The sequence below is a fragment of the Oncorhynchus mykiss genome, chromosome 6, assembly GCF_057628025.1.
Source record: "Oncorhynchus mykiss isolate SJ-2025 chromosome 6, ASM5762802v1, whole genome shotgun sequence".
Classification (NCBI taxonomy): Eukaryota; Metazoa; Chordata; class Actinopteri; order Salmoniformes; family Salmonidae; genus Oncorhynchus; species Oncorhynchus mykiss.
In genome coordinates this window covers 46,079,949-46,187,297 of record NC_143027.1, presented here as the reverse complement: position 1 = coordinate 46,187,297, position 107,349 = coordinate 46,079,949, and the positions used below count along the sequence as shown (strand labels likewise).

The window sequence follows — 107,349 nt, the reverse complement described above, 5'->3', positions numbered from 1 at the left end:
GTTATATTTCTATGTGTGTTGGCCTAGTATGGTTCTCAATCAGAGGCAGGTGTCGTTCGTTGTCTCTGATTGAGAATCATACTTAGTTAGCCTGTTTTCCCCATTTTTGGGGAAAGAGAGAGAGAGATCAGGCTAGACTTGAGGACGCTTAGCTACTGTCAAACATCCATTGGCACATAAATGTATGTAATAAAATTGAGATAAATGTATGTAATGTCTCTGTCTGGAGCGGCTTTATAAATAAATTCAATCAAACAATGCAGAACACAGCAGAAAGACCTGTTTTTTCCAATTTTGCCCACATTTTAGTATCCTCATTCTGTTTGAAAATGCTGCTACTATTTTGGCACCGCAAATGATCTACACACAGACACACACACCTGGTAGGTGACGATAGCCAGATCTGTTTGTTGGGCGTCTGTTTGTTGATGACGTATGTACCATGGTCTCCACCCACCTTCACTGTCAAGGGGAAAGGAAAGGAAAGGGGGATACCTAGTCAGTTGTCCAACTGAATGTATTGAATTGTGTCTTCTGCCACACACCACTCTGGAGGGAGAGCGAGAGATACAGTTATAATTTGACTTAATAGCAATGATTTATTCTTTATACGACTCATTCAAAAAGACAAATAATTTCTCTATTTCTCAGATAGAACTTCTAAAAACCCTGATGAAGACTACAGACAGAAATGTATTGGTTTTAACAAACAAAAAAATATATTACAGCTTCTTCATTAAAATGGAGGACCAGGGCAATGTTCAACCCCTTAACCAAAGAGCATCCTAATTCAACAAAGATTTACTAGTGTATGTATCATTGCAATGTTTTTCATCCTTTAAAAAAAACAAACATATTCTGTCTACCTACGTAGCATTCACATGTTAGTTATTCAGGACAGGATGCAGAGCAGGGCAGATATACAGTACCACTGTGTCCAGTCTGACACACAGCACAATGTTCCATATCCATAAATAATCACAGGATTTCCAGTAACTGCACCCCCCCATCAGGCACACTGATTTACGTCAAAATGAATGATTAACTTCTCTGCTCTTCCTCTAAAATCTATCCCACTCTTCTTCCTTCCTCCACCTATCACTCACCCTCCTCTCTCACAATCCTTCCTCTCCGATCTCCTCTCTGCTCCCCTCTCTCTTATCCTCCCTTTCCCTCGCTTCCTCAGGCCAGGGTTGACCTCTTAGGCTGCAGCGCAGCACTATGGACTCATTAATAGGTGCTAATGAATATCCCTTTCACATGTTAAGGAGATTAAATGGAGTGTGTGTGGGGGGGCTGCTGGGCCTGGGATGACAAGATAGCATTAATCCTATTTCTAAGGGTGTCACAAAGGTGGACTGCATTTCATAATGGAGCATGAAGTATTCCAGAATGGGCTGTTGATGATTCCATAGTGATAGGGCAGGAATACTTTATTGTAATAATATAAGCCCCTGGCCTTCAATGTCCTCTTCTTTCAAGGACAAGTTTAAGAGCATTGTGATGACATGATATATGATTCAAAGATCACAACCATTTCTAGAGTAGGGCCAAGACCAGAATGTGTGGACAGTGTGTACTCATTGAGCATTGAGATTAAATGTTCCCTAAGCCTGCTACATTAGCATTATGTGTCCCCATGCTACTAGCTACTGGGTGTCAGTAGTCTATATTTTATCTTAGAAGTAGCCAAAATACTGTGTGTGTGTTGTTTATGGTCTCATATGTTTCTCTGGGCAGTTGAAAATAGGGTCAACTGCCAAGTCAGGGACATCGGCCAATCAGTCAACAGCTCTGAAGACAGGCACTGTCCAGCCAGTGATTTAAAAACATACAAGCTTTATTAATCACCTCCTTACAGACAACACAGAGAGAAAGAGGAAGGCAGAGGGAGAGGGGGGAGGGAGACTAAGAAAGGGACAGAGAGACTGCTCTGGGGAGGGAAGGAAAGAGAAGATGTTAAAGTTGAAACACTGATCTAGATCTCCCTGGAGCATTTATCCCAGAGGAAATCTAACAGTGCCAACAAACACACCCACATGTGCGCACGTGCACGCACAGCTGTCAGTGTGTGACATTAATCTAGCCAGTGGAGGTGATGGTGGAGGAGATAGGGTGTGAGTGTAAACGGTCCGTCAGCAGTAACACACACACACACACACACACACACAGTTTAACCATAATCCAGATAGACAACTCTAGCACTGAAGGATGGGAGGGGATTACTAAGCAACTTCCAGACTATTCATCGCACCTAATATAGGTACCGATAAGTGGTTGACTAGTGTGTCAATTAGTTACTAGGCAAATGGAAGACGGTCCTACCCTACAAGTGTATCCTACCACGAAAGAGTTTTGATATCTGCCACACACCCTTTGAATCAGCTTTTGTATTGTAGAGGGAGAAAAACATGCACACATTTAAAAACAATAATCTACTTATCGTTTTATCTATAAAATGTCTTCCACAACTAACTGAATATGTTTTATCACTTTACACGTTTATTTTGTGAGCCACTCCTGTAAACGTCATTTAGCTGATGACGCGTGAGTGGAGCAGGACCGTCTCATTTCAAACAAGAACATTTCTGTCCACGTTCCTTCTCCTCGCAGTCTCTCCTTGATTACCTTTCTGTAACGATCGTTGTTGTAAGGATGGTCGGACCAAGGTGCAGCGTGATGTTAATCATTTTTATTTATGATAACCCCGCACAAAACAAGAAAGAGTAACAAACGAAACGTACAGCTTTGTAGGGCTAAAAGCAACAATACAAAATCAAGATCCCACACACAACATGTGGGAAAGGCTGCCTAAATATGATCCCCAATCAGAGCCATACCAGGCCAACATAGAAAAGAAAAAACTAGACTTCCCACCCTTAGTCACACCCTGACCTAACCAAAATAGAGAAATAAAAGGTTCTCCAAGGTCAGGGCGTGACACTTTCACCTTTTTTAAAGGGAGACGAGAGGACGGAGGACAGTGGATGCAGGAGCAAATCCAATTGAGAAAAGGCCACAGAAACTTAATTGGAAGGATGTTCGAAATGCTTTTAACATTTGTATCCCCATTCTTTTTTTGCAAAGATTATTATGAAAGTTGCCTATTTAGACACTTCTTAGACATACACATGCCTCCTGTATGACCCTATCTGTGAACTAGGGTTCAATATTTTCAGGAGAATCTACCATTTTTCCTTCAAAAGAAAATTGCAAGAAATTACCGGGCTTCCCGGTATTCCTGTTGAAACATGACAAGCTATTTAAAAGCATATAATACCAGCGGAAAAACATCTGACAAAACCACTGTAAATTAACACATATAGAGTGCATTCAGAAAGTATTGAGAACACTTTACTTTTCCCATCAATCTACACACAATACCCTATAATGACAAAGCAAAAACAGTTCAGATAAAAAAAATATATACATTTGAAGTCAGAAGTTAACATACAGCTAAGCCAAATACATTTAAACTCAGTTTTTTCACAATTCCTGACATTTAATCCAAGTAAAAATCCTCTGTCTTAGGTCAGTTAGGATCACCACTTTATTTTAAGAATGTGAAATGTCAGAATAATAGTAGAGAGAATGATTTATTTCAGCTATTATTTATTTCATCACAATCCCAGTGTGTCAGAAGTTTACACACACTCAATTAGTATTTGGTAGCATTGCCTTTAAAAAAAAGATCATACTTTTTGGAGAAATGTCCTCTGGTCTGATGAAACAAAAATAGAACTGTTTGGCAATAATGACCATCGTTATGTTTGGAGGAAAAATGGAGAGGCTTGCAAGCCGAAGAACACCATCCTAACCGTGAAGCACGGGAGTGGCAGCATCATGTCGTGGGGGTGCTTTGCTGCAGGAGGGACTGGTGCACTTCACAAAATAAAAGGCATCATGAGGGAGGAAAATTATGTGGATATATTGAAGCAACATCTCAAGACATTAGTTAATGCTTGATCGCAAATGGGTCTTCCAAATGGACAATGACGCCAAGCATACTTCCAAAGTTGTGGCAAAATGGCTTAAGGACAACAAAGTCAAAGTATTTGAGTGGCCATCACAAAGGCCTGACCTCAATCCTACAGAACAATTTTGGGCAGAACTGGAGACCAGATGCGCTGAGCCGGCTTCATGGCACCTGGCTCGATGCCCACTCTAGCCCGGCCGATACGAGGCGCTGCTATGTACCGCACCGGGCTATGCATGCGCACCGGGGACACCGTGTGCCTCACGGCATAACACGTTGCCTGCCCGGTCCCTCTCTCCACGGTAAGCACGGGGAGTTGGCTCAGGTCTCCTACCTGACTTCCAATAAACTTTTGGGGCTGCATCTCGGGCTTCCAACCGCGCTGCCGTGCTGCCTCCTCATACCACCGCCTCTCGGCTTTTGCTGCCTCCAGCACTGCCTTGGGGCGGCGATATTTTCCAGCCTGTGCCCAGGGTACCTTGCCGTCCTAAATCTCCTCCCATGTCCAGGAGTCTTGCGCTTTCGGCCGCTGCCCGTTACCATGCTGCTTGGTCCTTTGGTGGTGGGTGATTCTGTAACGTTCGTCGTCTTCCTCTGATGAGGAGTAAGAGAGATGGGACCAATTTGCAGCGTGGTAATTGTCAATTTTTAATAAGACAAACTGAACACTATAACATACAAAATAACAAAGTGAAACAAACGAAACAGTCCCGTGTGGTACAAACACTAACACGGAAAATAATCACCCATAACTCAAAAGTGAAACCAGGCTACCTAAATATGGTTCTCAATCAGGGACAACGATAAACAGCTGCCTCTGATCGAGAACCATACCAGGCCAAACACAGAAATCCCAAAACATAGAAAGAGGAACATAGACAACCCACCCAACTCACGCCCTGACCATACTAAAACAATGACATAATAAAATAACTAAGGTCAGAACGTGACATCTCTCTACAATTATTCTGACATTTCACATTCTTAAAATAAAGTGGTGATCCTAACTGACCTAAAACAGGGAATTGTTACTAGGATTAAATATCAGGAATTGTGAAGAACTGAGTTTAAATGTATTTGGTTAAGGTGTATGTAAACGTCCGACTTCAACTGTATAATAAAAAACAGACACATAAGTAAGTATTCAGCCCCTTCACTCAGCACTTGTTTGAATCACCTTTGGCAGCGATTACTGCCGAGTCTCCTTGAGAATGACGCTACAAGCTTGCCACACCTGCATTTGGGGAGCTTCTGCCAGTCTTCTCTGCAGATCCTCTCAAGCTCTGTTGTCAGGTTGGATGGGGAGCACCACAGCTCCTTCCTGAGGTGTTGGATCGGGTTCAAGTCTAGGCTCTGGCTGGGCCACTCAAGGACCATTGAGAGACTTGTCCCGAAGCCACTCCTTCGTTGCCTTAGCTGTGTGCTTAGGGTCATTGTCCTGTTGGAAGGTGAACCTTCCCCCCCAGTCTGGGCGCTCTGGAGCAGGTTTTCATCAAGGATCTCTCTGTACTTTGCTCCGTTAATCTTTCCCTCGATCCCGACTAGTCTCCCAGTCCCTGCCTCTGAAAACCATCCCAACAGTATGATGCTGCCGCCACCATGCTTCACCATAGGGATATAGTGCCAGGTTTCCTCCAGACGTGACGCTTGACATTCAGGCCAAAGAGTTCAATCTTGGTTTAATCAGACCAGAGAGAGTCTCAACGTCAACACTGAAGAAGCAACTCCGGAATGCTGGCCTTCTAGGCAGAGTTGCAAAGAAATAGCCATATCTCAGACTGACCAATAAAAATGAAATATTAAGATGGGCAAAATAACAGACACTGGACAGAGGAACTCTGCCCACTCTGCCCAAATTATAAAACCTGTTTTCACTTAGGCACTACACATTGTGTGTATAACGAAGAATATTTGTATTTATTTAATCCATTCTAGAATAAGGCTGTAACGTAACATGAATCTATTGATGTCTTGTTGTATGGTTGCATTTAATCAACTCAAAGTCACCACACTATATCTGGGGTTCTTAAACTTTTTCAGCCTGGTACCCAAATGGGAAATTCTGTGGGGTCCTGGGACCCAATATGCAACTATATATAAATATTGGTACATTTCATTGCCCTTATGCCTAAAACAAATGAAATATAGACAAAAACAAATAACAATGAAATTAAATATCCATATAAATATATATTAATGTTTATTTTCCCCCTTTAAAAACACTCTTACATATCTGTCTAGGTTGGAACTGTTTGCTGTTAAAATACAATAAATAATTTTCATTCTGAACTGGAATAAACTGATTGATCACATCACACAGATGAATAACGGAACACACACACACACACAGGCTTTTTGATAGTGCAACTCTACGCATCAGTACAGATGAACAATCAGGCCTACTGTACATCTTGCTGTAGAAATGATTGTTGAAAGAAAGTTTAGGTTGGAACTGTTGCTGTTAAAATACAATACATATTTTTTTTATTTGGAACTGGAATAAACTGATTGATCACATCACACAGATGTAGACCAGAAAACACACACACACACACACACACAAACACACACACACACACACAGTCCTATTGAGAGCATGTCTATTCTGGGCTCCGTTCTTGACAGTGCAATACTGAGGTCATGCTCAACCTTGAAACTGTTTCTGTACTTGTTTTAAGTATGTCAGAGTTGAGAAACCTGACTCGCATAGGTATGTGGTGCCAAACTGGACCAGAACATCTACTGCTTTCTCAGTCAGGCAGGAGACAGCTGTGTTTGCCTCAAAAAGCATCTTGCTTCAATCAGTTTATTCCAGTTAAGAATAAAAATTATTATTGTATTTTAATAGCAACAGTTCCAACCTAGACAAATTTTCAACAATAATTTCTACAGTAAAATGTACAGCAGGCCTGATCATTTTTCATCTTCATTTGTACTGTTACTAGGGTTGCACTATCAGTAGCTAGCTTGCTTTGGCAAATGATAGCCATTAGCTGTGTACAAGGCCAGTGGATTGTTTGAAAGAGAAACTCACATCTACTACTATGAAAGTTAGTTAGTACAACAATGCCTTGCTAGCTGACTTACTTTTCCACTGTCGTAGCACTGCTTCCTGAAGCATGCTACCCTGTTCTGAAAGAACTCCCTTGGTTTACCATCATGCTGTGGATGTTTGGTCAGGACGTGTCGTTTCATTACTAAGCACTTCCCCGCACAAAACACATTGTGGGCGCTCTTCGTTATAAGTTTCTATGAAAGTGAAAGTCATAGCTGTATATGCATTTCATGACAATTGAGCTCAGTCAGAACTTGTGGCTAGCATGAATCCATTTGATGACAGCGGTGAGTGATGGCGAGTGAGAATGACAAGTCAGTGGCAGACAGCGCATGAACGACAGCGCTGCATCGCCTGTGTCGCGGAGTAATCTTCAAGAAAACTGCAGAAAAAAAGATCAGGTAAACCGCGAACCACACCGGCATCTCACTCTCACTATAACGCAGCTGCCAAACTGAGCAGAGACCGCTGCTAAGCAGAGAGCGCACTTGGCCAAATCAATTCCAGTAATTAATGAAATAAATATACATTTACTCGGACACATCGCGACCCACTTTGGCTCGCGACCCATATATTAAGAAAGGCTGCACTATGTTGTTGATGTAGCCTAGTTTTAACAGGCCTATGAAGCACTGCTGGCCGAATAGTAAAATATTATGAGGTTATTAGTCTAGTGAAAATTACATTTGTTTTAGCCTGCCTTTGACTGAAAGATACGACGTGGTCCCTTTCGATCCCCTTGCACCTAGCTATCTGGGGAATTTGTGAAGGTTGTGGCTGTTTTTAATTAGCTTAATGTGGTGATTTTGTTAGAGGCAACTATGTGATTCTCCGCTAATCAATCAGTGCTGTGGTTGATCAATTGCCCGCAAATCTAAATCCACCATGAATCTTGTGCCATTCTAAGGTAAGCTATATTGTACATAAAAGCTAACATTTACTTATTGCATTCTTTATCATTCGTTACCCTCAAAATCGTTACCCTCAGCAATAAAGAAAACGATCATCTCTAAAGGTTTTGTTTTAGAATGTTTATTTAGTCACATCATACAATAAATTAAATGTGAGCTTTCTGGCTACACAAATGTGACCTATATATTAAAATTCAATAACTAGTCAAGACCACCGTCATTATTCTTTCAATTATTACTTTTATTCAAGACAGAAAAACAAATAAAAATGTTCATAAGCCATGCTGGTTCAATTCGAGTGCATTAAAAGACACCCGGTTCTCTCATTATTTTTCAACATGAAAAACAGACGACTTGGTCAGAAACAGAATAACTATAATTGTTACTGGCTCTATGCAAACTTACTGGACCCTATCAACACACATACTACACGGACACTCCCAACACACACAGATATTGACGTCATACATTAACACTCTTTCACACATGCTGCTACTCTGTTTATTATCTATCCTGATTGCCTAGTAACTTTTACCCCTACCGACATGTACATATTTCCTCAACTACCTCGTACCCCAGCACATTGACTCATTACTGGCACTCCTTGTAAGATAGCCTGGTTATGTTATTGTGTTGCTATTTACTTTTTTATTTTCACATGTTCTTACTTTTTAACCCTGCATTGTTGGGAAAGGGCTCGTATGCATTTCACTGTTACGTCTACACCAGTTGTATTAGGTGCATGCGACAAATACAATTTGATTGATTGAGGTAACTGTAATTGTAGCTGACTGGTAGATCAAAAGTTGGAGGCAATTTTTTTTCACCGTAATAACTGCATTTCAAGGTCCCGTGTACAGTTTCAGCATTAAAAAGGGGTGCGCTTAAATTTATGTCGACTTTGTGTAAGTAAATACAGTGAGCTACAATAAGGCGGAAGCACCACTGGCCACACAGACACACACACAGTTGTTTATTGATGATGCATATAATTTAACAGTTACATTTCAAGTCATGCTGTTCATAGATATAATTTACCTGTTTCTCGCACTTATTTATCTTGGGAAAAGGGAGTCAGTTTTGGCGGGAAATCCAGTTCCCGCCATTAAACCCAACTGTGTGAACTATAAATAATACACACATCTTGGTGTCATTATTGTCCTTATAGTTTGCTCTAACACAAGTATTCCCAAACTGAGGTAAACGCAATGCCGTTAGAGGTACACCAAATAAAAAATGGATTCATATTTAAAAAATTGCCAAAATGCCAAAAATGAAATTAAACCATCTAGTGTTCAGCGAAATGTCAAATACAGGTAGCCTAGTCAAATAACTAACATCCAATCACATTGACCATTATTCTCTCGCGGGAATTCCACGAAACGTAGCTGCTGCTCATGTTTGTATCTGTCCGGATGGCGCAATAGCAATGACAGGGAGACATAGTGGAGTGGTAACGTGCGTGCAACAGTTTCTCCCGACCCCACTTGGGTACACTGCAGCATCCACAGAGAGGCCCTTGCTGCCACAAAAGTCCCTGACAGCTTGAAAGACGTTTTAGACACTACAGTGAAAATGGTTAACTTTGTTATTAAAGCAAGGCCCTTGAACTCCCGTGTATTTTCTGCACTATGCAATGATATGGGCAGTGACCATGTAATGCTTTTACAACATACACAAACAACTGTGTGTACGCTGGTAATGTAGGCCGTCATTGTAAATACGATTTTGTTCTTTGACTTACCTAGTTCAATAAAGGTTAAATAGGTTGGAGCTAATTTGGAATATTTTTTGCCGTTTTCGTGATTGCAATTTTCCGGGCGATTTCTCAGCCAAACGTGAAGAACAAACGGAGCTATTTCACCTACAAAAATAATATTTTGGGAAAAAATGAACTTTGGCTATCTATCTGGGAGTCTCGTGAGTGAAAACATCCGAAGTTCATCAAAGGTAAACTATTTAATTTGATTGCCTTTCTGATTTTCATGACAAGGTTGCCTGCTGCTAGCAAGGCATAATGCTAGTCTATGATAAACTTACACAAATGCTTGTCTAGCTTTGGCTGTAAAGCATATATTTTGAAAATCTGAGATGACAGGGTGATTAACAAAAGGCTAAGCTGTGTTCCAATATATTTCACTTGTGATTTTCATGAATAGGAAGATTTTCTAGGAAGATTTATGTCCGTTGCGTTATGCTAATTAGTGTCAGGCGATGATTACGCTCCCAGACGCCCTGACCTATGTGTCAGGTTCTGACCTTAGTTCCTTTGTTTTGTCTTTTGTTTTAGTATGGTCAGGGCGTGACTTGGGTGGGTTGTCTATGCATTCCAGGTGACTACCTCATGAAGCTGGTTGAAAGAATGCCAAGAGTGTGCAAAGCTGTCATCAAGGCAAATGGTTGCTATTTTGAAGAATCTTAAATATTTTTACATTTGTTTTTAAACACTTTTTTGGTTACTACATGATTGCATATGTGTTCTTTCATAGTTTTGATGTCTTCACTATTATTCTACAATGTAGAGAATAGTAAAAATAAAGATAAACCCTTGAATGAGTAGGTGTGTCCAAACTTTTGACTGGTACTTTATAGTGTGTGATCGTATAGAAATAATAATAAATAATACTTGATTGGATTTTTCTACCAACTGAGGTATTCAAAGCGCTTTACATAGTAGGGAGAAACACCACACCCACCATCAATGTGTAGCATCCACCTCAGTGATGCATGGCGACCATTTTTATGTTACAATGCTCAGCACATATCAGTTATCAGGTGGAGAGGTGAGTAGTGATATTTGCCAATTAGGAATGAGGGAGATGATTAGGTGGACATGATGGAATGTGGCCAGGTTGGGAATTTAGAATTTAGCCATGACACTAGGGTGAACACCCCTACTCTTACAATAAGTGCCATGGGATTTTAAATCATGATTGATTGTATTTATTGTGTGTAGATTGAGGGGGAATAAACGATTTAATCCATTTTAGAATAAGGCTGTAACATAACAAATGTGGAAAAAGTCAAGGGGTCTGGATAAACTATAGGCTTGCCTAAACAGTATGGTACATCTAATCTTCCTGTGAGTCAGAAACGGGACCCTCACGAATAGTGTAGAAGCTCTCTCAGCCAGTAATAACCCACCTGTAACCGTAGCATACCATAGAAGTAAGTCACTGAATAATAACAAGAGCATCCACAGGGGAACACAAAGTTAACGGACAAATAAAAAGACTTGCGCAACACAAAGCTTTTATTTTTTTTATTCTTTTATATATTTTTTTAGCTTCATTTAACTAGGCGAGTCAGTTCTTATTTACAATGACAGCGTACCCCATACCCTGTCATCAAGGCAAAGGCTGGCTTCTTTGAAGTATCTCAAATATAAAATGAAGCATTTATTTGGGCTGCAATTTCTAAGGCTAGAACTCTAATGAACTTATTCTCTGCAGCAGAGGTAACTCTGCGACTTCCATTCCTCATGAGAGCCAGTTTCATCATAGTGCTTGATGGATTTTACGACTGCACTTGAAGAAACTTTAAAAGTTCTTGAAATTTTCCGTATTGACTGACCTTCCTGTCTTAAAGTAATGATGGACGTCGTTTCTATGTGGTTATTTGAGCTGTTCTTGCCATAATATGGACTTGGTCTTTTACTAAATAGGGCTATCTCATGTTTACCACCCCTACCTTGTCACAACACAACTGATTGGCTAAAACGTATTAAGAAGGAAACAAATTCCTGTTAATTAAAATGCATTCCAGGTGACTACATCATGAAGCTGTGTTGTGGAAATTCAGTACTGAGAGACACTTAGTCATTTGTTCAAACAATTATCTTTACTTAATATCGATTAATTATTGCGATAATGAAACCGTCGATTCCACACACTGAAGTGTGTTGCCGAGTGCTTAACTGAAAAAACAGATGTTATTAGGACCTAAAAATGCTTAGTCAGCCTGGTTCAAACATTCCCATAAGCCACCTTGGTCCATCTCCTGGTTATCTGCACAGGATATTATTTTACTTCCATCCCAGCTTAGTTTCCCAGATGCCAGGAAGTTGAGACAATGGGGTTGTACTAAACTCTTCCAGGCTATCTCAGGTCACACACACCACATCTTGTCTGTGGAATGCCAGCTTTTAGGTTTTTGTCACCAAGTCATTGTCAGCTCAAGCCATCTCTAGCAGACCAACTGCAGGAAGCTAGAGTGGAAACCATCTCTTTACAGAAACACAGGATTAAACAGAACAGAAATGTCCTACTATTTGTTAAGTATTACTTACTAAATATGAATATCAAACAAATCAAGTAAATATGTCATTTTTCTATTTTGAGAATTCTCTCAACTTAAAAGTAAAATTACATGGTTTACACAGATGAGAAAATAAAATGAGGAATCAAACAACTTTTAACTGCATAAAAAACGTCTTTGCACTAGTACAGTATATTACCATTATAAATGATAATCCGTTGGTTCACTGAGTTTTTACCTTACCATAAAATATCCTTCATTGGGAATTATATAAACATTCAAATATTGTTTAAGAAATTCTCAGCCATCTAAATCAGAGTACATTTTCCATCAGTACAAAACAATTCAACATGTCGATACTGAGCATATAACCATTTCCATCCCCATAGAACCATCTGTAAATACAAAAATTAGCATATCTTGTTGGACAAATCCAGGTAGTGACTCCTTGTTTAAGTCACATTTCTTCTGTTAAGTGCCTAATGAACATGACCCAAGACAAGCATCATGATCCCACTATGTATAAGGCAATTGCCTATGGACTCTATTCCCATTAGCATAAACCTGCTATAGTTCTTGAGTATTATCATCAAAAATTGAAATTTGGCAATGGATATACAGTTGAAGTCAGAAGTTTACATACAGTTAGGTTGGAGTCATTAAAAATAATTTTTCAACCATTCCACAGTTTTTTTTGTTAACAAACTATAGTTCTGGCAAGTCGGTTAGGACATCTACTTTGTGCATGACACAAGTCATTTTTCCTACAATTGTTTACAGACATATTATTTCACTTATAATTCACTGTATCACAATTCCAGTGTGTCAGAAGTTTACATACACTAAGTTGACTGTGCCTTTAAACAGCTTGGAAAATTCCAGAAAATTATGTCATGGCTTTAGAAGCTTCTTATAGGCTAATTGACATCATTTGAGTCAATTGGAGGTGTACCTGTGGATTTATTTCAAGGCCTACCTTCAAACTCAGAGCCTCTTTGCTTGACATCGTGGGGAAATCTAAAGACGACCTCAGAAAAAAAATTGTAGACCTCCACAAGTCTGGTGGGAGTAATTCCCAAACGCCTGACGGTACCATGTTCATCTGTACAAACAATAGTACGCAAGTATAAACACCATGGGACCAAGCAGCCGTCTTACCGCTCAGGAAGGAGACGCGTTCAGTCTCCTAGAGATGAACGTACTTTGGTGCGAAAAGTGCAAATCAATCCCAGAACAACAGCAAAGGACCGTGTGAAGATGCTGGAGGGAACAGGTACTAAAGTATCTATATCCACAGTTAAACAAGTCCTATGTTTAAATAACCTGAAAGGCCTCTCAGCAAGGAAGAAGCCACTGCTCCAAAACCGCCATAAAAAAGACAGACTACGGTTTGCAACTGCACATGGGAACAAAGATTGTACTTTTTGGAAAAATGTCCTCTGGTCTGATGAAACTAAAATAGAACTGTTTGGCCATAATGACCATCGTTATGTTTGGAGGAAAAAGGGGGAAGCTTGCAAGCTGAAGAACACCATCCCAGCCATGAAGCACGGGGGTGGCAGCATCATGTTGTGGGGGTGGCTTTGCTGCAAGAGGGACTGGTGAACTTCACAAAATAGATAGCATCATGAGGGAGGAAAATTATGTGGATATATTGAAGCAACATCTCAAAACATCAGTCAGGAAGTTAAAGCTTGGTCGCAAATGGGTCTTCCAAATGGACAATGACCCCAAGCATACTTCCAAAATTGTGGCAAAATGGCTTAAGGACAACAAATTCAAGATATTGGAGTGGCCATCACAGAGCCCTTATCTCAATCCTATAGAAAATATGTGAGAAGAACTGAAAAAGCGTGTGCGAGCAAGGAGGCCAACAAACCTGACTCAGTTACACCAGCTCTGTCAGGAGGAATGGGCCAAAATTCACCCAACTTATTGTGGGAGGCTTGTAGAATGCTACCCGAAACATTTGACCCATGTTAAACAATTTAAAGGCAATGCTACCAAATACTAATTGAGTGTATGTAAACTTCTGACCCACTGAGAATGTGATGAAAGAAATAAAAGCTGAAATAAATCATTCTCTACTATTATTCTGACATTTCACATTCTTAAAATAAAGTAGTGATCCCAACTGACCTAAAACAGGGAATTTTTACTTGGATTAAATGTCAGGAATTGTGAAAAACTGAGTTTAAATGTATTTGGCTAAGGTGTATGTAAACTTCCGACTTCAACTGTATGTCCTTGAACTGAATACTTTAAAATCGCACAAGGAAGTAGTGTTTGAGTTACTCAACGAGCAGCACTGAGCTAGCCTGCAACGTCACTTCCTGAAGAAGCTCAAACTGTGAATGTTGTTTCCATGAGACTTAATTTGGCTTCAATGCGCTATTGAGTCTAAACATAAGATTGAATGGTGTCACGTGAGTGACGTTGAGCCCTAATGATCTCCTCGATGCGGAAAACGCAAACGGAATCGCGGATGTTGGTAATAAAAATTGAATCAACTGTAAAACGTGGAATATTGCAGAATTTCCCATAATTTGGCTGAAATTGATTAAAACAATATCTAAAGTAGGCCTAATTATTGTAGTAACCTAAATGATTTCATAATTGTAAAATTACAGACGAGTAGGCCTAGAGAAAAATATTTAAGTTTTCGATTGGGGTGTTTTGAGAGGGGGGGGGGCTCGGTCTTGTGTGCGTGGGAGCCTTACGCCACCTCACAACTTGGCTGTCACTTTGAGAATCATGTTGAAGTGGCTGTCTGAGAAGGCCAAGTCATAAAAAAAAACATATATTCGACCCTAACCCCTATATTCAGAGCAGAGCAATACCCAAAGGACTATTACTAGTCAGGCTATAAGCTGTTTTGCAAATTATGTCAACATTCTATTGATGGACCCGGAAAAATATGTGTGATGACCACTTAAAGTCTAAAGCCCATGTGATGAACAAGGAAAAGCACCGTGTTAGCCAGAGCATGCCTCTTCAAACGACAATTACTTGTGCAAGCGCATCAGCAGATTCAAGACGAGAATTTATTCAGGACTTTGTGGCTGTGTACGCCGAGTCTGACATCCCCTTAGAAAAGCTAAGAAAGCTACGCCCCTTTGTAGTGAAGCATTGCAAACAGGGAGGAGCGTTGCCTGAAAATGAGAGCAGCCTCCGTCAAACGCACCTGCCCCGTGTGTTCGACCAACATATGACTGCCGTTCTACAGAAGATCCATGGGAAGAAGTTTGCGGAGGTTGTTGACAAGACAACAGATGCAAGGGATTGCAGCGGTGTAAACATAGTCATTGGTGAGTTACAGGCCTATTAATATACCGTTGCAATAGCCTTCATTTACATTCTGCAATGTGAATTGAATTTCTGGTGGATGTCATTTTCATGGACAGATGCAACGACTCAACGTTTTCCCAAGCTATACTAGCCTCCCTCCACAGCAACCATCGGAACCTGACTGATGCCTTGGCAGTGGTCACAGATAATTCATCCTACTGCCTGAAGGCATACAAGGAGGTTCTGAAAGGAGTGATGCCCAACAGTGTCCATGTAACCTGTCTCTGCCATGTCATCAATCTGGTGGGTGAGACCTGGCAGCACTACAACTATTGCTCTGAAGTTGCATCACTTGTGACATGGATGAGATGAGATAAGATGGGTGAGCTTCCTCATTGTGAAGGAGTTTGTGCAGGCCAAGGCTCCTCCTGAAGCAGTGAGCTCCTGATGGAATAGCTGGTTTGAGGCAGTGAAGTACCATGCAGTGCATGTTCTTCTGTACAGAGAGTTTTTGTTGGCAGAAAAGTCATCATCCGAGGTAACAAACAAGGTGGTAATCAAACATCCTCAGCCAGCTGGAAACAGAGAAGGTTGCTGCATTGTTGCCTAGATACTTGCATAACTTTTTTTCACTAATAATGAAACACTTAGTAGAACTCTGTATTGAGCACTTGCCTTGATAAAACATTGTGCAATGTTGTGTTGCATCATTACAAATGTACTGTTATCTTATTAAATTGTTGACTTTTTATTCATTCAGATTATTAGACACTCTGATGATAAAATTAGCGTAAATCGTTCAGAAAAAGGAAAAAATATGAATTTGGGAAAAAAAATAGCGGATTTCACAGGGCCATAGTGATGGCTTTGTCCATTCATATACACAGTCATTGCCACCAGCAAAGCCTCTGCTTCCCAAATAAAACAACAACAAAAAACAAAGCAGAATCCTAATGGCCATAGCCTTCTCTCTGAGGTGGTCAGTCAGTAGCCCATTTGAAGCTCTCACAACATTTCTCATCTTTGTCACCTCTTGTATAATAAATGCCGCCAGGTATGGGTAAAAAAAAAAAAAAGCATGAGGGTCCAGAGTTTACATTTAACAAAAATATAAAATGCAACATGTAAAGTGTGGGTTTCATGAGTGGAAATTAAAGATCTTAGAAATGTTCCATATGCACAAAAAGCTTATTTCTCACAAATGTTGTGCACAAATTTGTTTACATCCCTATTAGTGAGCATTTCTCCTGTGCCAAGATAATCCATCCAACTGACAGGTGTGGCATATCAAGAAGCTGATTAAACAACATTACACAGGTGCATCTTGTGCTGAGGTTAATAAAAGGCCACTAGGATGTGCAGTTTTGTCACACAACACAATGCCACAACTGGCGTGCTGACTGCAGGCATGTCCACCAGAGCTGTTGCCAGATAATTTAATGTTCATTTCTACACCATTATCCGCCTCCAATTTCATTTGAAAGAATTTGGCAGTACGTCCAACCGGCCTCAAAACCAGATCACGTGTATGGCGTTGTGTGGCGAGTGGTTTGCTGATGTCAACATTGTGAATAGAGTGCCCCATGGTGGCGATGAGGTTATGGTATCGGCAGGCATAAACTACGGACAACAAACACAATTATATTTTATTGATGGCAAATTGAATGCACAGAGATACCGTGACGAGATCCTGAGGCCCATAGTCGTGCCATTCATCCGCCGCCATCAAATCAAATGTTATTTGTCACATGCTCTGAATAGAACAGGTGGAGTAGACCTTACAGTGAAATGCTTACTTACAAGACCTTAACCAACAATACAGTTTTAAGAAAAGTGTTAAATAAAACTTTTGAATAAAAAAAATAATTAAAGAGCAGCATTAAAATAACAGTAGCGAGGCTATATACGGTTAGTCAAGGTAATTGAGGTAATATGTACATGTAGGTAGAGTTAAAGTGACTATGCATAGATAATAAACAGAGAGTAGCAGCAGTGTAAAAGAGGGTAGCCATTTGATTAGAGGAGAGGAGTGGGACAACATTCCACAGGCCAATCAACAACCTGATAAACTCTATGCAAAGGAGATGTGTCACATTGTATGAGGCAAATGGTGGTCACTAGATACTGGTTCTGATCCACTCCCCAACCTGTTTTTTAAGGTATGTGTGACCAACAGATGCATATATGTATTCCCAGTAATGTGAAATCCATAGATTAGGGCCTAATTTATTTATTTCAATTGACTGATTGCCTTATACGAACTGTAACTCAGTAAAATCTTTGAAATGATTGCACATTTTTGTTCAGTATAGTATTTTAGGATCCCCATTAACTGCTGCTAACACAGCAACTCCCTGGGGTCCACAATATAATATAATGTGTAGGTTTCAGTTGGTCTGGCAGGCAGGCAGCTCCTCCACACACACACACACACACATTTTAGATGGTCTGGTAGCTCCTCTACACGACCCACAGTAAATTCCTAATTGCATCTGCTGAACTAGGCCAGAAATCAATACTGCAATGGGGCTGAAAGGACAACACCACCATCACACACAAAAACATACGCACACACACTAAAACAGATATTATTTTGTTAGTCTTCCCGGTTTGTTGCATCTTGGCGGGGAAACAACTGTTGATGTTTTCTTAATCACATTGTCAAGAGTGTGCAAACTATCATCAATGCATAGGGTGGCTACATAGGGTGGCTACTTTGAAGAATCTAAAATACATTTTGATTTGTTTAACACATTTTTGTTACTACATGATTCCATGTGTTATTTCATAGTTTGTCTTCAGTATTGTTCAGTATTTTACTATGTAGAAAATAGTAAAATAAAGAAAAACCCTTGAATGAGTAGGTGTGTCCAAACCCTTGACTGGTACTCTATGTATAGATAATGGGCCTATATGTATGTTTGTATATTATACATGCATGCATGCATACACACATACGTCCATGATCTATTCTACATACTTTATATCTGGTTTTAGTCTTTTTATATATATATATCTATATATATTTATTTATTTCATTAAACGACTAGAACAAGGGATAAAGTATGTAGATTAGATAATGGACCTATATATGTTGAAATAAGATTATCTTTGAGAACTCACACCCAATAAATCTAGACAGCAGGGGAGAATCTAAAATTCTAAAAATGTCCTGGCATGGGGCCTCCATTGATTTTGTTTGAGTCACAAACATGGCATAAACCACAGAAAAATCTGTAGAATTGCTGAAAAATTGCCTTTAAACTATATATTTTCTCAAAAAAATAAAATAATAATAATAATAATATCTTTGAAAAAGCAGACGACTTTCAGTTCCATCAAATTTAAAAATATATATTTTTCCATATAGGGTTTGTCTATGTTTGAATAAAATTAACTATATGTAGGCTACTGAGCGTGTCTGATGCTTTTAAGCACTGCGATTAAAAATGAAGATACAAATGTGACCTGTGTCAGGAAACTAGGCATATGTCGCGGGTCTCTACTTCACAGGAGAGCCATTTGAACGTAAACGTGTTTTTTTTTAATCAAATGTTTTGTTTTTTTGGCAGAAATGCCTTCTCGAGCATGTGAACTTTCATGTGCATTAAAAACAAACTTGTATGCCATCTGTAAATACGAATACAATTGTTAAATTACGAGACTAGTTGGTTAAGCCACAGCATGACAGCAACCTTCACGCTACCCATGATTGGCTGAGATAATGAGTGGGCTGGACATGCCGAGAGATGAGTTTGGATTGGTCTGCCATATAGCACGCTTCTGTCTATTTTAGCTGGTCAGGTTGTGTAAACACAGCTTTTTTTTAAATGCGTCATGTAGTAAAACTTAAAAGACTTGACTATGCAAGTATCAAATAAAATTTTCACATGTGCTGAATACAACAGGGAACAGTGAAATGCTTGCTTACGAGCCCCTAACCAACAATGCAGTTTAAAAAATTACAGATAAGATACATACAGGGGGCTACCGGTACAGGGTCAATGTGCAGGGGCACCGGTTAGTTCAGATAATATGTACATGAAGGTAGAGTATTTAAAGTGAGGGGAGGGCATTGCAAATCGTCTGGGTAGACATTTGATTAGGTGATCAGTGTTCAGGAGTCGTATGGCTTAGGTGTAGAAGCTGTTTGGAAGACTCTTGGACCTAGACTTGGCGCTCCGGTACCACTTGCCGTGCGGTAGCAGAGAGAAAAGTCTATGACTAGGGTGGCTGGAGTCTTTGACAATTTTTAGGGCCTTCCTCTGACACCGCCTGGTATAGAGGTCTTGGATGGCAGGAAGCTTGATGTAACGGCCCAGTTCGCACTACCCTCGGTAGTGCCTTGCGTTCAGTGTCCGAGCAGTTGCCATACCAAGCAGGGATGGTGCAGCTGTAGAACGTTCTGAGGATCTGAGGACCCATGCCAAATCTTTTCAGTCTCCTGAGGCGGAATAGTTTTTTTCGTGCCGACTGTCTTGGTGTGCTTGGACCATGTTATTTTGTTGGTGATGTGGACGACAAGGAACTCGAAGCTCTCCACCTGCTCCACTGCAGCCCTGTCGAAGAGAATGGGGGCCTGCTCGGTCCTCTTTTTCCTGTAGTCCACAATATTCTCCTTTGTCTTGATCACGTTGAGGGAGAGGTTGTTGTCCTGGCACCACATGGCCAGGTCTCCGACCTCCTACTTATAGACGGGCTCATTATGGTCGGTGATCAGGCCTACCACTGTTGTGTCATCGGCAAACTTAATGATGGTGTTGGAGTCATGCCTGGCTGTGCAGTCATGGGTGAGCAGGGAGTACTGGAGAGGTCTAAGCATGCATCCCTGAGGGGCCCCTGTGTTGAGGATCAGCGTGGCAGATGTGTTGTTACCTACCCTTACCACCTGAGGGCGGTGCGTCAGGAAGTCCAGGATCCAGTTGCAGAGGGAGGTGTTTAGTCCCAGGGTCCTTAGCTTATTGATGAGCATTGAGGGCACTATGGTGTTGAACAATAAGCTGTAGTCAATGAATAGCATTCTCACATAGGTGTACCTTTTGTCCAGTTGGGAAAGGGCAGTGTGGAGTGGAATAGAGATTGCATCATCTGTGGATCTGTTGGGGCAGTATGCAAATTGGAGTGGGTCTAGGGTTTAATGGATAATGATGTTGATGGGAGCCATAATCAGCCTTTCAAAACACTTAATGGCTACAGAGGGTCGGTAGTCATTTAGGCAGGTTACTTTCGTGTTCTTGGGCACAGGCACTATGGTGGTCTGCTTAAAACATGTTGGTATTACAGACTCGGACAGGGAGAGGTTAAAAATGTCAGTGAAGACACTTGCCAGTTGGTCAGCGCATGCTCAGAGTACACGTCCTGGTTATCTGTCCGGCCAGGCGGCCTTGCGAATGTTGACCTGTTTAAAAGGCTTAACCACATTGGCTGCGGAGAGCGTGATCACACAGTCTTCCGGAAGAGCTGATACTCTCATGTATGTTTCAGTGTTATTTGCATCGAAGCGAGCATAGAAGTAGTAGCACTTACGGTCACTGTCGGGATGACGTCATCGATGAAGCCAATGACTGATGTGGTATACTCATCAATACCATCGTGGGAATCCCTGAACATTTTCCAGTCTGTGCTAGCAAAACAGTCCTGTAGCTTAGCATCTGCTTCATCTGACCACTTTTTTATTGATTTAGTCACTGGTGCTTCCTGCTTTAGTTTTTGCTTGTAAGCAGGAATCAGGAGGATAGAATTATGGTCAGATTTGCCAAATGGAGGGCGAGGGAGAGCTTTGTATGAGTCTCTGTGTGTGGAGTAAAGGTTGCCTAGAGTTTTTTTCCTCTCGTTGCACAATCAACATGCTGATAGAAATTTGGTAAAACTGAGTTTTAAAGTCTCCGGCCACTAGGAGTGCCGCCTCTAGGTTAGTGTTTTCTTGTTTGCTTATGGCGGAAAACAGCTCATTCAATGCTTTCTTAGTGCCAGCTTCTGACTGTGGTGGTATGTAAACAGCTACGAAAAATACAGATGTAAACTCTCTAGGTAGAGAGTGTGGTCTACAGCTTATCATGAGATACTCTACCTCAGGCGAGCAATAGCTCGAGACTTCCTTAAATATCGTGCACCAGCTGTTATTTACAAAAATACATAGTCCGCCGCCCCTTGTCTTACCAGACGCCGCTGTTCTATTCTGATGGTACAGCGTATAACCAGCCAGCTGTATGTTGATAGTGTCATCGTTCAGCCACGACTCCATGAAGCATAAGATATTACAGTTTTGAATGTCCAGTTGGTAGTTTAATCTTGCATGTAGGTCATCGATTTCATTCTCCAAAGATTGCACGTTTGCTTGCAGAATGGAATAGAACATCACTGCAACAACTGTTTCAGAGCACTCTCATCCGAGTGTGCAAGAACGCAGAATGACTGATGAATTTACCAACACTCAACACCGGTTGAATATGGCTGTGTCAGTAAACGTTGTCAAAAAAGTGTAATTCAATTGTTGCCAGGACCACCGTTACAGTCACTAATGCTTTGGATAACATGAAAACAGAATAACCAGCTCTGCTAGGGTGAGTAAAATGGTCAGAGTTTGGGTGGGATTTCAAGCTCAAGATGATTCTTATGGCATTGCACATGGTCAGTGTGAACCAGAGTAACTTGATGCTAGACATGCTGTACAAACAAAATGGAAACGACACAGGACGTCTTATTTAATAAAAGGGGTTGCAGTCTGCCATGAAGCATTCATCCATGTATACATAAGTGTCTAGCTACAGTTTCAGATATTACACATTTCTAATAATGTCAGAAATGTGTTTTCATTGCAAGTTAAATCTTACTGTTAGCTAGCTGGCTGATGGTAGATGGCTGGCTCACTAGCTAACATTACGTTTATGATCTGTGTGTAGTCATGTTCTCAGAATGCCATTTTTCATTGCTAGTTATAGCCTAATGTTAGCTAGCTAACTAGCTAACATTGAACCTATTTGGTTAACTTTAGCTAGCTATGACAATCAGTTTGTATTGCTAGTACTCTATGGATTAGGATTATGGTTCATTTTTTAGCTAGCATGTCTTAACAAAAGACTCCACTTCGCCAGATGAAGCCAATGACTGATGTGGTATACTCATCAATACCATCGTGGGAATCCCTGAACATTTTCCAGTCTGTGCTAGCAAAACAGTCCTGTAGCTTAGCATCTGCTTCATCTGACCACTTTTTTATTGATTTAGTCACTGGTGCTTCCTGCTTTAGTTTTTGCTTGTAAGCAGGAATCAGGAGGATAGAATTATGGTCAGATTTGCCAAATGGAGAGCTTTGTATGAGATTACATTACCCATCAAGTTAGCCAGGTGTGTCTGACGGTGATTACGGCTATCTATTGTATAATAATGCCAAAATATTTGTATCTGGAATTGGAATTGGAATGTCTTTCAGCATCAGTAGAACAAGCCCGACTCTCCTCCTCCACCAGTCATACAAGGAGAATGGTCTAATGCCTCCCATCAAAAAGAGAGCTGGCCCAAGCAAGCACAGGTCACACCTGAAGCATGAGGACTTGCAGCGAGTTGTGAACATCAACAACTACGCAGAGGATAATGCAATAGGATTACAAGGACGCCACCCAGGACACAAACACTTTGGAGGAAAGCTGCTGCCATCCCATGTGACAAAAGCAGGAGTGTGGCTTCTCTACAACACATTTTAATTATTTAATTGACCTCCAACATGATTGGCACTACTTTTATTGATCTCACATTATTTCTGTATTTTCCAGAGGTACGTGTAGTCGGGCTGTGTGTTAGCATTTTAATAATCCAGTTTCCAATATGATGCTTCTGTATGCAGAGCTGCTGCACTGCACATTTGTAAGTAAGTGAAACTTACCTGATAATGATGCATAAAAAATCATATTACGTTACATTTTCTTTTCATGAACTTATCTTAATGTTCTTTTGTTGTTTGCAGGTGCACTATCCTTCTCACCCTATGCAGCCAGGTCCCATCTCTTTTCTAACTCCTCGCAAGTGTGGCTTGTTTGGTGTCTGCTGTGAAGGAATACCACAAGTCAACTATTTGATTGATGAAGGCATGTCATCCAGCAAAGGCAGCAGCGCAGTCATCAACTATATGCACCATTTCTTCTCCAACTACGGAGTTGGGAAAACACGTGTGGACTTGAATTGTGATAACTGCAGTGGCCAAAACAAGAACAAGTTTGTGCTCTGGTATTGTGCCTGGTGGACCATGCACAAGCTCCACCACAGTCTGGACCTTCACTTCCTGATTACAGGCCACACCAAGCTTCGGCCTCATCAAGCAGCGCTTTAGAAAGACCAGAGTGAACACTTTGATGAGATTGCTGGTGTTGTGAAGGTCAACACTGTGATAGGGGTCAACATCCCACAGCTGGTCGGACTGGAGGATGGTATGGTGCTGGTGGAAAGCTATGGCTGGCAACAACACCTGACTCCTTCCTCCCATTGATGGTCTGCCTGTACAAGCACCACCTGGACTGGACACAGCTAGACAAACTTCTATTTTTTAGAATATCAAGGAGCTTTGAGATGAAGAGGGTATGGACATCACATGCCCTGCACCAAAGTCAAGGGCAGGACAGAAACAGGTTCTCCGAATATAGATTCCCTTGATCGTGCGTGGTTCGGACGGACCAGTCATCAGCACTTTCTGCAGTGCCTCAATTCAAATGACTCTCTCCTAACACACACGCCATACGTTGCTGCTACTGCTGCTGATCAGTCACTTTACCCCTGATTGTATGCATATCATCTATCTACCTCATCTATCACTGACATTTTTATTGATATTGTTATTGTACATACTGTATATTATTTTATTTATATTGACATAATCTATTTCTGATATTGCTACTATGCAAGTAACCATTTGGCCCTACCATTTACACTTACTGTAGAGACCCATCCACTTAGCAAGTTGTGGCTGCGGGTTGTAGCATTTCTTTCACATGACCCATCAATTTAGACAAGTGTGTCTGGGTAAGCGTCATCTAATATTTATACAATTTTTATCTGGGCACTTTCTGTTTACCAATAAAAAAACATTTTTGTATGCTACTACTTTTAGTTGTAATCTTTACTACAGTACTCACTGTTGAGCACATGACCTCACATGTGAATCCTTAAAGAGATGGGTGAGGGTTATAGCATTAAGAGGGCGTGAACAATCCTGAATGGGTGTAGACAAAGGAGAGCTCTCCAGTAGGTACCAAAACATTCAAAGGCCATTTTCTCAAAAGTGAGTTTACAAGTTTATCAACTTTCAAAGCAGAATTACTTTACCGTTACTTTCCCACTGTTCCTCAACATGCAGTGTATGATATACCATTTTGTAGCTCTGAGTCTACTTTTATCCAATGTAAAATACACAATTTCAAGACGGATTTCAGGCAGTCGGTCACAAATTATTAAGGAGTGAGCCAGAGATCAATATAGCCTAACCAGAAGAAAAAAACATGTTCCGCACCCTCCTCCTCCCGCTGCTGCTGGCCTTCCCAGATTCTACCGTTACAGCCCCTGAAGTTGCCGGTAATAGGCTACAACAGCAGTCGGCAACCTTTTCGATTTGGAGTGCCAAGTTATCGTAGCATTCATACTGATCTGTGTCAGTTCTGATTTTAATTTGCAAATTTTTGTCGAACAGTTTCATTTAATTTATAATACATTCTTCATATCTCAAAATCAATGTCATGTGTTTAATCTAAATTATGTCTAAATTAAAATGATCCAAATCTAAAAGTAACTTCTATTGCCAATATGTAAAAATAGCCTACATAAAGCCAACAAATAAAAACATTGCAGCCCACAGGTAGAAAATATCCTGATGAAAATAAATATCCTATAAATCACATTGGCCTGTCTACAAGGAACTTGAAACATTGTATCAACTGTTAACTTGGTCCAACGCATGCTAGCAAACTTGCAACATTACATACAATATTCTGGGCCCTCAGGGTTTCCGGCACCTGCACCTGTGAGCTCCAGACAGACAGACACAGCTGTAGACTATTTCTGCAAGGGATAAGAAGTAACCAGGTGTGCCTAATTCATGACGTTTCCCCACCGGATCAGAGCATGACATTTTTTTTCATCTTTCATGCTGTGGTTATCGAAATGGAGAAAGCTAGAAAGATTTTTCAAATAGGCTATATTAGGGAACTATTGGATGTAAAAACAGACTTAATTTAGTTGCTGTTTGAGGCAAAGAAAAAATTACTTTGGTGAGATGCTCAACAGTGATGGTGAGTTAAATCAGAAACCCAAATGGATACTTTATGGGCCTACATTTGCATGCAGGCCAGATAGCATAGGCCTACTTCTATGCGTAATCAGGTTTGTGTCTTTACTCAAGACTGACAGGAGGCTCCAAACAAAAGACAATTTATAAATTGACAACTTGTAAATATGGAATGAAATAAACCAAAACTAGGATAGCCTAGGTTGTGTGCTCAGCAAAAAACGTGTCCACTCCTACAATGACAACGGTAAGACTGTAATAATAATAATATTGAATGCATTAACAGAAATGACCATAACCAAACAAACATTGTAGATTACAAATTATGAGAAGTAAATCATTGCCAGCAGCATATCACCCTGCATCCCACTGCTGGCTTGAAGCTAAGCAGGGTTGGTCCTGGTCAGTCCCTGGATCGGAGACCAGATGCTGCTGGAAGTGGTGCTGGAGGTCCAGTAGGTGGCACCCTTTCCTCTGGTCTAATATAAATATCCTAATGCCCTGGGGCAGTGATTGGGGACATTGCCCTGTGTAGGGTGCTGTCTTTTGGATTGGATGTTAAACGGTGTCCTGACTCTCTGTGGTCACTAAAGATCCCATGGCACTTATTGTAAGAGTAGGGGTGTTAATCCTTGTGTCCTGGCTAAATTCCCATTCTGGCCTTCATGCCATCATGGGCACCTAATCATCCCCAGCTTACAATTGGCTCATTCATTCCCTCTCTCCTGTAACTATTCCCCAGGTTGTTTCTGTAAATGAGAAGGTGTTCTCAGTCAACTTACCTGGTTAAATAAAAATGGTAGGATAAATGTGACACTGGTGTGCCATCCCTGTGGCCTCCGCAATGGCTTAGTCCAGACAGACGTGTGGCATAACAATTTTTCATATAGTGTATTTGTCACAGCTTGATTAAAACAATCTCAACTGACTAAATGGGGTCAGACCTACTAGAAAAAGTGGCTTTAAAACAAACAGCAATATTCTGTCGGAGACCACGCCCACCACCAAGCCCCATTTGATCCAGAAAAAAACAGAGGGGTATACTACAAAGCAAGATCAATGACTTACCAGCCAACATGAAATAGGCAGGGTCTAATTGACTCAATAACCAAAGACACATATCTAAGTTCAGCTTTTTTAATGAACCAGAAAATCAATCATTATTTCTGGTTGTTTATCAAAGTTACCTGGCTAACTTGTTGACCTGCTTTGTATTATACCCCTCTGGAGTGTCAAATTATGTCTATTTGTAGAATTCGATCCATTCATAGTCATTTGGAGTTTTCCAATGAGGTTAATGCAGATGGGCAACCCGATGCTTCAGCCTATTAATTTAAAGCCGCTATGCTGCATCAGTTGGGCTACAGGTTCTAATACTTTTAAAATGAAAATTATATTTCAGATGGTGTCAACATAATTATTTTAAAATTAATTTTGGAGTAGAATGTCCTTTTAAAAAGTCACCAGAAGTGACCTTCTGACAGTTGTTCCACAAAAAAATATCTCACAGGGGTACATTCCCACACACACACCATCATCAGCACAAGCAGTAGTGGGTGGGTTAGTCAGTCAGCTCTCTGGGCATCAATAGATCCTCTGGCTGTTCAATACAGCACTGACCCAGGTCAAGAGGTCAGGTCATTATTACCATGAAACACTTTTTAGCGTCATGTCAGACCAATTTAATCTCATGGACACACACACACAGTGCCATCAGTGTATTGACGTGGTGTTTAGTGCCCTGTGCGTCAGTGATTAGAAGACACTACAATCATTATTTCCTCCTGTGACCTTTGCACTCTGGAAGTAATTGGCCCTGCACATTACAGCAACAGCACAATCCTACAGCTCTAATGACTCACAGATCCCTAATAGGCACATAGGCTACCAATCAACATTCACAAGTAGTCTGCTCTGATGAAGGGTGACAAGAAAGGATGAAAAAATAACAGAAAAGAGTACTATATTTGCAACATCGTTACTTCTCACCAATATAAAAAAATGGCAAGAATATTTTTTACATTTGTGCTCTGGGAAACTAACATAAAGAAAGTGTTTTGATGCAAATAAGGACTGACAAACTTCCAACAGAATTATATGTAATTAAACAGCTACCCCTAGTGGACAAAAGAAGGATAGATAAAGATAAGAATTTCCCAAAAGGAGTGCAATTGGTATGTACAGTATCTCCCTGTACTTATAGAGAAGTCCCTGTACTTTCATACTCTGGCCATTTCCATAATTTAATAGACACTTATCCAGATTGACTTACAATCAGAATACAATCAGTAGCCTACTTACAGAGAAGACAGCGTTTCATGTGTTGGATTCGGGGTAAACTTTGAACATTGAGATATTAAAGACATGATAAATCAGACGCATTGTATATAAAGGAGTGAGAAGTTAATGGTTCTCTGTAGTAAGACAGAGTGGCTGCGGAATGTGCTGGGTGGACGAGAGGGAGTCATGGGAGTGTGATAGGTGATACGAGAGGACATCTGTGGATTATGCGAAGGAGGGGTTGAGGTCAGGAGGTCAGGTCAGATCTGGTTCAGGTTCAGGTTTCTCCCTGAATGGAGAAATAATGGTTTATTATCCTGTTACCCTCTTCCTGTCGAATCATAGGATGTAAGTATTGGAGAGAAGGAGGGGTGTCTACCGTGGAGTTTATATACTTGTGATGATGGGAACATGTCTTTGTCTGAATTACAGCTGTAACGACCCTTTGGGAAGAATTAAACTTGGTTAAGCTTCTCTAGTGTCCGTGAGTTATTTAGTCTGAAAAATAAGAACCTAACACGTGTGCACTTACAGAGAAGAGAACATCAAACTCAGGCCCTGCTAGTGGTCCATCCATCAGATCCTCAAAGTAGTCAGCCAACGCATACAGAGCCTCATCTGCCAGCTTCTCATAGGCTGCCTCCACTGATCTCACTGGAGAGAAGATAAACACATAGGTTTATGGCCAGAATGAGTGTAAAAAGCAGAGAGGTCAATTTGATATGAGCTGCGCTTGACCCATCTGACAAAACAAGTAAGGCTAAGCCCATCCACAAAGTTGAGATTAAACATACTGTACTGTATATACTGCAGCCAAGTGTAATACTGCAGTTACAAATCATTAATGTTGCCATGAGGAGCTTCACAAGAGATAAAATAAGATGAGCATGTATCATCAATGGTGCTACTACACTTTGCTACCACTCCTCTCGTCTCCCACAGTACCATATCTGAACAGCGTTTCCCTCTGCATGTATGGGTGATGTGAGATGTAGGACTCCTCTGTTCTCTTCCATGTCTGGTATCAAGCCACTAGGCCAGAGAAACACACATACAGTGATGTCAATGTCATTGTGTGACATCATTAAAAAAAATCTGTATGAGCACCCTAGATCAGCTGTCAGCTGGCGGTCACCAACCCTGGTACTGGATTGTTCAGTGTGAGTTGCAGGATTTTATTCCCACCCAGTACCTTCAACTAGTCAAGGTGTTGGTAATTAGTTATTTGAATCATCCGTTAGTGCCAGGTCGCAATTGTAAATGAGAACTTGTTCTCAACTTGCCTACCTGGTTAAATAAAGGTGAAATAAAATAAAAGTGCAGGGTAGGAACAAAAGCCTACACACCAGGCCCTGTGGCTTTCCAGGACCTGTTGATTAACATGGCCCAAGGTTCTACACCTTGCTGCTCCCCCTCCACACAACAAAAATTAGAATATCCATATGCAATGTCTCCTGTAAGCCAATATGTTGGTGCAGCTACCTCTGATGAACATAGGGCAGTCAACGGGACAACCACAGTCTTAGATGTGTCATTTGGTGCGGACTGGGTTCTGAGACAGCGAGAGTTACCCAGGTGCTGAAGATGAGAATGAAAACAATATGTTATTAAATCATGTAGGCATGTGCCAGACTGAACCTGCATCTCCTGACACGCATTTTGAAAAATTGTTACTTTCCTGTAGATATGTTGTGTCAAATTTCACATTTCCAAAGGCATACGGACTAACCATTTTGTTTTCGGACATCTATTTGGCAGCTACGAGTGGCAAGTAACGTTGTTAGTTAGTTAATAAGGATTAGCCCCTTAATTTGTTTTAGCCTAAAATGACAAACCCAAATCTAACTGCCTGAAGCAAGGATATGCATATTCTTGGTACCATTTGAAAGGAAACACACACAAGTTTATGGAAATGTGTAAGGAATGTAGGATAATATAACACAATAGATCGGGTAAAAGATAATACAAAGAGAAACCCAACCGCTCTTTTGTATTGTTTTTGTACCATCATCTTTGAAATGCAAGAGAAAGGCCATAATGTATTATTCCAGCCCAGGTGCAATTTTGATTTTGACCACTAGATGGCATCAGTGTATGTGCAACGTTTTAGACTGATCCAATGAACCACTGCATTCCTGTTCATAATTTTGTATCAAGACTGCCCAAATGTGCCTAATTTGCTTATTTATAACTTTTCATGTTCAAAATTGTGCACTCTACTAGAACAATAGCATGGTATTATTTACTGTAATGGATACTGTAAATTGGATAGTGTAGTTAGAGTAATCAGATATCTCTATATCCCGGGAAATGTTCTTGTTACTTACAACCTCATGCTAATTGCATTAGCCTATGTTAGCTCAACCATCTCGTGGAAGTGACACCGATCACGAAGAAGATTTAACGTTAGCTACCTTAAGTTACACAACGATGATGTTCTCAAAACAAACGTGGAAAGCCTGACATTAACGTTACCTGATGAGACAGATATCTGGTTCCAGGCTCACGTCATCCTCTGCTGTATTCTAAAACTCTGGTCACATATGAATACGGACGAACCAATACATAGTTTTTTACTTGACAACCTTAGCATGTTTGCTTTTCATTGTGGCCGCAGGTAACGTTAGTTTGTTAAACATATGTATTTGCTGCTGAGTTTCTTCTTCGGTGGGGTTTAACGGCGATTGGCATCCAAAATGTTGCATTACCACCCCCAACTGGACTATAGTATAAATCTCTTCTTCAAGTTTTATTGGTGGATCGCAACCAACTGACAGGTGCATATTCCACCTACTTTACTGGAGTGCGAGGCCGGTCACGACCTATGTATACCACCATATTCTCTTAATTAACTGACCATGAAATTCTAATAAAATAATTCCCTACAAACCTCACTACTCCCATCACCCCTACCCAAAATACAACCCACTCCCCATTTCCATCCAACCCCTCTGACCCTGTCAAACAACCTCACCCTTTCTACATCATACATTTCACAAAATAATAATACATGTTTAACTATCTCCTCTACCATACATCCATTACACATTCCAGTACCATGTTTCCCTATCAATTACAAAGATTAATACAATCCCGTACGCGCTAATCTCATCCTACACAACATATCCTCATCATTTATTTTTCCATTATATGACAATATCTCCTGTAAAGATTTCCTTGTACTATAAAAATGTATGCCCTTACTACTTTCATCCCATTGTCTCTGACAGCAATCTAACCCATTTTTCCACAATATTGTATTTCAGGGTTCGTTTTGCTATTATATCCACTATATAATTTCCATAAACACCTGTACGAGCCGGAATCCAACAGAATTGGACAGCATCATTATTTCTAACCATTAATCCTCACATTCTGACTTTCCAGATCTTAAACTACACAGAACTGATGCAGAGTCTGAACATATTACTACTCTTCTTCGTTGCACCTCCTCTATCAGGAGGGAGGTCTGTTCGAGACTTTGGGGTTAATCACACGTTCGTGGTTGATTGTTAGGCATTTGTTTTTGTGTTTTTGTTTATGATGGTAACAGAGGTCTATTGGTATATTAGGCTGATCCTCTGATGGGGCAATGTTTTAGTTGGTAAATTCGATGACTCATAGTCTTAAGGTTAAATTTACATCCTGGAACTGTAGGGGATTAAGTAAAATCGGCAAAATAAAACAGGTAGTAGATTAAAACAACTTCAGGCGAAGATCATATTTTTGCAAGAATCAAATCTACTATCTGGCGACATTCCTAAGATATGCAAGAGGTGGCCTGGGCAGGTCATTGCAGCCTCATTTAGTTCCCATGCAAGGAAAGTTATTATTCTTATCCATAAATCCATTCCATATCAGATATTGCAAACAATTTGTGATCCCGCCAGCAGATATATTATTATACGGGATACCTTGCTGTCCGAGCAGTTAAATTTAATTAATGTGTATGGTCCCAACAAAGATGACTAACTTGTTTAACGATTTGTTTTTAAACCTTTCCACACTTCCAGGTAATTAATCTTTTTGCAGGAGACTTTAATTGCACTTTAGATCCTGTTAAAGATCACACCTCGGGTTCGAACTACTCCCACACCCAATCTAGGAAAACCATACAGCATTTTATGAAGGATTTAAACTTAATAGAGATTTGCAGAGAAATGAAACCAGATGATGTGGAATACTCCTGTTACTCTAGCACTCACCAGACCTATTCTCGAATTGACTATTTTTTTTAAATATCTCAGCAGCATTACGCTCTAAAATTGAAGATTGCTTTTATGACAGTATTGTCATCTGACCATGCTCCAGCATCTCTTATATATTCCAATACTAATTTAGAAGGTGACCCACCTAAATGGCGCTTCCAACCTAAATGGCTGCGAGATACAAGTTTTACAGAATATATTGGACAGCAAATTGACCTATACTTTTCAATTAATACAACACAGACTTCAGCTTGTACCTGATGGGAAGCCTTTAAAGCTTTCATAAAGGGTCAAATTATACATTTCACCAGCTCCAAGTAAAAAAATACTTGAACCCAAAATTAAAACTCTGGAGAGAGACATTTTCCTCATTAATTCCACAGGTGCACACAAGGAGTTGCTCTTGCTCAGGGCTCAACAGAATTTCTGCGGGTAGAGCTGCAGCAAGCTTATTGAGACTAAACCAAACATATTATGACCAGGGTGAAAAAGCTGGAAAGCTGTTAGCCTGACGAATGAAAATGCAGCAAGCAGAGAGAGCAATCAATTAAATTCAGGATGCAGGTGGAGCTGTGACAGTAGACCCCCGGGAGATAAACAATACCTTTAATTTTATGAAAAATCATATGCATCAGAGTATCCTTCTGAAACTGATACCCAAGCTAGCTTTTTAGATAGATTGGTAGTTTCCCAATATTTCAGATAAATCTCAGGATATTCTTCACGCTGAGCTGACTGTGGAGGAAATGTCCACATGCAATTGCATGCAAAGCAATTGATAGTATGAGGGCGGAGAGGTCATCTGGCTCAGATGGGCTGCCCACTGACATTTACAAGAGATTTAAAAAACTTCTTAGGGCTAGGCGTCCCGCCAGTGGGACACCTGTTGACAACTTCCGGTGAAATTGAAGGGCGCGCAATTCAAATAAATAATAGTAAAAATTATGTACATACAAGTGTCTTATATCAGTTAAATTATTGTTAATCTAACTGCATTGTACGATTTACAGGTTTTTACAGCGAAAGCATGCCATGCGATTGTTTGAGGACGGCGACCCACATCAAAATATTTTTCAACCAGCACAGGCTTCATAAAAAACACAAATAGCGATTAAATATTCACTTACTTTATGAAAATCTTCCTCTGATTTTCAATCCAAAGGGTCCCAGCTACAACATGCATGGTCGTTTTGTTAGATAAAATCATTCTTTATATCTCAAAAAGTCTGTTTAGTTGGCGCCATCGATTTGAGTAATCCAATCGTTCAACATGCAGAGAAAGGAATCCAAAAAGCTACCAATAAACTTTAATAAAACAAGTCAAAATACAATTCTATTTAATCCTCAGGTACCCCAAAATGTAATTAAACTATAATATTTCATACGGAAAGAAGTATGTTCAATAGGAAAGTAAAATTAGCAGGTGTCCTCGTCATCACACGTGCACAGACTGATTTCCAACTCTGACTTCCAGTACCAAAACTCAAAATTCTTCCTTATTTGGGAAGAAACAAGCCTGAAACCTTGAACAAAGACTGACATCTAGTGGAAGCCATAGGAATTGCAATCTGGGAGCTAGAATTGCATTTGCCCCATAGCTTTCCAATGTAAGAGCATGGGCTCTCCAAAAAAAAATCCAGTTAGTTTTTCTTTGGATTTTCTCCTACCATATTAATTGTGTTATAGTCTCATACATTATGTTAACATTTCTACAATCTTCAAAGTGTTTTCTATCCAATGGTACCACTTATATGCTTATCCTGGCTTCTGGGCCTGAGTAACAGGCAGTTTATTTTGGGCACGTCAGTCAGACAGGAAGTGGAGAAAAATAGACCCTAGCCTGAAGAAGAACAAACTGTGCACTCCCTTCCTGGAGATGTATTTGGAATCTTACGAAAATGGTCTCCTGCCCCGTTCTTTGAGAGGAGCTCTAATCACTCTGCTCCTTAAACCTGGAAAGCTGCATACCAAATGTGATTCCTATCGTGCAATTTCACTTTTGAATTCTGACACTAAGGTTCTTTGTAAAGCACTTGCGAGGAGGTTGGAGGGTTCTGTCCCGGATGTGGTGGGTAGAGACCAAAATGGCTTTATTCAAGGGTGTCAAGGATTTCATAATGTTAGGAGAGTGCTAAATGTTCTACATGCAATAATTGGGTTGTCAGACTCTGCGATCCTGTCGTTGGACACAGAGAAGGCCTTCGACAGGGTTGAGTGGCTCTACCTCTTTGAAGTGTTAACTCGTTTTGGTTGTGGTGAGAGCTTTTGTAAATGGATAAAGATACTATATACAAATCCCACTGCAGAGATCCTTACTGCTAATATGGTATCTAAACCTTTGAACATCTGCAGGGGTTTTAAGCAGGGCTGCCCTCTTTCTCCTCTCCTGTTTATTCTAGCCATTGAGCCTCTAGCCATAGCTGTTAGGTCCCACCCCAATATTTCAGGTATCAGAATAGATCACATGGAACATCGAATTGCCCTTTATGCAGATAATGTAATTTTGTTTCTTACAGACTTGTGCAATTCCATACCCGCACTTCTGGACCTAATCAAAGAGTTTGGGTTATACTCGGGATACAAAATAAATAGTGCAAAATCCTCAATTATGATACAAAAGGAGGAAAGACATAGACCTACACCTCTTACTTCTTTTTTTATGCAATGGAATGCTTTACATATCTTGGCATTCGTATTGTGGCAGAGATGGACCGCATAGTCTCAACTAACTATGACCCTGTCGTAGATTCAATAACTCAATCGATAGATGGATGGTCATCTTTACCTATATCTTTAATTGGCCGGATTAACATTCTGAAAATGAATGTCCTCCCAAAACTGTTGTATCTATTTCAGAACATTCCCTTGCCGCCGCCGCCATCCGTCTTTTACAAGGCTTAAAAATATGTTCACCATATTTATCTGGAATAACAGATGTCCCAGAGTTCGCTTGTCCCTATTGTACGTACCGTATGACAGAGGGGGGCTGCATATGCACGCATCCACTCACGTACACTACCGACTTCACACACCATTGTTACTTGTATATAGGTTACTTTATTTAATAAATATATGTATGTTATTTCTTTATTTCCGCGGTGTCTTCCTTTTTGTTACGGGCTACGAGTCGGTTTGAAACACTATGATATTCATTCTTAATAGGCTCGGTAATGTTATGGAAAAATGGTTTATTGTATAGATATGGCAACTCCTCTCTTGCTGTGAAAAAAACAATTATTGGGCTAGTTTTCAGGTCTTTTGGGCGGCTATTGAGTGGTCATTGGCCTATACGTTTTTGCTTGACCTGGCAAACCTGGCCACTGCTGAAAACAACGCTTCTCCATATTACCAGCTTGTTCATGAAGATGAAGTTGATGAAAATGCCATTAACTAACCAGCTGTCTTGAAACTGGGGGAAAGCTAGCTAACGTTAGTTTACTCCCACCATCAGAGTTCACTTTAGTGGACTGTGGATAGTTTTCTAGAAAATAACAACTAGCTATATTTTAAAGGCTAGCTAGTTACTGACTATTGAACACTTTTTGTCAAACTATTTTCTTCACCTGCCTGTTTATTGATCTATTGGTGACTTAAAGTTGTCAAGTTAAAATGCCCCTCCTAATTCCACTGTGTTTTCATATAATTTGGCTGATTAGGCTTGTGCACAATTACCTTAGTGTTTCATTAACGAGTTTGCTAAGTTACTGAATAAGCCAATTATTTTTCATGTTTTGTTGTTGCATTTCAGGTGGAGTGGAATTTCTGACAGGCCAGCATGCTGACACATCAGCGCCCATATTCACAGAATCTCAGAGTAGAAGTACAGATTTTTGGTTCAGTTTTGCATTCACACGGAATACAATTACGTTGACAAGGGGGAGGTTATCCTAGATCACTATCCCTTTCTGAGACACTTTGTGAATGTGGGCCCTGTACGAAAGCTGTTTCCCAATACCTTGCACAGCATTCGTTTCACCACGCATCCCTGTTCCTGGAGTACGGCAGGATTTTGTTCCAATTAGGCACCACACCAGGGGTGCATTCATTTGGCTTGAACATTTTCTTTGTTGCGGAACGGTTTGTACAAAACGTTCTTGAACAAACTTTGAGATACCTTTGCTCCGTTTGGTGGGTGTGTGGGGTGTGGCTTGAAGCAATTACGTTTTATATATTCGAGTGCAGCCCTGACTGAGCTAATTGATCAGTTCAGTGATTGCCTAAATTCAACACACCTGGGCCTCATTTATATATAAAATATACCCCAAAATGTGGGTGCAGCAGTTCACGCAGAAGTTGGTATTTATAAACATTTTATTTGACGTAAGAATATGCTCACCTCCCCGCAAACGTTAGACTATGCATACGCACATCTGTTCGTGATTTAAATGTTATATTGCAAGCTGGCAAGTAAGTATTTTGTACAAATATGATGAAAAGCTTATTCACAAAAAACAGGAAAACCTATTAACAAGAATGCAGCCCCTTGCCATTAGTGAGAAGAGCGAACATCGGTTTTATTTTTAGAATCTAAAATAATTAGACAGCAATCTTTTTCCTATTTATTTTATTTTCATAACCATTGCAGAATACATTCCACAGCTTTTCTGGCCATGATCGATTCATATTTCCTAAGGAGACATACAACAAATGATCATGCGCATCTTTCATTATTTGGACTACTGTATAGTAGCCTAGTAAATAGATGGGCTATGTATTTCAGGTTTTGCAATATCATAGGTAGCGCGGATTAAAATACGGTATACAGTTGAATTTAACAGGTAAACAATTTATATTTTGCATTGAAGCTGGCCTTAGTAAGCTACTGTAAATACTCTAATTTCATTTTTTTTGTAGCCTGTCTTAGACAACGTTTCAGAATTTCTGGGCATATTTAGGTTAGGGGGAAAAGTTGATGCAAAGCATTGTTGAATTCAATCATTCTGCTAACAGGTCCACGACAATTTGCCATTGTTTTCACTTTCAGAAATTGACACAGTCCTTTTCCAGATACAGCATAAATTACTGCTAAAGATTAAAACATCCTGCCAACACAGTGAATAGACCAATAGATGGTGGCCTGGATGGTGACACACCTTCTTCAAGTTGCCTGACTGAATACTGTGGCCTTTAATGGTACCAGAAGCAAGGGCCTTACCTGGGAGTACAGCAACAGTCTCTGTCTCGCAACCATTATGTCAACACCTCACGGCTCAATGCCTCTCCCCTATTTGACCTAGATAGTTTGTGTGTATGTATTGATATGTGTCTACATGTGTCTTTAAATTGATGTAGTTATGTCCTTGAGCTGTTCTTGTCTATTAATGTTCCTAATGTTTGGTACACTCAGTGTATATTTTAGTTGATACACCAGTATGATGCATGATGTATATGATTAAAAATGTATTCACCCTGGACATGAAATTTGCATTTACTAAGTGTCTAAGTGTTGTCTTGATGTTTAAAGTTACCGCAGAAGTTAGTAAAATGGTACCTGCATTTAGGATTCATGTATCAGTTCATGTCTGTAAATGACAACAGAGCTAATTAAAAGTATGGCAATGACAAATGACATTGTATCCATATACATTTATAGCTAGCTAAACTGTTATTTATATTATGGCCCCACGTCTCATCTCACTAACAATTGCTAAGGCGAACAGCAAATTCCACTATCGTGGCTAAAAATATTTTTTTTGTCTAGCTTAGTTCCTTCAGAAAAGATTCACACCCCCTTGACTTTTTCCACATTGTTGTTTCGCAATGTGAGATTACAATTGATTTAATTGTCATGTTGTCAATGATGTACACAAAATACTCTAATGTCGTCTGTAAAATATTAATGAAAATTAAAACACTATCTTGATTAGATAAGTATTCAACCCCCTGAGTCAATACATGTTAGAATCATCATTGACAGTGATTACAGCTGAGTCTTTTTGGAAACGTTTAAGAGCTTTCCACACCTGGATTGTGCAACATTTGCAATGGTTGCTGATCAACGCTAGACAACTATTTTCAGGTCTTTCCATAGATTTTCCTAACTCTCTGGAGTTAGGAAGGACGGCTGTATCTTTGCAGTGTTTGGTTGTGTTGAGACACCTTCCAAAGTGTAATCTATAACTTCACCATGCGCAAAGGGATATTCAATGTCTGCTTTTTTTTTTTTAACCCATCTACCAGTAAGTGCCCTTCTTTGCGAGGCATCAGGAAATCCTCCCTGGTCTTTGTGGTTGAATCTGTGTTTGAAGTTCACTGCTCGACTGAGTGACCGTACAGATAATTGTACGTGTGGAGTACAGAGATTAAGTAGTCATAAAAAAAAACACTATTATTAGTCCATGCAACTTATTATGTGACTTGGTAAGCACATTTTTACTCCTGAACTAATGTAGGCTTGTCGTAACAAAGGGGTTGAATACTTATTGACTCGAAACATTTCAGCTTTTCATTTTTTATTAATTTGTAAACATTTTGAAAAACATAATTCCACTTTGACATTATGGGGGTAGGCTAGTGACCAAAAATCAAAGTGTAATCGATTTTAAATTCAGTCTGTAACAGGCTGTGGAAAAAGTCAAAGGGTGTGAATACTTCCTGAAGGCACTGGAACTGGGGGACTTATTCCACCATGACAGCATCTAGCCCTTGATAATGACTCTCAGTTCCATTACATTACACATAAGAGTCATTGGACGAAGACGTCTTCTGTATGGTGGAGTTTTGTTAGATCCCCGACGCTCGGTCTGAACATTAACATGCATCGTTTGCGGTATGGTTTTGGAAGCATCAAGACCGTATCTTTCATATCAGTTAGAAATAATAATAATTTAAAAAAAGGTTAAATTGATACACACCTTGATAGGGCAACTAGCTCAGTCTCACATCAGACTTAGACATTCATTCATGTTTCTCAAACGTCAAATTTCGATGTTGTTGCAAACTTCAAGTGTTTAAGGTTAAGTTTAGGCATTAACTCCGAATGGTTAAGATAAGAGTTAAGTTTAGGGATAGACTTCATTTAAAATCGAAGACGACTTTCCATCACTGGATTCTAAATTACTTTTGGAATCAGAGGCAGATGCTTAAGGTTTGGGATAGGCTTCATTTTTTTCTTCTCAAAAACAACTTTCTAATCGCTGGATTTGAATTTACAACCTTTGGAATCAGAGGCAGTCGCTTACGCCATCCGCCATCCCTGTTCAGAACGCTCGAGCAAAACTGAAAACTTCTTGAAGGTAACAACGCTCATTTACCCCTAGTGGACGGTTTTTACATAATCTCCTGACATCAGAAATGGATGGACGTTGAATATTGACTTGCATCTCACAGGTGACCAGGCTGGTTAGGGTTTGTGTTCCCACACGGCCATATCTCCATGTTACATCACTTCTTTACAGAAACAGAAGGGAGAAGAGAGGTAACCACCTGTGCTAGCTATGGCTGCACTACCAAGCAGTAACTGCTAATTTGGTCGAAAATGACCAAATTAATTGCTTGGTAGGGCTCTCAGTGTTAAAAATACATTACATGCAATAAACTACACTTTGTTACACTTGAGGCATTAGTACAATACAATGTTATTGTCCATAATTTACATCAAACTGTAAAATGTAATACCTACTTCACATATGCAGTAGTAGTTTAGCCACCATGGCTATGACTGTCAGAGTCAGGAGTGCAGCTAGGGCGTAGATGGTCCACACTGTCAACACAGAAACACAATTGAAATCAGACAGTTTAGAAGAAAACATACCAGTTAAGAAGCACCCTATGCACCTGAGTAGACTCTCAGACAGGCATGGAGAAACCTGATCGGATAGAGATAAAAGCTAGATAAAAACTAACAACAGTCTGGCATATCTACACCATATTTGTACAGTACTATACACTGAGTGTACAAAACTTAGGAACACCTTCCTAATATTCAGTTGCTCCTCCTTTTGGCCTCAGAACAGCCTCAATTCGTTGGGGTATGGATTCTACAAGGTGTCGAAAGAATTCCACAGGGATGCTGGCCCATGTTGACTCTAATTCCCACAGTTGTGTCAAGTTGGCTGGATGTCCTTTGGGTGGTGGACCATTCTTGATACACACGGGAAACTGTTGAGCGTGAAAAACCCAGCGGCATTGCAGTTCTTGACTACATTGCAGTTTTTGATCTACTACCATACCCCGTTCAGGCACTTAAATCTTTTGTCTTTCCCATTCACCCTCTGAATGGCACACATACACAATCCATGTCTCAATTGTCTTAAAAATCCTTCTTTAACCTGTCTCCTCCCCTTCATCTACAATGATTGAAGTGGATTTAACAAGTGGCATCAATAAGGAATCATAGCTTTCACCTGGTCAGTCCATAACTAGATTTCCATCCAATTGGCGACAAATTTTCATGCAAATATTCTAAAATCATAATGAAGAAAATATGCATTTTCCCACCAGTGGTGTTTCCACCAAACTGACTTGTTGTAGATAAAAAATCCATGTGTGATGACATAGTGCACACAAAATGTACTTTTTTAACGTGTTTCCATTGAATTATGAACTCCACCGATAGTTTTGTCACAAAAACTGCTGTGTTAAATAGTAAATGTGCCTAGTCTAGTCTTGGTACATGCGTTTTAGCCAACAGTTCGCAGATACAGTGTGGGCTCTGCGGGCAGGTTAGTCTACGTGATGAGATTATTATGGATAACAGCAATAATATTTTTATCTGTCAAACATCAGTCAAGCATCAGTCAAGCATCGATCATCATCATCAGCAGCAGCAGCAGCGGTGTGCTTTAGGACCTTTTTAACTGCATTGTTGGCAAAGGGCTCGTTAGTAAGTATTTCACGGCAAAGTCTACACCTGTTGTATTGGGCACATGTGACAAATTGTAACGCTCCGGGTGTCGCGGGTATGGAGTCAGACGCAGGAAACAAAGAGTGCAATGCTAACGCAACACTGGGTGCTCAAAACCAAAATGCCCCAAACACGGGGTACGAAAATAGTACAGCAGAATACACGACCAGGAACAACCACGTTCCTCTACTACATAACCGAAGGTCACAATAATTAATCCCGCACAAAGAAACTGTCTAATAAAGCCCAACTAATGATTCACGAACAGGTGCTAACAATAAACATACAAGGAGGGGGAGGATAGACAATCAGTGGCAGCTAATAGGCCGGTGACGATGACCGCCGAGCGCAATCCGACCGGGAAGGGAAGCCACCCTCGGTCGGACTCGTGACACAGTTGATTTCAACCAGAAAAATCGATGTGATGACGTTGAAACAACATCAACATTTTCAAAAAGATCAACGTAAGGGCATTTCATAATTTTATTCCAAATCCAATGACATGGTGACTTTTGTTGTTGATTTCACGTTGAATTCACATTAGTTCACAACTCTACCAAATGTAAATCAAAACTAGGCGTTTAACTGAAAGTCTATGACCGGTGGGGGATTTGTCAAGACAGAATTCATCCCTTACAGGTGGTAAGACATCCTAACATTTACAGACTATAAATTAAGTGATCAAATGTTTGGTCACGGAATGTAAATAAAATAAAAAAACAGTTTGTTTTCCAATACAGTGAACATACATACATACACATAGTATGGTCATCACCTCCACGTATGTATCTGCTGTAACAACTCTAGAGTTACACTGTCTGTAGTTTTTCATTTGGTAATGGGGTGAATGTTCAAAGTAAAAGAAACTAGTCCATTCAGAATTAAATTGCACTCCTATGGAGAAATTACATTCAACTGACAATACAGGAATGGACCCCAACTCTGGCCAAGAGAACCTGTGGTGTCTTTCTGTGGTTTGTGCACAAGGGGGCGAACTAACACTGAGACATAAGCCACAATACTTCACACACAGGATGGAAATAGGGGAGTTGTAAACGGTTCAAATTGAGTAGAACCCAATCTAATTATTTTTCCTCTAACTCATACTGGGGCCAGGATCTCTTCTAGCATCTATTTTGTCCTGACTCCTGCATTATGGCAGCTGGCTGAAGACTCCATGAAAGCTAATTTCCAAGAAATCCCATTTGTGTACAGTGTTGGCCACCAAAGCAGGTCATGATCATGACCTGCTTTGGTGGCCAGGCACATACCTGGTGGCACCAGGCACATACTAGGCCACAAGGGTATCTACATTGACAATGTAGTACAGGTACTAGCTGTCCTATCAATATGAGCCCCCACATGTCGGTAAAAACAAGCCTATTTTCAAGTGTTTCAAAATATATTGCAGGTTAGGGCGCACTCAGTTTGAAATACATTTTATACCCCAGTACTGAAATTCTCTCATCGCTGTCCAATCAGAGGGGGGTATTTTTTGTAACGGTGTACTGTACTGTTTACCAACCAGGTGGGGTGCCATGGGCTGCATAGGAGCATGTGCAGACTAAAAGTATACAGTGTTTGATAAAAAAACAACAACAAACAAACCATGCCAAAAATGCTTTTGATACCCTGTAGTTCATTTAAAAATTACAAATAAATTCTAGCATCCCACCATGAAGGGGCTATCTGCCTCTCTGGGCACAGACGTCTATTCCACGTTGGTTAAATATCCACATTGGTAATTTCATTGAAATGATGTGGAATCAACATTGATTCAACCAGTGCGTGTCCAGTGCTGCATTAATTTTTAGACTTATAAATTAATGATATGTACCCAATGACTCTTGAAGAATATAACTTATTAATGCCTCATGAGCTTACTTCAACTGTCGTACCCCATCAGAACCCCAAATATAAGCTTGTTTTACTCAAATGTTTGCAAACAAAGTAAATGTAAACTAACAAGCTATATAGCCTCAAAACATGGTTTAAGCTATAGTTTTGATATCATCGATGGTCAGTCCTTGCATCCATATCTCTGTCTATGGATTTGAAAGTGGGTATACTTCTACAGCCCCATCCCTCAGCTTTTTACTGAAACAGCGGCGGGGAATCGTCTTTGTTATTGTTTCAACTGCTGATTGTCGCAACAAAAAAAAACAAGAGCAGAGGGGCTCGCTCATATTCATTATGTGATGTCTCTGATGCGGATTGGAGGCACAGTAGCATTATGTTAATGACGGGCGGGCTGTGCAGAATGAGTAGGTGATCTCAGCTCCCAGTTAGCACAAAGGGAAATAAACATGGCAACAGACTGGAGTGTCTGGCAGGGATATACACTAACTTTAATAGCTTTCATATGGTGGATGGCAGGCACAGGAGCCGAGACGGGGGTCCCGGAGACTGGTAGTCCCACCCGGATCTTCGGCATGCGGCTGGAGAGGAGTGACAAGCCGGCCACGACCACCAATGATGGGGTGATTCAGGTAACAGAAGAGAGCAACATCTTCCTGAGGTTCTACGGGCTACAGATTCTTCCTGACACCTCATCACAGATCAGATTCACCGACCATGAACATGAGGAAGGTGATGTTACCAGCAACAATACTCCTTTTAACAGGACTTGTGCAGACTATAGCAAAGATATTGTTATCAGGGGTGGCATGAACGTGAGCCACCTCCGAACCTGGGGGGTTCTGAGTTTGAAAATCAAACCTCTCCGGAAGAGCGAGCTCCAGAGGGAGTATGGGCTGTGTGTCCAGGAAAGCCAGGATGGCAAGTGGTACCTGTTGGGTGAGGATGACGGGAGGCTGCGGGTGGTGGAGGAGAAGAAGTCCATGCTTCCTATGTGGTTCCAGTGCATCCTCATCTGCTGCCTGCTGGTACTGTCAGGTATGTTCAGCGGGCTCAACCTGGGACTCATGGCCCTGGATCCTATGGAGCTCCGGATAGTCCAGAGCTGCGGTACCGAGAAGGAGAAGAGGTATGCCAGCAAGATTGATCCCATTCGGAGGAAAGGGAACTATCTGCTATGCTCGTTGCTCCTGGGTAATGTGCTTGTCAACACAACTCTCACTATCCTTCTGGATGACTTGATAGGGTCAGGCCTGGGTGCTGTGGTCGCCTCCACTATAAGTATTGTCATATTTGGGGAGATTGTGCCCCAGGCTCTGTGCTCTCGCCACGGGTTGGCTGTAGGAGCCAACACTATTATGGTGACCAAGTTCTTCATGTTGGTCACCTTCCCCCTGTCATGGCCTATCAGTAAACTCCTGGACTGTGTCCTGGGCCAGGAGATTGGTACTGTGTACAACCGGGAGAAGCTAGTGGAGATGTTGAGGGTGACAGAACCATACAATGACCTGGTCAAAGAGGAGCTAAACATGATCCAAGGTGCGCTCGAGCTCAGGACCAAAACCGTTCAAGATGTCATGACACCGATCAGTAACTCCTTCATGATCCACAGCGACGCTGTGCTAGACTTCAACACCATGTCAGAGATCATGGAGAGCGGGTACACACGCATACCGGTGTTCGAGCACGAGCGGTCGAACATTGTGGATATCATGTTTGTCAAGGACCTGGCTTTCGTTGACCCGGATGACTGTACGACGCTGAAGACTATCACCAAGTTCTACAACCACACGGTCCACTTCGTGTTCCATGACACCAAGCTGGATTCCATGTTGGAGGAGTTCAAGAAAGGTTTGTTTGGAGACGGGGGCTGAATCCCAAAAGACACCCTATTCCCTATGCACTACTTTCGACCAGGGCCCATAGGGCTCATTTGGGACGCAGTCAGGGTCACAGGGAGGGAAAGTAGTGAGGGTGATGTAATGAAGGTGGTTTTGTTTCACATTGATTTGTTTGTTTACCTTGTCAGTAAACAAGTTATTTACAACAAGCTGGATGGGGGCTCTTACGATGGAAGTGTGTATGTGAGGTGAGGTGATAGGATTCAACTCCTGTGTGTGTGTGTGTGTGTGTGTGTGTGTGTGTGTGTGTGTGAGAGAGAGAGAGAGAGACAGGTCACTGTGGCACACCTCACCCTCACCTGACAAATGATCGTCTGACAAATGATCACTTGATAAATGACAGAGACACTTGTGCACAAATACAAACATGTTTTTCTCTCACTCAGTTTCAGCCACGTTTAAGTGGTTGTTGGAGAGCAGCTGTAGTTATTGATTTTTTCTGTGGGCTTGTTTTATGTTTTCAGTATCTCTTGCCTGGAGTATGCTTCCTGCTCTGTTCCTGGTTTACCCCATCCGATCTCTCACACTGTCGAAACGTATCATATACCTTATCTATGTTTATGTTTCCATTCATTTAGAATTAGAACCCCAGCAGCCTTGTAATTCCCATTCTACTCTCACCATCTCACTCAACCTTGAACAACATAGTCCTACAAGGGTTGGCAGATTCAAATCAAATCAAATGTTACAGTGAAATGCTTACTTACAAGCCCTTAAACAACAATGCTTTAAGATGTTTTTAGGAAAAAAACGTTCAACAAAAAAATAGAAAATAAAAGTAACAAATAATTAAACGGCAGCAGTAAAATAACAATAACGAGGCTTTATACAGGTGGTACCGTTACAGAGTCAATGTGTGGCGGCACCGGTAAGTCAAGGTAACTGATGTAATATGTACATGTAGGTAGAGTTAAAGTGACTATGCATAGATAATAAACAGAGAGTAGCAGCAGCTTAAAAGAGGGGTCTGGATAGCCTTTTGATAAGCTGTTCAGGAGTCTTATGGCTATCTGTAGAAGCTGTTAAGAAGCCTCTTGGACATAGACTTGGCGCTCCGGTGGCGCTTGCCATGCAGTAGCAGAGAGAACAGTCAATGACTAGGGTGGCTGGAGACTTTGAGAATTTTTAGAGCCTTCCTCTGACACCGCCTGGTAAGGAGGTCCTGGATGGCAGGAAGCTTGGCCCCAGTGATGTACTGGGCTATATGCACTACCCTCTGAAGTGCCTTACAGTTGGAGGCCGAGCAGATGCCATACCAGGCAGTGATGCAACCAGTCACTGAAAAGATTTGGCATGGGTCCTCAGATCCTCAAAAGGTTCTCGATGGTGCAGCTGTAGAACCTTTTGAGGATCTGAGGACCCATGCCAAATCTTTTCAGTCTCCTGAGGGGGAATAGGCTTTGCCGTGCACTCTTCATGACTATCTTAGTGTGTTTGGACAATGATAGTTTGTTGGTGATGTGGACACCAAGGAACTTGAAGCTCCACTGCAGCCCCGTCAATGAGAATGGGGGCGTGCTCGGTCCTCTTTTTCCTGTAGTTCACAATCATCTCCTTTGTCTTGATCACGTTGAGGGAGAGGTTGTTGTCCTGGCACCACACGGCCAGGTCTCTGACCTCCTCCCTAGAGGCTGTCTCATCATTGATGGTTGTCTCACCTACGACTGTTGTGTCATCGGCAAACTTAATGATGGTGTTGGAGTCGTGCATGGCCATGCAGTCATGAGTGAACAGGGAGTACAGGAGGGGACTGAGCACGTACCCATGAGGGGCCCCCGTGTTGAGGATCAGCGTGGCGATTGTGTTGTTACCTACTCTTACCACCTGGGGGCGGCCGGTTAGGAAGTCCAGGATCCAGTTGCAGAGGGAGGGGTTTCGTCCCAGGGTCCTTAGCTTAGTGATGAGCTTTGAGGACACTATGGTGTTGAACGCTGAGCTGTAGTCAATGAATATCATTCTCACATAGTTGTTCCTTTTGTCCAGGTGGGAAAGGGCAGTGTTGAGTGCAATAGATATTGCATCATCAGTGGATATTTTGGGGCGGTAATGCAGATTGGAGTAGGTCTAGGGTTTCTGGGATAATGGTGTTGATGTGAGCCATGATCATCCTTTCAAAGCACCTCATAGCTACAGACGTGAGTTCTACATGTCGGTAGTCATTTAGGCAGGTTACCTTCGTGTTCTAAGGCACAGGGACAATGGTGGTCTGCTTGAAACATGTTGGTATTACAGACTCAGTCAGGGACAGGTTGAAAATATCTGTGAAGACTCTTGCCAGTTGGTCAGCGCATGCTCGGAGTACACGTCCTGGTAATCCGTCTGGCCCTGCGGCCTTGTGAATGTTGACCTGTTTAAAGGTCTTACTCACATCGGCTATGGAGAGAGTGATCACACAGCTGATGCTCTCATGCATGCTTCAGTGTTACTTGCCTCGAAGCAAGCATAGAAGTAATTTAGCTCATCTGGTAGGCTCGTGTCACTGGGCAGCTTTCGGCTTTGCTTCCCTTTGTAGTCTGTAATAGTTTGCAAGCCATGCCACATCCGACAAGAATCGGTGCCGGTGTAGTACGATTCAATCTTAGTCCTGTATTGACGCTTTGCTTGTTTGATGGTTCGTCCGAGGGCATAGCAGGATTTCTTATAAGCTTCCAGGTTAGAGTCCCACTCCTTGAAAGCGGCAGCTCTACCCTTTAGCTCCGTACGGATGTTGCCTGTAATCCATGGCTTCTGGTTGGGGTATGTACGTACGGTCACTGTGGGGACGACATCATCGATGCACTTATTGATGAAGCCAGTGACGGTCATAAGACACAGTGGCAGAAACATTACATTCAAAATAAGTTACAAATAATGCGAAGAAAAAAAACATACACAATAGCACAATTGGTTACGGGATCATAAAATGGCAGCTATCTCCTTCGGTGCCATTCTTTCACTGCATGATCCCTCGACTTCAGACACACTCACCCTGGCAGACAATACTCTTTGGTTTAAAAATATTGATTTAATCAACAATACACAACATAATCAGGGATGGTACAATAATTAAAACAAAATATCAAGAAAACTGTAGGCTATTGCACCATTATTGATTATTACCACATGTCATAGGCATGAACAATGTGCGAATGGACTTGTAAACTAGAGGTATAACCTACTGTACGCTGCAAAATGCGATATGGTTCGCAGACACCGAGACACCTGGAGGGGGGTGGAGACAAGCACAAAGACAGGTGAAACAGATCAGGGTGTGACAGGTAGTGTCAGTAACTTCCGGTAGCCACTAGATGCAGTTGTAATAAACACAGCTGTTTCTGTTTTCTTCCTCCAAATGTTGCTCTATCTTTTGAAAGGTTTAAGCTACAGTGCCTTGCGAAAGTATTTGGCCCCCTAGAACTTTGCGACCTTTTGCCACATTTCAGGCTTCAAACATAAAGACATAACATACATTTTTTTGTGAAGAATCAACAACAAGTGGGACACAATCATGAAGTGGAACGACATTTATTGGATATTTCAAACTTTTTTAACAAATCAAAAACTGAAAAATTGGGCATGCAAAATTATTCAGCCCCTTTACTTTCAGTGCAGCAAACTCTCTCCAGAAGTTCAGTGAGGATCTCTGAATGATCCAATGTTGACCTAAATGACTAATGATGATAAATACAATCCACCTGTGTGTAATCAAGTCTCCGTATAAATGCACCTGCACTGTGATAGTCTCAGAGGTCCGTTAAAAGCGCAGAGAGCATCATGAAGAACAAGGAACACACCAGGCAGGTCCGAGATACTGTTGTGAAGAAGTTTAAAGCCGGATTTGGATACAAAAAGATTTCCCAAGCTTTAAACATCCCAAGGAGCACTGTGCAAGCGTTAATATTGAAATGGAAGGAATATGAGACCACTGCAAATCTACCAGGACCTGGCCGTCCCTCTAAACTTTCAGCTCATACAAGGAGAAGACTGATCAGAGATGCAGCCAAGAGGCCCATGATCACTCTGGATGAACTGCAGAGATCTACAGCTGAAGTGGGAGACTCTGTCCATAGGACAACAATCAGTCGTATATTGCACAAATCTGGCCTTTATGGAAGAGTGGCAAGAAGAAAGCCATTTCTTAAAGATATCCTTAAAAAATGTTGTTTAAAGTTTGCCACAAGCCACCTGGGAGACACACCAAACATGTGGAAGAAGGTGCTCTGGTCAGATGAAACCAAAATTGAACTTTTTGGCAACAATGCAAAACGTTATGTTTGGCGTAAAAGCAACACAGCTGAACACACCATCCCCACTGTCAAACATGGTGGTGGCAGCATCCTGGTTTGGGCCTGCTTTTCTTCAGCAGGGACAGGGAAGATGGTTAAAATTGATGGGAAGATGGATGGAGCCAAATACAGGACCCTTCTGGAAGAAAACCTGATGGAGTCTGCAAAAGACCTGAGACTGGGATGGAGATTTGTCTTCCAACAAGACAATGATCCAAAACATAAAGCAAAATCTACAATGGAATGGTTCAAAAATAAACATATCCAGGTGTTAGAATGGCCAAGTCAAAGTCCAGACCTGAATCGAATCGAGAATCTGTGGAAAGAACTGAAAACTACTGTTCACAAATGCTCTCCATCCAACCTCACTGAGCTCGAGCTGTTTTGCAAGGAGGAAAGGGAAAAAAAATTCAGTCTCTCGATGTGCAAAACTGATAGAGACATACCCCAAGCGACTTACAGCTGTAATTGCAGCAAAAGGTGGCGCTACAAAGTATTAACTTAAGGGGGCTGAATAATTTTGCACGCCCATTTTTTCAGTTTTTGATGTGCTAAAAAAGTTTGAAATATCCAATAAATGTCGTTCCACTTCATGATTGTGTCCCACTTGTTGATTCTTCACAAAAAAATACAGTTTTGTATCTTTATGTTTGAAGCCTTAAATGTGGCAAAAGGTCGCAAAGTTCAAGGGGGCCGAATACTTTCGCAAGGCACTGTATAAAATATTATGACCCCATCACTTGAAGGACACGACCCTTTCCATTTACAATGCCCACAAGTCTCATTAGAACAGTGTGGACCAGGCACTTAATCAGACTGGGTGAAAAATGACATCATCAATAGCTAGGTTTCCATCCAATTGCCTACAGACTTTCATGCGAATATTCTAAAATCTGCATAAAAACAATATGAGCATTTTCCCACCAGAGATGTTTCCATCAAATTGATGGAGATAAAAGGCTGTGCATGATGACATACTCCATATAAAATACCTTTTGCAGTTAAATTCCCGTGTACCAAATAAACAATTTAAGGTAAACGGGTTTCCATTGCATTTTACTGATGGGTTTCTCACCAAAAATGTGGCATTATGTTGCGTGTGCCCACTCTGGTATTGGCAATGAGCTAAAGCTCAAGTATAGCAGACAATGAAGAGATGATTATGTACAAAAATACAAAATTACTTTTATTTGTCAAACAGCAGCCAAACATCGATGATCATATCACAAAAATAAGACTCTAGATATTTATTGGAAAGGAGCCTCATCTCATCACCTTGCAATTTCAACACCCTGTGAAGTTCATCATAACTTATATCATCTGTAGCCTAATAAACTGCACGCTTTCCCAAGGAGTTTTAGTGGGAGGACCACACAACATGTCATCGCGTGACTCAAAGTTTACTTCGATATGATGGTTATTATATACACATGTGCATATATAAGCGTTTCCACTGACATTTCTCGCATATTTCATTTTACTGACACAAAATAATCCCACCTGGTCTAGTGTATTTCGTTTTTGTAGACATTTGGAAACTTTACCTGAAACATTTTCTGTTTCCATCAGGCCTGTCATTACATTTTTTATCCGACCTCCACTTTACTCGCATAAAAGGGTTGGATGGTAACCTGTTTAGTGATGAAGTTCTTACAAAATGATTGCCTGATGATCTTCTGGACTTCCCAATACTTTCCTGAAGCATTTCAGTCACTTCAAACCATACTTCCTTCAGATTTAAGTAGTCAGACTGATTAGTAAAAGATTGTCATAGCCCCAATTAAGAAAGTCTACATTGGCCGTTGATTACATCCGTTTTTTACATGGTGGTGTTGCAAAAAATGTTTGATTTCAAAATGGGGTCACGGAGCAAAAAAGTTTGGGAACCCATGATGTGGTGGTGTAGATGTAGATGGTCCTGGGTAAAATACTTACTTAGAAAAAAAGGTGCTATCTAGAACTATTTTTTCTAAGAGTGTAGGCCTACACGAATCACTGAAAAAGTCTGGTCAGTGGTCAATGTCCATGTTATAAACTAGCTTCCTGTTGTAATGGCATGAAAAAACAACATGTTTATCATTTGTGCTCTGTGATGTAGTACAACATTACTCATCGATTTCTCATGAAGTGTGTGCATTCCTCATCCTAAAGGATGGTGTGTATGTATCATAATTTCCTCGTCATAGAGGGATAATATCACAAACCTTTTCTTTATCCAGGCTGCATCACATGATTGTGATTGGGAGTCCCATAGGGCAGCGCACAGTGTCGTCCGGGTTTAGCCGGCGTAGACTGTCATTGTAAATAATAATTTTTTCTTAACTGACTTGCCTAGTTAAATAAAGTAAAAAATAATCATATATATATATATATATGGCTAAAATCTCTATTATTCCTCAATGTATCAGTCACTGATTAATGTACATTTTAGTCATTTAGCAGACACTCTGATCCAGCAATTTTCAAGAATAATTAAGGTTAAGTGCCTTGATCAAAGGCACATCAACAGATCTTTCACCTAGTCAGTTCAGGGATTAGAACCAGTGACCTTTCAGTTACTGGCCCAACATTCTTAACCACTAGGCTACCTGTAGATTCATTACATCATTAAATATATCCCTAGTCTCTTCCCACAGCTGCTGTGTCTCCACGCCAGTTGTCAACCGTCTATAGATTGTCATTGTGATCCTGAGCCTTGTCTATCTGTGCTGGCAGATATATGGCCACCCTACACTGTGCTTGGGCAGTTGTTAGGAAGCGTGTATATGCGTGCGTGCGTGACATTGCTTCATGATAACCCAGCCCAATGTTGTTCATTGTCTATGAAATTAGAAATTTAGCCTTACCCTTTAGACATTATGTCTGGTCCTTGAGTCGATGTCCATGCCTGTGCAAACATCTAATTAGCATAATACAAAATGCCGTTAAAATCCTTCTGTTTAAAGGTCCAATGCAGCTGTTTTTTAAAATCTCAATATCAAATAATTTCAGGGTAACAAGTAAGTACCTTACTGTGATTGTTTCCAATTAAAATAGTCAAAAAGAAACTAAAATAACTTCTTAGCAAATAGCTTTTCTTAAGCAATCATTTTGCTAGGACTGTCTAGGATTGGTCTGAGTGGGGAGTGGAAAACTGAAAACTATTTGTTAGAAAAAGGTGCTATCCAGAACCATTTTTTCTGAAGAGTGTAGGCCTACATGAATCACTGAAAAGTCTGGTCAGTGGTCAGTATCCAGGTTATAGGCTAACTTCCTGTCCTGCTCTGTTGTAATGGCATGGAAAACAGCATGTTTATCATTTATGCTCTTTCTTATTGGTCTATCAACTAATTTACTGCCTGGTGATGTCACATCGTTGGAAAGCTGTGGAGGTTGTTGTGAAGAAATCTGTTGACTGTTAAGCCTATGGTTTAAGGAAGTTGTTGCGTGGGTGTGACTCATCTGCTTTCTCAGAGCCTCTCTCTTTATTACCTTCCTTTTCACTCTTTCTCTTCCTTCCATTCTCTCTTTTATCTTACCCCTCACTCTATCTCTCTCCTCTCTTTCTCCTCTCTCTCAATCTCTTCCCTTCCCTCTCTCTTCCTCATCTCTTATCTTAAACAGTTGGCACATTATTTCAGATGTCTTCATAGTCAATCATCGCCCTCTGAACCTTGTACCCAGCAACATTTTCCACCTGTACAAGGCACTGCCTCCGACACATAGGGCTGAGCTCGGGACACACCGCTCTGGGGTGGTTAACTGTAAATTGACCTTTGGCGCATATATCTAGGAACAGGAGTATGACCTTAGATCAGTATCTAAGCAACTTCATACTACTTCAGGTGAACAAGTGATGCACACACACCACACATACGTACACACACATAAACACAAACACACACCTTTATGACTACTGTCAAGATGTTGCCTAATCCTCGTGCTGACAAGACCCGTCACGAGACAGTCAGACATGAGTGATTCTCTGTCTACTCCTGCTTTGTGTGTTAGACAACGCAAGGCCAGGGTGTTTCCCTTTCTGTTTCTCTCTCTATCACTCTCACTCTCTTTCCCTCTATCAAACAGCTGGAAAGAGGACTACTGGCTGCTGCTGAGGTTTTCATTGGTCGGTGTGAAGCATGTGTGAGGCCAGTGTGATGTGTTCTAATTTAACAAGACTGACCCCCAAGTGTTCTGCTGCTGAGTCACTGAAGGAGTCTTTGAATGTCTCGTGCACACACACATACACACACAGAACAGGTCAAGCCTAAGAATTGACCAACACTTAACCAATACATTGAGGCTCTGTGGTCATATGATTTAATTAGGTCAGAGATTGAGAAACACAACCTGAGAAATGTGATGTGAACGTAGCCTTCCTGAAGTACAAATCCATTGCAGCTTTCACACAAAATCTATCCAGGCCTATTGAACTGTCAGTTTAATAAATTTTACCTCAAGATCTGATTTTGCTAAAAGCATAAACAGTGACAAATTAGGATTTAGAGGCCATCTTAATATCCCTCATTCTCTCTCTCAGCCTCAGAACATCTATTGTTTTGGGTACAACTGCAAAGTCTTTGTCTTGAAATACCACACAGGGTGACAATGTCAACATAGGCATTAGGCATCCGTTTACTCCAAGCGGAAAAAGTTTTTCAACGAAAACAAGAGTTTCTATTGGACAAATTCAGGTAGGTCCCTCCCCTTTTGCTTCAGTTTGGTGTCTATCATAAAAGGTAAACGGTAACCATTGCAAAACGTTTTGCAACAGACCGAACATTCTGCAAAGGAATCTGACTAATGTATACACCCCAGAAGTCTTGACCCTAAACCCAGACCACTTCCTCAACCACACTGTTTGCTCATATTGGGTGAGAAGGGGTGAATTGTGTAAGGTTGTCTGTTACAACCACAACCAACCACACACACACACACACACACACAGACAGCCAGCCAGCCAGCCAGCCAGCCAGCCAGCCAGCCAGCCAGCCAGCCAGCCAGCCAGCCAGCCAGCCAGCCAGCACTGACTCACTGACCATGCCTGCAGGACTGTCGTTCCTCTTTACTATGGTTTGAGAACATAAATACTGGTGGTTGTTGTCACTGCATATCATTGTATATCCTGCAATAATTGGCTGTTGAGACTTCTGCAGGGTTTTTTTTATTCATGGAAATTCACTAAAAAGCTATTCAGAAAATATTCACACCCCTTGACTTTTTCCACTTTTTGTTGTGTTACATCCTGAATTTAAAATGGATTACATTTATATTTTGTGTCACTGATCTAGTAGACACAATAACCCATAATGTCAAAGCGGATTTTTTTTTTATAGAATGTTTTAGAGATGTATTAAAAATGAAAAGCTGAATTGTCTCTAGTCAAATGTGCTTATCAAGTCACATAATAAGTTGCATGGACTCACCCTGTGTGCAATAATAGTAGTAATAATACCCCATGATTTTTTAATGACTACTGCATCTCTGTACTCCACACATGCAATTATCTGTATGGTCCCTCAGTCGAGAAGTTGATTTGAAGCACAGATTCAACCACAAAGATCAGGAAGATTTTCCAATGCCTCATAAAGAAGGGCACCTTTTGGTTGATGGGTGAAAATAAAAACAGCAGACACGGAATATCCCTTTGAGCATGGTAAAGTGATCAATTACGCTTTGGATGGTATATCAATACACCCATACACTACAAAGATGCAGGTTTCCTTACTAACTCAGTTGCCGGAGAGGAAGGAAACTACTCAGGGATTTTACCATGAGGCAAATGGTGATCTAAAACCGTTACAGAGTTTAACGGCTGTGATAGGAGAAAACTGAGGATGGATTAACAACATTGCAGTAACGCCACAATACTGACCTAATTAACAGAGTGATAAGAAAGAAGCCTGTACAGAATACACATTTTCCAAAACATGCATTCTGTTTGCACTAAAGTAATATTGCAAAAAATGTGGCAAAGAATTTAAAGTTTTGTCCTGAATACAAAGCGTTATGTTTGGGGCAAATCCAACAAGACATCACTGAGTACCACTCTTCATATTTTCAAGCATGGTGGTGGCTGCATCATGTTTTGGATATGCTTGTCATCTGCAAGGACTAGGGAGTTTTTTAGGATAAAAATAAACTAAATAGAGCTAAGCACAGGTAAAATACTAGAGGAAAACCTGGTTCAGTCTGCTTTCCAACAGACACTGGGAGATGAATTTACCTTTCAGCAGGACAATAACCTGAAACACAAGGCCAAGGCTTACCAAGACGACAATGAATGTTCCTGAATGGCCTAGTTATAGTTTTGACTTAAAACGTCTTGAAAACAATAATTTATTAAAGAATAATGGGCAAATATTGTACAATCCAGGTATGCACAGCTCTTAGAGATTTACCCCAAAATCACTCACAGCTGTAATTGATGCCAAAGGTGATTCTAATATGTATTGACTCAGGTGGATGAAGTAAAGATATATTAGTGTTCTATTTTCCATTTAAATGTATAATTCTGTGTGGATCGGTTACACAAAAAAAATTAAATCAATTTTAATCCCACTTTGTAACATAACAAATGTGTAAAAAGTCAAGGGGTGTGAATACTTTCTGAATGCCCTGTACATATTGTATACACTTTTATTTCTGGGAATTAAATAGGCTGCTACAATTTAACAGGAGAGAAGCCTGTCATTCTGTCCTAATTCTTGATAATACTAATAGTACACTGTATATATTTTCTTCTGCTTTTCATTGCAGAAAGAGTCATAAAAAAGACACTAACAGGTTAAAGTGGCTAGACAAGTAGAACAGTTGTATACAGTATAGCCTACTTAGAATTCAATGGAGAAATTAAGAAAAAAATAGTATTTTGTAACTGCACATATCAACAGCCACTTTATGAGAATTAACACAGGGCCTCTCCTCTACTGTTTTCAAATCAAATACATTTTTATTGGTTGCATACACATATTTCGTAGAAGTTATTGCGGGTGTAGCGAAAGGCTTATGTTCCTAGCTCCCACAGCGCAGTAATATCTAACAATACACAGCAATACACACAAATCTAAAAGTACGAAATATAGAAATATAGAAATATTAGGGCGAGCAACGTCAGAGTCCAGAGTATATATATGTGTGAGTGTGTTTCTATATATACAGTGCCTTTGGAAAATATGCAGACCCCTTGACTGTTTCCACAATTTGTCACAGCTTTATTCTAAAGTGGATTAAAAAAATAAAAATCCTCAGCATTCTACACACAATACCTCCTAATGACAAAACAAAAACAGGTTTTTAGAAATGTATGCAAATTTGGCAGTGTTTACAGCACTACATCACTTTTACATAATGAAGCACCTTTGGCAGCGATTTCATCCTCAATTCTTCTTGGGTATGTCGCCACAAGCTTGGCACACCTGTATTTGGAGTGTTTCTCCCATTCTTCTCAGATCCTCTCAAGCTCTGTCAGGTTAGAGGGGAGCTATTTTCAGGTCTCTCCAGAGATGGTCGATCGGGTTCAAGTCCAGGCTCTGGCTGAGCCACTCAAGGACATTCAGAGACTTTCCTGAAGCCACTACTGCGTTGTCTTGGCTGTGTGCTTAGGGTCATTGTCCTGTTGGAAGGTGAACCTTTGCCCCAGTCTGAGGTTCTGAGTGCTCTGGAGCAGGTTTTCATCAAGGATCTCTCTGTACTTTGCTCCATTCTCTTTGCCTCGTTCCTGACTAGTCTCTCAGTCCCTGCTGCTGAAAACATCCCTACAGCATGATGCTGCCACCCCCATGATTAGCTGTAGGGATGGTGCTAGGTTCAATCCAGACATGATTGTTCAATCTTGGAATCTTGTTTCTCATGGTCTGAGTCTTTAGGTGCCTTTTGGCAAACTCCTAGTGGGCTGTCATGTGTCTTTTACTGAGGAGTGGCTTCCGTCTGGCTACTCTACCATAAAGGCCTGATTGGTGGAGTGCTGCAGAGATGGTTGTCCTTCTGGAAGGTTCTTCTAGAGAGGAACTCTAGAGCTCTATCAGAGTGACTATGGTGTTCTTGGTCACCTCCTTGACCAAAGCCCTTCTCCCTCGATTGCTCAGTTTGGCCGGGCGGCCAGCTCTAGGAAGACTCTTGATCCAAACTTTTTCCATTTAGGAATGATGGAGGACAATGTGTTCATGGGGACCTTCAATGCTGCAAAAATGTTTTGGTACCGTTCCCTAGATCTGTGCCGCAACACAATCATGTCTCGGAGCTCTACGGACAATTCCTTCGACCTCATGGCTTGCTTTTGCTCTGACATGCACTGTCAACTGTGGGACCGTATAGACAGGTGTGTGCCTTTCCAAATTATGTCCAATCAATTGAATTTATCACAAGTGGACTCTAATCAAGTTGTAGAATCATTTCAAGGATGATCAATGGAAACAGGATGTACCTGAGCTCAATTTCGAGTCTCATAGCAAAGGGTTTGAATACTTGTGTAAATAAGGTATGTTTTTCTTTTTTTTACATTTGTAAAATTTTCTAAAAACCTGTCTTCACTTTAGCAATATGGGGTATTGTGTGTAGATTGCTGAGGATTTTTTTTATTTAATCCATTTCAGAATAAGGCTGTACCAGTCTAAAAGTTTGGACACACCTACTCTATCATGACTCAAGATATAATCCAGATACAGACACGGGAGGAGGATAGTACAGTTCTCAGATGATTTGTTCGAAACACGGGGCAGGCAAAGGGCAGGTCGAGGGCAGGCAGAGGTTCGTGATCAGGTCAGAGTCAGGCAGGTACAGGACGGCAGGCAGTCTCGGGGTCAGGGCAGGCAGAGGTTTGTGATCATGTCAGAGTCAGGTAGGTACAGGACGGCAGACAGGCTCGGGGTCAGAGCAGGAAGAGGTTTGTGATCAGGTCAGAGTCAGAATGCTGGTAAGACCAGACGAACTGGCAACAGATAAAGAGAGAACATAGGTATAAATCCACAGGGGATAATGGAGAAGATGGGTGACACCTGGAGGGGGGTGGATACAAGCACAAAGACAGGTGAAACAGATCAGGGTGTGACATACTCATTCCAGGTATTTTCTGTATTTTTACTATTTTCTACATTGTAGAATAGTAGTGAAGACATCAAAGCTATGGAATAGCACATGGAATCATGTAGTATCCAAAAAAGTGTTAAACAAAACGAAATCATTCGAAATCAAAATTGCTTCATTAAATGGTTTTCCATAGCCGAGCACGCGCAAACAAGCCTAAGATCACCATGCACAATGCCAAGTGTTGGCTGGAGTGGTGTAAAGCTCGTCGCCATTGGACTCTGGAGCAGTGGAAACGCGTTCCCTGGTGTGATGCACCACGCTTCACCATCTGGCAGTCCAACGGATAAATCTGGGTTTGGCTGAAGGCAGGCGAATGCTACCTGCCCCATTGCATAGTGCCAACTGTAATGTTTGATGGAGGAGGAATAATGGTCTGGGGCTGTTTTTCATGGTTCAGGCCCCTCAGTTCCGGTGAAGGGAAATCTTAACGCTACAGCATACAATGACATTCTAGATTACTCTGTGCTTCCAACTTTGTGGCAATAGTTTGGGGAAGGTCTTTCCTGTTATAGCATGACAATGTCCCTGTGCGCAAAGCAAGGTCCATACAGAAATAGTTTTTTCGAGATCAGTGTGGAAGAACTTGACTGGCCTGCACAGACCCTTGACCTCAACCCCATCGAACACCTTTGGGATGAATTGAAACTCCGACTGCGAGCCAGGCCTAATCGCCCAACATCAGTGCCCGACCTCACTAATGCTCTTGTGGCTGAATGGAAGGAAGTCTCTGCAGCAATGTTCCAACATCTCATGGAAAGCCTTCCAGAAGGCTATTATAGCAACAAAAGGGGGACCAACTCCATATTAATGCCATTGATTTTGGAATGAGATGTTCGACGAGCAAGTGTCCACATACTTTTGGTAATGTAGTGTAGTTGCTGGTTGAAAATACAATCTACACAGGACCTTCTAATTAGCAGGTTTGCATGGGCGGGAGTTTTTCTGTTTTCCATGGTGAAATCACCATGTGGTAAATTTGCTAATAGACCAATATCAAAGAGAGTGACAAACCTCTCTGCCAATAACAGCCCAGTTTCAGTTTTCCCCTCCTAACTCAGACCATTCCCGAACAGTCCTAACACAATTAATGCTTGAGAAGTAGGTTTGCTAAAAAAGCAATTTTTGCCCATTTTAATGGAAATGTATGTATCAAAATGAAAAGAAACCAATGAATACATTTACTCAATGAAATTGTATCTTTCAAATGATCTTTCTCAAAAATGTCTGTATGTTGACCCATACAATAATCTGTACTGTAAGTTTTTTGTACATTTTTTGTTCCTAAAACATTTTGGTGACCCTACTGCATGTCCCCACGACCCCACTAGCTGTCGGGACCCCGACTTTGAATACCACTGTGTTAGGATGTGTTTGCTGTACTGTAACAGTGACCATGGCCAAAGTCCAGCTACAGACAGTCTTAATGACAGATACGGATACACATCAACATCTTGTCAGCGATCAAAGCAGGGCAAGCAGAGGAGTGTATGGTAAAATTGGGACTGGGCAGGTAGTTTTTTTAATGCAGTCATACTGGCCCTTTAGCATTAACTTAGTATTAACGTAGGCTAACAATGATATTTTAATAAGGATATTGGTGACTAGAAGTCTGTCCTGGAGGCAGTGACAAAGTCATGTATGGCTCTAACATTCCATGGACATTAACTTTGCACTGTAATATATTGATCAACTCCTACCCCCCCCCCCCCCCTCTCCCCCCCTCTCTCTCCAGGTAAGTCCCACCTGGCCATTGTTCAGAAGGTGAATGACGAGGGGGAGGGGGATCCATTCTATGAGGTGCTGGGATTGGTCACCCTGGAAGACGTCATCGAGGAGATCATCAAATCAGAGATCTTGGATGAGTCTGACCTCTACAGTGAGTCTATAAAATGTAACAGGCTCATAACACATTTATTACATATTCTCTTATGTCATATGAGCCTGTAACACATTAATTACTTGCACTGAAATAATAGATACAAGCTATACCCTTTTCACACTACTGAGCCAAACAAAGCTGAGCTGTACTTTGCTCACCTGTTTATGCATCCACCATGCTGGAATGGACAATGTGAATTGTCACCACAGTATGGTTCAGTAAGGTTCAGGATGGATAGTGTGAAAAGGGTATTGGAAAAGGCTGTTATTGGTTTTATATAAGACATAAGGAGGTATCTCTGATTCTGACCTGTCCTTAATGTTGTCTCTCTCCCACCCAGCTGACAACAGCAGAAACAGGAAAAAGGTGGCACCCAATAAGAACAAGAGGAACTTCTCTGCCTTCAAACAGAGCGAGAGCGAATCCAAAGTCAAGATCTCCCCTCAACTGCTATTGGCCGCTCACCGCTTCCTGACTACAGGTTAGAACATGTGTCCCTGCCCACCAACCAAAATAATGACATGTTGGGGCAATCAACCTCCCAACCACACCATACAAAGCAGAACACTCACATGCACTATAGAATCACCATATAGCACAATATGTGATTCTCAATTGGTAAGATACGGTTACAACTCAAGGTCATGGTTTCAATTCCTGCAGGTATTAAACATTCATTGTAAAAATGAAACATTCTCAAACCTGTTTGAATGTAATTACATAAATGATTCACTTGTAGTAATCTATGTAACACAAAGTGTTGCTAGCACCACTAGTCATGTGGTCTGTTGTAGCATGCTGTCAGCTAGAGCGAGAATGCCGTTGCAGTTACCTCTTTCTCTAAAATAACAGACAGAGCAGTGTTACAGCATGCCTGTCTGTGTCTGCCTCTACAAGTCTCGTTGTCTTTCCCTTTTGTCACTACTGGGATTGTTTCAGTGTCTATATCAGTCTATCTCACCACTCTCTGATGCTGTCATTCTCCTGTCTCCTCTCTTTCTGTCGCTTCTCTCTCTCTGTCTTTATGTCTCTGTGATGTTGCTGACATCATGCCATCACCACTAAAGACAAGCAGCATATTGTTGGACTACTTTATCATTGGATCATTTCAATTCAATATATAGCTGTGATAAACCACAGCCTCATAAATGTCTGTGTCTATAATATACTGTATGTCTCTCTCCCATCCAGAGGTTAATCAGCCCATACCAGATCTCATGTATGCATTTACGTACCTTACATATTGTATGTACAATATATTTATCTTCCTGCCTCATCCAGAGGTGATGTTGTTCAGCCCGTCCCAGATCTCAGACAAGGTTCTGTTGAGGATTCTAAGACACCCAGACGTGATCCAGGAGATCAAGTTTAGTGACAGTGACAAACGCTGTCCTCAACACTATGTCTACCAGAGAGGGAAGGCAGTTGACTACTTCATACTCATATTGCAGGTAAGGCCTCTCAATGGTCGATTGTTCTTTCTGTCTCTCTTTTTCTCCCTCAACTCTTTTATAACCTCTACAAACAAGTATAACAAACAAATAACAGGTTAATTCTGGTCCAAAATTGGTTTCTGTGCACCCACCAAATCACATGCTACATCAAATTCCCACATGAAAGGTTCCTCCTTTGTTAGTTCACTAGTCATTGCTTACTCTATTCATACTGCACTTTATAGGCCTGAGCAACACGCTCTAACATCCCTGCTACATGTCACAAATGGCAGCTCCCCGTCCTGTCTTGAGTGGGGTCACAAAAGGGTCCACAAAGCATTTTTAATCCCAACCCTTATTCAACAATGAACTGGGTTGATGGAGGGAAGCTTTTTGTGTAACAACACTAACCCAGAGGGAGCCTATACATTTTGGGGCGGCAGGTAGCCTAGTGGTTAGAGCGTTGGGCCAGTAACCGAACGGTTGCTAGAGCAGATCCCTGAGCTGACAAGGTAAAAATCTGTTGTTCTGCCCCCTGAACATTGCAGTTAACCTATTGTTCCTAGGCCGTCATTGTAAATAAGAATTTGCCTAGTTAAATGAAGGTTGGATAAAAATAATCAATCAACCACACAGCTAGATTAACCATCCTATTTAAGGACTGTTGAGAATGACGGCTTTGGACTCACACCTACACTCTCTTCGACATATACTGTAGCGCTCCCAAACCTGTATATTCATATCCATGCAGATAAAGCAGAGGAGAAGAGACGAGGAGGCCACTAGACTATTGAGATGCTGGGCAGGGCAGGGGGTATAGTCAGGGGGTAGCGTTACTGCAGCTGTTACTGCAGCAGGAGGTTAGAGGCTGCAAGGGATGGAGCGGAAGGTACTGGGGGCTCCTGGAGAGGGCATGGTGTGTGGTGAGCAGTGGGTGAGAGAGGGGAGGGTGGAGCGAGAGAGTGTAAGTGCAGAGGAAGGAAGGGATGGGGGGGAGAAAGAGAGAGATATATTTGGGTCCAGAGGGGCCTGGCCTTCAGTAATTGATCCCTCTTAAGTAAGGGGGAAAGAGAGGTGGAAAAGGGAGGGAGGAGAAGACACCATGCGTACCATGCTGTCCGTTATCTGTGTATCAAAACACAAAAAAATGTGTTTTATTCATGTTTTAACCTTGATTTAATCAGGGAATCATACTGAGACCAAGGTCTCTTTTACATATGAGCCCTGAATTACATAAATTACAGAAAATACATATGTAAAATATAAAAACAAAATAAAAACACTAACAGTCAAAAGTTTGGACACACCTACTCATTCAAGGGATTTGATTTATTTAGATTATTTTCTACATTGTAGAATAATAGCGAAGACATCAACACTATGAAATAACAAATATGGAATAACAAAAAAGTGTTAAACAATTCAAAACATATTTTAGATTCTTCAAAGTAGACACCCTTTGCTTTGATGACAGCTATTACACCCGTTGTTGGAATGAGACCAAGGTGCAGCGTGGTAAACGTCCAGCTTTCTTTATTTAGATGAACACCAAAAAATAAATAAAAACAAACAAACGTAAAGTTCTGCCGGCTATACAGCAACTAACAAAGTCAAGATCCCACAAACTCAGGTGGAAAACAGGCTGCCTAAGTATGATCCCCAATCAGAGACAACGATAGACTGCCTCTGATTGGGAACCATACCGGGCCAAAAAAGAAATAGAACACAGAGATTTGCCCACCCAAGTCACACCCTGACCTAACCAAGTAGAGAATAAATAAGGCTTTCTAAGGCTTTCTAAGATCCCCCCCCCCCCCAAGGTGTGGACTCCGGCCTCAAACCTGAACCTATAGGGGAGGGTTCGGGTGGGCATCTCATCTCGGTGGAGGCTCCGGTGTGGGACGCAGAGGCCTCCTCTTGAGGCTCCCCCCACTTCGGTGTCACCTCTGGTGTGGGGATCGTCGCCGGGGACTACGGACCGTAGATCACTGCTGGAGGAACCGAACCACCGATCGTTGCCGGAGGCTCCGGCCTGGGAACCCTCGCTGGAGGCTCCGGACTGCAGACCATCGCTGGAGACTCTGGACTCTGGACTGTGCCATGGATCATCACTGCATGCTTCGTGCTATGGATCATCACTGGAGGCTCCGTGCCATGGATCATCACTGGAGGCTTTGTGCCATGGATCATCACTGCAGGCTCCGTGCCATGGATCAGCACTGGAGGCTTCGGGCCATGGATCATCACTGGAGGCTTCGGGCAATGGATCACCACTGGAGGCTTCGGGCCATGGATCATCACTGGAGGCCGGGTGCGTAGAGCTGGCACAGGACGCACCGGGCTGGGGAGACGCACTGGAGGCCTGGTGCGTAGAACTGACACAGGATATACTGGGCCGTGGAAACGCACCGGAGGTCTGGAATGCAGAGCTCGCACAACCCTTCCTGGCTGGATGCTCGTCCTAGCCCGGCAACTGCGGGGCGCTGGCACCGGACATACTGGGCTGTGAAGGCGCATCGGAGACACAGTGCGCGGAGCCGGCGCAGGATATCCGGGGCCGAAGAGACGCACCGGAGACCAGGAGCTCTGAGCCGGCACAATCCGTCCTGGCTGAATGCCCACTCTAGCACGGCAAATGCAGGGAGCTGGCACAGAGCGCACCGGGCTGTGGATCCGTATCGGAGACACAGTACGTGTAACCGCAAAGCATGGCGTCTGAAGGGTCACACGCTCCTCAAAGCGACTGTCTTGCTCCAGACTCCAACCCCTCCAAACTCTTTCGTCCCTCTCCCCTGCCAACCACTTCTCGCTCAAACGGTCCAAGAATTCCTCATCGCCCGCGTCACCTGCCTCTCGGGTTTCCGTTGTGTCCTCTTCTCCTGACCACGCTGCTTGGTCCATTTGTGGTGGGAGCTTCTGTTACACCCGTTGTTGGAATGAGACCAAGGTGCAGCGTGGTAAGCGTACATCTTTCTTTATTTAGATAAACACACACACAAAAAAAAGATAAACGAACGTAAAGTTCTGCAGGCTATACAGCAACTATCAAAATTAAGATCCCACAAACTCAGATGGAAGACAGGCTGCCTAAGTATGATCCCCAATCAAAGACAACGATAGACAGCTGCCTCTGATTGGGAACCATACCCTGCCAACAAAGAAATATAACACATAGATTTGCCCACCCAAGTCACACCCTGACCTAACCAAATAGAGAATAAATAAGGCTCTCTAAGGTCAGGGCGTGACAACAGCCTTGCACACTCTTGGCATTCTCTCAACCAGCTTCATGAGGTAGTCACCTGGAATGCATTTTAATTAACAGGTGTGTCTTGTTAAAAGTTAATTTGTGGAATTTCTTTCCTTCTTAATGCGCTTGAGCCAATCAGTTGTGTTGTAACAAGGTATGTGTCATGGATCCCTCTAGAACATTCCTTGCGCACACCTGGCCCCTATTTCCACTGATTGTATTTGTATATATGTGCCCTTTGTTCACCATGGTGCTGTCGATTATTGTTGCAATGTCCGTTGGTGCGTGTGAGTGCCTGTGCTGTGTGTTTTGGCTTTCATGCCATTGTGATTGCGCAGATGATTACGGGTCTCTTCCCGTGTGTTAATCATTGTGCGTGTGTGTTATTTATTCGAGGTACTCCTCACTCTTTTGTTTTGGGTTTCTACCCTGTGTTTTGTTGCGTGCTTGTTTGGTCTTCGTCCCCGTGCCTTCGCGCGGCACACCGTAATTTTGGCTTAATAAAAAACCTTATTACGCATTCCTGCGCCTGTCTCCTGAATCTCTTCATACCAACGTCACAGTAGGGGTGGTATACAGAAGATAGCGATTATTTTTAATACATTTACAAAAATGTATAAAAACCTGTTTTCACTTTGTCATTGTGGGGGATTGTGTGTAGATTGATGAGGAAAAAAGGTCATTTAATCCATTTTAGAATAAGGTTGTAACGTAACAAAATGTGGAGAAAGTAAGGGGTCTGAATACTTTCCGACTGCACTGTATATAAATACAAAATGGAAGAAAATAGAAAAACACGGTCATCAGTAAAAAAGGTCCTCAATTAGCTTTCTGAAACATTACATTTAAGAACATTTTCAAGATTGTTCCACAAATAAGGTGCAAGAAAACTTCAATCGGATTCACCTAACTCACTAGAGACCTAAGGAATTTCCAGAGTTAGCCATCCGTGAGACTGAGTGTGTTAACTCGGATGTATAAAGTTTAGTTATGATGTTAGGTACAGTGGGTATTTTTGTAAATAAATGAAAACATAGCAATGTATCAACAGCAAAAATGGATCAAGCATGTCAGCTCCAGTAGATTTTTTAAAACATAAATCTTAAGCAAGGCATCTAGCACATCACAGATAGTAAATTGTTGAAATGAAAACAAAGATTCACTAGAAGTTGACTGGTTAACCATCGAGTCAGCTACAGGCTGGCAGAGGGAAGAGCAGTCGATTGACTGACTAGGGTCAATGAAACCACTGTTTCTCTCGAATAAAAAGCCTGCCGAGATAAAATTATGATGAAAAGCATCACTTTTCCCATTCTCCTCACTTATGATGCCAGTGTCAGACAGAACTTGCTTAGGCAGGGAAGAAAAGGAATGTGTATGCTTTCGTGCATTCTCAAATTTAGAAAGGTCACCAGCAGTTAGAGATACAGTTAAAAAAGTCCTGATTTCTCGTCTGAATGAGCTCAGATAGCTCTGATGAAAACCAAGGGTTAGATCTATTTTTAATGGAGGATACATTTTCTAGTGCCAGCTCAGGGTCAGGAATACAGGAGACAGTGGATCAATCAGAGTAGAACATGTCAAGTAATAACCCTTGAGGAGAAAACTTTAAAAAATGTATCTTCTTAAAGAAATGAAGATTGGTATTTTGCTGTTTCGTATCTCTAATACACACTATGGGACAAACATCACTGAGACCATATGCAAATACTTCACTTGGTCACTTAACCATGTTTCCAAGAGAACCAGAATGTCAGGACATGAGTCCTGGACCCAAATGTCAATTGTGTACATGTTTTAAATCATACGTCGCACATTTAGGTGAATTAGTCCAAACCTCCTACGAGATTTAAAGTCAGAGGGGGTATTCAGCTCATTCCCATTAGCGCTAACAGGCATAGGGTCAGCTGCAACTATTTGGTGAGTGAGCTGAGACAACCACATGAGAGCAGAGCAGACTGATTATTTGACAGACCTCCCTCAAGTTGCTGGATGCAGGGACTGGGGCGGGAACTGGGAGAGCAGTGTTGGCAGAGCTCAGTCCACCCGGATGAAGCTTCCGCCAAAGGAGTGGAACTGCTGCAGGGGACTGCCAATGCTCCATTCTGGTGTACACAAGAGGCCTTGGTGTGGCTCCCGTTGCAGGGTTGGGACTGCAATTGGGGGCATAAGTGCCAAATCAAATCAAATTGTAGTTGTCACATGCACTGCATACAACAGCTGTAGACCTTATCATGAAATGCTTACTTACGAGCCCTTAGCCAATAATACAGAGTTTTATGAAAGTACAGTGCATTCGGAAAGTATTAGGACCCCCTGACTTTTTCCACATTTGGTTACGTTACAGCCTTATTCTAAATTTGATTAAATAATTTTTTCCCTCATCAATCTACTCAGAACACCCCATAATGACAAAGCAAATACAGGGTTTAGAATTATTAACTAATGTATAATAAAATAAAACATCTGAAATATCACTTTTACATATTGAAGCACCTTTGGCAGTGATTACAGCCTCAATTTTTCTTGGGTATGACGCTAAAAGCTTTGCGCACCTGTATTTGGGGAGTTTCTCCCATTCTTCTCTGCAGATCCTCTCAAACTCTGTCAGGTTGGATGGGGAGCGTCGCTGCACAGCTAATATCAGGTCTCTCCAGAGATGTTCGATTGGGTTAAGGTCCGGCCTCGAGCGAAGCCACTCAAGGACATTCAGAGACTTGTCCCGAAGCCACTCCTGTGTTATATTGGCTATGTGCTTAAGGTCATTGTCCTGTTGGAAGGTGAACCTTCGCCCCAGTCTGAGGACGCGCTCTGGAGCAGGATTTCATCAAGGATCTCTCTGTACTTTGCGACGTTCATCTTTCCCTCAATCCCGACTAGTCTCCCAGTCCCTGCCGCCGAAAACATCCCCACAGCATGATGCTGTCACCACCATGCTTCAACGTAGGGATGGTGCCAGGTTTTCTCCAGAGGTGACGCATTCAGGCCAAAGAGTTCAATCTTGGTTTCATCAGACCAGAGAATCTTGTTTCCCATGGTCTGAGTGTTGCATCTGCTCCTGCCGCACCCTTTACTTCTCATCCTGTGTGTGTGTGTGTGTGTGTGTGTGTGTGTGTGTGTGTGTGTGTGTGTGTGTGTGTGTGTGTGTGTGTGTGTGTGTGTGTGTGTGTGTGTGTGTGTGTGTGTGTGTGTGTGTGTGTGTGTGTGTGTGTGTGTGTGTGTGTGGCGTCAATATACAGTTGTGTGTTTTGTGTGTGTTGGAATGTCAGTGTAGTATGTGTGGTTTGGTCCAGTGAGTGTACATCGAGCCTGTGCAAGAGAGCCAGTGCAAAAAAAAAAAAATTAAAGAAGGGGGTCAATGCAAATAGTCCAGGTAGCCATTTGAGTAGGATCCACCCCTTTTTTCAGTTTTCACCTAAAGTGACATTCCCAAATCTAACTTCCTGTAGCTCAGGCCTTGAAGCAAGGATATGCATATTCTTGGTACCATTTAAATGGAAACAATTTAAGTTTGTGAAAAAAACAACTGTTCATTTGTATTTTTTTCGTACCATCATCTTTGATATGCAAGAGAAAGGCCATAATGTATTATTCCAGCCCAAGTGCAATTTAGATTTTGCCCACTAGATGACAGCAGTGTATGTGCAAAGTTTTAGACTGATCCAATCATTGGATTTATGTTCAAAAGACTGCCCAAATGTGCCTAATTTGTTTATTAATAGCTTTTCATGTTCAAAATGGTGCACTCTCCTCAAACAATAGCATGGTATTCTTTCACTGTAATAGCTACTGTAAATTGGACAGTGCAGTTAGATTAACAAGAGTATAAGCTTTCTGCCAATATCAAATATGTCTATGTCCTGGGAAATTTTCGTGTTACTTACAACCTCATGCTAATCACATTAGCCTACATTAGCTCAATTGTTCCGTAGACGGGACACCGATCCCGAAGAAGTTTTAGAAGCACTGTGTGTGTAAACTTTTTAAAAAGTTTTTTTGTTAAGATGCAAACCCATAATTTTATGTTGACTGAGTTATTGCCTGAGTTGACGGACTAAGTTTGGGCCAACCATTATATTAAAGTTAAAAAAGGCTGTGAAACCAGTTACTTTATAATAATTCATTGAAACAACTTCTTTTTTTTTTACAGTACTGACATAATGCCATTCTGACTTTAACCCATTTCAAATGTCAACCCTGTGGCTGGTAGTGAGGGACATCGTCAGCTAGCCCCCAACCCCTAACCATCTTCTCCGGCATGGCAATTTCCCCCCAAAATATGAATATTACTAACAGATTAATCTAATTTTGGCCAAGGGATCCATGGAATAATAACCCTGGTCAACATGGGCCTTGGAGCCTCACAGGGATATTGGTATCCAAAGTACTCCTCATGTTAATCGCATAACCTCCATTAGCTCAACCGTCCCGTGGAAGGAAGTTTTAATGGTTCAGCAGTCTTATGGCCCATGCTAGGTCTTTAGTGATGTGGACACCAAGGAATTTGAAGAAGCTGTTAAGCTGTTGAGGAGTTTTTTTCACAGACTTGGCGCTCCAGTACCGTTTGCCATGCGGTAACAGAAAGAACTGTCTTGGACTTGGGTGGCTGGAGTCTTTGGCAATTTTTAGGGCCTTCCTCTGTCCTGGATGGGAGGAAGCTTGGCCCCAGTGATGTACTGGGCCATACGCACTACCCTCTGTAACACATTGAGGATGGATGCCGAGCAGCTGCCATACCAAACTGTGATGCAGCTTTAGAACTTTTTGAGGCCCTGAGGTTCCATGCCAAATCTTTTCAGCCTCCTGAAAAGGCGTTGTTGTGCCCTCTTCATGACTGCCTTGGTGTGTATGGACCATGATCGGTCCTTAGTGATGAGGACACCATTTTGAAGTGCTTCCCTATAGCCCCATCGTTGTGAAAGGGGGCCTGCTCTGCCCTCTTTTTTTCTGTAGTCCACGATCAGCTCCTTTGTCTTGCTCACGTTGAGGGAGAGGTTGTTGTCCTGGCACCACACTGCCAGGTCTCTGACCACCTCCTTACATGCTGTCCCATTGTCCTCGGTGATCGGGCCTACCACCGTCTTGTCATTGGCAAGCTTAATGATGGTGTTGGAATCGTGCTTGGCTACATAGTTGTGGGTGAACAGGGAGCACAGGAGGGGACTAAGCGCGCACCCATGAGGGGCTCCTGTGTTGAGGGTCAGCGTGTCGAATGTGTTGTTGCCTATCCCCACCAATTTGGCCTGTCCTGGGGATGGGAGTAAGGAAGTTAACCAAAACTAGCCTGGGAGGGCGGTTGTGGGGGAATGAGGAGGAGGCTGGTGTGGAGGGCAGTGTGGCTGCCGACGCTCCAAACTCTCATCATATGAGGGCTGATGATGTGAATGATACATGGTGTGGACTGCATCATGTGGTGCCCTACCCTCGACAGTGTTTTAATAGACCCTAGGATAGTGGTCGGTGCTGTGTAGAGCTGGGCTGAGTTGAGGTGGGCTTGGTCTGGTAGAACTGTGCTGTGATAGGTCTGGTCTGGTTGAGCTGTGCTGTGATGGACCGGGTCTGGTTGAGCTGTGCTGTAATGGACCGGGGTCTAGTTGAGCTGTGCTGTGATGGGCCGGGTCTGGTAGAGCTGTGCTAAGGCTAAAAATACCAACCCCCCCTCTAACCCCCCCAGCCAGCCTCTGCCCCACTTTGTGTACACACACTAGAAACACACACACACACACCCAACCCCCCACCCCATAGTTTTTCACATAAGCCATTTATGGCATTAGGGTCCCCAAATAGTCATTATCCAGGGCCAGTAATCCAGTTATCGTTGAGCAACTTGTTCGCCTCCCCACCCCTCACTCATGATAATGGTATACACCCAGTGGGGGACATAGGAGACCCCACAGGTGGAATAATCCATAGAGCTATGTTTAGGGGTGGGAGAGCAACACTGTCAACATGCAAAGCCATGTTGCCAACAATAGAATGTTAGGAGATGGAATGGGAATTTTCCCTCATTGTTTATTGTCACTCTTGAAAATAATGCTATACTCCTACAGGGGGATTGGACTGCCTGTAAAAGAAAGAGAGGAACAGAGAGGAGATGGAAAGAGGAGATATTTGGTTAGTTTTGTGTAATCATATGTTTGTACACATCATGAGGTTCCTATAGTAACTGTGTTTGTGGTACTATGACCTGTGTGATCACGAATTAATGAATTGGTTGTTCTCGGAAATGTACAGTGTGTGTATGTGTGTGTGGGCTGCATTTGTTTATGAAAGAGCATAGGCATGGGAACCCCAATCTTCATTCAACCGCCATTATAGCTACCGTGTGTGTGTGTGTGTGTGTGTGTGTGTGTGTGTGTGTGTGTGTGTCCGTGCATCTATCCTGGTACTAACCATTACGTATGTCTATAAACATTTCTGTTTGTTTGTTTTTCTGTCTTTCAGTTTCCTGAATATTGTCATCATCACACAAAAATGTATTCCTTGGTGTGACTGAGGGAGGGGAGAGGGGGATGAGGGAGAGAGGGGAGAATGATTATTGTTGGGATGGGAGAATGATTATGGGTGGGATGGGTTGTTTGTGTGTGTGTAGCCTATGTTTGCTAGTCTCACACAAGCTTACTCAAGCTTACTCACAAAGGTACATTTTGGATCGAAATGAAGTAATAAGCGCGTGTGTGCTTTCGTCTGTGCCTCCCTGCCTGCGTGTATGTGTGTGTTGTTATTGATGATTTCTCTGCATGGTTTCTCAGCAGTGTGTGTGTGTGTGTGTGTCAGACCGTGCCGCAGGCTGCGGTCACACACACACACTCAGGACCCCCCAGAGGTGAATCCGACATTGATGTTGACTCAAAATGGCTACTTAATGTTTCCCAGGAAATGTATTTTTGCTAGGACTGAGATGCCTGTGTGGCAATTGAAAACTGATTGGAGAGGGGAGAGCAAAACACACACGCACACGCATGCTCCTGACCCCCCAGTGAAGGGGTCATAACTGGCTGACGGAGAGCTCTGACCCCTACAAGGGCTTAGCACACACACACCTCGGAAACCCTCTCCAATCAGGGGTGACAGTAAGCCTAGCAGGTTACAGCGTTGGGCCAGTAACCGAAAGGTTGCTAATTCGAATCTCTGAGCCGACAATATGAAAAAGCTGAGCACTATCAAATAATAAAGGAATCATGATCTCAATCTCATGGTTTCTGTCCACATTGCTTGAAAACAGGAAGCATCAAATGCAAGAGACATCTTTTGATGATTCAGTCTGAACTTTGAACTTTGGATACCCTGACCTACTATATATGTCTCATAATGTAATGGACTATGTTGTTTTGTGTTGTACTGCAAACCAGACCTGGGTTCAAATACTATTTGAAATCTTTAAATACTTGGAGTACCAGATTGGCAGATTTTGCCGTTTTGGGACTATTCTATCAGTCCAATTAAGCCAAGGTCAATCAAGCACATACATATAAAGTATTGCAAAATTATTTCAAACAGTATTTGAACCCAGGTCTGGTGTAAACTGTACTTTATGAAATGGCTTTATATCCAGGTTAATAACTATAGGACTGAGAGATAGCAAGTGCTCCAGAGGTGCCTTTGTCCAGGGATGATTTCCGCATAAACTAAAAGCCTGTCTGACTCTGTGTGCTCAATAGCAGACTCACCGACAGTGTGTGTGTGTGTGTCTGCTGGCAGTGCGGTATATTGTTAAAGCTGATGGATAACGCATAGCTTTTCGCCTATTTATTTTCCTCCCTCACTCTCTACCATCTGTCATGTGTCCTACTCCCACTTTCTCTCTGGATAGATTCTTTATCTCGCTCTCCACCCCTCTTCTACGTTAAACATACCACATATGGTTTTGATTTGTGTAAACCATTGAGTTTCTTACTTGTAAGTCCATATGTTCTTTTGTATACTCCTTTACTGTGTGACTCAACCCTGGGCACTGCACACACTCCCAACACACACACTCCCTGGCCATCCCCAGCACTTCCACAAAATATACTGCAGTCGTGTACATGCCTCCATGGGGAGCTGGGTCGAGTCAGTGGGATTTTTCTGTTCAGACATAGGAGGGAGAAGGTGTGGAGCAGTAGGTGACATGTGCGGTCTCTCCTCCCCACTCTTCCTCTCCTCCCCCTTACCCTCATGCCCCCCACCTGTGTTGAAATACAGAAACATCTCATTTATATAACTGTTCACACCCCTGAGTCAATGCATGTTAAAATCACCGTTGGCAGCGATTACAGCTATGAGTCTTTCCGGGTAATTCTCTTAGAGCTATTTTATTTTATTTATTGATTTTTCTCTTTAGGGGGAGATCAGCTTTAATATTGCAGACAGATTGTGGCTTCCATAAATGTAATTGTCTGCATAGTGAGGACATCAAAACTATGAAATAACACACCTGGAATCATGTAGTAACCAAAAATGATTTAAACAAATCAAAATATATTTTATATTTGAGATTCTTCAAAGTAGCCACCCTTTGCCTTGATGACAGCTTTGCACACTCTTGGCATTCTCTCAACCAGCTTCATGAGGTAATCACCTGGATTGCCTTTTTAAAAGTTAATTTGTGGAATTGTTTTCCTTCGCAGCTCAAATAAGCAAAGAAAACGACAGTCCATCATTACTTTAAGACATGAAGGTCATGAAGCACTATGATGAAACTGGCTCTCATGAGGACTGCTACAGGAATGGAAGACCCAGTTACCTCTGCTGCAGAGGATGTTCATTAGAGTTAATTGCACCTCAGATTACAGTCCAAATAAACGCTTCACATGTCACACCCTGATCTGTTTCACCTGTCTATGTTCTTGTCTCCATCCCCCCAGGTGTTGCCCATCTTACCATTATCCCCTGTGTATTTATATCTGTGTTCTCTGTTTGTCTGTTTCCAGTTCGTCTTGTCTTGTCAGGTCTTACCAGTGTTCTTTCCGACCTTCCTGTTTCTCTAGTTGTAGTTTTTCCTAGTTCTGACCATTTGCCTTCCCTGATCCCGAGCCTACCTGCCGTCCTGTACCTGCCTGACTCTGACCTGATCACGAACCTCTGCCTGGCCTCGACCTGCCCTTTGCCTGCCCTGTGTTTCCAATAAATAATCTGAGAACTGTACTAAACTCCTCCCGTGTCTGCATCTGGGTCATATCCTGAGTCGTGATATCACAGATTTCAAGTAACAGACACATCTCAACATCAACTGTTCAGAGGAGATTGCATGAACATCAGCCGATGTCACAAAGTGCTATACAGAAACCCAGTCTAAAACCCCAAACAGCAAGCATTGCAGATGTAGAAGCACGGTGGCTAGGAAAAACTCCCTAGAAAGGCAGGAACCTAGGAATAAACCTAGAGAGGAACCAGGCTCTAAGGGGTGGCCAGTCCTCTTCTGGCTGTGCCAGGTGGAGATTATAACAGTACATGGCCAAGATGTTCAAATGTTCATAGATGACCAGCAGGGTCAAATAATAATAATCACAGTGGTTGTAGAGGGTGCAGCAGGTCAGCACCTCAGGAGTAAATGTCAGTTGGCTTTTCATAGCCGATCATTCAGAGTTAGAGACAGCAGGTGCAGTAGAGAGAGAGAGTGTCGAAAACAGCAGGTCCGGGACAAGGTAGCTAACTTCCTCCTCAAATATGCTTTAAGAGTATTTCACCAAACAGTCAGAGTACTTTCCTGCCTCTTGCTAGTTTGCTAAAAAAATAGATATTTCATCACTAATCATTTTGATGAATATACTATATTTTAACAAAGACATGTACAAGTACAATTTGCGGCTCCTAGGAGTCTGTGAAAACTTGGAAAGGCATATGAACACAGAAGCATGGTCTGAAATTATAATATTACCTATAGTAGCACTGAGAGATATATCCAATAGCAACTGTGAGATTAGGAAGTAATCAATCCTAAAGTAAACATTGTGGGTGGGGGGGGAGAAAGAATAGTCCCTCCCATCGGGTACATTAACCTCTAGGTATCTTTTAAGCCTATATCCCTAGCTAGAAGTCTTATTGCAGCTGCCAAGCTGCCAAACCCGCCAACAATATTTGGATGTCACCCAGTTCTAAGAGAGTTTGAGATAAGACATGAAAAAAATTGTGCCTGTGCATATTCAGTATATTGCAAAGAACACCTGAAGTTCCCATCCAGAGCCTGCAAACTATTATATAACGACCATCTGAATCAATTAGCACTTTAGTTAAGTTCACAGCCTTCCTTATGTATGAGAATAGATACTCCCCTGCATATGCCTGTACCTGGGCCAGAGAAAGCCTTTCCCACCCAAGAGCATTTTCGTTTTTCTGATTCCTTTTTATTCAAAAGTGTCTCCTGGACAAAAGCTATATCCACCTTAGAAGACTTGAGAAATGCTAACGTTTTCTTTTTCTTGATTATATGGTTAATCCATTTAAGGTTCCACATTTTAATTCAGCTATATTGGTCATTGAGTTATAAAGAAGTCATAGCAAGCGTATGTGTCACGCCCTGACCTTACTTATCTTTGTTTTCTTTATTATTTTGGTTAGGTCAGGGTCTGACAAGGGTGGTTTGTTTAGTTTTTTATTGTCTAGGGGTTTTGTATGTCTAGGGGATTTTCTAGTCTAGGTGTTTATATGTCATTGGTTGCCTAGATTGGTTCTCAATCAGAGGCAGCTGTTTATCGTTGTCTCTGTTTGGGGACCATATTTAGGTAGCCATATTCCTTGGTTATTTTGTGGGTTGTTATTCTATGTTTAGTTGCCTGTTCTGCACTAGCCATGTAGTTTCACGGTTCGTTTTGTTGTTTTGTATAGTTTTGTTCAGTGTTCTCTCTTTCATTAAAGAGTTATGTACACTTACCACGCTGCGCCTTGGTCTCCTCTATATGACGAACGTTACAGAACAACCCACCATAAAAGGACCAAGCATGGTGAAAAGGAGAAGCAGCTTGTGCCAGCGCCCTGCATTTGCAGGGCGAGAATAAACATCCAGCCAGGACGGGTTGTGTCAGCTCTACACTCCAGACCTCGAGTGCGCCTCCACAGTCCAGTACGCCCTGTTCCTCCTCCCCGCACTCGCCCTGAGGTGCGTGTCCCCAGCCCAGTACCACCAGTGCCGGAACCACCCACCAGGCCTACAGTGCGCCTCAGCAGTCCAGAGCGTCCGGCGACAGTACCCAGTCCAGAGCGTCCGGCGTCAGTACCCAGTCCAGAGCGTCCCTCGACAGTACCCAGTCCAGAGCGTCCGGCGACAGTACCCAGTCCAGAGCTTCCGGCGACAGTACCCAGTCCAGAGCTTCCGGCGACAGTACCCAGTCCAGAGCGTCCGGCGACAGTACCCAGTCCAGAGCTTCCGGCGACAATATCCAGTCCAGAGCGTCCGGCGACAGTACCCAGTCCAGAGCTTCCGGCGACAGTACCCAGTCCAGAGCTTCCGGCGACAGTACCCAGTCCAGAGCTTCCGGCGACAGTACCCAGTCCAGAGCTTCCGGCGACAGTACCCAGTCCAGAGCTTCCGGCGACAGTACCCAGTCCAGAGCTTCCGGCGACAGTACCCAGTCCAGAGCTTCCGGCGACAGTACCCAGTCCAAAGCTTCCGGCGACAGTACCCAGTCCAGAGCGTCCGGCGACAGTACCCAGTCCAGAGCGTCCGGCGACAGTACCCAGGTCAGAGCGTCCGGCGACATTACCCAGTCCAGAGCGTCCGGTGACAGTACCCAATCCGGAACCTCCAACGATGGGCCACAGTCCAGAGCCTCGAAATGACGGTCCACAGTCCGGAGCCTCGAAACGATGGTCCACAGTCCGGAGCCTCGAAACGACGGTCCACAGTCCGGAGCCTCGAAACGACGGTCCACAGTCCGGAGCCTCGAAACGACGGTCCACAGTCCGGAGCCTCGAAACGACGGTCCACAGTCCGGAGCCTCCAGCGACGGGCCACAGTCCGGAGCCTCCAGCGACGGGCCACAGTCCGGAGCCTCCAGCAACGGTCCCCAGCCCGCGGTCTCCAGGCCAGGGTCTCCAGCGACGGTCCCCAGTCCGGGGACCACGCTGCGCCTTGGTTTCCTCTATACGACAAACGTGACAGTGTGTACAGTTCTTCCACATTTAGTTATGTTACAGGCTTATTATTTTCCTCATAAAACTACACACAATACCCCATAATGATAAAGCAAAAACAGGTTTTTAGAATTTTTTGCAAATGTATATAAAAAAACTGAAATATATACATTTACATAAGTATTCAGACCCTTTACTCAGTACTTTGTTAAAGCACCTTTGGCAGTGATTACAGCCTTGAGTCTTCTTGGGTATGACACTACAAGCTTGGCACACCTGTATTAGACAAATTTCTCCAATTCTTCTCTGCAGATTTTCTCAAGCTCTGTCAGGGTGGATGGGGAGCGTCGCTGCACAGCTATTTTCAGGTTCGATCGGGTTCAAGTCCGGGCTTTGGCTGGGCCACTCAAGGTCATTCAGAGACTTGTCCCAAAGCCACTCCTGCGTTGTCTTGGCGGTGTACTTAGGGTCGTTGTCCTGTTGGAAGGTGAACATTCACCCCAGTCTGAGGTCCTGAGTGCTCTGGAGCAGGTTTTCATTAAGGTCATGGGGTCTTGTATACTTTCCGAATGCACTGTATTTGGACTGTGGCCCGTCGCTATTCTACTGTATTTTTGTCAATGCCACTACGACATTGCTCGTCCTAATATTTATACATTTCTTAATTCCATTATTTTACTTTTAGATGTATGTATTGTTGTGAATTGTTAGATACTACTGCGCTGTTGGAGCTACGAACACAAGCATTTTGCTACACCCGCAATAACATCTGCTAAATATGTGTATGTGACCAATAAAATTTGATTTGATGGGCCGCGGCCGGCCTCCCTCTTTCTGCTCTCTTCTGGGTGGGCCTGTGGGGGACTGTATCTCAAGTAGCCTCTCAAACTGGCATTCCAGCTTATTCGGGATTTCCTCTGTAGGGACTGTATCATGTCTTTGTTTTCTGTCATCTCAGGAACGCCCAAGATTTTAATATTACAGTGACACCCTGTGTTGTTGCTTGTCCCTGATCCATTGTCTGTGTTTCTCTGTGTCTCTCAGGGGCGAGTGGAAGTGGAGGCCGGGAACGAAAACATGAAGTTTGAGACAGGACCATTCTCCTTCTACGGTGTCATGGCCCTCAGTGCTCCCACGTTAGGCAAGTCCTCTCTCTCTTCCATTATATGCTCTGTCTGTTTCTCTCTCTCCTCTCTCTCTCTCGATCTCTCTCTCTCCTCTCAATTCAATTAAATTCAAGGGGCTTTATTGTCATGGGAAACATATGTTTACATTGCCAAAGCAAGTGAACTAGATAATAAACAATCAAAAATAAACAGTAAACATTACACTCACAAAGGTTACAAAGGAATCGAGACATTTCAAATGGCATATTATGGCTATATATAGTGTTGTAACGATGTGCAAATAATTACAACCAGCTTTGTGTATGGCTTGTTTTTGAAAGGGAGATATTTTGAAAAAGGATCCATTTTTGATTAACTGAAAGTGAGAGGTTGTAATCTGGATAAAGGGAAAAAATCCATTTTTGAACAAGTGATGAGTTTGGGGGGGATAAAATAATTAAATATTAAAGAATTTAACCTCTCACTAAAAGCATCTGGTTCTCCAGTTCAGGTTTAAGTATAACCTTCGTATGACTGATGCTTTTAGTGAGAGGTTAAATTCTTTAATATTGAATTATTTTATCCCCGTAAACTCATATTCATTAATAAATAAGCACATTCACACAATTATTGCTGAATGAGCTTCCTTGATGTTTTCCTAAACTTCCCAATACCTTTCTGATGCATTTCATTCATTTCAAACCATACTTACAAATCAGTCTCACAGTATTTTTGACACATTTTTGTCACAGTGTCAATTACAAAAGTAAACATTGGCCGGATCGTGAAAATAATTTAATCTCAAAATGGGGTCACAGGCCAAAAGTTTGTGAACCCCTAGTTTAAGACTTGTTATTATTATGGCACTGTCATGGAGGGCTCACATACAGTTTTCCAATTTATTGGTTAGGAGTGCTTTTGCTCCTTCAGCAAATTATATTTTACTTTGTCCCGCACGAGCCGTTGTTTACGGACAGATGGCACATTGCCGACGTTTCCGTAGCCTGGCGCCCTTGATAAACCAAATCTAAACAATTCGGTTTCAGCAAAATAACGTTTCCAGTCAACAGAGGCATCCCATTAAGCATTTATGGTCAGGCAAAGTCTTAAGGACATCTTTTTTTGGTCCTATCCGGACCGACAGTCTTTTTTGGTGCAGTCTGGACAGGCCGTGATTTCAACATCCATGGAACCAATCATAGACGTCTATATTTTATATTTTGTTTTATATGCAATGTAAGTGCCTTGATGTGTTTGGACCCCAGATAGAGAAGCTACTGCCTTGGCAAATGCAAATCTATCTTTCACAAGTTTGGAAAGAACAGTACAGTACAGTAAAGACAATTATTGTAAAGTACAGTAGAGCACAGAGTAAAGCAAATAAAAGTATAGTGTACTGTTTTGCACTCTACTGTACTCTACGGAATTAAACTCTACTGTACCATACTCTACTCCATTGAATTAAACTACTGCACTGTACCATACTCTACTGTACTCCAGGGGTTCCCAAACTTTTTCACTCAGGCCCCCCTTCCAGCATTGGGAAACATCCCTGTGCGCACACACCACGTCTATATCTATAGGCACAAGCACTGTTCATGACACAAACGGTTCACACGCCTCTTGTTGGCAGAGACAACATTTTGTAAGTTTAAGACTAATTTCCTGCAATTCTATAAACATTGCCATGGGATGCAGAGAAAATTGTGTAGTTTTAATGCTAATTTCCATGTTGGGTCTGATTTCAAAATGGGGTCATTTGTTTTTCAAATCAGTTTCGTAATTCTGACTGTCCAAACAGCAAGTTAGAGTGTCTTGAAATATCAGATTCCATGTGCTTTTTTGCTGTTCAGACAGCTAAGGTGTTTTATAAATCCATGTGGCTCTGCTTCACTGAGGCACTGGCATCGTATGTTATTCAATGGTAGCCTAACATTGCGAAGTGCGACATCTGGTGGTATCAGTGTGAAATTAACAGATGTCTTGTGTGTGTGTGTGTGTGTGTGTGTGTGTGTGTGTGTGTGTTCACTTCTGACTGTCTCTCACAGGCCATTTTAACATAAAGTGGATATATGTGTGTTTGTATGTGTGTTTGCTTTGAGAAGTAATGTCTCTTGCATTAACTGTATTAATGTCTCTAGAATGCACCTTTGCCTGGTTTGACAGTGGCATTCACATTATTCACATTTAGCCTACCAGTTCATTACAGTTTTACCTGTGTCAGAGTGTGTATGCATTTGTTGTGTGCCATCGCCATATCCTTGTGTGCATGCGTCTGCACATGTGAGTGTGTTTTGTTTTGCTGACTAACGCTACATTTTATGTGTGTGTGTTTCAGGGTTCCGCTGTCCGTCACACATCAGTGGTTTGAACAGGACCACATCTCTGAGCGCTGAAGATAGTACAGCGTCTCTGTCTGTCAGCGGCAGCAATAGCCAGCTCATTACACAGTTCACTATCCCCACACCAACATACACTCCCGACTTTTACGTACGAGCTCTCACAGACCTGCAGTTTGTCAAGGTAAGGAGGACCATCCCTCCATTGGAGAAATCTAACACAACCAAGTAGCTAAGGTGCAGAAAGTTAAGAGACTGAACTCTGCATAATTATATCAAAGCAAATGCCAAGCATTAGAAATACAATACATTTGAAAGGATTCCCAACCATAACCTACAATGATCATTGTTCCTCTTACTCTTTTCTCTCTTTCGCTCTCTCCCTCCCTCCATCCCTTTCTCCTTCCTTCTCCCTCCATCTCTCCCTTCCTTTCTCTCAGATCTCGCAGGCCCAGTACCAGAACGGTGTGATGTCGTCTCGTCTGGACTCCATCCCCCAGTCACCTGACTTCGGCCAGCCTCGACTGGAGGGTACCACGTCCCCCGTTTTGACCACCACTCCCGGCAAACTATCCTCCGACACTCCCAACCCAACTCCCACTCCGGAGACCGCCTCCCTTCTGGCCGACGAGACCACCTCCCTCCTCAATGAGCAGGACTGTCTGCCCCACAACCTGTCAGAGACCAGCATATAACACACACACAGACAATATGTGCGTATACACACAACCAAGGACTGAGGAGACTGTGGGTGGGAGCGAACATCCATATACACACACACACCCTGATGTTGAACAGCAGGGTCCAGAGAGACAGAGCACCACACACATTCTGTACAGGTAACTGAAACAGTAATGGAAACACTTGAGTAAATGAGAGATACAGGTGTAGATCCTGAGTTAAATAAGCAATTAAAATCCCATCAAGCTTAGGGTCATGTATAAAAATGCTGGGCAGGCCATTATTTTGGCTACCATGGCTATGCCCCCATAGGGGGACAATCCCCCATCCACAGGGCACGAGTTGTCACTGAATTATTTGCTTAGCATGAAAACAATGTAAACCATATGCCATGGCCTTCTCAGTCACCAGGTCTCAACCCAATTGAACACTTCTGGGAAATTCTGGAGCGGTCCCTGAGACTGCGTTTTCCACCACCATCAATGCTAAATGATGGGATTTCTTGTAGAAGAATGGTCTCACATCCCACCAACAGAGTTCCAGACACTTGTAGAATCTAAGCGGTTCTGGCTCGTGGTGGCCAAATGACCTATTAAGCCACTTTGTTTGGATTTCCTTTATTTTGGCAGTTACGTTTATGTACATGTTCAAAAACACACAGACATACACACATCCTAACTGGAAAAAATTATAGTTGTTTCAACTAATTATAATTAAGAAACTGGTTCCACACTTTTTTTTTGTTTACTCAACTATTTGATCAGTGTTACCTGAACTTGAACCAATCTTGGCTTCAACTTGAGAACTTTCAGTCAACTTAAAATGTTGTGGAACTAGTTACACACAGACGGTGCTTTCTACATTCAATAATTTCAACGTACACGTTTAACACAAAGTACATGATCATTTCTACAGTAATTATTATTCACCTGGGATTTGAACTCACAACCACTTGGTTCAAGGCATACTGAGCTTCCTGCTGCACCACCATGTCTGTGTCAATGACAGATTTTTTTTATTGCTACACTTTGCACTTCAAAGTAAATGTCAGATCTGTCAAAAGTATAGTCGAATTAACTGAGAATTGATACAGACATGGTGACATAGCAGGACGATTGGCATGCCGTGAACCAAAAGATATGGTGCATAATCACTGTATAAATGACCACGCAAAGTAATAATGTACACTGAGTGTACAAACATTAGCAACACCTTCCTAATATTGAGTTGCACCCCCTTTTGATCTCAGAAAAGCCTCAATTTGTCAGGGCATGGACTCTACAAGGTATTTGTATTTATTATGATCCACATTAGCTGATGCCAAGGCAAAATTAAGGCAGTTATATCATTTTGTATAAAAATACATTCATTACAGAATTCACAACATACTAAGTGTGTGCCCTCAGGCCCATACTCCACTGTCATATCTACAACGCAAAATCCATGTGTACGTGTGTGTATAGTGCGTATGTTATCATGTGTTTGTATGCATGTATCTGTGCCTATGTTTGTGTTACTTCATAGTCCCCGCTGTTCCATAAGGTGTATATTTACCTGCTTTTTAAATCTGATTCTACTGCTTACATCAGTTACCTGAGGTGGAATAGAGTTCAATGTAGTACTGTACGCCTCCTATAGTCTGTTCTGGACTTGGGGACTGTGAAGAGTCCTCTGGTGACATGTCTTGTGGGGTATGCATGTATGTCCGAGCTGTGTGCTAGTATTTTAAACAGATAGCTCGGTACCTTCAGCTTGTCAACACCTCCTACAAAAACAAGTAATGAGGAAGTCAGTCTCTCTTCCACTTTGAGCTGTGAGAGATTGACATGCATGTCATTAATGTTAGCTCTCCGTACACTTTTAAGGGCCAGCCGTGCTGCCCTGTTCTGAGCCAACTGAAATTTTCCTGAGTCCCTCTTTGTGGCACCTGACCACACGACTGAACAGTAGTCCAGGTGTGACAAAACCAGGGCCTGTAGGACCTGCCTTGTTGATAGTGTTGTTGAGAAGGCAGAGCAGTGCTTTATCATGGACAGACTTCTCCCCATTTTAGCTACTGTTGTATCAATATGTTTTGACCATGACAGTTTACAATCCAGGGTAACTCCAAGCAGTTTAGTCACCTCAACTTGCTCAATTTCCACATGATTCATTACGAGATCTAGTTGAGGTTAAAGGTTTAGTGAATGATTTGTCCGAAATACAATGCTTTTAGTTTAGGAAATATTTAGAACTAACTTATTCCTTGCTAGCCATGCTGAAACTGCAGCTTTTTGTTAAGTGTTTCAGTCTTTTCAGTTGCTGTAGAAGCTGATGTATTTCATGTTGAGTCATCATACATAGACACACTGGCACACTGGCATCATACATAGACACACTGGCCTTACTCAAAGCCAAGTGGCATGTCGTTAGTAAAGATTGAAAAAAAGCAAGGGGCCTAAACAGCTACCCTGGGAAATCCTGCTTCTACCTGGATTATGTTTGAGAGGCATCCATTAAAGAAAACCCTCTGTGTTCTGTTAGACAAGTAACTCTTTATCCACATTTTAGCAGGGTGTGTAATGCCCTAACAAGTTTGTCCAGCATCAGACTATGATCGATAATGTCAAAAGTTGCACTGAAGTCTAACAAGAAAGCCCCCACAATCATCACTTTCTCTCAGCTAATCATCAGTAATTTCTTTAATTGCCGTACTTGTTGGGCTGAGGGCACAAACTTTCTTGTAGGCTTAAATTGAAAATAGGAGTGGCAATACGTGACCCGATTCAGGAAACTAGGCATATGTCGCAAGTCACGACTTCACGGGAGTGCCGTTTGAAATTTAAAAATCAGATAGTTTAGCAAAGAAGTTATAAAATCACTGTGTGTGTAACCAGCTGCAAGCTTTTTTTGTTAAGATGCCCAAATAATAGTTGAATGAAAATATGAGACAAATTGAGCAAACACATAATTTTATGTTGACTGTTATTGCCTGAGTTGACGGACTAAGTTTGGGCCAACCATTTTTCTAAAGTTAAAAAAGGCTGTGGAACCAGTTACTTTATAATAATTTGTTGAAACTACTCTTTTTTTTTTTTTTACAGTGCTGACATAATGCCATTCTGACTTTAACCCATTTCAAAAGTCAACCCTGTGGCTGGTAGTGAGGGACATCGTCAGCTAGCCCCCAAACCCTAACCGTCTTCTCCAGCATGGCAATTTCCCCCCAAAATATGAATTACTAACAGATTCATGTAATTTCGGCCAAGGGATCCATGGAATAATTTTTGAGGGTGTAATACAATACATATGTAATATTATTAATCTACAATGTATGTTCTTAACCCTGGGCAACATGGGCCTTGGAGCCTCACAGGGATATTGGTATCCAAAGTACTCCTTTTCGTAATCCCCAAAATATTTTTTGGGAACATAAATGCACTGTAACAAAGTTCTCTGCCACATGACATAACTCGTACTGCAAAATTATCTCCATTGCCAAGAGGCGGGCCTCTATAATGTTCCTTCTCAGGGCCCGAGACATGGTTCGTCCGGCGATGCACTGCAAAAGACCTAGTAAATGTCCTTGTATGCAATTTTTAATCTCACTCAAGTTGTTTTCTAATTATCAGGGGGTTCCTGATGAATTAACTATCCCAAAACGTTGTACTATTTTATACACGATGGGAGGTCCTCAAGACTAAGCTAAACATAACAGGTTATTTTACATCAAGGAGTGGAGCATGGGAATCAGACAATATCAGATCTCACAAACAAATATCAATAGGTTTATACGTACGTTTCATTCACATACTCAAACAGACAATGATAATGTGCTGCAGCACTCACGGAGGGCGTGTCCAGGGAGAAGGAGAACAGGTCTAGGTGGTATGGGCTACCAGCTCTCACAGTCTCACGTCATAATTAGATGTTCATCCATGTTGCTTACACATCAAATGTTTCAGTAGGTACCAATGTCATTTAAAAGTGTTTAAGGTTCGTTTTAGGCATTAATTGCACATTTTTAACGTTAGTCATTAACTCAGAATGGTTCAGGTGGGTTGGTGTAGGCTTAAAACAAAATTATGAAAAACAACTTTCTATCACTGAATTTGAACGTGCAACCTTTAGAATCAGAGGCAGGTGCTTACGTTCATCCACGTCCACAGAGAAGTAGATGATTACACCTATAAAAACAGCCAACTCATCTCCTTTCCAAGACCCCAACTTTCTTTTGGCCTTACTGTTGGAATAAGGTCACGCCAATCATCATAATTGTATTACCCACTTCGCAGCCTTTTTCCCCCAGGACTTATGCCTGGTCGGCATGACCAGCCGACCAGGCAGGGCCTCGGGCAGTCTGTAGTTTCCATTCTGATGACCAACCTGTTTAATTTATTCTAGAAGAAATTGCTTTTCTTTCTGATGTTTATGGTACGCGCAGCTAAATGTAAGTGCCAACATCCTGATGTCTTGTTGTTTGGAGCTGTCTGTTGTAAATACACTGCCTTCGGACCCCCTTGACTGTTTCCACATTTTGTTATGTTTTAGCCTCATTCTAAAATTGATTAAATAAATAATAAATCCTCAGCAATCTAAACACAATACCCCATAATGACAGGTTTTGAAAACATTTTCGAAATGTTTGCTAATTTATTAAATATAAAAAAACAGAAATATCTTGTTTACATAAGTATTCAGACCATTTGCTATGAGACTCCAAATTTAGTTCAGGTGTATCCTGTTTCCATTGATCATCCTTTGGATGTTTATACAACTTGGTTGAAGTCCACCAGTGGTACATTTAATTGATTGGACATGCCATGAGGTCAAAGGAATTGTCCGTAGAGACAGGATTGTGTCAAGGCACAGATCTGGGGAAGGGTACCAAAACATTTCTGCTGAGTTGAAGGTCCACATGAACACAGAAGTTTGGGACCACCAAGACTCTTCCTAGAGCTGGCCTCCCGGCAAAACTGAGCAATCTGGGGAGAAGGGTCTTGGTCTGGGAGGTGACCAAGAACCGCATTGCCACTCTGACAGAGCTCTAGAGTTCCTCTGTGGTTATGGGAGAACCTTCTAGAAGGACAATCATCTCTGCAGCACTTCACCAATCAGCCTTTATGTTAGAGGGGCCAGACGGAAGCCAGTCATTAGTAAACAGGCACATGATGGGATATGTTATCAGAGTCGGTACAGCCACCCGGTTTCTTCACCCATCGTGCCACAGAAACAAACATCTCTCTGGTAAGAAGAAGGGTGGGGGTGTATGCCTTATGATTAATGAGTCGCGGTGTGATCATAACAACATACAGGAACTCAAGTAATTTTGTTCACCTGACCTAGAATTCCTTACAATCAAATGCCGACTGTATTATCTATCAAGAGAATTATCTTCCTTTACAATCACAGCCGTGTATATCCCCCCCAAGCAGACACCTCGACGGCCCTAAAATAACTTCATTGTACTTTATGTAAACTGGAAACCACATATCCTGAGACTGCATTTATTGTAGCTGGGGATTTTAACAAGGCTAATCTGAAAACAAGGCTCCCTAAATTTTATCAGCATATCAAATGCGCGACCTGGGCTTGCAAAATTCTAGATCATTGCTACTCTAACTTGCGTGACACTTACAAAGCCCTCCCTCGCCCTCCTTTCGGCAAATCTGACAACAACTCCATTAGGTTGCTTCATCCACTTCAATGGGTCCCCAACCATTCAAGTCATTACCCAGGTTGACTCGCAACAGTGAAGATGGAGCATCACCAGCCACTTAGAGGGCTGAATTCACATGATTGACAATGTCAGTCAAAACCTAACCATTGTGGTCAGCCTACACCTGATCGTCATCGTCAGCCCACACCTGACCGTCGCCACCGTGACTACTCACTGGGCCGCTACGGTCAGCCTACACCTCATCGCCACCATCAGCTCACACCTGACTGTAGCCGCCCCGATATTGGTGGCAAGAGCTTGAACGAACAACTCTTTCCCGGATCTACCTTGGGAGCTACTCTGCTTGGAGTCCTTCTTCAGTGACATAAAGGGGATATTCCATCAAGTCTGCTTGCTACCTGAGATCAGCCTCTTCTCCGGTTTCTGTGGAGAGACCTAATCCGTGATGATTTCCCTGATGGCTATGAGTGGCAGGTTCTTCACTTTGGGACAACATGTAGCTCTTGCTGTGCCTCGTTTGCCCTTCAGAAGTATGTGTTCGACCACAGCGACCAAGAAGAAAATGTGCGCTTCTGTGTAGAATGCTGTTTCTATGTAGACAACTGTCTACAAAGCCTCCCTTCTGTGGATGAGAGTCCTGGTCGGAGAGCAGTGAGCTGTTGTTTACCCAGGATGGTGTGGAACCCCAAGAGAGCACCCTTGGATTACGATGGCAATGTCTGTCTGATTCCAGAAAATGATGTCATGGCTTTAGAAGCTTCTGATAGGCTAATTGACATAATTTGAGTCAACTGGATGTGTACTTGTGGATGTATTTCAAGGCCGACCTTCAAACTCAGTGCCTCTTTGCTTGACATCATGGGAAAATCAAAAGAAATCAGCCAAGACTTGTAGACCTCCACAAGTCTGTTTCATCCTTGGGAACAATTTCCAAACGCCTGAAAGTACGACGTTCATCTGTACAAACAATAGTACGCAAGTATAAACACCATGGGACCACAAAGCCATCATACCACTCAGGAAGGAGACGCGTTCTGTCTCCTAGAGATGAATGTACTTTGGTGCGATAAGTGCAACTAAATCCCAAAACAACAACAAAGGACCATGTGAAGATACTGGAGGAAACAGGTACAAAAGTATCTATATCCACAGTAAAAGGAGTCCTATATCGACATAACCTGAAAGGCCGCTCAGCAAGGAAGAAGCCACTGCTCCAAAACTGCCATAAAAAAGCCAGACTACTGTTTGCCACTGCACATGGGGACAAAGATTGTACTTTTTAGAGAAATGTCCTCTGGTCTGATGAAACAAAAATAGAACTGTTGGGCCATAATGACCATCGTTAAGTTTCGAGGAAAAAGGGGGAAGTTTGCAAGCTGAAGAACACCATCCCAACCGGGAAGCACGGGGGTGGCAGCATCATAATGTGGGGGTGCTTTGCTGCAAGAGGGACTGGTGAACTTCACAAAATAGATGGCATCATGAGGAAGCAAAATTATGTGGATATATTGAAGCAACATCTCAAGACTTCAGTCAGGAAGGTAAAGCATGGTCGCAAATGGGTCTTCCAAATGGACAATGACCCCAAGCATACTTCCACAGTTGTGGCAAAATGGCTTAAGGACAACAAAGTCGAGGTATTGGAGTGCCATCACAAAGCCCTGACCTCAATCCTATAGAAAATGTGTGGGCAGAACTGAAAAAGCGTGTGCGAGTAAGGAGGCCTACAAACCTGACTCAGTTACACCAGCTCTGTCAGGAGGAATGGGCCAAAATTCACCCAACTTATTGTGGGAAGCTTGTGGAAGGCTACCCAAAACGTGTTTAAACAATTTAAAAGTTAATGCTACCAAATAATAATTGAGTGTATGTAAACTTCTGACCCACTGGGCATGTGATGAAAGAAATTAAAGCTGAAATAAATAATTATCTCTACTATTATTCTGACATTTCACATTCTTAAAATAAAGTGGTGATCCTAACTGGACAGGGAATTCTTTACAAGAATTAGATGTCAGGAATTGTGAAAAACTGAGTTTAAATGTATTTGGCTAAGGTGTATGTAAACGTCTCACTTCAACTGTATTTAAGCCAGTCAAATAAAACATACTTATTCTATTTTATTTCAAACATGAATGAGGTGGCATTGTGTGACAATAAATGGTGACATTTTAGTTTTTGTGGTTAGAAATGGCGTAGGCCCAAACCTATACCATGAGTGTGAATCTGGAAGTGAAATTCAAAGATTTTAAGAGCGGAAGTGGGGGGTGTCAAATATCATCTTGAGAAATCCTCGACAGCTTTCTAAACATGTTGAATCACTGGGAAATCCGTTGGTAAACCGGTTTTGTGAGATCCATAACCAAAAAGACACCGTCTGTGTCTGGAAAGTATCCCATTTCTCTATATAGTGCACTACTTTAGATCAGGGTCCATATTTTACTTATCTGGTCAAAAGTAGTCTACTATGTAGGGAATAGGTAACAATTTCAGACACACGCCAGATACCTTGGTAGGTTTCATACAGCCTACAGGGGTGATAAGGATTGATATACTGTTACACAACTTTCTTCGTTATGTCCAATGGTTATTCTATACAGGTGAAACGTTGGTGAGCCAAACACAATACATTAGAAGAATACTCATTTTGTGGCATATTATTGAACATATTGACCAGATTGAGCATGTTTCCATAGGGAAATCAGATTTTATACAAATATTCCTGATATTTTAGTGAATTTGGGAGATTCACTCAATGGGTTCTAACAATGACTGGAAAGATATGCTAATATGGTAGTAGGTAGCTGGACACAGTCCAAGATTCTGTCTGTCTGTTGTCCTGGCAGATTGTGGTCTATTTTTCTAACCTCTCGTGACAACTACAGTACTTCAGGAAGTGGGGAAATAGTAGAGGAAGTCCCTTGTTACTTCACAATATGATGAGCCGGGATTAAGGAATTTACTCACATCTGAAAATTCATTACATTTAAGCATGCTTGACATAAGCAGAAATGACAAGATTAGGAAATTATAGAATAGAACAAAAACTTCTAGTATTTCACCTGAGGGAACAACAGGATTAAGCCTACTCTCCATTTATTTTTATGACCTCAGACAACTTTAGAAATGAAGTTTAGTTTCCTAGGCCTTTAGGAAGATGGATTTAAACATACAGTAAATATTGTATTCGTATTTACATATACATTACATTTTTTGTCATTTCGCAGAGGCTTTTATCCAGAGCTACATGTATTTCACAGTCAGTCAGTGCTTGTAACTAAATTGAGTAGGGAAAAACAACATGATACCACAGTCATTTCAACTATAGACCATTCTTTGCACTTTAACCGTAATGTATGAAAAGTAATTTAGAAGTCAAATCATAAGGTAACGTTTTATTATAAAGTCAGGTGTTAAGTTGCTTAATCGGACTCATCTTACTTAGTGTTGACATGAACAATGGTTTATCTTCTATTCATTTAGTTATATTGAGATTTGAAGTCATGAAAACACATGAATGTCTTTAATAAAGTATATTGGCACTATTACAATGCACTTACTCTATCAACAGGTAAAAAAGGAAAATGCATTAGTGTCCTGTTTTTAAAACATTTCTATTTAACCTTTATTTAACCAGGTTAGTCCCATTGAGTTAAAAAACATATTTATTTGAGAGACCTGGAGCACGACAGCAGCCTCAACACATCAGTATCAGACAAACAGGCACATGACATCAACCAGAAGAAGATAAATCAATACAATAAGTGTCACGTCAGGAACGAGCATGTACACAAGCCAGAATTTAACATATGAGTGTAATACTGTACGTCAAACTGTTGCGAGTCCAGTATTTCATCACCAACATCATTAAAGGGGCAATCTGCAGATGTTACATTCCTTTTTGGAATAAATTAATGACATTTAGGCATACACATTGATTCTTGAATTTATAAATGCCTCACGAGCATATTTCAGCATATCTATAGTACCCCATCAGAACTCAAAATATAGCTGGTTTCACTACAATGTTTGTAAACAGAACATATAAACAAACACTATATAGCTTCAAAACATGGTTAAAACTGTATTTTTTTAAAAATATCGTGGATAGTCAGTAATTGCATTCAGAGCTCTGTCTCTGAATTTGAGTGGTTACATTTATCCAGCCCCATCCCTCAGCTTTTTAATGAAACGGGCGGGAGGACGCTTTGTTTATCGTTTGAACTGCGGATTGTCCCTTTAAACAATACAATGTGCTAGCTGGTCTGGTAAAACCATCCCACTTCCTCCTGTGTGTAGAGGGAAATTCCCAGTGTGTGCCCAGGGTGTATATAGGACATACAGCTCACAACATGTAGTCAGAAAACATTGGTTCAGAGAACAATTTAGGATTCACAAGAACTAAGGACTGAATACAAGACAACTGCTACCTACCTACAAACTTCAAAACAACTCATTAAGGTAAATTAACTTTATATTCTGTCTTTACTCATGTTTGCAATAATACTTCTACTGTATTGATGTCCATGTATTATACAGCTAATTGTGGTAGCATTATTTATTGCTATATAGTGTTAGTAATAACTCATATTTAAAATGTTTATTTAGACTGAACTGTATATGTATTTACTGTTAACATCAGATCTGAATGAGCTTTCAACTCTTCAGCATCTTTAAGCAACTGACTAAGCATGATGCCAATATATTATGGACAGGACAGAGCTTTACAAACTGATGCTTTTATTTTCCAGATCTAACTACACAGACATGGATTTTGAGTCAAACTACAGTTTAATAAAGGTGAGTCCCCAGCTCCTACAAGGACAAGACATACAGTTGGACATAAAACATTCAAATGTAATTATACAGTAAATGTTAAACCCCCCCCAAAAAAAATTCTACACTGATACAACATATAATGTAATATTTCCTCTTCCCCTGTGTGTGTCCTGTGCAGAACACCTCTGAAAGTGCAGCATGGAGCTCCAAGCTGCCTCAGGGTCTGGATCTGGAGGTATCCCATCACCCCATCACCATGCGTCACATTGCCAACCTCATCATCGCCATGGAGAGGTTAAAGGGTGGCGAGGGGGTTACCATGGGAACCGAGTTCAAGGACAAGGACCTGCTCAACTTCTTGCTGGAGAGTGCTGTGGAAGGTAGGGAGCAAGGTCAAAGACAATGGACTGGAGGAGCACCCTAAGGGGCTAGCCTGATCCCAGATCTGTTTGTACTGTTTGGTATGACAATGACCATAGGAGTTGGCAAGACAGCACAAACAGATCTGGGACCTAAGGGGATTTCCAATGTGTACCACGACAATACCATTAGCTATCACCACTGGCCTATGTTCCAAATTTCACACTATAGAACACCATTTAAAATGCATGCCCAACACATTGCTTCATTAAAAAAGTGGTATGCTACTGTAGTGTGGATATCTTAACAGAGCCCATAGACCAGTAGGGATGGAATTAAATTATTATAATTTTTGACATTTAACCTTTATTTAACTAGGCAAGTCAGTTAAGAACAAATTGTTATTTACAATGATGGCCTACACCGGCCAAACCTGGACGACACTGGGCCAATTGTGCGCCGCCCTATGGGACTCCCAATCACAGCCGGTTAAGATACAGCCTGGAATCGAACCAGGGTGTCTAGTGACGCCTCTAGCACTGAGATGCAGTGCCCTAGACCGCTGCGCAACTCGAGAGCTCAATCAAGTGTATTCATAGAACCATTCACTCATCTCCTACATCATTTTCTCTCTTCTCACCAGAACATATAGTGTTGGAGTTGGAGTCGGCACCCCCAGCGAGCAGGAGGGCAGCAGGGTTCAGCAGTACATCACAGTATGAGTGTAGCGTCACTGACTCTGAGAACAAGTGCTGGGTCCTGATGAATGAGGCTATGGAGCTGCACGCCATGATGCTCCAGGGAGGCAGCAGCTACCACAAAGGTATGTTAACAACTGAGGCTCAGTCCCAAATTTCAAGGATTTTGTATAATATATCACAAGACATCTAGTGGCCCATTTGGGTACTTCAGATTATCACAGCTGTCTGTAATCATTTTTGGCCCTCTGTGTGGCCTTGTGCTAAATATATGAACTAATTAAATAAGATGATTTTAATTCACAATTGAGTTCTGATGAATGATGCTGACTGACTCTCTTCTCCTCTCCTCTGTCCCAGTGCATTTGAACCTGTCTTCGTACGTCACGCCCGTCCCCATTGAGACTGAAGCCAGACCTGTAGCCCTAGGCATAAAGGGATCCAACCTCTACCTGTCCTGCTCCAAATCGGGAGGCAGGCCCACCCTGCACCTAGAGGTAAATACCACGACTACTAAATGAATACTACTATTGAATGAAAACTACTACTGAATAAATAATACTAGAACTGAATAATAATAATAATAATGCATAATACTACTACTGAATAATATTATGACTGGATAAATACTACTGAGTTAATACTACTACTTCTGAATAAACAGAACTACATTTTGGGGAAAAGTGCCTAGAAAAATAGACCGTTCAGCCTTACAAATGGCACCCCATACTACTACATGTGGAATGTAGGAGATAGTTGCAGTGTAGTTAAATAAGACTTGATGGCTAGGCACTGGGGTGGCCAACCCTGGTACTGGGGAGCCACAGTGTGGACAGGTTTTTGTTCCAACAGCCACATCCTTAAACCAATAGCCAGAGAAACATTTATATTTACTCCTGGTGGTGACCTCTGACCTTTAATATTGAGTTTAACCCCTGATCCTCTCTCTCTCTCCTCAGGAGGTTGCGGACAAGGATCAGCTGAAGTCCATCAGCCAGCAGAGCGACATGGTGCGTTTCCTTTTCTACAGACGGAACACCGGGGTTGACATCAGTACCCTGGAGTCTGCCAGTTTCAGGAACTGGTTCATCAGCACGGACATGCAGCAGGACTACACCAAACCGGTGGACATGTGTCAGAAGGCAGCCCCCAACCGCCTTACCACCTTCACCATCCAGCGCCACAACTAAGATGGCCGCAAACACTGACACAACACCAGTCAGGAGGCCAAGGCCTCCAATAGAGATCCTCTACAATTCATGTGATTCTATTGGGCCTCTGTGATCAGGACTGGGTTGCCACTGTGGGTGCACGCACATCAACAGATTTAAGTGTATTGCTTGTAAGACACAAGAATTTCATGAGGTTTAGAGTATGTACCGAGTACAGCATGTTACCATTGGGGTGTATTGACGTAGTCAATATTGTGGTAAGCGCCCCTGATATAATCAAAATATGCTTAAAACGAAAACTAAGTCACTATTGTTCTACTATTTATTAATATATCTATAATTCAGTAATTTATACTTATTTATCAATGTATTTATTTGGCTCTGTTGATGTTGCACATATCCATTGATACATGCAAACATTTAAAATTCTTATGTGCTCTTTTTAATAAACATATTTAAATGGAATATATATTTCTCTCTCATGATACTGTAATAACATGGTCATTGGGAGACCAAATACCAGAACCACAACACACCAATAAAAAAAGATGACAAATATATATAAATCATAGTTCATCACTATGTTAATGAATTTTCTATAAATTCACAACTTTAGGAGTACCCAGAGCCATATATTAAGAAAATGTTATATGGCTCTGGGCGTACCCATAGATATAGAACCATACTTATGGCTGCATTCCACAGCAAAGGAGATGTGACACAATAACCAATGAATGGTTGAGTGCTACATCATCGACTGACAGATTGCTATAATATCCAATCAAAACAAGTTGCAACTGGGAAATCTATGACTTCTGACTTCAGTGAATTCCAGACAACTGGGAACCCTGAAAAACATTAGCCCCAACTGGGAAAAACTCGGAATTCCAAGTTGGAAACTGTCATCTTTCTTGAGTGCCAACATTCCAACTTCAAGAGCATGGAAGTCATGATTTGACCTTGTTTTCTCTCCAGATTTCCCAGTTGTCTTGAAAGCACCATAACAGGTCAGAGTCATATATTTAGAATTATGACACCTGGGAACTCTGAAAAATTCAAGGTCAAATCATGACATCAGTGATTTTCAGGACAGAAAGTCGGAGTTCTAGAAAGAGGCCCGAGTTCCCGAGTTGGAATTCTGAGTTGGATGACCGTTCAAAACCATTTTTCACAGCCAGATCAAGTTGTTTTCCCAAATTCCCAGTTGTCTTGAACACACTGAAGTCTAATATATTTCCAAGTTCCAGTTGTTTTGAATGCTGCACTTGGCCAAATTTTAGAATGTTTAATATTGTTCTAATTCTAGACATTCAATTAGAGGGCATTGTTTAAATATTCCCCATTAAATGTTCATGGGGAGTTAACATGGCTAACATAGAATGTTATAGCGTCATGTAAATCAGAAATCTGTATAAAATGAGGAGATGCTCATGTCTCCACCATAACAATGGAAGTCATTGTCCCAAAGGCGGGAAGGTAAAAGACAAGGGGTGTGTTCGTAAATTCACTCCGGAGTGCCAGAGTGCGCTCTAGGTGTTTGTAAATTCTGAGAGTTGTTAGGTTGTCCGTTCAAAAAATTCAGTGTTTCAAGCACACACTGGATGCTCTGGCCGAGGAGTAGAGCGTTCTGACCTCAACGGCAGTCAAGCACCCAAGCTAACTAGCTAACATTGGCTAGCTACTTCCAGACACAAATGAGAAAACAGCTCACTCTGACCATTTTACTCGCCCTAGCAGATCTGGTTAGGCTATTTTCATGATATCCAGAGCATTATTGACTGTAACTGTGTGACAAGTGGGCTCTGCAATACACCCAAGCTTAGGTACAAAATAAGCCCATAGAAATGCATCATAATGCTGAGTCTATACATTCAGTTGGAGAATATTTTAAAAAAAATACTATACATGTAATGTTAATGGGGAGCTACCATGGCTGCCATAGAACGTTGAAGTGTCATGTAAATGCATCATAATGTAGAAACTGCATTAGCCTCTAACTCTATAAATCAGTGGTGATTTTAGCATGTAAATCTGTGACGTGGTAAGGTTGGACCCAGGTGCAGCGAAGAGACCAGACAAGGAATCAGTGGTTAAAGGATAAACATAATACTTTACTGTGATACGGTAGAGTACACTTGGAAAAACAACCACTAAGTCTTGACTACTCACTCAGGAACCAATCGCACACGGTAAACAATTCAAGCTTCTGCAGATGACCACAGAAATCACACCTTTTAACAGGGAGACAATCATGAAATAATAAGACACACCGGAGTCCAATAAAAGGTCTCTAGGACGGTCTCTGTCGCCCTCTGGTGCGATGACACATTTTTGGTGGAGCAAACAAAAAACATTTTTGGGGATGCATGCCAGCAAAGCCACTAAACAATACACAATACAAACACTGAACAATACATTAATTGCACTATAACTGTGACAAATGGTGCCCCCAAACTGTTAGAGCCTAAAGCTGTCCCAACAGCAGAATCCCAACACCTTACTATTGCTAGACCTGGCTATCAGCGAAGCCTTGTCTGGCAGCGAAACATTTCATTCAGCCTCATTTACTGACTTTCAAAAAATATATATAGAGCTAGGACACTACGTAGTCAATATAACTATTTGTTCAGCACTTTTGAAATGTAAAGCAACAGAATTCAGAACATGGATCATTCTTAAAGTATTCTCCCTGTACACCAAGTCAGAATGGTAGGATTGTCACAATCATTTGTAGAAACGGACCAAGGCGCAGCGAATGTTGAGTTCCACATAATTTATTAATAGTGAAACTTAAAAACAATAAACCATAAAAGAACAACGAACCGGTGCTACATACACTTACTCAAAATACAATATCCCACAACCCACAGGTGGAAAAAAGGCTACCTAAATATGATCCCCAATTAGAGACAACCAGCTGCCTCTAATTGGGAATCATACAAAATCACCAACATAGAAAAACAAAACTAGAACCCCACATAGAAATAATAAACTAGACTAACCCCCCAGTCACGCCCTGCCCTACTCCACCATAGAAAATAAGGACTCTCTATGGTCAGGACGTGTCAAGGATAAATAAAAGGGGCATATAGCAGACAATGAAAGCTCGTACAATATTCAATGATTACATTTCTCTACAACAGGTTATAGGTTACATGTGCACCACCAAGTCAGAACACTGGGCGAAATTAAGAGGGGAAAATATACCAAATTATGAGGATGAGGCACATGGGCTACTAACAGCTTACTACACAACAGACACTTAGTATTACTTTCTTAGCTACCGTATACATATTTCCTTGGCATATTACATCATTTATTCAGCAGCATACCAAACATTTTTGGACTCACCTTGTTGTACTGTGCTCACTTGAACAGGAAGGTGGCACTGCAGTCCTTCGTGGGCAAATTTTGCCATCAAAGTCTGACATTTTCTGGATTTATGGTGCTTTCAATACAACTGGGAACTCTGGAAAAAAAACAAGGTCATATCATGATGATGATCTTCAGGTCGTAGCTCTAGAAAGAGTCCCAAGTTCCCGACTTACAATTCCGTTGTTGGATAACCATTCAAAACGTATTTTCCCAGTTGGAGCTCGTTTTTTCCTGAGTTCCCAGTTGTCTTGAACTCACTGATGTCAGATTTCCCAGAGTTAAGTTGTTTTGAGTGCGGCAGAAATCATGCTGGATTGACAGCATGGACAATGAATGTTTATCATTTTAAGCTTGGAAAAGAGACACAGACTTGAAACTCCACACCCACTCCACTGAATAGCAAGCTAGTGATTGCTTTGCAATGCTTGCAGTTAGCCACTGATTCCTTCGAAACCACTCATTGTTGAATTTGCAATTTACAACTTATTGTGGAATGTTTATGTCCAATGGATAATTACCACCAATATATTTTATCTATTATTTCTCTTAATTATTTATATTTATATTATTTATTTCATGATGACTGCTAGCTAAGATTTTGAAAGTATGATGTTGACATGATCAGTCCAATCAAAGCTAATGTAGACATAAGTGTATTTATCCCCGGGACACACTGGAGCCCAGATGTATCCATTTCGCTGACGACACTTCCGGCTTCGCCCACCGACATCTATTTACGGAAAACAAGAGCAAAGAATACGGTCCAAACACTTAAAAGACACACCCTATCCCCTCAGCCCTAAAATTAAGTGGATACTTCTGATGATGTATTATGAAGTCTGATTAGTATACACTTGCAGGGCAAGGGCGGAATAAATTATTTTTTAAATTCGTCACTCATTCATTCAACGATGATTGTGTTTTCAGCCACCGGTAGCTTGTGGTTGCTTTATATGTGCTAGTCAATTAAGAGTGCATGTCTACTTATATTAAATCTATCATTATTAACAATGCTCCTACCGCATGACAGCTAGCAAATGAATTAGCTAACTAACGAGAGCCTACCTAGCTGGAACTGCTGAAGAAGGAAAAATCATATCTACTTTTTATGAGACGTGTTTATGCCGTCATGTGCATTAGTTGCACAATTTCTAACATATTTGCATTCATTTTTTACTTACACTTGTGTGTTTGTAACGGATTTCCTCCTCTTCGTCTCAGGAGGAGTAAAGATCGGACCAAAACGCAGCGTGGTAAGTGTTCATAATTTTAATTAAAGAAAACACTGAATCAATACAAAAATAACAAAATGAACGAACGAAACAGTCCTGTCTGGTGACATACACACGTATCACAAAGACAGAAAATAAACACCCACAAAACACAGGTGGAAAAAGGCTACCTAAGTATTATTCTCAATTAGAGACAACTAACGACACCTGCCTCTGATTGAGAACCATACTAGGCCGAACACAGAAACCAAACATAGAAAAACAGACTGCCCACCCCAACTCACGCCCTGACCATATAAACAAAGACAAAACAAAGGAACTAAGGTCAAAACGTGACAGTGTTCCATTATCCATGGATGTTGTTTTTAAGTTTTCGCAGACTTTTTTTTAGCAGATGTACAATCGTAGCAAATTAAATTATTGGGTGTTTTAGGCCCAGGGTGAACATAATTGTACACTCGCAAATCCGACTAAAATGAGGGTTGAGGGGTTTACGTTGCAAAATTCCCTTTCTTGGCTAAACATTTGTACCGACCCCTAAGATGGAGACGAGGATTCCCCCAGGGGCATAAGGCGAGGGTAAGTGGACGAGGGTGTGTCTTAAGAATTCGGCAGACAGAGTGGGAGGATTGTCACAAAACTTAAAATACCAAAGCTAAGAAGAGTTTTCATTAGTGTAGTTAGACCACTGGCGCAGTGGTTAAGGGCGCTGTACTGCTGTGCCGCCAGAGACTCTGGGTTCGTGCCCAGGCTCTGTCGCAACCGGACGCGACTGGGAGGTCCGTGGGGTGACGCACAATTGGCCTAGCGTCGTCCGGGTTAGGGAGGGTTTGGCCGGTCTCATCTCGCACCAGCGACTCCTGTGGCAGGCCGGGCGCAGTGCACGCTAACCAAGGTTGCCAGGTGCACGGTGTTTCCTCCAACACATTGGTCCGGCTGGCTTCTGGGTTGGATGCGCGCTGTGTTAAGAAGAAGTGCGGCTTGGTTGGGTTGTGTATCGGAGGACGCATGACTTTCAACCTTCGTCTCTCCCGAGCCCTTTTTTCTCCCCAATTTCGTAGTATCCAATTGTTAGTAGCTACTATTTTGTCTCATCGCTACAACTCCCGTTGTAGCGATGAGACAAGATAGTAGCTACTAACAATTGGATACTACGAAATTGGGGAGAAAAAAGGGTTACAAAAATAAATATATATATTACCCTTGTTGTCAAAAACATCAAGAACAAAGTCAATTTTCCAGCTGGGGTAGAGCGTTATGGGGAAATAGGCCATTAAAGCTTGTTGGTGAAACCTAGCCAATTTAGCAGGTAATCTTTCAGGAATATAATTACATTTCAGTAAAAATTGAAGACCTCCCAACTTATTAAACACATTATTTGGAATGAAATACCATATTGAATCAGTATTGATCAAACATCTTTTCAACCAGTTTAAATACGTGTTATTTATGTCCAAAAAACCAACACTTCTACACCGCCTTCAGCTCTATTGTTAGAAAGGACTGACTTTTTTAGTTTGTGAGACTTATTTTTCCAGATGAAGTCAAGAAAGGTCTTATTGATCTCTTTACAAGTAGCAGGATTTACACATAACGATAATGAGGGGTACACAAAACGAGACAGTCCCTCTGCCTTGGACAGAAGTACTCTCCCAAGTATAGAAAGTTCTCTTTGTAGCTAATTATTGAATATATTTTTGGTTTTCTTAATTTTAGGAAAGAAATTCAAATGTTGTCTGACTAAGTGTTTTTTGACAGATGTATTCCTAAATATTTAACAGAGTCCTTTACAGGAATATTTTCTATTTCTTTATCATCAGAGTCAAATAAACATAAGATTTCACATTTAGAAACATTCAGTTTTAGTCCTGATGCAATAGAAAACACAGTTATAGCATTAAGGGCATGGGCGACCTGGTCTTTGTCTCTTAAGAAAATAGTAGTGTCATCAGCCAGTTGGGAAATTGATTTCTTTGGTAAAAATGTTTAAGCCATACAAATGTGCATTATTCAGAAATATTGAGAGATAGAAGTTCCACAACCAAAATGACTAAAAATGGCGAAATTGGGCATCCCTGTCGTACAATTCTGTTGATACTGAATCTTTTGGAAGTATTAAGGTTTAGTAACACAAAACTATTTATATCTTTGTAAAACATGCAAATTACTTTGATCAAATTTTCACCAAATCCAAAAAGTTTAAGAGAGCTAAAGAGAAATTCATGTTCAGTTGTGTCAAAGGCTTTACAGAAGTCCAAAAATAAGGCAACCACATCTGAGTCAATTGCATCTGAATAATCTATGGTTCAAGACTAAACGAATGTTAGAGCTTATGTGACGGCCCTTCATAAATCCTGTTTGAGTCTCATCTCATTTATAATGGTATCTATTCCTTTCTTTAATCTTTTGGCATAAACCAGAGCAATCAATTTGTAATCAATATTTAATAAAGTAATTGGTCTCCAATTGTCAATGAGAGAAGGGTCTTTATCGGGCTTCAGAATGAATGAAATACGGCCCTGTTTCATAGTGGAGACCATTTCCCCACAATCAATCTTGAAACATTTTATAAATTGGGTCTTCTAGTAACTCCCAAAACTGTCTATCAAATTCAACTGACAGGCCATCAGGGCCAGGTGTTTTCCATTTTTTTCATTGAATTCAGAGCCTCAAACTGAGTGGAAATCAGTTTTGAATTCACAAACTGAGTGAAAATCATCCTCAATCACAGGGAAATAATTCTGAACGTGGCAAATGTAGATTTCACAACCATCTTCCTGAAATTGAGAGCTGTAAAGCTTTTCATAAAAGGAATTGACAAATGATGATATTGTAATGGGATCTTTGCATAAAACATCGTTGATGTTGAGTGCAGTTATTGATTTTCTTTTGTAGTTTCTCTTTTCAAGTGCAAAAAAGTAACTAGTGTTTCTTTCACCCTCTTCAATCCATTTTGCACTTGACCTTACAAAAGCACCCTTTGCCAGATCCTTGTAAAGCTGTTCTAATTCTAGTTGTAAAGATTTGAATACAGACTCCTCTTCTTCAGATAGATTATCTTTCTTTAGAAAACTGTCAAGCTTCTTTAAGGTTCTTTAATTGCATCAGCTCTTTGGCACGTTTAATGGCTTCCACTCTGACTTTATATTTGAAAAATTCCCATCTACTTCCATGACCCAAGTCTTTTCTTGCAAAAAATATATTTAGCTAACGATTTGATGTTTTCAATGAGATCAGTATCTTTAAGAAGAGTGTTGTTTAATTTCCAGTATCCTCAAGTACCTTTTGATCTTTTGGCAGCTTGTAAATTCAGGGAAATCAAGTGATGATCAGAAAAGGGAGCAAACTGATGATCTACTTCTATAACAAATTGTAACAAAAAAGGGGAAATTAGGAATAAATCTATTCTAGATTTACATGACAGTTTTGTTGGTCCAGGTAAAACCCTTTGCATCTGGTTGTGCTTTCCAAAATTTCTAATTACTTTCACCCAGATGAGTTTCCTGAAGGACAACATCTGCGTTACTGCGTTTACAATATAAAAATAAAGCTAAAAATAAAATACATTTCTCAAACCCCTAGCATTCAGACTAATGATATTGAGTGAATTGAAAACGAACTCCCGCATTAAAAAAAAGAATGAACACAAATTAGATAACACAAGTAGTAATGTGAACAATAAAACAAACAGTGCACCTTGAGAGGATTACTCCGACAGAAAATTACACTCGGCTGAGGTAGCAGAATAACAAATCTATGTACTTCCTTTTTTTAGTTGGCAAGTGTTCATCAGTTGTAGTACATTTATTTGTGGTAGTACCTTAACTGTACTCTTGGTAGTACTCACAGTTCCAATTTAGTTAATGTCAACCGAGTTACCCAGTAATCATTCTTCCTTGGATAAACGCGTGTGGGCCCTTGAACCCCGCCTTCTTTCCCTCTTGTCGTGTCTTCTGTAAAAGCGGCCACATTTTCTCTCTGGCAGTCTGATCCTGCAGTATCAGAGCTTCTTTGATGCGGAGCTTTTTCTCGTCGAGAAACTAGTTCCCCTTGGCCAACTTCCCAGATGATGTCCCTTTAATGGCGCATAGTTAAGTGCAAGATGATATTGCGATACTTCAATTATGATACTTCAATTATGATACTTCAATTACCTAGCTATTCAGGCGTTGTAGATCTGTCAGGTGTCAGGAGCGTCTAATGCCGCGTTCAAATCAACTGGAAACTAGGAAATCTCTGAATACAGTGCGTTCAAGACAACTGGGAACTCGGAAAAACGTACTCCCACTGTGATAAATCGGTTTGAACGGTCATCCAACTCGGAAGCCGGCTAATAGCGAACCGTAACTTGTATTCCATTGAAATAGCAAGTAATTTACACTAATAAAACTTTTCTCAAGTGACTAGATTTCGTACAAACAGCAATGGAGGCAGAAGAAATGGTGACTAAAATCCACAGAAAAGGTAAGTTAGCTAAATGCAAACGTAGCTCAACGGAGAGTAGTGTACATGAATGTCGTTTTATGTAGTTAGTTAACGTTAGCTAGTTCGTAAAGTTTGAGAATAGCCATCATCCTGCAACAACAATGTTGCGGGGCACATTGGCGTTACCAAGGTCAAAATATTTTTTTACTGGATATTCGGTCAATAGTTATTGATCCAATCATGCCATGACGATGAAGATAAAATAAAAAATAAAATAAAATAAACAAACATGTATTTTTATCAATTGACGTTGCTTCTTTCTTTTACAGAATTGCGCAAGCAGAAGTTGATGGAGTACTTAGCAGTCAAGGGAAAACTGAAGCCCCCCAACCCAAAGTAATACATCTGCCTGGCTACACAGCTACAGTATCTATGGCCTGTATGAAGTAACTAACTGCCATTAATGGCAATACTTCAGTTTGACATGTCTTATCCATGGACTTGTGTAAATAATGTATTATCACACATTACGTATTTCAGACCCTATCGCCGAGATGACATTAAAGCAGAGAGAAGCAGCATGTCTGCAGTGAAGGATGACGTAAGTAATTCTCCCTGTTCTCTCCTCCTTGACACTCTCTCAAAGCAAGCTTGGCAGTTTGCGCACTATCAATTATAATCTACTGATGTTGAGAAGTAGGGCCCACTGTTTAGAATGTATGTAACCTTTATTTAACTAGGAAAGTCCGTTAAGAACAAATTCTAATTTACAATGACGCCCTACCGGGGAACAGTCGGTCAACTGCCTTGTTCAGGGGCAGAACGGCAGATTTTTATCTTGTCAGCTCTGGGATTCGATCCAGCAACCACTGTTGATTCAAAGCAGAAAAGTTGCTAAGCTAGCTAGCTATATTAACAGATGTTGTTTTGTTATTACACATATATAGAAATAGTTGCAAACTATATATAAGCTCCCAGTAATTTATTGGGTAAACCACCAATGTTTCGGCATCACTGTAATTTGCAAATAAATTCATTAAAAATCCTACAATGTGATTTTCTGGATTTTATTTCTCATTTTTGTCTGTCATAATTGAAGTGTACCAATGATGACAATTACAGGCCTCTCATCTTTTTAAGTGGGAGAACTTGCACAATTGGTGGCTGACTAAATACTTTTTTGCCCCGCTGTATGTATATGTGTGTGTGTGTGTGTGTATATATATACATATACATATACATATACATATACATATACACATATCACACACACACTACCGTTCAAAAGTTTGGGGTCACTCCTCGTTTTTCAAAGAAAATCACGTTTTTTTTGTCCATATAAAATTGATCAGAAATACAGTGTAGACATTGTTAATGTTGTAAATTACTTTATTTTTTATGGAAATCTACATAGGCATACAGAGGCCCATACATTTAAACTCAGTTTTTCACAATTCCTGACGTTTAATCCTAGTAAAAATTCCCTGTCTTAGGTCAGTTAGGATCACCACTTTATTTTATTTTAAGAATGTGAAATGTCAGAATAACAGTAGAGAGAATGATTTATTTCAGCTTTTATTTCTTTCATCAAATTCCCAGTGGGTCAGAAGTTTACATACACTCAATTAGTATTTGGTAGCATTAACTTTTAAATTGTTTAACTTGGGTCAAACGTTTCGGGTATCCTTCCACAAGCTTCCCACAGTAAATTGGGTGAATTTTGGCCCATTCCTCCTGACAGAGCTGGTGTAACTGAGTCAGGTTTGTAGGCCTCCTTGCTCGCACACGCTTTTTCAGTTCTGCCTGCAAATGTTCTATAGGATTGAGGTCAGGGGTTTGTGATGGCCACTCCAATACCTTGACTTGGTTGTCCCATTTTGCCACAACTTTGGAGGTATGATTGGGGTTATTGTCCATTTGGAAGACCCATTTGCGATCAAACTTTAACTTCTTGACTGATGTCTTGAGATGTTGACTCAATATATCCACAATTTTTCTTAACTCATGGTGCCATCTATTTTGTGAAGTGCACTAGTCCCTTCTGCATCAAGCACCCCCACAACATGATGCTGCCACCCCCGATCATCACGGTTGGGATGGTGATCTTCGGCTTGCAAGCCTCCCCCTTTTTCCTCCAAACATAACGATGGTCATTATGGCCAAACAGTTCTGTTTTTGTTTCATCAGACTAGAGGACATTTCTCTAAAAAGTGCGGTCTTTGTCCCCATGTGCAGTTGCAAACCGTAGTCTGGCTTTTATATGGTGGTTTTGGAGCAGTGGCTTCTTCCTTGCTGAGCGGCCTTTCAGGTTATGTCGATATAGGACTCGTTTTACTGTGGATATAGATACTTTTGCACCTGTTTCCTCCAACATCTGCACAAGGTCCTTTGCTGTTGTTCTGGGATTGATTTGCACTTTTCGCACCAAAGTACATTCATCTCTAGGAGACAGAACATGTATCCTTCCTGAGCGGTATGACGGCTGCGTGGTCCCATGGTGTTTATACTTGCGTACTATTGTTTGTACAGATGAACGTCGTACTTTCAGACGTTTGGAAATTGTTCCCAAGGATGAAACAGACTTGTGGAGGTCTACAAGTCTTGGCTGATTTCTTTTGATTTTCCCATGATGTCAGGCAAAAAGGCACTGTTTGAAGGTAGGCCTTGAAATACATCCACAGATACACATCCAATTGACTCAAATTATGCCAATTTAATTTGTTATGTCAATTAGCCTATCAGAAGCTTCTAAAGCCATGACATACTTTTCTGGAATTTTCCAAGCAATTTAAAGGCACAGTCAACTTAGTGTATGTAAACATCTGACCCACTGGAATTATGATGCAGTGAAATAATCCATCTGTAAACAATTGTTGGAATAATTACTTGTGTCATGCACAAAGTAAATGTCCTAACCAACTTGCCAACTTGCCAAAACTATAGTTTGTTAACAAAAAATTTGTAGAGTAAAACGAGTTTTAATGACTCCAACCTAAGTGTATGTAAACTTCCGACTTCAACTGTATGTTAGCACAGCTGAAAACTATTGTTCTGATTTAAAGAAGCAATAAAACTAGCCTTCTTTAGACTAGTTGAGCATCTGGAGCATCAGCATTTGTGGGTTCGAGTACAGGCTCAAAATGTCCAGAAACATGTCCAGAAACAAATAACTTTTGAAGTTCTTCTGAAACTTTCTTCTGAAACTCGTCAGTCTATTCTTGGAGGTTCCAGACTGTGGCCCGTCATTGGAGGTTCTGAACTGTGGCCCGTCGCCGGAAGCTCTGGACTGGGAACTGTCACCGGAAGCTCTGGACTGGGAACTGTCACCGGAAGCTCTGGACTGGGAACTGTCACCGGAAGCTCTGGACTGGGAACTGTCGCCGGAAGCTCTGGACTGGGAACTGTCGCCAGAAGCTCTGGACTGGGAACTGTCGCCAGAAGCTCTGGACTGGGAACTGTCGCCAGAAGCTCTGGACTGGGAACTGTCGCCAGAAGCTCTGGACTGGGAACTGTCGCCAGAAGCTCTGGACTGTGGAGGCGCACTGGAGGCCTGATGCGTGGTGCTGGCACTGGTGTTACCGGGCTGATGACACGTACCTCAGGGCGATTGCGGAGAGGAGGCACAGGGCGTACTGGACTGTGGAGGTGCACTGGAGGCCTGATGCGTGGGACCAGTACAGGTGGCACCAGGCTGATGACACGCACCTCAGGGCGAGTATGGGGAGAAGGCACAGGACGTACTGGACTGTGGAGGCACACTGGAGGTCTAGAGCGCAGAGCTGGCACAACCCTTCCTGACTGGATGCTCACTCCAGCCCGGAGTGAAGGCGCACTGGGGATACCGTGCGTAGAGCTGGCGCAGGATATCCTGGGCCGAAGAGACGCACCGGAGGCCAGGAGCGCTGAGCCGGCACAATCCGTCCTGGCTGAATGCCCAATCTAGCACGGCAACTGCGGGGAGCTGGAACAGAGCGCACTGGGCTATGAATGCGTACTGGAGACACCGTGCGCATCACTGCATAACACGGTGCCTGACCAGTCACACGCTCCCCACGGTAAGCACGGGGAGTTGGCTCAAGTCTAAACTCTGACTCCGCCAATCTCCCCGTGAGCCCCCCCACACGTGGAGATTGGCTGCCTCTCGTGCTTGCTCCGTTGAGCTATCTCCTCGTATCATCGCCGTTCTGCTTTCGCTGCCTCTATCTCCTCCTTAGGACGGCGATACTCCCCGGCCTGCGTCCAGGGTCCTTTTCCATCCAGGATCTCCTCCCAAGTCCACTCCTCCTGTACATGCTGCTTGGTCCATTTTTGGTGGATTCTTCTGTCACGTCCGTCGTTAGAATGAGAACAAGGCGCAGCGTGGTATGAGTACATTCTCTTTTATTGAATGAACACCGAACAAACCAACAAAATGAACAAACGAAACGTGAAGCTATACAAAATAGTGCTGACGCTCTACACATAGTCAAGATCTCACAAACACAAATGAGGAAATGGTTACCTAAATATGATCCCCAATCAGAGAAAATGATAAACAGCTGCCTCTGATTGGGAACCATATCAGGCCACCATAGAAATACAAAAACACCTAGATGACCCACCCAAGTCACTATCACGCCCCAACCAACACAGAGAAAAAACAGCTTACTATGGTCAGGGCGTGACAGAGGAACTATGGTCATTCTCAACGGATATAAAAACATACTTTTCTAATGTATTAAGTGTGTATGT

General features: G+C 41.7%; 2 protein-coding genes, 2 long non-coding RNA genes and 1 pseudogene across 5 annotated transcripts; 3 read left to right on the top strand and 2 right to left on the bottom strand.

Annotated features, from left to right (window-relative positions):
* Window positions 1–250: 250 nt before the first annotated feature.
* Window positions 251–30,630, bottom strand: LOC110526904 (uncharacterized; annotated as a pseudogene).
* Window positions 7,062–24,577, top strand: LOC110526039 (uncharacterized). 2 transcript variants are annotated; one of them, XR_005052122.2, is made up of 3 exons: window positions 7,062–7,432; window positions 22,920–23,350; window positions 23,451–24,577. It is a non-coding gene; the product is annotated as an uncharacterized LOC110526039 (long non-coding RNA). The 2 variants fall into 2 exon arrangements; XR_005052123.2 differs by having other exon boundaries at window positions 7,070–7,432; window positions 22,920–23,354.
* An 8,105-nt stretch (window positions 30,631–38,735) lies between the features above and the next one.
* On the bottom strand, window positions 38,736–40,516 carry LOC110525032 (uncharacterized). Its single transcript, XR_002473699.3, has 3 exons — window positions 40,159–40,516; window positions 39,867–39,947; window positions 38,736–39,634 (listed from the first exon to the last, which is right to left on the bottom strand). It is a non-coding gene; the product is annotated as an uncharacterized LOC110525032 (long non-coding RNA).
* Window positions 40,517–43,396: 2,880 nt separating this feature from the next.
* On the top strand, window positions 43,397–83,437 carry LOC110526038 (metal transporter CNNM4). The gene is made up of 7 exons (XM_090238026.1): window positions 43,397–44,798; window positions 59,912–60,055; window positions 60,399–60,539; window positions 61,340–61,509; window positions 77,837–77,987; window positions 80,228–80,421; window positions 80,678–83,437. The coding sequence occupies exons 1-7, from the start codon at window positions 43,397–43,399 to the stop codon at window positions 80,930–80,932; spliced, it is 2,457 nt and encodes an 818-aa protein (XP_090094152.1). The 3' UTR covers window positions 80,933–83,437.
* A 7,520-nt stretch (window positions 83,438–90,957) lies between these two features.
* Window positions 90,958–94,051, top strand: LOC100136024 (interleukin-1-beta). Its single transcript, NM_001124347.2, is given in 6 exon segments — window positions 90,958–91,038; window positions 91,329–91,377; window positions 91,535–91,736; window positions 92,360–92,539; window positions 92,775–92,911; window positions 93,374–94,051. Coding segments are annotated over 5 exon segments (783 nt in total). The 5' UTR covers window positions 90,958–91,038; window positions 91,329–91,344; the 3' UTR covers window positions 93,605–94,051.
* Window positions 94,052–107,349: the final 13,298 nt, after the last annotated feature.

Excerpts from the sequence above, each read along its gene's own strand:
- LOC110526038 (XM_090238026.1), top strand. The coding sequence starts at position 43,397 with ATGGCAACAGACTGGAGTGTCTGGCAGGGATATACACTAACTTTAATA. Across the intron at positions 60,540-61,339 it reads TCACCGCTTCCTGACTACAG|AGGTGATGTTGTTCAGCCCG; the intron begins GTTAGAACATGT and ends TGCCTCATCCAG. Across the intron at positions 80,422-80,677 it reads CAGACCTGCAGTTTGTCAAG|ATCTCGCAGGCCCAGTACCA; the intron begins GTAAGGAGGACC and ends CCTTTCTCTCAG.